General features: G+C 37.5%; 3 pseudogenes; 1 reads left to right on the forward strand and 2 right to left on the reverse strand.

Annotated features, from left to right (window-relative positions):
* Positions 1 to 21,181: 21,181 nt before the first annotated feature.
* On the reverse strand, positions 21,182 to 33,523 carry LOC143641075 (constitutive coactivator of PPAR-gamma-like protein 1 pseudogene; annotated as a pseudogene).
* Positions 33,524 to 33,565: 42 nt separating this feature from the next.
* LOC143641076 (T-box transcription factor TBX3 pseudogene) lies at positions 33,566 to 107,885 on the forward strand (annotated as a pseudogene).
* Positions 107,886 to 129,195: 21,310 nt separating this feature from the next.
* LOC143641091 (homeodomain-interacting protein kinase 3 pseudogene) lies at positions 129,196 to 133,022 on the reverse strand (annotated as a pseudogene).
* Positions 133,023 to 144,179: the final 11,157 nt, after the last annotated feature.

Below are 144,179 nucleotides of genomic sequence, written 5' to 3' on the forward strand. Positions count from 1 at the left end.
GGCAAATGGAGTGCTGTTGAATGAATATGGGTTTCAGTTTTGCAAGAGGAAGAAGTTCTAGAGATCCGTTCCACAACATATGAATGTAGTTAACATTACTTAACTGGTCACTTTAAAGATGGCTACATTGGGAAATTTGATGTGGTTCTTAACCACAATTAAAAATAAAAAAAATATTTCTTTATCTTTCAGATTGAGAAAAATCGAAATGCCTTGCAACTGTGATAATTGGTTATATTAAAGAGAAATGGGAATATTCCTATTCTGTGTATAGCAGTGAAATCAATGTGACTATTTAAAGGGGCAATTGGTAATTAGATACACAGATTCTACAACCTAGTTATTTCTCTTCTCATTATTTATCCTAGGGCAGGTACAAAGATTTTCATTGTTATAAGAGCAAAAGTTGGAAACAATCTAAATCATTATTAATAGGTGAAAGGTTAAAGAAAAATGGCATATACTCACAAATTAATGAAGGAATCAGATCTATACCAATGTAGATCTCAAAAGCATATCATTGTGTGAAGAAAAAGCAAGTTATACAATAATACAGACAGCATGCCACTCAAAAGAGTACAAAATGCTAATAAGAATTTTCTGTGTATAGAAATATAAATGAGGCAACAGACAAAATAGATAATCAGAGGATAAAACTTTTGAATTTCTAGTGTACCAGCCTTGAATTGCTCCCAATGATCCCTGATACTTATGCCTTTGTGGAAACCCTTCTACAATGAATAGGGCTCAGCTGTATCCTATTCATTCTACAGAGTCCTAATAGGGCTCTATAAAAGTGGCTTCCAAGGCTAAATACAAGAAATGCTACTTCCTCCTTGCTCTCTGATTTTCCCCATTGCTCATTCTGAAGGAAGTCAGCCACAAAGCTATGAAGATACTCAGAAAGTCTGTGCGGAGGCCTGGAAGATAAGGAACTGAGGGCTCCTGCCAACTGCCAACACCACCTTGAGCCACCTTAGAGGTGGATGCATAAGTACCAGTCAAGCCTTCAGATGACTGCAACCTCATGAGACAGCATGAATCAGAAGCACCCACCTAAGTCACTCTTGAGTTTCTGACCCAAGAAACTGTCGTATAATAAAGATGCATTTTTTAGGACTTAGAGTTTGAGGGTGATATTTTACACAGCAATAGGTAACCAATACATACATGGTTGCCTTCTAAGGCTCTGTACCTGTGGCCTGCTTTCCTTTTGAACCAGTAAGTGTCAAAAAGATGTTAAAGACACACTAGTAACAAGCTGAATACTTCCTTATTCAAGTACTCAGAAGAATGAACTGTTCTCCAAGTTCTATATTTGTTTTGACATGAAGTCATCTTCACCAGTAGCAGCAGATTGTGCTTTAGGCAATGCTTATCTGGTCTGTTATGGTCTAAATTGTGTACCCTCAACATTCACATGTCAAAGTCATGACCACAGTATTTCATAATTTGGAGATAGGGTCTTTAAAGAGATAAGTAAAATGAGGTCATCAGGGTGGGCTCAATATGAATGGTGTCTATATAAGAAAAGATTAGGGGACTTGGGTTATGGTTCAGTGATAAAGTGCTTGTTTCACACATGCAAGACACTGGTTTCAATCCTCAGCACTACATAAATAAACAAACAAATAGATAGATAGATAGACAAACAAGCAAATAAATAAATTTTTAAAAAAGAAAACAAAAGATTAGTACACAGGTTCACTGAAAGGAAAAAATATGTGAAAACAGAGGAGATGCTTACAGCACCTGTAAGCCAAGGTGAGAGGCCTCAGGAGAAACCAACACTGCTGACCTCTTGATCTTAGAATTCTGGCTTCCAGAACAGTGAGAAAATAAATTTTCCTTGTGTAGGCTACCCAATCTGTAGTCCTTTGTTATGACAGCCCAGACAATGAATGCACAATCCAACATCCTTTTTTCACACATGATGACCTTAGGTCCAGAGGTAGAAGTGACTTAGCTAAATACAGAGAAAACAGAAAGTAGGAGAACAGAGAAACAATATTTCCTAGTTAGGGGTGGTTCCTCTACTACGTGAGCCTAAGGCCCCTAAGGTGGAGAAGATATATAAGAAAATGTTGTCAGCAAAAATTGAGCTCCTCAATTCCTAATCTTGATGGCAATAGATTGCCTTTTCCTGTAGCCTCCACTGTCTCTTCTGTCTCACATGCTAGTTTTTCAAGAACCAGCCTTTGTTGGACTTTTCTTTTTTGGATGATCTCCCAGAACAACAGCAACCAGTTCATGGAATTATACTATTTTTCAGGAAGCAATGACAAGATACATCATGGAAAGTGGTGGCCAGAAGCCCATGAACTTTCAGAACTTACAAAGGTACAAAAAAAGTGGAGAAAAAAGTGTCACTTCTGTGTAAAAAGACTCTCTTCATGGATGATATCCACCCCCAATACAGAAATCTCCAGTCCTCACCCACATGTCCAACTGCCTCCGGATCTCCATCTGAATGTCTTCTTAACACTTAAAACTGACAAGCACAAAATACTAAGTTTTCCTTAAACATCTCTGCCTACCATAATCCTGATATCATTGCTATAATAGTAACAATCACAATTTATTATCTATTGAGTGCCAGCAATATGCCAGGTGCTCTAAATGAATCAACAATCAATCAAATTCAACCACACAAAGTGGGGATTATCATTATGCCTCTGTACATGAGGACACTCAGGTTCCCAATCATGTCATGGTTTCAGATCTTGTAAGTGGCAGAGCTGGGAATCTATCCCAAGTGTGCCGGAGTCCAAGGCAAACTGGTAGCACACTGGCTAAATCTGTTATGCAGATGGGTTTTGTTTGGTCTTAATAGTGAGATTTTTTTCTGTTGCTTTTAAAAACCCCTAATTAGTTGCTAACATTAAAAAATAAGAATTCATCTCATAAAGAGTCAGGTTTCTGGAGTCTCCAGGAAGGAGAAAAAAGAGAGAGAGAGAGAGAGAGAGAGAGAGAGAGAGAGAGAGAGAGAGAGAGTGAGTTAGAGATGATCTAGCAGTGTAACCTTAAAAGACAATCAACTTCTCAGGACTCAGTAGGAATAATAAAAAGGGGGCAGTTTTTACTAAATTCTAAGTACTATTTTGGGATGTGGCAGGGGCTGAGCCAGAATATCAGATGATGGTAATAATCCTAGTCTGTTTTATTCTGCTATAACAGAATACTTGAGACTGGATAACTTATAAAGAACAGAAATTTATTTGACTTACAGTTCTGGAGGCTAGGATGTCCAAGATTGAGGGGCCACTTCTTGCCAGGGCCTTCTTACTACCTTATCTTATGGCAGAAGGGCAGAAGGGCAAAAAAGTGTGAGTAGCCAGAAAGAGAGAAGAGACCAAACTCATCATTTTACTAGGATCCCACTCAAATTTTAATGGTACTAATCCATCCATGAGGGCAGAGACCTCAGAAACTAATCCCCTCCACAGGTTCTTCCTCTCAACACTGTTGTGTTGGGGACTAAATCGCCAACACATGAGTTTTGGGAATATATTCAAACATCAATAATGGCTAGCATTTACTGTAAAATCATCATGGGTCAAAAAATATGTGGTAGAGCTGGGAGGCTTTCCCAGGTGAGATGCAGAAACTCAAGACCTATAAACTTTGGATGCTTACAGCCTTAGGTGGCCCAGGTACCAACTTCCTGGTGCCTAGAGAGTTTCTTAGGAAACAGATTGTGAGAATAGCATTCAAAGCTCACTCATTTTTTTGGATTACCCCAGGAGCCATTTGTTAAGTTACATTAAATAGGAATTTGCTGGGCAAGACTAGTTTAAAGCTTGGTTTCTTTTCCACTCGCTAATGAGAGAAGCAAAAAATCATGGTTAAAAATAAAATCATAACACATATGTTCGTAGTCCACTTTCTACTGTGAGAACAGAATATCATAAAATGAGTAATTTATAAATGGAAATGTATTGGCTCAGAGATCTAGAGGCTAGAAAGTCCAATACTAAGACACTGGTAGCTTTGATGTTTCTGATTCTAAGGTGCCTTGAAAACTACTTCCATCAAGGAGCCAAATTGCTCCTTTTTTATAATGTGCATTCTTTTATAATGGCAACAAGCTGTCATGGCCCAATCACTTCTTGAAAATCCTACCCCTTAATACTGTTATCATGACAATTAAATTGCATTGTGAGTTTTGGAGAGAAAACATATTCAAATAATAGCACACACATATGCCCTTTGACCCAGCAATTCCATTCTGAGATACTATCCAAAGATAAATAGGCATGTATGCAGGACTCACACACAGACAAGAAAATTCATTCTGGCATAGTAAGAACAGAAGATTGGATGATGGTCAAAGACATTTAGACACTCTTACATGGGAGACAGAGTAGCATGGTTGATAGAGTGCAGACTCTTAGGCCTATTCCAGTTCTGCCTCTTGTTCATGGTATGGCTTTAAGCAAGTCACCTTGGAGCCTCAGTTTTCTCATCAGGAAAAGAGAAAAATGATATTTTATACCTATTTGGAAAGTATTTGCCACACATTTTAGTAAGCAGTATTTGGGCTTTATTATCAGTTGTGTTACTACTACTACTACTCTTCTGATATACAAAGGCAAGAAACAGCTCTCCATTTTTGTAATATAAATTTCCTGTTCACTAATTTTCAAGAGAAAAATCACAAGGGGAGCTTGGAGCAGACCAGTTGGAATAAAAGTAGATTTGGTGTCAGAAGATTTCTACCTGGCTAATCTGCCACCTGCCAGTTTTGTTCCCTGGTTATCACTTTTGTACTTCTGTGCCTGGATGATGGGAATGGGATTATCACAAGGGCTAGGAGATGACACTCAAATGCACTCTCTGTGGGATCCTTCAGTGCAAGTGCTGCTGTTGTCAGGATAATGGAGCAACTTTGACTACTTCAATTTGTCCAAAGATTGGAGAATATCTTGGAGTAAAGCCACCCCAGAAGGGAAATCATCAAATTCCAGGTACTTCAGGACTGTATTTCTGTCTTAGCTTAGAGGAAGGCATGCTCTCTCTGGAACTAAAGGCAGGGCAGCAGAGAAACTGCTGAGTCTCAAGTGTGTATATCCAAGTGTGTATAGCCAAGCTTCTGAAATCTAGACCTGGAAGTAACTGTCAAGTCCTGTGTTAAACTGATAAAGAATTCTTCAGTGTATATTAATAGTAGTATCTGTGTATTCAGCTCTCTATTCACTCTAGAAAAGAAGTGGCCCCTGCCCTTGTAAACTACACTCTAATGAAGAAAGCATGAAACCCATGTAGTCCCTTGCTGTGCTGATAGCAAACATTGCACATGAATTCTGACATCCTTTATTGCCAAGTACTGAGAAGTAACAGTCACACCACAACCAAGGTTGCTACTTTAGGTAAAAATTTTGTTCACATTGGAGTAAAGGATCCTGGAAATCATGCAAGCTTAAGAAATTATTTAGTCACAGAATAGTATGGTTCATGTTTGGGTGGTCAGACTCTCACCTGTCTTTCAGGCTTGATTTTTGTCCTTTAATTTAATTCTATGTTTTGAACATGGTCATTTTTTATGTGGCTCAGATATAAATCTATGTTAAAATACACTTAAGTCTCATCTCTATCCTATCCCTAATTATCTCCTCCCGCTGGCCCTCATAAACACCTGTTTTAATTTGTTTCTAGTATATATATTCTTGCTGTTTCTAGTTCTGGTAGGAGGCAAGAATAATGTTATGTTATTATGTAAATTTCTTTCATACCAAAAAGGGAGTGCTCCTGAATATTCTTTCTGCACCTTATTTTTTACTCAATGAAACAACCTGGAAAACACTACACATATGCAAATATCTTAACCTTCCATGGTGAAGATAGATCAAACTTGGAACTAATCAAATGATGGACATTTGGGCTATTTCTGAAGTTCATTTCTGGACAACATTTCTGTACTGAATAGCACTGGGCATCTATTTTATATTCTTGCAAATGCATCATAAGCATTCCATACTGCAATAAATATTGCTTTATCTTTGGCTAATTTTTCTATAATAACAAATTATAAAGCCCAATTAGGTGGAGTGTTGCAACATTTTTCTTTCTCCTAGCAGGTATATGAGTTTATGCATTCTGTAGATTCCCCAGTAGGCAGAGGCCACATTGTGGATACTTTGTGCACTACCACAGTGTGCTTCTAATTTCTTCTTTTTCTGAGGGAACCATTTCCTATTTATGTTATTTTTTTCCTATTTACATATGAATGATACCATGTCATGACCCTACCCTTAATAAACCCATGGCTTGGTGAAGCTCCAATACTGAAACCAATAATTTTTTTACCATTATGATGATTATCAAGGACACAATGCATTTTGGTAGTTTGTGTTTTCCAACAGGTTGATCTATGTAATCTAAGTCCTCATACCTATGGGCTGAGAGTTTTAAACATTTCTTATTTATTTTAATGTTCAGGTATTAATAGTGATAACATCATTTATTTTTTAGTGAGAGGTTTATCTATTTATTGACCTTTAGGCAGGACTGAGGACATAAGCCCTAGAAAAAAGACTTCCTGGAATACTCCCAATATAAAAAATAAATGCCTTAGAAAGTAACACATTGACACAATTGTTCAGCATACAGTAATAAATATAAGATCATGTGAGGTCACATTGATGATGGCAGTAGAAGAGAATGAGAAGCAAACATTCAAGAACATGGAGAATACCCATAGGAAACAAGGAATCAAAGGCTCTGATGTGGGAATTTATGATTAAACTTTGCCAAGCAGTAGCTTCTGGGGTTGATGGTGGTATCATAGAGGACACTCAGCAGGCAGGTGGTACAAATGGAGAAGCCCCCCCAAAACCTGTGAAAGTAGATTATTAATTTACATTTGATGCCATCTCTAAAATTCTGAAACAACAACAACAAAAAAATCTGTAGCTATAAACCCCATCATTATCAGCACTCCTAGGTGTATTAGGGCCAAGATACCAATGGTAATGTTCATGGGCTAGATCTTGTGCTAGAAAAGAAATGTGAAGTTGTAGAAGAAAATGATGATGTTAGCTGAGACTTCAAGATGATCTTCAGAGAAAAAATGTTTCTTATACTAATAAAATAATATAGTTTGTTGGTACTTTTCATATTCCATATAAATAGTATATATTTTAGAAAAAATGAAGCAGAAGTTTTTATTTCAAATAGTATCATCCTAATCAACCTCAGCCTATCCTATTACCAGGGGTAGATGTGGATTCACCCAACATGCCCTTTTCCCATTGCAGTTATCTAATCTTTCTAACACTCTCCAGGTGCCATTCCCATATTATTACCAAGTCATGTCTGGATTATGTAATGGTATCTGTGCTTCCCCTGTATATTGTCTTTTTTATAGATTCATAATTACCATATGTTATCAAAATAGTTCTTGATATAATTTTATCTTGATATAATCTCAGAGGTTTTCTGGAGTAGTGTATTACTTTGATTTCATCATTTCTTCTTGATTAAACACTAGAAAGATATTGAAAACTCTACAAATTTTTGGTGAATTGAAATGAGATGATTGCACAAAAGTAAATAATTGCAATCATCTCAAAAAATGAATCTAAATGTAGAGATATGCCCATAGGTGTATTGTTTCAGAGCTGTAGTTTTGACTGTTTATTACCAGACCTAATGTCTTTAATATATCATCTAAGATGACTCTGAGAAACATCCTCTCTAAGATTTTTTTAAAATTTGTATTTATTGAGATCAAGTTTTACCTTTATTCTAAATTTGATCATCTCATATGACATAGATGGAGTTATGTTACTTATATTCTAGAGCTATTATGTATGAAAGAAGAACAACTATAAAATATGGATGTGTTTCTGACATAAAAAAAAATCCTCAATAGAAATTTTGGTCATTACTGTACACTCAGAAAAATTAGAAATTATATTCCATCTGATTCAAATGTATGATATGTCAAGATCATTGTACTGACATGTATAACTAATTAAAAAAAGAAATGTTGGTCTTTATGTTTTAATTATTCAGTTACTCATATATGTGACTTGAGAGATTTAAGTCTCTTGTTTTAATAATGGCTGCATATGTTGCTGTTTCAAAATATTTTTCATGATAGTGGAATATTCTAGCAATATGTGTAGAAAGCTCTTTGGCAGTATTTTAGGACTGATTTTTAATCCCTAATATAGATATTCATTTTACATATATGTTATTATCATGACCAGAAAAACTATCTTAAATGACCAAAGTCCAGCTATTGAATATCAGTAGAAATATATTATAATTGTTTTCTGATCAGTCATCTGAAATAAAGGTGGTAATTAAAGTCACAATTCAGATAGACTCAATGTCATTTCAGTGTAAAGTTTTTAATTGAAGAAAAAAGATTGACACAAGCCTAAAAGATGAATTTCCATAGTAGTCCCAATATTCATCTGCTCAAAGTAAATAATATATTTCCCCAGTAAAGAAACCATGTATAAACTCGATACAAAATAATTGATGTTAATCTGATGGATTTTTTTTTAATACAAGGCATGTTGTGTCTTAACTCAAGTGTCTGAAATAGTAGGTATGTATTTTAAGTTGTTTCCAGGCACATATTAAAAAATACCAGTCATCAGGGCTAAGGTTGTGGTTCAGTGGTAGAGTGCTTGCCTTGCACATGTGAGGAACTGTTCAATCCTCAACATCACATAAATAAATAAAATAATAAAATGAAGTGTAAACAAGTTTTGAAAAAAAAAACAGTCACCAGAAAACCATGTAGATGAGGCTAAATCATTCCATGACTCTTTAGACCTTATAGATCTAAAAGACATGACAATAAGAGAAACCAAAATAATGAAACATTCATGAACATAGGATACCTTTTAAAAATCTGAGGTGATAAAGATATTTGGTTAAAACATCAAAGAGTTGATTTCTGTTCATTTTAATTTTTAACTGGAATCTACTATTTGTACTTGGATATGAGACCCATTATTATAACTCAACATTTTTATATAGTGTGTAATTATCAGACCAGGGTAATTTTCATCTCATTAAAATTATCATTTTTTGTTTGAAACCTGCAAATTTCTGACTATTTTGATGTATTTAAGTAGTTATTATAGAATTCAATCACCTAATTTTACTATAAAACCTAAGAGTTACTTTCTGGTCTTAATTGTTTTGGCACTGCTTACACACAATCAGTCTATTTCTCATTCTTATCATAAATATGGAAAGATTTCCTGTTCTCTGTGTGATAAACTTTTCAGCTTCAAAACATAAATGCCACATGCAGTATTTATGGGAAATAAATGTCACTACTAGATAAATTAAATATTATCCTCAATTAATAACTAGGGAAATTGGCACAATTCTCTGCATTCAATAATTCTATGTTTTGAGCTTGTCAACAATGTCTAGAAAGATAATAAAAAGATATAAATCAAATGTCCATAAGTGTTCCTGATTTTATTTGATCACTAGGAGTACGTTTTGTGACATTTATGTTTATATAAATGGCATATGCTTATTCTTATAAATTTATCTATAAGTGAATATATTATATATATGTTTTATAGAGTAAGTTTAAATAGACCTATATTACCATGGAATAAATAACTTTTAAAATTGTATTAGAGTTGGCACAGTGGTACAGACCTGTCATCGCAGTGGATGTAGAGGCTGAGGCAGGAGTATTGGGAATTCAAAGCCAAGCTCCTTATCTTGGTGAGTGCCACAGTCTGGCTGGGCACAAAATCACGAGACACTCAAGCAGGAACAAACTTTATTTCCAAAACTCCCATGAATGCCATGCACACGGCCTTCTTCTGGGACAAACTACCCCAACAGGGAATCCCTCCTCCCAAATTCCCTCCTACCACACTTCCCTAACCAATGGGAACTCTCCGGGAGTCCCACAAGAGCTCCAAAGTAGCAGGCCCAGGAAGACAGCAGGAGTCTAATCTCTAATTGAATGCACATCTTAGCATAATCATTATCATCTCAATGGCTTGCTGGCATCACCTTTCAACCAAAAATGCCATGCATTATTCCTACTTGGCTATGGCTCTCAGCATCTCCCCCCTTCTGTTTAATTAAACAACAAGCAATGTGGCTTAAGGACCATGCCTGTTAGGTTGTCCAATACAACATATGCTCCTTACCCGTCATCGAATGAGCTGACCTCTAGGCGTCAGCCTCCTATCTTAGGTTGGCACCACTGCAATTGGATCATACCCATCACTGACTACTGGTCCAGCATACAGCCATACTTATGGATAGTGTGTGGGGGGGTGAGGTTCTTTGCCTCACCTCTGTTGGCCCCCAAATTTTAGACCATCACTAGCAGAAGGGAGGAGGATACAGAAATGCCATGACACTAAGCCAATTGATGGCTCTGTTGAAAAATTTTACCACTGGTGACACCATCAGCAAAGATACTCCAGCATTACCACTTTTCGCTGTAACAACAGATAGTTCACAATGGATACAAGTGATACATAGTCCAGGCAAGTTCTGCAAGCAGTTCAAAGCAGAGGAATCCATCAATATGTCCATTTGCTTGTAAAGTAAATTCACTCCTTGATTGAACATTACTTGTTGAGTTATTATTCATTGATGCATCAGTTTATACAGCTTACTGTGATAACTATCGAAGAAGCTGTAGTTTGGTTTTATCTTTGTTTTTATTGGCACTGGGATGAAGATAGGAATTCTGACAACGATGCTTAAATAAAAATTCAGTAACAATCCAACAGGTATTAAGAAAACAATTTTCTGAACAATTTACACTATCCTGAATAGAATTAATAAATATAATGAAAAGGAAAGGAGAAAGTAAACAAACAGATCTGTTAACCTCCTTATTTGTTCAGATATTAAACAATCCTCAACAGCTGTTTACCCAATTTAAATTAAACCATTAAAATCACATAAATAAAAAAATTCGTATCCATTTTTTCATGAGCGCTTCTCATATATGATATATGGAAATACACACACACAAACAATACAAAACACAAGTGTGTACACAAACATACAACAATAAGACAATTGTAAAGGCCTTGTAGCTTTACATAATTGAAATCTCTATTGCAATGTTTAAAAACTCCACAGTCAAAAAATAAAACTTATCAGAAAAACATTAACCTAGGTCTGTATGAGCTCAAAAAATAAAATAGAACTTTATGATGTGGGAAAGGGCAATAATAAAATAGATATTGAAAAAAAGCATCCTGGGTACCAAGTAGGTTTGACTCTTATTTGGATATCCCATCCTTTTTCTTGTAACTTGCTTATGGGTCCCACAAGCAAGCCTCAAGGTTTTTCACACTTGAAATAGGCCTTAATGGTGTTCATTATTCATTAGCCTCCAGGTGTGGGAGAATCACTGTCCCAGATGTAAGAATAGCCAAGTGGAGCTCTGGATATCAGCTGTTATGGATTTGAGTCAAATCATCTTCTTTTTGGTCTGTAGAAATCGCTTTGGTTAGTCTCTCTGGAATCCAAATCGGCTGCTATTCTCCCTGTGGAAATACACAAACAGAACCCCAACTCCACACAATCACTGGGTCAGGACCTTTCCATTGTCCTATTAAAATATCCTCCCAAAGTACCTTAAGCTTATGTACATTTTTTGGATACATATGTCTTTCCATAGCACTAAGCCCTCATGAATCCAAATTTTAAAAGTTTAGAATAAAAAGGGTTATTTTAAGTTTATCGTTGGGGGATATATACCCCTTTCCAATTCCCTCTTTTTGTTTTAATAAGTACATTTTAATAGTTTGATGAGCTCTTTCAACTATGCCTTGTCCCTGAGGATTGAATGGAATTCCTGTTATGTGAGTAATGCCAAATGATGAATAAAATTTTTTAAAAGAGGTAGAGGTATAGCCAAGACCATTATCTGTTTTTAACTGTTTTGGAATGCCCACAGTGGCAAAATTTTGTAAGCAATTAGCTATAACATCTTTAGTTTTATCTCCATCATGAAGGGAGCCCATCAAAAATCCAGAAGAAGTATCAACTGTAACACGCAAATATTTTAATTTTCCAAATTCTGGCAAGTGTGTGACGTTCATCTGCCAAATATGACTTGGTATCTGTCCTCTAGGATTGACTCCAAGATTAACTTGTGGTAAAAAGGTCACACAATTTTGACATTGTTTTATTATATGTCTGGCTTGTTCCTTTGTTATTTTAAAATGCTTCTGTAAAGTATTAGCATTGACATGGAACTTTTTATGAAAATTTGTTGCTTCTTATAGTGTAGAGAAAATATGTATGTTATGCGTAGTTTTATCTACTAAATAATTGCCCAAACTAAGGGCTCCAGGCAATCCTGTATGTGCCATGATATGTCCTTTAAAGAATGGATCTCTTCTTTCCCAGATTAGACTTTGTATAGTGGAAAACAAAGAGAAAGCAGTAGAGGAAGGGGAAATCTTACCAGCATCTTCAAGGGATACTGTAGCATTAACTATATACTGACTATTAGAAAATAAATACAGAATCTTTAAACATCACAAAAGCTTGTAATACTGCATTAAGCTCTACCTTTTGAGCTGATTGTTTCGGTACTAAAAATGTAAAAGTTTGATCAGGGGTAACTACTGCTGCAGTACCATTATTTGTCTCAACAGTGAATATATTTGGAGCATTCATGATAGGCGTTTTTCTTGTCATTTTTGGAAAAGCTACAGGATGTGAAGACTAAAAAGGCAATAAAGGATTAGATGTTAAGTGATTATCAAATGAAACATTAGATTTACACATGATTATTGCCCAAGTATTTAACTCATTAGCTAACTCATCAATTTGATCCATAGTATATGGAGTAATAATTTTATGGGGAGAAATTCCAAACACTCCCTTTGATGCTTTTATTCCTTTGAGTATTAATTGTCCTACAGCCTCAGGATACCTAGTAAGAATAATGTTAGGAGAATAAGATAAATGTATTCACAATAATGGACCTTCTTGCCAAAATGCTTCAGTAGGAATATTTTTTGTTGGTAGTACAATAAATAATAAAGGCAAACTTATATCAATTCTATCGAAATGCATATTTTCCATATATGTTTTAATGATTTTTAATGCCATTCTTGCTTCAGGCATTAACATGTGGGGTCAATTTGGATCTGATGGGCGTTTTAGGATAGCAAATAAATGTCCCAACTATGCTGTTGTTATGCCTAGATAAGGCCTTATCCAGTTTATGTCTCCCAATAACTTTTGAAAGTCGTTAAGTGATTTGAGTTGATCTACTCATATTTGAATTTTTGGTGAATGGACCATGGATGAGGATAATAGAACTCCTAAATAATTAATTGGAAAATTTAATTGTACTTTATCTGTTGCTTTCTCTAGATTATATTTTTTAATAAATTTGCGAGTGTGGCATAACATTCTAGCAATGTGTTTTTATCTTTATGTGCTAATAATACATCATCCATATAGTGAAATATTTGTAGTTCAGGATTTTGATTTCTAAGTGGCTGGACTGCTTTGTTGACATAAATTTGATACACAGTTGCGCTGTTAGCCATCCCTTGAGGGTGTACTTTCCATTCATATCTCTTATCAGGACCTTCATGATTCAGTGCAGGGATAGTAAATGCAAAACGTAGACTATCCTCAGGATGAATTGGAATTGAAAGAAAAAAACAACCTTTAATATCTATAGCTAAAACATGCCAGGTTTTTCGCAAAGCAGACAATTGGGGATTCCCCGATTGAGCAGGTCCCATAATAAGCATCTCATTATTAATGGCTCTTAAATCTTGCAATAATCTCCACTTACCAAATTTCTTTTTGATGACAAAAATGGGAGTATTATGGGGAGATATGGAAGGTTGTATATGTCCCTCTGCTAATTGCTTGACCAGGTAATGGGCTAATTGTATTTTTTCTTTAGTCAGGGGCCACTGAAGAACCCATACTGGTCTTTCTGATTTCCAAGTAATTTTGATTGTGTCAGTGGCTTCTTCTGGAAACCCAATCCATTTTTATTTATTCCTTGATCTATTTGAATCGGTGCTGCTTTACCTTGTTCTTGTTCTCCTAATTTCTTTTCTTTCCTATAACCATATACTGGGTGCCTTTGGATTGATGTTATTTGTTGATGTCAAACCTAATTGATCTAGGACATCTTATCCCTATAAATTTATAGGAAGATGATCTAATACATATGGCTGTATAGTTCCTTCACATCCTTCAGGATCCTTCCAATCTAATACCATTGCACTTCTATGGGGATTAGTTGACACTCCTAGGCCTCGAAGCGTTTGAGTGGCTTGTTGTAATGGCCAATGTTTTGGCCATTCTTGATGAGATATGATGCTAAGGCCTGCACCTGTGTCCAGTAGCCCATTAAATTCATGTCCTTGAATATTTAGTTTTAGCATTAGGCGAGAATCTAAATTTAAAGGCAGGATAGCCCAATCTCCACCTGTGGAGCCTAATCCCCTAGAACTTCTTTTTACAGTATGACTGGAAATTTTATCATGCAGGCTGGGTGTTATTATTAACTGTGCTATTCTATCTCCTGGTGAAGTTACTGATATACCTCTTGGAGAACTAGATATAATTTTTATTTCACCTTCAAAATTGGAATCAATTACCCCAGGATTTATCATAAGTCCTTTTAGTCTAGAAGAACTGTATCCCAATAATAAGCCTACTGTTCCTTGGGGAAGAGGTCCTTTTACTCCTGTGGGAATGATTTGAACTCCCATCTCTGGAGTTAGGACTGCTCTGGCGGAGGCGCAAATGTCCAACCCTGCACTCCCTCTGGTTTGTCTGATGAGGGATTTAATGGATAATGTTTCCTGATGGTGTTGTTGGGTTCCTCCATGCCCGTTATACTTGTGGTTGTGGGCCCCTGAGCATTGGACCCCACAGTCCGTTTTTTGTCTATGGAGCCCAATGCCTTTCTCCACAATATCGTGGGTAAACACTTGGTTCTTGTCCACTTTTTTGATAACAGAGTACCCTCTATGGTGGTTTGAGAATGGCATTCATTAGCCCAATGTCTCCCTCTACAGCGTCATGGGCAAATATCCGGTATTCTATTCTTTTGATACCTAGTTTTGTTAAACCCTTCCCCTATGGGGCAATTCCTTTTAAAATGTCCTGTTTGTTCACAATTGTAGCATGTTTTTGGCCTGGCATCTAAAGCCTGTTGTACTGCAGCTGCCAAGACTTGCCCTTGTTCATTAATGTCTCTGCCTAATTTAATATATGTGTTTAAATCTCCATGTTTCCATGGTCTAATGACCTCTCTGCAGCAACGATTTGCTTGCACATAAGCCAGTTGTTTATTAATGGCATTGCTTGTTCTGTATCCCCAAAAAACTCTGGCAGCTATTTGAATATGCCTATCTACAAATTCAGCTTAAGGTTCATTAGTTCTCTGCATTACCTTAGATAATTGACCTTGTGAATCTCCATGTCCTTGCAAAGCCTTCCATGCCCTAACCGCATCTGCAGCAATTTGTGAATATATAGCAGGATCATATTCAATTTGTTGCCGTTGACCCTCATAAGGTCCTTTTCCTAACAACATATCTAGATTTCTTTGAGGGTAACTGGCTGCTGCATTTTGCCTAGCCGTCTCCATGCAAAATTCCTCATTGGCAAACTTCCATAACAAATATTGTCCTCCATTTAGCACAGATTTACACATGCTAGCCCAATCTGCTGGTGTCATGTCCAAGTTGGTAATGTATTCGACCATGCTTACAGTGAAGGGTGCTTGGGGACCTTAGGTTGTTACAGCCTCCTTTAACTGCTTCACTGTTTTGAAATCTAGAGCACAGTGAGTTCGCTGCCCTCCGGCATGCTAATTTTTGAGGTCCTGTCTCAGGATCCCATCTATCAAATACGGGGGTTGAGGGCTACTCAGCTGTCTCTATAGGTGGAGCTGTTGGTTGAATTATGCCCTCTGGTGATATAACGATTGTTAGTAGCAGCCTCCTGTTGTAGCTTTTTCCTCATAGCCCCTTTTCCTTTAAATTTTCTTCCTCTGTCTGACTAGCTCAAGAGAACTTCTCTTTTGCTTGATCTAAAATGTCTTTTTCCACGGTCTGAACCTCTAACAATTTACTTAACACTCTTTTGGTTTGTTTTTTTTTTTTTACTAATTTATAATCTACTATAAAGATAATGCAACCCAATAAGATAACACAAAACAAAACCTAAACAAAATGAAACAACAATGGAACAAAAAATCGTTGTATCAATTTTCTCTTCCTCAGGGCTGAACAACTTCAAACCTTGAGCCAACCATTTTTCCCAGTTTGTCTGAGAAAGTTCTAGGGATAGGCAGCTTGAAACAAAAACAAAATAAATCAAAACAAGAACATATTTTTTTTGAAATGTTTACCCATTCTCTAGCCTTCCATTAGGGGTGAGCAATTTCACTTACCTCCGAGCTTCAGGCGTTCCCTGCATGGGCCGCCAAATGCTGCAGTCTGGCTGGGCACAAAATCATGAGCCACTCAAGCAGGAACAAACTTTATTTCCAAAACTCCCGTGAATGCCACGCACATGGCCTTCTCCTGGGACACACTACCCCAACAGGGAATCCCTCCTCCCGAATTTTCTCCTACTGCACTTCCCCAACCAATGGGAACTCTCAGGGAGTCCCATGAGAGCTCCAAAGTAGAAGGCCTAGGCAGACAGCAGGGGTCTAATCTCCAATTGTATGCACATCTTAACATAATCATTATCATCTCAATGGCTTGCTGGTGTCACCTTTCAACCAAAAATGCCATGAGTCATTCCTACTTGGCTATGGCTCTCAGCAGGTGAGATCCTGAGAAACACTTTAACCCTGTATCAAAATAATAAAAAAAGGAAAAGGGAGCCAGACACAGTGGCACACACCTATAATCCCAGTGACTCAGGAGGTTGAGGCAGAAGAATCATTAGTTCATAGTCAGACTCAACAATGGTGATGAACTAAGCAAATTAGTGAAACTCTGTCTCTAAATAAAATACAAAATGGGGCTGGTGATGTTTAGTTGTGGAGTATCCAAGAGTTCAATCCCAGTAGGACCAAATCCAGTAAATAAATAAAAGGTGCTGGGGATGAGGCTGGGCATGGGTTCAGTGGTAGCACAATTGCATGGCATGTGTGAGGCACTGAGCTTGATTCTCAGAACCAAATATAAGTAAACAAAATAAAGATCTACCAACAAAGAAAAAATATTTTTTAAAAATACTGAGAATATATTTCAGTGGGTAACCACGCAAATGCACTCACCCTCTACCCCTACTCCACCGGGATTGCCCAACCCAACACATATGAAAGAAGGATGTCTCAACATGGCCACATATCCTGCAGTTCTCCTTTAATAGCCCACAAGGACGTATTCATATCTGTGTCTATTCTCAATTGATGCCCATCCTTCCATGCAAACGTGAGCCAGCCTGCACTGGCTCTGCACAGAGTCACCTCAGCACAACTGGTTGCAAAGGTCCAGGTGCAGGTATCCCTCATTCATTCCACTGGGACCTTCTATTTTTTAAACATGGGTTGCTAACATTTCAAAATGACAGGTTTAGGGCTCAGTAGTAAACAAATGTTTCACATGTGCCTGGTTCTTGGTTCCAACCCCAGCACCTAAAAAAAAAGCCAGGCAGGCCTGTTGGCTTATGCCTCTAATCCCACTGGCTATGGAGACTGAGGCAGGAGGCTCACTAGTCCATGGACAGCTTCAGAAACATAGTAAGGCCCCAAAAATCTTAGAAAGACACTGTCTCTAAAGAATAAAAATGGTTGTGGATGGTTGCTCAGTATTTAAGCAACACTAGATTCAGTCCCCACAAGCAAAAACAAATCCAAACCCCAACTGAAAGTGAAAAACAAACTGAATTCTCCAATATCCTTTGCAGGTAGAAGTCTCTATGATTCTGTGCCAGCCAATGAGATATCAGTGGAAGTCACTGGGCCTCTAGCTCTTTTTTTTTTCTTATTCCTTTTCCCCTGATAGCTATATTGAAAGGATTGCAGAATAAAAAACATAAAGTGTCCTGGGGCATGATGACATGGTTGGATAGCCATAGAAGGTAAGAATATAAACCACTGGACTATTTGATTTTCAAGTAAAAGAATTTTTTTTTTTTTTTTTAGTTTTTGATGGGTATATTTTTCTAGTAGTGAAAAGACAGATGCATTGACTTTCCTGCTTGTGCTACTTTCTGTTCATTGTCCTCAGTTTGAGGAACAATATAGGTGAAGAGAACCAGCCATATTTATCACCAATTCTTTTTTAGGTCTCTGGGGATGGGATTGAAAGTACAACACAAAACATCTAAAGTACCTAATCTGAGCCTGTGGGGCAGATTTAGGCCTGAGTCATCTTCAGGATCCCTCACCTGCCCCAGAATGTTCACAGAGAATGAGTATCTTTCCTTTTGATGCCAACACTCAAGTCCAAAATCTAAGGGCTCCCATGGCTCTCCTGAGAACTGTCTCCACAACAGACTAAAACTGGTCCCAATATCAATTCCTGCACTATGGACCATTGGGAAAGTGACTTTTAACAAGCTTTACCATTCCCATTTCTGAAGTGGGTCTGCTCCAAAAAAGACTTGAATCTAAATGAACACAGAAGGAAGAAGCCAGGGTATAAAAACTGAAAATGAACCCTGCCTACAGATAAACCTGAGATTTGACAAAATTTCCAATTAAAGTGAGTTGGCAGGTAAAGTGTAGACCTTAACATAAAAAAATAGCCTGACACCAAAATATCAGATAATGGCATGCTTTCTTTCTTTCTTTCTTTCTTTCTTTCTTTCTTTCTTTCTTTCTTTCTTTCTTTCTTTCTTTCTTGTTTCTTTCTTTTTGTACAATGGTTTGAATTTAGGGGCACATAACCACTGAGCCTCATTCTCAGTTTCTTTTAATTTTTTTTTTTTTAACTTTTGAGATACAGTGTTAATCACAATATTGGGGTGTTCTTATATCAAACAAACACTTTTGACCCCAAAATAAATATGTCATGTTAGCAACTATGTCTCTTTTACAGATTTTGTTTTTTTCATTTCTTAAATTCAAGTAAAAATGCTTTGTTTTCACATTTAATCACTTTTTAAAATAATTTTTAACCATTGTTTAATTTTTTTTTATTTTTTATACTAAAAGTATGAAGATTTTTATTAAGCATTGTAAGTTGCATTCAATAGCCTCTGGTACGCCACACCAAAATCCATGGACAGTCAATCAGACCCAACAGCAGTTCATACTTCAAAATCTGTGAGTTAGGGCTGAACTCCCTTCAATTTACAGTAAGATCCTACTGAAGCCAGATTTGAAGATAGGTAGTTAGCATAGTTAGGTAAATGCAAAATAAAAAATGAAGGCTGTGTTGACAATGGAGCCTGGGAAAGCAGATCAGCAATTGGGGAAATTGAAATGTTTATGTTCCCAAGGCCCAGAGCCCATTCTAAAGAAATGTTAATGAAGCAGCTCTCAGCAAACAAGGAGATGCTAATCAAAAGCAGCCCCAAGCCCTTCCTGCCCAGAGTACTCCTCCAGCCCATCTGACCCTCAACTTTTTGGTCTCTCCACTTACATTCTATCATTTCAAGGTAACAGAACAAAGGACAGAAATGCAGGAAAGCTGAAAGAAGACATTAGCTGTAAAAAATGTAAGATCTCCTTCCTTCCACAGATTCCACCTCTTGGGTCCCCTTCTTCCTCCAGGAGAAGTCTTTTCTGCTTAATAAAGCTTCTACTCTCCATTCTAAACTTGCCTTGGCATGCTTCTCTGGTGTTATACTTCAGCATTGGGGAAGCAAGGACTCCTCACGGGTAAATAGTGGTAACACTACTTATTTCTTGCAGGCAGGTGTTGGGAAATTACACCTCATTTCTAATCACTAATGTGATAAAGAACATAAGAATTATATGAAAATGATAAGAAGTGATTCTGATTTTCAAGTACATTGTTTGGAAACATTAAAAAAAAACTTATAGAAGTATACCTGCTTCTCCTAAATTCTTGATGGAAAAGTTTTCAAGAACAAGCAGTTTGTTTCCTGCTACAGAAAGAGGGTGATTTGTTTTTTTGAGATCAAAGTTTTTGTTTCTTCACAGAATTTCATATTTTGCTAATATGAAGGCATAAAACAATAACAAAGAACAATAATGCATACAGCAGTGAATACACCAGGGTAATGTTGCTACTTGGAAATGACTAGATAATTTTGGGGGGATTTTAGAATAAATGCAACAGAGGTCAATAATCATAAAATTTTAATGTTAGAGCAAGATCAGTCAATGACTAAACAGAGTTAACATCTTTTATAGGCCCATTACTTGTTATTAGCATTTTTGTTTTGCAAATGGGCACACACTGGTAAGAATGGAAGAAAGGACAATAACATGCATAATATGAACTACGCACTTTTAAAATTATGGACAATGCAGAAGTTTAGCTCAAGTAGTATACTAATGGTCTACATCTGATTCAAAAGCCACATAGTTCATTGATCACAGATGCATGATATTAATTGTGAAATTTCAGAACACATTGTGTTGATTTTGAAAGGTCATTGGCATCTCCATTTAACTTGCTGGTAAGGTATTATAATGTACTTTGTATGTAAAATCAGCAGAACAGCAATATTAATTTATAATTTTTTTAGTTTCCATAGTTGCACTTTTTTTAACACAAAAGAACCACATCAACAATGATAAAATTTAAGTAAGAAAGAAAAACTGTGGTTGTGTCTTATTTCTTTCATAATCATAAAAATCAAAGCCTTAAACAAAGCTTCATTGTGAAACAGTAATGCAAAATCAAATATGATGGCATACATATGGTGCCAAATGCCAAAAATTATATTTTAAGCTATATATAAAGACTGCCAAAATTTGTTTTCTTTATAGTTCAAGAAATATAACTATAAGCTTTGTCATAACCAGTTTAAACTTTGTGTATACTTTATTTTAAATGTAGGAGTCAAATGCTCTTCATTTTCATTCTCTTTTTTGTTTTATTGTAGCATTTTGATTACAACTGGTTAAGACTCAAAATGCGTTGTTTAAATCTCTGAAATCAAAGAGGGATCTGAATTTTCAAAGTCCTAATTTTTCTTTTACAGAAAGGACAAAATGTACATAACTGCAGGCTCTCTTTCTCTCCAGATATTCCTAAGTCTTTACCCTTCCAGCATCTTTCACCCTCTATATAAAATAAGTTTGCTCTTCTTTATTTAAGATATCTGCCTCCAGAGCAGCCTCGCTGCAGCAGGTGCTATCTGTATTTAGTGCATTTCAATGAGGATTTGTAGTGCACATTTTTGTCATTGTTTAAGGCACTTTTGAGTGGCTGGGGGTCCTGGTGTCCCCTGCACTTTCATTCATCTGGGGCACTGGCTTGTCCTCGGCCATGACTGCATTTTCAGCCAGGTACCCGTGTGAAGACACGGCAAAGGACTTTGATTCCCCAGATTTTGACTTCAACTCTTTGACCACTTCTTCCGCTGAAGCAGCATAAGGAGGTCTGCCCTGAATTGCTCCCTGGCTTTTATAACCTCAGCCATAGTGCCTTCCAACTCTACCAAACTTCTGTATCCCTAGGGTGGAAATAACTCCTATTGGGTGCCCTCTTGCTGTTTCTCTGACAGAGACCACTTGCAATGGGAAGGGCCCTCAGACTCCACAGCCCTGCTTGCTTCCTGCCCAGTGGCCAACCACAGTGCCAGCGATTTCTAGTTTCCCTCCCTGAGAAGGTATAGTTTGGACTCCACCCTGGGACTTGCTAGTTTCACTGCTGTCACTGCCTGAGAAGGCTCCACAGTGTTCTGATGCTGCCTCCACCCAGAAGGCATGGTAAGGGCCAGTTGCTATGTTTTTTCCATAAGGGTGCCTAAACCAAAGACTCCTGCAAAGCCTCTGCCCCTGCCCTGAGACTTGGTTGGAGGAGATTGCCCCTTGTAAGCTGCCCATTCCTTCATGATCACTAGTGAGAATTCTGGTGGAAGTCTGTTCTTTCTTAAAGCAAGTCTCTCAGTTTTCTTTCTGCTTTCTGCCAAACTAAACAGGACTCTGTAAACATACTGATGAACTGGCCTATTGAAAAGGGCAGCCAGAAGCAGATCTTTGTTGGCTTCATCTTCAATAAAAACAGCAATTTTGATTTCACACTTCATCAGGATTTGGAAGATGTAAGGGTACATCAGCCCCTTCTTGGGCCTGTGCTTGGCCACTTTTAGCAACTCATGTGTGATGGGGGCAGGGGAGGTGTGGTGATGTTCATGTGGTTCCTGGTGCACATCAACAGGAGGCAGGGGGTTGGTTGGACTGTGCCCATGTGGCTCCCTTTGCTTTCCACTAGCTGGCTTCCTGAAGAGGCAGTGTAGGAACCTTCTACTTTTGCACTACCCTCATTGTCATTATCTAATGATGATGATGTAGAAGAGCCAGGGAAGTAGGCAGAATCCACGTTTTGGGGGCTGCCACTCTGGGCTGGATTGATGTGCGAGGACCGCTCATAGAGCCGTGTGTGCTTCCCCTCATGAGAAATCTTGCTGTAGTTGTTCTGCTCTGTAAGGTTCTTCCCACTGGTATCCAAAGTGAGGGCCAGCTAAGTGAGGATGTATGGGTATACACACTGGCCCAGAGCCCCCCAGGGCTGGGCTATTTCTTTATTTTTATGTGGTATCGATGATATAACCCAGAACCTCGCATGTAATAGGCAAGCATTTTCCCACTAAGCCACAAACCCAGCCCACATTTAATCTTATTTTAATAAAAGTTTTTTCTTTCTTTCTACCCACCCCCCCCTTTTTTATTCACCCTCCAATCTATGTGACTAGAAAGGCCTAGAAAATAATAAAGTCTAATGTTAATTCTGATGTTTGGGGCACTGGGTTTTGACAAGATTCCCACCCCTTGCTCAGGTTTGCAGGATTCTTCTGTATACTTTAAATTCTTTATAAGTGCCTGTAGCATTTTTATTAGAAAATGCAACCAATTTCTCAACATACAGCACTATTTTTGAAAGATTTAGGGAATGACAGGATGAGAAAAGCATCTGGCATAGTGTGGTTATGTGATTCTGAGAGGACGCAAAAACTTTATGAGGTCACAAATGGTTTTCTTACCTAAAATGTGCTTTTCTTTGCTTTTTAGCAAATTTCTACTCATCCTTCAATAACTAGTTGAATGTGAAGAATTCATATTCCCAGCCAGTACCTATATCCAGCCAACTGGACCTCTTCTTTGAAGACTTAGAATCTGAGCAGCAACAAAGTGACAGCAGAAAGACTTACAGTGTGCTCATATAGCAGCAGGCTCCAGGGATGACTATAAAGGGGTTTTGGGCACTGAGATCACCTGGCAAAACCCAGCTCTAGTTTTATTGAACTTTGCTATCAGGTTCCCTTGACCTCCCCAGTGTTATCTAGTGCATTTTTTAAAGCACCCAGATCAGTTTCTGCAGCTTAAAACCCAAGCCTCCAACTGTGCCCTGTCCTTACAGCATTCAGTCAGGCTATCAGAATAAACCATAGTTATACAGAAGTCATTATAAGGAGGCTATTTCTTTTGAGACTGAATCTTGAGAAAGATAGCCATGATCAGACACCTATGGTCCCTCATTCTGAGATGCCCAGGCTGGCTGGAGAAGAGATCACAGATGACTCTTGTTTGCCAAGTACCTGTGCCCATCCTGTGCTGAAAGGGTAAGAAAAGGTGCTGAAGGCCACAGAGCTAAAAAAAATCTGAAGGTCATGTCCTTTGCAAACATCCTTTTTAATTCTGGCTGGGCTGTTTCACATATAGGCCAGGGACCTTGCTAATTGCTGGCCAATATCTCTTCTGCATCCATAATACACAGACAGTGCTGAAAACATGCTCACATTTATGCAAATAAAGTATTATCATCAGCTAAATTTTGTAAATGGAGATAGTCTGACTCAGGTTAGCAAAGTGGTTCAAGGTCATCCACGTTTGGGGTCCAATCGTGACCAGAGCCCAAATGTAATTGCCCCTTAGACTCAGTGGTGTCACAATCACGGGAATCTCTGCAAGATTCCTTTCATTCATTTCAGATGAAGTTTTGGAAGAGCAATGGAAAGACCAGGTGACACAGAGTGGCTGGTGTATGAGTGATCTTGATGGAAAAGCATAGCTAACAAAGAAAATCTGAATTATTTGGTATGCTAGTGGATGTTGGTGGAATTGAGCCAAGCCAGACAGCAAAGCTTCCACAGCTAGAGGAAAAAAACCTGCAATCCCAGAGAGTTAAATAGGTCATCGGAGGATGAGTCACGTGGACAGAATGCAGAGGATCAAATGGGTGGAGTGGGCATGGCTCTGCAGAACAGTGCAGGTAAGAGGCCAGATGCTGTGTGGAGCCTATGAAAAAAAGTGGAGAGGACTTAGTGGGGCTTAATTGTTTGGCAGAGCTGGTGATGAAGTCAGGCTGAGTGAGTGGAGCCCATCCCATAATAACAGTGGGCGGGGAGAAGACAGAGGAAGCACGTGGGTAGCAGCATCCCATTCAGGACCCCTTATCTGAGCATAGCCTAGGAATAAGGTGGCACAGTGGTGCGGGAGCAGAAGGCATGGTGGGTGCGTCCACAGGAGGCAAAGGGAGTCAGGAGAGGCATCCAGGAATTCTGTTAGGAGTCACTGTTGACCCAGTGAGGAAGAAGGGTCTTTGTGCTCTGAGATAGAAATGTGACCTCAGGGTCTGCTACACAGCTGGCCTGTTTTCCCACTTACAACTGAGACAATGGAGGGAGGCTGAAGATGGCACAGCACAGCCTTTCTTGGTTCCTCCCTCTCATGGGATGATGTGCACTTTTCATATTTTCAGGCTGGTTGGGTTCCATGGGGTTTTTGGGAGGGATCCTGGGGATATTACCTGAGACACTTTGTTTTGGGACAACAACAATTTTTCCAGAATGTTCACAGAGACTTCTCTTGGTACCTGCTCTGTACATACTGAGACCTGGAGGTACCAAGAGGGTAAGCCTGTGATGCAGCAATCACTTGCTGGAGCCTGGTCTGGATTGCACATTCCACTGCACTGGCTCACAGGCAGGGGTTTCCTAGCACCTGGGCAATGAAAAAAGCATTGATGGGGGAGGAGGCCTTGACCCTTTCCAGAAGTGACTTTTGGAAACTCCCTACATCTGTAAAGTAGGACACAAATTGACACCAGCTTCTCAGGCTGGAGTAAGGCCAAGCCTCAGCTTCATGATTCTCTAAAAGGCAGTTTGCATGGATGCGTAAGGGATCTATTTTTGACAGTGTTATCATTTAGGTTTTTTTCTTTTAAATATTTATGTTTTAGTTGTAGATGAACACAATGCATTTATTTTATTTTTATGTGGTGGTGAGGCTTGAACCCAGTGCCTCATGCATAATAGGCAAACACTCAACCTCTAGGCATAACCACAACCCTCATTTTTTTTTTCAGAGAGAGAGAGAGAGAGAGAGAGAGAGAGAGAGAGAGAGAGATTTTTTTTAATAATTATTTTTTAGTTTTTCAGAGGAAACAACATCTTTGTTTGTATGTGGTGCTGAGGATTGAACCCGGGCCGCATGCATGCCAGGTGAGCGTGCTACCACTTGAGCCACATCCCAGCCCTCATTTGGTTTTATACATAGAAACATGACCCCTTGCTTTTTAAAATAAAACTATTAACACCAGGCTTTGTTCTAGGCAAAGAGGACATGGGCATCAACAAAACAGCAAGGAACCTCTACTCCCATTCTTCTGGGGACTACCATTCCCCTGGTCTGACCCAAGAACTCAAGAAATAAAGAAACACGGAGTACTGACCTCTTTTAGGCATCCGATCTAAGGTTATCATCCATAAAAGTTTTACCTTCTGAATTATTCTAAGACACCCCTCGCCATGTCATTTACCTGCCCCAATCCTTTTCTACTTGTGAGATAAAGGCCTCCATAGGATATCTTCCATTTCTTCCTTCTCCAGTTGAATTTCCTCACCCTTTATTGAGGTTTCAAGAATTCCTGTTTCATCTCTACTTGTACTTAGGGCTGTGCTTAACGTGCGTGGATACTTTCATTGTTAGAAGTGCTAGCTCCTTATTAGACACTAGATGGCGCGAGAATTATACTTTTGATTTTTTTTTCTAGCATCCACCAGAGTATCTGCCTACTCATTGGCTGACTTGGTTACTAATTTTAGAAAGCCCTTCAGTACTTGTTTTACAAGCAGATTTTTAATTTTTTTAAAACAAATCTTCATTAGTTGTATGTACGAAATTAATCATTCACCTATGAAAGGGAGGATCACACTCACCATCCAGTGTGTGTATGTGTGTGTGTGTGTGTATGTGTGTGTGTGTGTGTGTGTGTGTGAATATATATGTTTATATACATATTTTGTTTTCAAAATTTTATTCATAAGTGGGGTAAGAGATGCAATTCAGTCATGGCCTCTTCCTACTTCTGTTGTGCCTAGGATGTTTCAGGAGTCCTTACTAATATTGCAAATATTTTTTTCTCTTTTCTATGCAGTGATTATTGTAAGCCAATAAATAAAATAAACATATTTCAGTGATGCCAATGGTTATCTCACTTGTGGTTATCCATTGGGCATCTGTAGGCCTAAGTGAACAATCAGTGCTTTTTGGCAAAAGCAGCTTATAAATCTCTTGATATGAAGAGGATTTGTGGCCATTTAGCAGAACTTGTCTGCATGGATATGATTTCCAATAGAATAACAGGAATAAAAGTGGTTTAATCTGATTTATTTATTTATCATTATATATTTTATAGATATTTAATATATATAAATTGTATACTTATATGTTTATAATTTTGAATATATGCATCTCTCTCTCTCTCTCTCTCTCTCTCTCTCTCTCTCTCACACACACACACACACACACACACACACACACAAATATTTATAATATTGTCTTTAGAATATGCAGGGTTGGGGGATGAATTGGGGTGAGTGTAATGGTTAAAAGACCAAGGACAATTGCTGAACTTTAGCACTCTAGGGTAGTTGCTGATACCCAAACCTGTATGGGGCAGAAAGACCACATGAGGCTAGTCTTGAGAAAGGCTTTTGCATTGATGTTTGTGATTTCTCTAAGATATCTACATGAACATGTCTGAAGGTAAGAGAAGAGGACTGGGAAGAAAATGGGTATTTGGGAGGCAGGGGAATGTGGGAAATACTGCCATGAGACTTATCAAAATCCTGGGTGTGGGTAAAGATATAGAAGTACAGGGATCATTTCTCTGAGGTGGGGACACACCTATATTTAGCAATGAAGAAGAAAAGTCTATAAAAGAGATGGAGAGTGAGGGCATCCAGTTAAGGAGATAGAAAACCAGGGAAATGTAATGACGTGGATTTCTGGAAGAGATGATTCTAAAAAGTAAGTTTTTGTTCTAAAAAACTACTAAAAAGTGAACTACAGGGTGACAAATGAGGGACCTTTAGATTCGGTGCCATTGTGGTTTCTGATGATCTAAGTGGAGCCCCCGTCCTCATGTGGTGAGAACTGAAACCAAATGGGTGAGGAAAAATTAAGTTCAGCATAGTGAAAGCAATAGCTGGAGATTGTTTTTTGAGTTGTGTACAATGAGACAAAGGGAGACTCAGCCAGGTGTTAACATTTATGGTCTCTGGGATGTGGGGACAGTTCATTTCTGCAAATGCTTGTTTGTGGCTGCAAAAATAATTTTTCTATTACCGTTTTTGCCACCTACATCCTAGAATTGATTTTTAAAAAAGTAATATGAAAGCCCAATAGTAATTTCTTGAGAGTAGGAAGAGTGCTGGGGCAGGACAAGGGATAAAAGTAGATGATAGATAATTAGATATGATCACTTTGTGTCATGCATTTGAAAATATTACGCTTGAATCCATTAACATGTGCAATATATATATATATTTGTTAATTAAAAACAAATTAAAAGTAATTATTCTATTTGATTACTGAAAGATAGGCACTCAACATTGAGGGATAGAGTATCCTTATGGTTTGTTCCCTGCTTGTGAAAATGGTCATTGTCAGTTACCTGTAAAAAGAACTGATTAAATAATTTTTGAAGAAATAGTATGGATTTGAAATGCCTTGTTGCCACAGCATAATGAGGTTACCTGATGGTCACTGAAATATTTGAAGTGCCACACTCCATTCATTGTCAAGGTAGTTTGTGTCAGGTTCATCCTTTGGGAATGTAATAATTTTCCTTATTCCTTCACCGTTTTTTGCATTCAAGTCACTGAGTCTGCCCACTCCTAAAAAGGCAAGAATACTAAGCTCCACATGAAGGAGGGGATGCTATTTTCCTGCATTGTTTTGAACTCTTCTATATGAAAGATTTCTCTGTTCCTGTCACTTTTTATCAATGAAGCCAATTATTTTTATCACTAAATACATATTTATTTGTTGCTTTCACTCATATTTTACTATTAAAGTTGTTTATTTTATTGCTCATATTTTTCCAGCTTTCACTATTTCAGGATTTTTTACTTTAGTTTTTATTTCATTTGTCAGGCATCCACATGTGGAACACCTTGGGAGACTCTCCTCCTACTCTTTCTTCTGTTCCTCCTTCTATGTTCATGTTTATTTTAAAATTTATCTTACCAGATCCTCAAATCAGCACTTTCTCCAGTGAAATTTGGACCTTTTTACTGATATTGTTAGGGCAACTTGTGTAATTTGTCAGGCCCAATGCAAAATGAAAACTTAGAGTGCCTTTCCAAAAGCAGGTGACCTGTGCTATTGACGTCATGCCACAGAAATCGATTTCTTTCTTCTGTGATCTCTTCACATGTCATGCTACATCTTGTCTGTCTTTTAATTGTCCTTCTTATTACAACATTTTAAACATTTATCTTTAAGTATGCCATAAGAATTCTAGATGCAAACTTACAAGCAAGTCATACTCTAGAGCTTGCACATCCATGTTGTGTTCATTAATGCCAAAGCAGTGAATATGTTACACAGAATCAGTGCAATTGTTTTTACTATACTTTGATAACTGTGGACAGTTTCTCCAACTGGTTTGTTAATGAGTTTGAAAGAACCTGTAGAAATGTGACTGTAGATCACCCTGGTTTCCCTTTCCCTTCACATCCTCAGCTGGAGAGGTGGTCTAACAAAGAGTACCTTGAGTGATAAGGCTATCTTCTTTATGTATTTGAATCTAATTCTGGTGGACATTACTGTGTGGCCTCCCTGGGTTTCATCACCCTCCCTTTTTTTACGTACTTGTGGATAGGACATGGTCACATTGTACCCAACTTTCTCTTAGCTCCCATATTTTCTTGGCCCACTGGAATTCTGTGATTATGGGAATGAAAACTCAGTGTGCATGAGGTGGCGAAATGCAGTATACCTGCAGGTTACATTTATGTGCTGTGTTCATATCTGTGGCCGATTGCCTTCTTGGAATTTACTTTTGAAAAATAAGTAGTAAAAATTATGATCGAAGTAGCAGAATATTCAATCAAGGACAGGTCCACTTTGAGAAGGAATCCTGACTGTGTAGGAAGAGCATCATGGGGTTAGTCCCTGGTTCCCTGCCTTCTACCTCCTCCTCTCTCTCTCCATCATTCTTCTCTCCCTCCCTCCCTTGCTTCTTTCATTCCTCCCTTGCACAATAGTAAGAACACTAAGTAGGATATATGTACTCTGAAAACATACTATTATAAAGTGTAAGTATAGAATTATTCTGCAAATATTTAGAAGTTGTTTATCTTATGAAATTGAAATTTTATATCCATTGAAGATCAGCACCCCATTTTACCCTAACCACGTTTTTTTTTGAAAACAACATGCTACTCTCTGTTTACATTTTTTTTGCCACTAGGGATTGAATCTAGAGCACTTAACCACTAAGACACATCCCCAGAGTTTAATTGATTTATTTATTTTAAATTTAGAGACAGGGTTTTATTCAGTTTCTTTTGGCCTGGCTAATTTGATAAGGCTAGTTTTTAACTTGTGATTCTCCTACCTCAGCTTCTGAAACCACTGGTATTAAAGTATGTCCCACTGTGCCTAGCTTGCTTACTGATTTTTCCTCAAGTTTTTAATTTTATTTTAATAGAGTCATAGGGATTTTCTTGTGTGTTTTAGACTTTACACTTTTTCTTGTGTGTTTCTTGTGTGTTTTAGACTTTACACATTTTCCAGGTGATGTGTAGATAATTTCTCTCATTCCAACAGTTGAGTCTTTTTTCGGTTCATGCTTTATTGTGCTGTGCAGAAGCTTTTGGCTTAATGAAATTATACTTGTCTGTTTATGGTTCTGTCCCCTGTCCTTTTACTGTCATAGCCAAAGTACTGTTTTCTAAAGCAATGATGTAAAGTGTTTCTTCTGTGTTTTGTTGTTATTACTCACAAACTTATGCTCTTTTCCTTTTTTTATTTTAGATTGAAAAAAGCAACTTCATCTGCTTGTGTGGTATACCATGATATTTTAATACATGTAACACTCTGTAGTGATCAAATCAGAGAAAGATCATATCTGTCACCTTAGTAGGATGGGAAGAGATTGGTAAATGGGACCACAGTATTTTCTTTCTTCCCCATGTAAATATTGAGTGTCCTCAGCACCATCTGTTAAAGAGACTATCCTTTATCCATTCTGTATTATTGGCCCCCTTCTCAAACATGAGTGTGAAGTGAGTGTCCGGGTTCATCCTTGTTCTTTTTTTCCGTGCATTGGTTTGTATGTTGCCTTCTATTTCAGTACAACAGTTTTTTAGTTCTTATATTGTGTAATTTGTTTTATTCTGTCTTTTTTGCATTTGTTACAATTAGCTATATATAACAGTATAATGCATTGACACAGTATATATAAATTAATTATACCTTCACATTTTTCTTGTTGTAGAATTTTCTTGATGTAGAATTTCATCAGTCATGTAATTGTATAAGTGTACAAGGTAATAATATCTGATCCATTTATAATCCTTCAAAATCTCATACCTCTTTTCATCACTTCACTTCCCTCTCTCTAATACAAAGTGCATTTTTTCCCTAGTGCCCTCCATTATTAATTAGCATCTGCACACCAGATAAAATATTCAGCCTTTGGAAGTTTGCTATTGGTTTATTTAGCTTAGCATGGTATTCTCAAGTTGCATCCATTTGCCAGCAAGTGGCATAATTTTATTCTTTTTAGGGTTGAGTAATATTCCATACACACACACACATACAATATATATCACATTTTACTTATCCATTCATCTGTTGAAGGGTACCTAGGTTGTTTCCATAGTTTAGCTATTGTGAATTGACATACTCTACATTGATGTGGCCACTAGCAATATATGAGTGTAACTTTTCTCCCCCATTCTCATGAAAAAAAATATTGCTTTTATTCTTGATAATGGTCACTATGACTGCAGTGAAATGAAATATTGAAATAGCTTTGTTTTCATTTCTATAATTGCTAAAGATGATGGTCTGTTGAATGTGTTTGTTGATCAATTATATTTCTTCTTCTGTGAAGTGTCTGTTCTGTTTCTTAGTCCATTTATTGATGGGTTATGTCCTTTTTTGGGATTGTTTGTTGAGTTCTTTATATATCTTGGAGATTACTGCTGTATTTGATGTGTGGTGGTAAAGATTTATTTTCCCATTCTGTAGGCTCTCTCTTCATGTTATAGATTTTTTCATTTGTGAAGAATAAGCTTCTTTCTTTGAATCCACCCCATTTATTAATTCCTATTTTTACTTTTTGTATTTTAGGAATCTTGTTCAAGAAGTCAAGTCCTAAGCTAACATGATGAGGATGTGGACCTTCTTTTTTTCTCTTAGTCACAGGGTTTCCATTCTCATGTCTTACTCTTTGATCTACTTTGAGTTGATTATTGAGCACAGTGAGAGATAAAGTTTTAATTTCATCTTTCTACATATGGATTTCCAGTTTTCCCAGCACCAAATTGATGAGGCTATCTTTTCTCCAATTTATGTTTTTGGCATCTTTTTCTAGTATGATATTGATCTACATGTCCCTTGGTACCTTGTTTAAATTTTTTTAACTATTTCTCTGTAGTATAGTTCAAGGTCTAGTATTGTGATGCCTACTGATTCACTCATTTTGTTGGGAAATGCTTTGGCTATCGTGGCTCTCCTATTTTTTTCAAATTAAGTTAATGCTTGCTTTTTCTAGTTTTATGAAGAATGTCATTGGAAGTTTAATAGGAATTCCACTGAATCTGTATAACTACTTTTTTAGTATGGCTGTTTTGATTATGATCATTCTGCCTATCCAAGCGCCTGGAACATCTTTACATCTTCTAAGATCTTCAATTTGTATCTTTAGTGTTCTGTAGTTTTCATTGTAGAGGTATTTAAACTCTTTTTCAGATTGATTCCCAAGTATTTTGTTTTATTCTCTTTTTTTGAGGACATTATTAATGGGGTGATTTTCCTAATTTTATTTTTACAGTGGATTCATTGTTAAAGTATAGAAGTGCACTTGGTTTATGGGTGTTTATTTTGCTGAATCTATTTATTAGTAACGAAATTTTTCAGGTTAATTTTTTTTTTTTTTTGGTTTTCTAAATATAGAAGCATGTCATTAGCAAATGGTGATAGTTTGAGTTCCTCTTTTCCTACTCATTTATCTTTAATTCTTTCTTCTAATTATTTTGGATAGAGTTTCAAGAATGTTGTAGAATAGAAGTGGCAAAAAAAGGCATCTTTTTTTTTTTAATTTTAGAGGGAATGTTTAAATTTTTCTCCCTTAAGAACAATGTTTCTGAGGAGCCACTGTGGGAGGGCCAGGCACAGCGGCCCAGCCACTCCTGCCTCCTGTAGGTGCTTTAAGGTGGCGGGGTGTGGGTGGGGGGGTGGGGGGGGAGGCAGCCAGAGCATGGAAACACCCCTCTAAGTCAATGAGGCACTGAGCCTGGGCGGTAGCACCAGTGGCAATGGCAGCAACTTAGCGTCCCAAGGCTGCTTGTTCCCTGGGGCGCCCCAGAAGGACACGCTGACACTGAGCCTGAGCAAGCAGGTGTTGCTGCTCCAGATAGCAGCTGCGCCACCTCAGCCTCTCTGGGCTGGATGGGCACCCCCAGGGCAGTGGCCCCCGGCCTCTGCCCTCCTCTCCAGACCTGGAGCTACTCAAGCTCACCTCTCCTGAGCTCGAGCACCCCATAATCCAATCCAAAGGGCTGGTCACAACCACAGGACAAGCACGCAGTTCCTCTACCCCAAGGTGGCAGCCAGGGAGGAGTAGGAGTTCACCCATATCTTTGTTAAGGCCCTGGAAGATTTGCACAAGCAGAATCAGCTTGGCGCCGGTAGGGCAGCCTCTGCTGGGGCACTGAAGGAAGACCCTCTGGCACGGCATCCAGCGTGGAGCCCCCTATTTACCCCACCTCGGTAAGCTGCCCACAAGGAGGCACCGCTCTAAGCTAACCTGAGCAGCTAGCAGGTGGCTCACAGGGGTGCTGGATGCTGCCACTGTGGCCTTCACCGCCTATCCCATTCCCTTCACACTGCAGCTGCGTCCTGCTGCGCCTGTTTCCGTGAGAGCCCGCTGCTGTGGCCCATCGAGGTGGACATGCAAGAGCCAGATCGCAAGCAGCTGGCCAAATGCATGGCAGCTTCCAAGTGACACAAGCGCAAGCTGGAGCGCATCTCACACTTGGAGGAAAAAGTGAAGACGCTCAAGAGCCAGATCAGGAGCTGGAGTCCACCGCGAGCCTGCTGAGCCAGCAAGTGGTGCAGCTCAAGCAGAAAGTTGTCAGCCACGTCAACAGTGTCTGTCAGCTGCTGCCCCAGCACCAGGTGCCAACATACTGAGCCTGAGCAGGGGAGCAGCCCCCCTGCTTGAGGAGTGGGCTCACTAGGGGCGAGGCATGGGTGCCCCAGGCTTGGAGAGCATGCGGCCCTGGTGACCCCCTCCCCCTAGAGTGCCCAGGACTTGGAGAGGGCGCGGCCCCAGGTATATCCCAGGGGGTACCCAGATGTCATAGAGGGCGCCCTGGACTTTAATAAGCTGGACCCCCAGCTCCTTGGGGGCATGACACAACCCCCCTTAATCGAGCTGCCTCTGTCTGTGGCCCTGTGTTGCAGAAACCTGAGAGCCCCAAGAGCTGTCCCTTTATACACACCTTTGTGGAAGCGGCTCTGTTGGGCACAGCCAGCAGCCTGCCTTTTCTTTTACTTTTTTTTTTTCTTTTTGCCTTTGGAAGAAAGAAGAACAAAGTGTTTGGTTCTGCCGTATTTATATTTTTACTCGGGAACAAATGGTTGTGTCTACGTGTGTGTTTCCTTGTGTTTTTTTTCAAGAAAGGGGAAGAAGAAGAAAAAAATTACTATGCCTTTTCCTAGCTCTGGCTACCTTCTTCTATCCTTCCGACCACCACTCCCTTTTTGTTCTTTTGTTTTTGTCTTTCTTTTTGTTTTCCTAGGAGTCCGAATTCCTATTTGTAATTCTTTGTTCTCCCTGTTTTCTGTTTTCACAGTCTCCTTATGCCAAAAAATATAATAAATAAATAAATAATACAAAGAAAAGAAAAAAAAATAATGTTTCCCTTGTGTTTACCATTGACAGCTTTTATAGTGTTAAGATATATGTCTACTATACATAGTTTTCTAGTGTTTTGATCATGTATGTAGTCAAATGCTTTTCCTGCATTTTTTAAAGATAATTTTCTGATTCTTGACTTTACATCTATTTACTTAAAAAATGTTTATTGATTTTTATGTGTTGAACCAACCCTGCATCCCTGGGACAAACCCCACTGATCATATTACATTATCTTTTTAATATGATTTTTAATGCTGCTTGTCATAATTTTATTGAGAATTATTACATCTCTGTTCATCAGTAATACTGGCCTGAAATGTTTTTTCCTCAATGTTTCTGTCTCGTTTGATATTATTTGATATTAGTTTCATTGAATGAGGTTAGAAAGTTTTGCTATTTTCTATTTTATTAAATAATTTTAGAAGAATTGGTGTTCATTCTTTTTTCAACTTCTTGTAGAACTGGGTGGAGAATTCCTCTGATACTGAGTTTTTCTTAGTTGGTAGGCTTGTGATAAATCCTGGCTTGGAAGAATTAATGTAGTACATTCAAGACTTCATACTTTAGAGGAGAAATGACTACCCTAACATTAGCCTGCTTTGACAAATGTTAGTCCTCAAATAACAATATTTTTTAAACTTTATTTTTTCCCCCAGGAGAGGAGTGACACCTTGAAGACTCCTTTTTTTAAAACATGTGTGTGTGTGTGTATCCAGAGTTTTGTGGTCACTTGGTAAAATTGCATTAAATAACACAGCCGTGACTCCATTTTGGGTATGTTATTCAAGCTTTTTAGCTCACATATTAAATTTTTGATCCATAAAACAAAGTAGCTATAATTTCTCTCAGAGTCTCTATATGGAAATATGCAAAGATGGGATAAAATATTTTAACACTCTAACTCTCCAATGTTATCAAATTTATTTCTAATGGAATTTAATGTTATTCATACTCTTTACATAATGCTCCTTAAATAAATGTAAAAACCATTGAAATAAATAAAACACAAGAGGATCAGTCAAAGAAACTGAAAGACCCCATGAGAGCAGGATGAAGCTTATGAAATACTTCTGAATTAAACGCTAAGTTCCATGAAAAGTGGAATCAACATTTTTCATGTGTGTGTATTAGGATAATTACTACATTAAGATATCTAGGTGTTTGTAATGCAGGAAAATATAAGATATTATTACAGTGTTAAGAAATAGGGAAATAAGAGAAGCACTAACATAAACATCATGCTGAATATAGCTGGACACCCAAATGTGAAGCCTAGAGATGTTTTGTAGAAATCAACAAAGTTAAGCAAATATCATCAGTTCTCTTTCTGCTGAGGACAGAGTAGAAGGCAATAGTTTACACACATATTTTTAATAAATTAAATATAATGTTTCATTTCAAGTGAAAGGAATAAATGAGTCTGGGTAGAAGAAACTGTCAAGTTCAACTTGTTAAACTGTCTTTGACACATCTATGACCAAGAAGGAAAAATGACTATTTCCCATGAATAAATTCAGTAATAACAGAAAGTCTTCTCAAGCTACACTTTGAATAATGCTGCAATGTTCATTAACTCTGGTGCCTCTCACAGAATAGTTGTTACTGCTGTTTACCTGGAGTCTTTAATTTCCCAATGCTGATGTATAACACCAAAGAAGCAGGCCCAGGCAAGTGTAGAATGGAAAGTGGAAGCTTTATTAAGGACAGTAGAAAAGACTTCTCCCCAGAGGAAGAAGGGGACCCAAAAGGTGGAATCCATAGAAGAGCGAGGTCTTCCCTTTTTTATTGTTAAAGTCTTTCTTCAGTTTTCCCACACTCCTGTGTTTTTTTCCAAGGTGGAAAGGCCAAAAAGGTGGGAGATAGCCAGGCAGGAGGAGTAATCTGGTTAGGAAGGCCCTGGAGCAGCTTCAGGATTAGCAACTCCCTGTTTGCTTGGAGCTTTTTCATTAACATTTCCTTAGGATGGGCTCCATGTCTAGGGGACATTAACATTTCAATTTCCCCAAGGCTGCTCTGGTTTCCTGGACTCCATTCTCTATAATGGCCTCCATTGAATCTATCTTACTGGATATGAGACTGGATTTACCTAACTACACTAAGGACATATCTTTAAATCTGGCTTCATAGTCACTCAGTGCCTGAAAGACTCATGGGTAAAATGAAGTAGGTGCCCAGGGCTTTGAGTCTTCTTCAAAAAAATTTTCCTTTACTTCCAAGTTTGACCATTCTGACATCAATATGTGGATTCAGATATTTGGGGCAAAGATGTACTCTGATGATCCAATTACCTTTCTCCTTTAAAATTACAAAAATTTCTATAAAAAATGCTAACTTTACCTGAACACCCAAAGTCCATTGTCATTCATTGAGTAAATTAAAATTGCCTTTGAAAAACAATTTTTCTTTAAAGTTTTCAGTGAATAAAATTATTCTTTGATATTTGGGTGAAAAATCAGTGAAAATGCCTTTGAAAGTTTAAATATTTTTCAGGAAGAGATAAAGTAACTTTCTCTAAATTATTATAAACTTCTTTTATTATAGAAAAGTCAGTAATGTCATAAAAATAATTTAGTTTTTATTGCTGTTGTCTTTTTTTTTCTGGTTCTCTTCCTAGCAAAGCAATGGAGGGCCTCTCATTAGACCCCAGATATGTATAGCTTGTAGTATAAGAAAATAAATAAACAAATAAATAATCCAAACTAATGTTTCATGTGAGTGTTTATACTCTTAAAATATATTTTTCAGGTTTTTCAATTGAAACCAATTCAGAGTAATGACACCCAACATAAATGGATATGCCTTCCATAGAGCTTTATTTTCCAAATGACTAGTTTCTGACAAGTAAATATGGAGAGTGAACTGCGACATCTTCTCTTAGAAAGAAATCAAGGAAGGAATTTAGAGTGAGAGTAAAGAAGGAAATAACCAATGAAATGAGGAAAGATGAAAGTAGTGAAGAGAGAAAGGAAGGAAGGAATTTTACTAATGATTTTTCTCATTTGGGAATGAAGACAGGTTAAAGCACCTTCTTCCTCAGGGAGCCAGTTTTTCTTCCAATTACCCCTTCCCATTGTAGTCCATCTTCTCATTCTTTCACCCTCATCATATTGAATATTTAGCAGATATACATTGTCATTATGAATCAATTTGTGCTTGAAGATAATTTCTTTATCTACTGTAAAGTCCAACTTAGTCATGGCAGGTAGTTTAAGATCTGTGAAAAAAAAAAAGAGCTGTGGATGCCAATCAAGCAGAATTTTCTCTTTCCCATTCTAGGAACCAAAATAAGAACCTCTTTCCTGTTAACCTTAGCTTAGAATGTAAGGGAAGTTCCTGACTGGCCCTGGTCATGTCCATCTCTACTAAATATTGTGAGCATAATGGAACTTGATCTGGACAGAAATGGCTCACAGACCCTGTTATCTGTTTCTGGTAGGTTAGTGTTAGTAACTACCATTACTCAGAAATTCAAGATCTATATGGGAAGGGTTAAGTTATTAAAAAATTAGAATATAGAGCTCTAAGTATCACCAAATGCCTACTATTTATCTGAACAATAAGACTGTGGCCCTCAGTAATATCACAATTTATCTGTCCCTTAATATCTATTAGCATACATCTTTACTTGAACTATCTTCATTTATTTCAACCAGAGATTTGTTAAGTAAAAGAAAGTACTCTCATTTTATAGGTAGCAAATTAGAAGTAAGATTGACTTAAAAAGACTCAGAAAATTTTCTCATGAATATAAGTGTAGTAAAATAAGTTTAGAACATCTTTTCCTTAGTATTCAAAGAATTACTAACTATGGTGCCAAGTGATAAAAAAATCATTTTTTATTGATGTATAAGCATCTTTTGAATGTAAGGTACTAGTTTATTCACAAAGGCCTTATGTTCACTGTTCTCTAAAAAGATAATGAAAATTGAAAAATAGAAAAGAAAGAAAGAAGAAAAACAGGTTTTTGAAGATTAATCTCAGTACAAATTTTATTGTTTAGGGCCTGTCCTAGGGCAGCCCATGTTTGAGGCTAGAAAGATTACCAAGGCTTCTGTGATTGTTTTAATGAACAGACTTTATTTTAAAGAGAGTTGTTGATTTACAAGAAAATGAAGCACATAGTACCATGTTCCCATATGCCTTCCCTTATTCAGAGTTTTCACTATTTTTTGCTTTGTATATTACTGAAAAATATTTGATATAAGCACAAAATCAAAATATTTTGTCAATAGTGATGGTATTAAATGATTATTAATGGTAATACATAGTTTAATTATTTATTAAAACATTAATTTTACAGTTTTTTAAGCATTGGCAAAGAATAATGTCAATTTTCACCATGATAGTGTCTTATAGAGTAAATTCACTATGCCAGAAATCCCTGTTCTTCCCCTCTTTAGCATCTTCTACTGCACCTGATTTCTTGGCAATGTTAAACATTTTTAATTTTTTGACTTTTACAGAATGTCACAAATTTGGAATCACAAAAAATGTGTGTTTCAGACAATATATTTTTTCTAACAATATTTATGTATGATGCCTCCATGTGTTTCCATGTTTATTAGTAAATTTCATTTTAAAAAATTTTTTGAATGACCCTCCAGTATATGGATGTATCATAATATTTACATTAATAACAGGTAAATAGCTACTGAAGTCTCTCTTAGCTGCTTCCTGCTCTTAGCAATCATGAATGAAGAATCTGTGTGCATTTGTATGTAGGTTTTGTGTGGACATAGCTTTCAATTTCATTGAATTAACCTGAGAAATACAATTAGTGGGCCATAGTAAGTGTAAATTTAATTTTTAAGAAACTATCAAGCTGTCTTTCAGAGTGGCTGTTCAATTTTGTTATCCCTACAGCAATTTATGAGAGTTCTTCTTGTTCCCCATCTTGGCCAGCTCTTGATATTGTCAGGTTTAAAGTTTTGTAAATTTTTATAGGTGTGTTTAATTTGTAATTTCTTGATAACATATAATGTTTAGCATCTTTTCCTATGCTTTCCAAATATATACATTTTTTTCTAAGGAATATATGAATTTCTTTCAAATTTAAAACAATTTTATTAGGGTAATACTGAAATACAATATATATATATATATATATATATATATATATATATATATATATATATATATATCATTCATACTTTTTCATGTTTGGGTATATATATTTGCTAGTGTAAAAATGATTACAATCAAGTTTTTAACATTAATAGTTTATGCAGATGGCTTTGTTGCCCTTTCGTAATTTCTACCTCTTGCTTCCTCCTCCTATGGGAGTGAGGTGGGGTTGGGGGAACAAGACTGACTTTTAATTGTTATACATGATTCATTAAATTGGAAATCACAAAAATTAATTGTCAGAGACTTAGTCTGCAGTGATGGTGACCTCAAACTTAGTGTACTCATCTGTAAGATCAGAAGTCTTCCAATCAGGACTCAAGATACAGGAAAGATATGGACAAAGTAAATAATGAATTAAGAGCACTGCCTGACTCAGAAAAGGCTCTTGAATTCTGGTATCCTGTGTTACCATCCATGCTTTAGCTTTGGGATGCATAGTACATGTGAGAGACTATAACTCCATAGTTTTTTTAAATTTAATTTATTTGTTCTTTTTAGAATATATTTTGGCATGTTTTACATACATGGAGTATAACTCATTGTGTTTAGAATTCTATTTTTGTGACTCTACATAATGCAGTTACTCTTGTCATTTGTTCAATACAAGGATTAGAAAGTTATGTTCAATTCCATAGTTCATTTCTGTCATCTCTAGTTATAATTCTATAGACTTCAGTGTTTTAAAGACTTTTTCCTTATTGGTGTTATTGAGTTAAATTCTCATAAAAGTGCCCATCAAACATAAGTTATGTAGTGAAATTTACAATGTTGTGGTATAATTGCAAGAATTATCTTGTTTAAAAAATTTTAATTGCTAAAAATAAGCCATGTAATCTGTTAAGCAACCACTCACTTAAATGGCTTCCAAGCCCCTGGCAACTAACTCTTTTTTTTCTAACTCTATGATTTCCAATTTTTGGATGTTTGATATAAATGTAGTTATAACCCAGGTTAAATTTCATCTCTGATTTTGCTTACTTTTCATAATGTTTTTGATATTTGTCTACATGGTGGTCTGTATCAGTACTTCATTTTTACTGCAGAGTAATATTCAAACATATATATGAATGCTATATATAGATATATATTTGTTTGTATGAATATATCTATTTGTACATGTGCTTCCTCAGTATGTATGTATATATATCATTTATATGTATACATATAAATACATAGATACATTTGTTTATCATTCCTGATGAAAATTTGGATTTCCATATATCTCCTAGTATAAATGGTGATGCCATTGATATTCATGTTCAAGGATTTCAATATCTGTTTTAAGTTCATTTGGAAATTTAGCTAAGAATAAAATTGGTAGGTTATGTGGTAATTCTATGTTTAAAATTTTAGCATTCATCAAATCCATTTCTATACCTACTCTATCATTTTATATTCTTAACAGAAGTGTGTGTGGCTTCCAATTGTTTTATATGGTGCCCAACACTTCTATTTTTTTAAAAAATGCAGGCATTCTCTTGTTCATGAAGTACTCTTTCATGGTATTTGTTGGATTTCTGTTGTTCATGTTGTTCTTTTACTAGTTTTGGTAAAGGGAAGTGAACACTAAGGTAGTCCTAGAATGAGATACATCTCCTATTTCTTTTGTTCCCAGGATCTACCTAAGTAACCCAAGGTTTCCACAAACATGCAATACTACAGGAGACTCCTGAATAGTTTTGATATGAGCATGTATATATTAATAGACAAAAAAGAAAAAAATAAAAGCATCAATATTTCTCTAATAGAATTTCACTGAAAGACATATCAGGAACTGTAATGCAAGAAGACAAAAAATAGACTAAATATAAATGTCTAAGATATAAAGTGAATAAAAATTATAAAAATTTATGATATGCAAATGGTGTCAGATATAGTGAAAATTAAAGCAAATGTTGAAAAACTGTTCCAGATACAGAAAAAAAATCCAGAAGCTATTTGCTAGCTATTTAGACAACTTTGTTCTAGTAGAAAATTTAATCCTATTTTATTGATTTTTATCAGAGGTAAATATTCTGAAATAGAACATATTATTTTAATAGTAGTGACAAATTTGCTTTTGATCACTTTTGTCAGAAGCTGAGCTTTTTTCTCCACTTAATTTGCATAGTTTTATTATTTAAGTGTCAGCATTGATCAACACCAAAGGACTGAGCATGCCATCACTATTGATCAAAAGCCTTTTGAAGACATGTCAGGATGAGATAACCTGTCCACACTATGCCTATTAATAGTGAAATAATAAAGTCCAAACCATACTGGATATCAAAGCAGATGATGAGCAGCAGAATGGTGTGAGTAACTCTTTTTTTCTGGGAAACTTTATGGAGAAAATCTGGAGCTTAGAAGAAACATGATTGTTGTTTTAGTCTATGAAAGAAAATTATTATTTACCTGCTTGAAAGAACCATATGGTCTCAAAATTAGAGATCACTGCATACCATTGTTAGACCAGGATGCAAGAAAAGACTACTGACTCCAATTAAAATAGAATAAAGCAAGCTTATCTCTTTGACCGGCCTGGCTGCCTCTCCCACCCAAAACCACAGGAAACAAGACAACAGCAGCAGCTTTCCTGCAGCCCAGCTTTATAGCCCCAAAAAATTACCAAAAAAGGGGGGTTACAGATAACAGAACTTTGACAAGAATCACACTAATGGAAGTTTACATTTTTGCTGGCCCCAACATCAGAATTTATGAAGATCATTAGAAAGGGTCGTTATCTGGACAGGGAAGGCCAATATTTCTGAGGTGTCACTGAAGTTTCAGAGAGGACTTCTATCTCGTCAGAAAACCAGGCATGGGTGAGTTTAAGGCACGAGCAGGCATTCCAAGCAGGTTCAGAATTTGCAGTAAATTATACTAAAGCCAAAATTATTTTCTCAATGATTTCTGGCAAGATACTCACAATTTTCAGAGAAAATCAGATTTGGTCTATCAAAGAACACTATTCAAACAAAAACAGTCCCACATGGCCCTCTTCTTCTTCCATGTAGACACTCATGATAACATTCTGGCTGGGGTTTCCATAGGGGAAGCAGTCTGAAATGGTGTCCAAAGTAAGCTCTCATCCCCATCATTTGCCAAAAGTCATGGTGGCCTGGACACCCTTCCTGAGAAACAGGAGAGATCAAATGGGCCTGTAGTTAATACTGCACTGCATCTCAAATTAGAGACCTCCTGCCTGCCAGGGGTACATTCTTTATGTGTACTGGAGTCAAACACCTGTGTGCTACTTACTATAGGGATTGTAACAACTCATTTGACCCAGAGAATCCCTGTTCTTACTTCGTAGGAATCTTCTTTTTCATCCTTTTGGTTTTGGATGGATATATGGGATCTTCATTTAGTTTCCTGGGGTGCTGAGAATCTAATCCACAGCCTCACACAGGGCCAAGAGTCTGATTCAGACACATCTTTTACCTTAAAGGCACAGATTAGGCCTCTTCATTTCCATTTGAAACTGTTTTCATGAGGATTCACAAAGGGGTGGCCTAAGGCAAAGACAAAACAATAGGTAAGAAAAAAGCCTGGAAAAAGACTTTTCCTCAAGAAGAGCACTGTGGTACTGACAGCTCCTAATCATGCTATTTGGGTTGCTATCTATCCAAGCAGGGATTCTCCAGAGAGATCCTTTCAGTCATGCTAATTGTTCACTTTGCTGAGATGCTTGGCATTCCCTTCAGCAATCCAGTCCATGGACATGTCACAGAGCTTGAATGTGGTACACATCTTGGACACAAAACCACGAACTCCTTCAGAGAGTGGCCAAAATTCAGGAAAAATACAGGAACTTAGGATCATAGTAGGTGTTGCCCATGTGAAATTGAAGCAGCAGTCCATTGATAAATTGGGCATGAGGAGTGCTAGAAAGTTTTCCACTAGACAGGACACATCCATGGATGCATTCTTCTCTCTACTCTCTTTAACCACAAACCCAGTGGGATCCACTGACATAGAAAGACTCACTAGTTAACAGTCCATTTCAAACCAACAACAACTACAAAGAAAAACGTTTTTCCTTCATGTTCTCAGAACATGAGACAAAATGACAAATTCAAACACAAACCCACTAAGACACACAAACCACCCCTGTATTTGGTCTGCATCTATTCACTCTGTCCTCTGACTGGTGGGTGAAAATATGTTCCCCAGCAGTGGCCTATCCTGTCTCAGCCTGGTCTCCTTGGCCATCTCTGTGGAGTTGTCAGGAGCCAGCAATGAGCCAACACTTCTTTCTCAGGAAGGGCCCCTGTTCAGACCATTGAAGGCATTTTGCTATCCACACATAACAAGGTGCCAAGAAAGAATGACTCTGGCCTTGATACAGACAAACAAGTGAGCCCACTGAGACTGGAACTGCCTCTGGGTGCCTCGCCTCCTGGACCCCAAGTTCAGAGAGTTCCATCACCAAGGAAGTGAGGTGAGGTCACTTCCTTCAGGGAAGTGAATGAGGTCACTGCCTTGGCAACCACTTTGTCCTAACAGTTGTTTCCAAGGGTCCCATGAGATGGAGGCTGCCCCACCTTCCTGTGACATTTTCAGAAGACAGAAATGTCTACATACCCTAGGAGCCCGGGATCAGCAATTCACACAGGCCTGATTATGTCCATCTTCCCTGCATTGAGAAGAGAGAGGCTGATTCAGCCATATACCTTCATCCTGACTGGGTTGCTGGTCATGGAAGATGACTTTAGACCTCACAGGTCCTACTTAGCTGCCTACATTTGCTCCCGGGATCATTTCTGCATCTACCTTTGAGCTTCTCAGCAGCTGTAGGATTCCCTACATACCTGTATGGCAAGATCAACTCAGGACCTGCTGTTATATGAAAATAGATGGAGGGAACAGAGTATGGTTAAGGGTCATATCATGTTCGATTTGGATTAGACTCATTCTGCTGGATGAATACAGATATTGGGAAACTAGGAGACTTATAAAAATGTAAGATGAAATGTAAGTATGAAAATAGAAAACTAGGTAAGATCTGAAGCACACAAGAGTGTTGGGCCCTTGATTTGAATACAAAGTTTTGAATTATGTTCTGCAGAGATGAATCCTCTAAATCAATATACAATGGCATAAGATCTTGTACCTGGGACTACTGAATGTAAAAGAGAACTTCCAGTGAAATAGAGACAGTAGGCAGAATTCCTGTGTAGGGTAAGGAAGAAGAGTGAGTTTAGGATTTGGACAAAAGGCCCTTTTTGCAATCGAATTTCTATTAGAGTGTAAATGGGAATATCAGCACACATGAAGAGTCAATCACAACAAGGCATTTGGAAATATAGATATCAATACGGATGTTAGGAATTTTGGCAAAGTACAAAATGAGTAATAAGATCAGGGATATTTTCAAAAGGGGGGTGGGTGAATATCATAGGAGGAAACAAGTGTATACTCAACATAAGATTGAAATTTAAAAACAATACACAACACAGACTTAGATGATTTAAGTATTCCATGCTCTCATTAAAATTAGGCATTGGTAGAATCATAAGACAAGCGTGAGTTTTGCAATTTGTGTCCAGAAGATTATGTGATGGAAGGAATACATGGAGTAGATGACACTGGTATTTCTTCTACCATTTCTTGTTGCATGTTTTGAAACCCTATCATTTAGTGTTTGGAAATACAAAAAGGTGTACCCTGTGTCTTCATATATAGAGATAATGCATGAATAGAACATACAGTGAATAAAAAATATAACAGGTTACTATTTTAAATAATGGATTGACTTGATATTTTAAAAAATACATGAAATCTGGTATTCCCATACAAACATGAAATCCAAGTAGTTATACATCTAGTGGTAATATTAGGGTTACTAATTATAACAAACTGTGTTTGAGTTTTGCTTCGAAAATGATAATGGAAATCAAAAGTAATGTGTTATAAAAGAAATCTCATGTAAAAGCAAGTAAAGCAACATGGAGAAATACATAAGTTCTGATACAGGGAGTGAATGAAAGTGAATCATATGCACTTCAATTTGTGAATGGATGAAATGATACATCCTGTGATGTATATATACTGAAAAAATAGGAATATAAAAATTTAGAAAGAAAATTAACTTCAAAATACACATCTTGTTCCATGTGAATATACTTTAATTGATATTAAACTGGGTCACTTACTGTAGAAATATTAGGGTTAGTACTCAATATTCACTGAAGTTCATTTTGAGTACTCAGAAATGAAAATGTATGTAAAGAAAATGAATATTTCTGAGAAATATCTTGTGAAAAGTTGATTAAAAATCCACAAAGTTGAACATGAAAGAATCAAGGTAGTATATGTATATGACACATATGATTCATGTTTGCAAATCTGTACAGTGAATGCATATATATATAATACATTTAAATGTCATAGCACATATGCTAATCAAAATTCATAAGGGTATATATATCCTTCACATATGTACTCAAAAGATTCATTTTCCTCTACAGTGTTTCATGTATAAAATTTTTGAAGTATAAAGCACTCCACAGCTTGAATTATCAGTTCCCTCAGTGTATGGGGGAGTGATCTCTTTATAAAATTTGTATTTTCAAAAGTCAGAGTTCTCTCAATAATGTACCTGTGATGGCAGTAGGATTCTATATATGTATATAAAAATATATATTGTGATCCAGGCGACAGAGACAGGGAGTCAGGAAGTTACATATTTGTTAACTTTGAAAATTCGTGGAGAAGTAATACGAGAAAAATGGGCGACAGGTTTTATAATATGTATCCCCAATTAAGCAAAAGGCGAGTCCAAATTTCCACCATGCCTCGTATGAAATGCCCGTACTTTTATTAGTTTATGATTATTTTTATTCATGTTAGGATTAGTAGTCAGAGTCTAGTAGGTTATGCGTTAGAGTCAGAAATTCAATATTTCAAAATGGCAAAATAGAAAATGAGTCTAATATGTATGCGAACATGTGACATATATAAGTCTTACACTGTCATTCACCACAATGCCTTTACATTACTATCAACACAAAGAATACACAATAAGAGGAGAAGAGGAAAAAAATCTGTGAATACATATCTGGAATGGGAAATTCTGAGGAGCTCACAAACTTGGGTGTGGCAGAAGAGATCCCAAAAGTAGGGGACAGATTAAGCATTCCACAAATTGGAGCTGTGCTGGCCTAATGAATTCGTGACTACCTGCATCTGACATTTGTGCACTAGAAATATAGCTTTGTGCTTTAGCTTCCTTTATAATGAGACCATGAAAGATTGGGCTGAGTCTATGTGAACAGGAGGACATGGGTTTATATTTTCCAATACAAACAGGAGGCAGCAGAGCTGAATCTTCTCTTCGTAGGTAACTGTGGCCATAGGGGTATGAATGTCTCCCTGGGTAAATTGTGAAGCCTTTGGCTCACCCTCCAGTTTTAATGGCATTTCTTGCAGCTTCCCTGGAAATTTGGTGTTTGTTTTTGAAATACAAAAAGTTCAACTGGGACACATTGCTCAAGGGAGCTCTGTCACGTGGGTTGAGTCAGGGTCTGAAGGAAAAAACCCAAACTGGGGTGCTATCCCATATATCTTGCCCACGTGAGCATAGCAACCTGATTCTGAGCATCGCACAAAATCCTCTCCCCACAACAACATGCCTTTATAATTTAGGGCCTGCTGGCTGCACCTTGTCAATCACATGACATTTGGAATCCAGTGAGAGAAACACAAGGGCCCAACATAGATGCTGGATCAAACATCTGCACCCCATTGCTCCAGGTCCAGTTCCCTGCTGGCTCCTACTGACTGGCATAGCTGTTCTTCACCATGGTCATGAATTCCACTCAGTCAAAAATGGCACTCGCTGGTTCAGTCATGAAGAGCAACAGGAGATCGAAAGGTTCTCCAGGGATTTCTGGTCATGGAATGTATACAAAGTTCATGATATTAACCTAGCCATATTTCAAGAATGAAGAAGTTGGCACTGTGTGTTTTGATTCATTCATGAGCCATTAAGAGTTGAGGAATCTCCTTTCAGTGAAACTTCTGGAGATCTCATGCAGGTAAGGCTTCCCAAGGAGTGGCAAAAAGTCACAGGAATCCAGGCCTTGGGGTCTAAAATATGAGATTCATGTGTGTTTGGGCTCTCAACTATAGCTGAAAAGGCTTTAACAGCAAAATCATGGAAAATCCTGGCTGAGATTCCCAGTGCTCTGCAAAAAGTCACCCTCGGCCTAGATCTCAGGTTCCAAAGGCTCCTCTAATGCCTGGCCTTCTCAAATCCCAACAAAACTTCATGGCAATAGTTCTCTGAGATCAGTTCCAGAACTCAGTCTCTAATGGCATCACACCAGAGTTCAAGCTGAGCTGGACCCAGTCACCTTTTCTATCTACCACACAAAAGACCACTATTCTAACAAAAACACTCCCACATGGCCCTCATCTTCTTCCATACAGACACTCATCATAACATTCTGGCTGGGGGATTCCATAGGAGGAGCAGTCTAAGATGGTGTGCAAATTCAGCTCTCATGCCCATCATATGCCATATGTCATGGTGGCCTGGATACCCTTTCTGAGAAATACGATAGATAAAATGGGCCTGTAGTTAATACTGCTCTGCTTCTCAAATTAGAGGCCTCCTGCCTGCGAGGGGTAGATTCTTTATGTGTACAGAAATCATGAAAAAACCCAAACACCTGTGTGCTAGTTACTGGAGGGCTTGCAACAACTCATTTGACCCAGAGGATCCCTGTCCTTACCTCATAGGGGTCAGGAATCTGACCAGAGGAAGACAAGAGACTTCTTCCAATACTACACTTCTTTATCATCCTTTTAGATTTGGATGGACACATGGGATTTTTCTTGAGTTTCCTGCGGTGCTGAGAATGTAATTCACAGCCACATACAGGGCCAAGAGTCTGATTCAGACACAGCTTTTACAAAGCACTTTACCTAAAAGGCACAGATTAGGTCTCTTCATTTCCATTTCAAACTGTTTTCTTGATGATTCCCAAAGGAGTGCCCCAAGGCAGACACCTCCCTGACATTCAGGGGAACAGAACAATAGAGAAGAAAGAAGCCTGGAGAAAAACTTTTCTTTAATTGAACACTGTGTCACTGACAGCTCCTAATCATGCAACTTGGGTGGCTATCTATCCAAGCAGGGATTCTCCAGAGAGATCCTTACCAGTCATGCTAATTTTAGAGTTTTCTGAGATGCTTGGCATTCCCTTCAGCAATCCAGTCCATGGCCATGTCATAGCGCTTGAAGGTGGTACACATCTTAGACACAAAACCCCAAATCCCTTCAGAGAGTGGCCAAAATTCAGGAAGAATACAGGAACTTAGGATCTTGGTAGGTGTTGCCCATCTGCAAGGCAAGCAGCAGTTCATTCATAAATTGGCCATGAGGAGTCCTGCAAAGATTTCCACTAGACAGGACACATTCATGGCTGCATTCTTCTCTCTACTCTCTTTAACCGCAAACCCAGTAGGATCCACTGACATAGAAAGACTCACTAGTTAACAGTCCATTTCAAACCAACAACAACAGCAACAACAACAACAACAAAAGTTTCTCCTTCATGTTCTCAGAACATTAGACAAAAGGAGAAATTGAAACACACACCCACTAAGACACACAAACCACCCCTGTATTTGGTCTGCATCTATCCATTCTGTCCTCTGACTGGTGGGTGAAAATATGTTCCCCAGCAGTGGCCTGTCCTGTCTCAGCTCTGGTCTTCTTGGCCATCTCTGTGGAGTTGTCAGGAGCCAGCAATGAGCCAACACTTCTTTCTCAGGAAAGGCCCTTGTTCAGACCATTCAAGGCATTTGGCTATCCACACACCACTAGGTGCCAAGGAAGAATGACTCTGGCCTTGGTACAGACAAACAAGGGAGCCCACTGGGACTGGTACTGCCTCTGGGAGCCTCGCCTCCTGGACCCCAAGTTCAGAGAGTTCCATCACCAAGGAAGTGTGGTGAGGTCACTTCCTTCAGGGAAGTGAATGAGGTTACTGCCTTGGCAAACACTTTGTCCTAACAGTTGTTTCCAAGGGTCCCATGAGATGGAGGCTGCCCCACTTTCCTGTGAAATTTTCACAAGACATAAATGTCTATATACCCTAGGAGCCTAGGATCAGCAATCCACACAGGCCTGATTATGTCCATCTTCCCTGCATTGAGAAGAGAGAGGCTGATTCAGCTACATCACTTCATCCTGACTGGGTTGTTGGCCATGGAAGATAACTTTAGACCTCACAGGTCCTACCTAGCTGCCTACATTTGCTCAAGGGATCATTTCTTCATTTACCTTTGAGCTTTTCAGCAGCTGTAGAATTCCCTACATACCTGTATGGCAAATTTAACTCAGGACCTGTTGTTATGTGAAAATAGATAGAGGGAACAGTGTATGGTTAAGGGTCATATCATGTTCGATTTGGGTTAGGAGTCATTCTGCTGGTTTAATATGGGTATTGGGCAACATGGATATTTATAATAATGTAAGATGAAATGTAAGTATGAAAATAGAAAACTAGGTAAGATCTGAAGCACACAAGGGTGTTGGGCACTTGATTTGGATACATAGTTTTGAATTGTGTTGTGCACAGATGAATCCTCTAAATGCATATACAATGGCATAAGATCTTGTACCTGGGACTACTGAATGTAAAAGAGAACTTTCAGTGAAATAGAGATAGTAGGCAGGATTCCAGTGTAGTGTAAGGAAGAAGAGTGAGTTTATGATTTGAACCAAAGGCCCTTTTTGCAATCCAATGAATTTCTATTACACTGTAAATGGGAATGTCAGCACACATGAAGAGTCAGTCACAACAAGGCACTTGGGGATATAGATATCAATAGGGATGTTAGGAGATCAGGAAAGTACAAAATGATTGATAAGATCAGGGAGATTTTCAACAGGGGGGTGGTTGAATACACTATCCTAGGAAGAAACAAGTGTATACTCACCATAGGATTGAAATTTGAAAACAATAGGCAACGCAGATGTAGATGATTTTAGTAATCCATGCTCTCCTGAAAATTAGGCTTTGGTAGAATCAGAAGATAAGTGCGAGTTTTGCATTTTGTGTCCAGAAGATGACGTAATGAAAGGAATACATGGAGCAGGTGACATGCGTATTTCTTCCACCATTTCTGGGAGCATGTTTTGAAACCCTATCCTTTAGAGTTTGGGGAGAAAAATAGGTGTACCCTGGGTCTATGTATATAGAGATGATGCATGAATAGACCATAAGGTGAATAAAAAAATATAACAGGTTACTATTTTCAAAAATGGATTGAATTGATATTTCCAAAAATACATGAAATCTGGTCTTCACATACAAACATTCAATCCAAGGAGTTGTACATCTAGTGGTAATATTAGTGTTACTAATGATAACAAACTGTGTTTGAGTGTTGCTTCGAAAATGATGATGGAATTCAAAAGTAATGTGTTATAAAAGAAATCTCTTGAAAAAGCAAGTAAAGCAACATGGAGAATTACATGGGTTCTGATACAGGGAGTGAATGAAAGTGAATCATATGCATATCAAGTAGTGACTTGTGGATGAAATGATACATCCTATGATGTATATATACTGAAGAAATAGGAATATAACAATTTTCAAAGAAAATTTACTTCAAAATACACATCATGTCCCAGAGGAATATACTTTCATTGATGTTAAACTGGTTCACTTACTGTAGAAATATTAGGGATAGTACTCAAAGTTCACTGAAGTTAATTTGGAGTATTGAGAAAAGAATATGTATGTCAAGAAAATGAATATATCTGAGAAATATCTTGTGAATAGTTGATTATAAATCCACACAGATGGACATGAAAGAATCAAGGTAGTATAAGTATATGATACATATATTTCATGTTTGAAAATCCATAATATATATTATGGATTTTCAAACATGAAATATATGTATATATTTAATACATTAAATTGTAATAGCACCTATGGCAATCGAAATTCATAAGGGGATATATATCCTTCACATATGTACTCCAAATATACATTTTCCTATACATTGTTTCATGTATAAACTTGTTGAAGTATAAAGCTCACCACAGCTTGAATTTTCAGTTACCTCAGTGTATTGGGGGGCAGTGATCTCTTCATGAAATTCGTATTTTTCAAAGTGAGTGTACTCTCAAGAATATACCTGTGATGGCAGTAGAATTATATATATGTACATAAAAATATATATTGTGACCCAGGCGACAGAGACAGGGAGTCAGGAAGTTACATATTTGTAAATTTTGAAAATTCATGGAGAAGTAAAATGAGAAAAATATGTGACAGGTTTTATAATATGTATCTCTGATGAAGCAAAATAAAATTTCAAGTACACACTATGCCTCCTATTAAATTTCTTTATGTCTATCCTTTAGGATTATTTTTATCGATGTTAGGATAAGTAGTCAGAGTCTAATAGGTTATGGATTAGTGTCAGAGATGCAATATTTCAAATGGCAAAACGGAAAATGAGTCTAATATATATGTGAACATATGCAACATAAAAATCTTCCACTGTCATCCACCACAATGCCTTGACATTACTATCACCCCAAATAAGACACAATGAGAGGAGAAGAGGAAATATATCTGTAAATACAAATCTGGAATTGGAAATTCTGAGGAGCTCACAAACAGGGGTGTGGCAGAAGTTATCCCAAAAGTAGGGGACAGGGTAAACATTCCACAAACATGGGAGCTTTGCTGGCCTAATGACTTCTTGACTATCTGCCTCTGACATTTGTGCACTAGAAATATAGCTTCATGCTTTAGCTTCCTTTGTAGTGAGACCATCAAAGTTTGGTCTGAGTCTATGTGAACAGGAAGACATGGGTTCCTATTTTCCAATAGAAACAGAAGGAAGCAGAGATAAATCCTCTCTTTGTACGTAACTGTGGCCGTCGGGGTATGAATGTCTCCCTGGGTGGATTGTGAAGCCTTGGTCTCACCCTCCAGTTTTAATGGCATTACTTGCAGCTTCCTTGGAAAATTGGTGTTTGTTTTTGAAATACAAAAATGTCAACCGGGACACAGTTGTGGAGGGAGCTCTGTCACGTGGGGTGAGTCAGGGTCTGAGGGAAAAGATACAAACTTGGCTGCTATCCAATATACCTTTCCCAATTGAGTGTACCAACTTGATTCTGAGCATCACACCTCATCTTCTGCACAACAACATGTTTTTATATTTTAGGGTCTGCTGGCTGCACCTTGTCAGTCACATGTCATTTGGAAGCCAATGACAGAACCACAGGGGCCCACCAAATATGTTGGATCACACACCTACACTCCATTGCTCCAGGCCCAATTCCCTGCTGACTCCTACACACTGGCATCTCTGTTCTTCACCATGGTCATGAATTCCACTCAGTCCAAAACGGCACTCGCTGGTTCAGTCATGATGAGCAACAGGAGATCTAAAGGTTCTCCAGGGATTTCTGGTCATTGGATTCTCAAAAACTTCATGGTATTGGCCTAGCCATATTTCAACAATGAAGAAGTTGGCACTGTGGGTTTTGAATCTTTCAGGAGCCATTAAGTGTTGAGGAATCTCCTTTCAGTAAAAGCTCTGGAGATCACATGCAGGGAAGGCTTTTCAAGGAGTGGAGAAAGGTCACAGGAATCCAGGCCCATTGGTGTCTAAAATGTGAGGTTCATGTGAGTTTTGGCTCTCAACTATAGCTGAAAAGGCTTTAACAGCAAAATCATGTGAAATCCTGGCTAAGATTCCCAGTGCTATGGAGAAAGCCACCCTCAGCCTAGATCTCAGTTTCCAAAGGCTCTTCTAATGGCTGACTTTCAAAAATTCCAACACAAATCAAGGCAATAGTTCTCTGAGATCACTTCAAGAACTCAGTCTCTAATGGCATCACACCAGAGATAAAGCTGAGCTGGACCCAGTCATCTTTTCCAACCACCACACAAAAGACCATTATTCTAACAAAAATACTCCCACATGGCCCTCATATTCTTCCATACAGACAGTCATCATAACATCCTGGCTGGGGGTTTCCAAAGGGGGAGCAGTCTAAGATGGTGTGAAATTAAGCTCTCATGCCCATCATATGCCAAATGTCATGGTGGCCTGGACACCCTTCCTGAGAAACAGGATAGATAAAATGGGCCTGTAGTTAACACTGCTCTGCTTCTCAAATTAGAGTCCTCCTGCCTGCCAGGGGTAGATTCTTTATGTGAACCGGACTCATGGAAAAAAACAAACACCTGTGTGCTAGTTACTGGAGGGCTTGCAATAACTCATTTGACACAGAGGATCCCTGTTCTTAATTCATAGCTGTCAGGAGCTTGACCAGAGAAAGGCAAGAGACTTCAGCCAATATTACACTTTTTTTTCATCCTTTTAGATTTGGATGGACACATGGGATTTTTCTTGAGTTTCCTGGGGTGCTGAGAATGTTATTCACAGCCACACACAGGGCCAAGAGTCTGATTCAGACACAGCTTTTACAAAGCACTTTACCAAAAAAGGCACAGATTAGGCCTCTTCATTTCCATTTCAAACTGTTTTCTTCAGGAGTTCCAAAGGAGTGCCCCAAGGCAAACACCTCCCTGACATTCAGCGGAACAGAACAATAGGGAAGAAAGAAGCCTGGAGAAAAACTTTTCTTTAATTGAACACTGTGTCACTGACAGCTCCTAATCATGCAACTTGGGTGGCTATCTATCCAAGCAGGGATTCTCCAGAGAGATCCTTACCAGTCATGCTAATTTTAGAGTTTTCTGAGATGCTTGGCACTCCCTTCAGCAATCCAGTCCATGGACATGTTACAAAACCATGAACACCTTCAGAGAGTGGCCAAAATTCAGGAAGAATACAGGAACTTAGGATCTTGGTAGGTGTTGCCCATCTGCAAGGCAAGCAGCAGTTCATTCATAAATTGGCCATGAGGAGTCCTGCAAAGATTTTCACTAGACAGGACACATTCATAGCTGCATTCTTCTCTCTACTCTCTGTAAACACAAACCCAGTGGGATCCACTGACATAGAAAGACTCACTAGTCAAGAGTCCATTTTAAACCAACAACAACAACAACAGAAAAATGTTTTTCCTTCATGTTCTCAGAACATGAGACAAAATGACAAATTGAAACACACACCCACTAAGACACACAAACCGCCCCTCTATTTGGTCTGCATCTATCCACTCTGTCCTCAGAGTGGTGGGTGAAAATATGTTCCCCAGCAGTGGCCTGTCCTGTCTCAGCTCTGGTCTCTTTGGCCATCTCTGTGTAGTTGTCAGGAGCCAGCAATGAGCCAACACTTCTTTCTCAGGAAAGGCCCCTGTTCAGACCATTCAAGGCATTTGGCTATCCACACATCAGTAGGTGCCAAGAAAGGATGACTCTGGCCTTGGTACAGACAAACAAGTGCGCCCACTGAGAATGGAACTGCCTCTGAGTGCCTCGCCTCCTGGATCCCAAGTTCAGAGAGTTCCATCACCAAGAAAGTGAGGTGAGGTCACTTCCTTCAGGGAAGTGAATGAGGTCACTGCCTTGGCAACCCCTTTGTCCTAACAGTTGTTTCCAAGGGCCCAATGAGATGGAGGAAACCCAACCTTCCTGTGACATTTTCACAAGACATAAAGCTCTATATACCCTACGAACCTGGGATCAGCAATCCACACAGGCCTGATTGTGTCCATCTTCCCTGCATTGAGAAGACAGAGGCTGATTCAGCCACATCTCTTCATCCTGACTAGGTTGTTGGCCATGGAAGATGACTTTAGACCTCAGAGGTCCTACCTAGCTGCCTACATTTGCTGCAGGGATTATTTCTGCATCTACCTTTGAGCTTCTCAGCAGCTGTAGGATTCCCTACATACCTGTATGGCAAGATCAACTTAGGACCTGCTGTAATGTAAAAATAGACAGAGGGAACAGAATATGGTTAAGGGTCATATCATGTTCGATTTGGGGTAGAAGATATTTTGCTGCATGAATACGGATATTGGGAAACTGGGATGTTTATAAGAATGTAAGGTGACATGTAAGTATGAAAATAGAAAACTAGGTAAGATCTGAAGCACACAAGGGTGTTGGGCCCTTGATTTGGATACGTAGTTTTAAATTATGTTCTGCAGAGATGAATCCTCTAAATCCATATACAATGGCATAAGATCTTGTCCCTGGGACTACTGAATGTAAAAGAGAATTTCCAGTGAAATAGAGAGAGTAGGCAGGATTCCTGACTAGGGTAAGGAAGAAAAGTGAGTTCAGGATTTGGACCAAAGGCCCTTTTTGCAATTCATTGAAATTCTATTAGAGTAAAAATGGGAATATCAGCACACAAGAAGAGTCAGTCACAACAAGGCACTTGGGGAAATAGATATAAATATGGATGTTAGGAGATCAGGCAAAGTATAAAATGACTGATAAGATCAGTGATATTTTCAATAGGGGGATGGTTGAATACACTATCCTATTAAGAAACAATTGTATACTCATCATAGGATTGAAATTTGAAAACAATAGGCAACGCAGACATAGATGATTTTAGTAATCCATGCTCTCCTGAAAATTACGCTTTGGTAGAATCAGAAGATAAGTGTGAGTTTTGCATATTTTGTCCAGAAGATGATGTGATGAAAAGAATACATGGAGCACGTGACATGCGTATTTCTTCCACCATTTCTGGGAGCATGTTTTGAAAACCTATCATTAAGAGTTTGGGGATAAAAATAGCTGTACCTTGGTCTACGGATATAGAGATGGTGCATGAATAGACCATAAGGTGAATAAAAAATAAAATATTTTACTATTTTAAATAATGGATTCAAATGATATTTTCAAAAATACATGAAATCTGGTATTCACATACAAAAGTGCAATCCAAGTAGTTATACATCTAGTGGTAATATTAGGGTTACTAATTACAACAAACTGTGTTTGAGTTTTTCTTCAAAAACAATTATGGAATTCAAAAGTAATGTGTTATAAAAGAAGTCTCATGAAAAAGCAAGTAAAACAAAATGGAGATATACATGGGTTCTGATAGAGGGAGTGAATGAAAGTGAATCATATGCATATTAGTTTGTGAATTGTGGATAAAAAGATACATCCTATGATGTATCATTTCTGAAGAAATAGGAAAATAACAATTTTGAATGAAAATTTACTTCAAATACACATCATGTCCCATATAAATATACTTTCATAGATGATAAACTGGGTCACTTGCTTTAGAAATATTAGGGTTAGTTCTCAATATTCTCTGAAGTTCATTTTGAGTATTTAGAAATGAATATGTATGTCAAGAAAATGAATATTTCTGAGAAATATCTTGTGAAAAGTTGATTATAAATCCACACAGATGGACATGAAAGAATCAAGGTAGTATAAGTATATGACACATATATTTCATGTTTGCAAATCCAATATATATATATATATATATATATATATATATATATATATATATATATATATATATATGTAACAGTATGTATGCCAATCGAAGTTCATAATAGGATATATATCCTTCACATACATACCCAAAATATACATTTTCCTCTACATTCTTTCACGTATAAACTTGTTGAAGTATAAAGCACACTGTAGCTTGAATTTTCAGTTACCTCAGTCTATTGGGGGGCAGTGTGCTCTTCATAAATTTCATATTTTTCAAAGTGAGAGTACTCTCAAGAATATACCTGTGATGACAGTAGGATTATATATATGTATATAAAAATATACATTGTGACCCAGGTGACAGAGACAAAAAGTCAGAAAGTTATATATTTGTTAATTTTGAAAATTCATGGAGATGTAAAATGAGAAAAATGTGTGACAGGTTTTATAATATGTAACTCTGATGAAATAAAAGGCAAGACAAAGTATACACTATGCCTCCTATCAAACGTTTCTACTTCTATTCCTTTAGGATTATTTTTATCCATGTTAGGATAAGTAGTCAGAGTCTAGTAGTTTATGGGTTAGTGTCAGAGATTCAATATTTCAAATGACAAAATGGAAAATGAGTCTAATATATATGCGAACATGTGGCACATAAAAATCTTCCACTGTCATCCACCACAATGCCTTGACATTACTATCACACAAATAAGACTCAATGAGAGGAGAAGAGGAAAAAAATCTGTGAAAACATATCTGGAATTGGAAATTCTGAGGAGCTCACAAACTTGGGTGTGGCAGAAGAGATCCCAAAAGTAGGGGAGAGGGTAAACATTACCCAAACATGGGAGCTTTGATGGCCTAATGACTTCTTGACTATCTGCCTCTGACATTTGTGCGGTAGAAATATAGCTTTGTGCTCTAGTTTCCTTTGTACTGAGACCATCAAAACATGGTCTGAGTCTATGTGAACAGGAGGACATGGGTTCACATTTCCCAATATGAAGAGGAGGAAGGAGAGCTGAATCCTCTCTTTGTAGGTAACTGTGGCCATTGGGTTATGAATGTCTTCCTGGGTGGATTGTGAAGCCTTTAGCTCTCCCTCCACTTTTAATGGCATTTCTTGTAGCTTCCCTGGAAAATGGGTGTTTGTTTTTGAAATACAAAGAGGGAAACTGGCACACAGTGCTGGAGGGAGCTCTGTCACGTGGAGTGAGTCAGGGTCTGAGGGCAAAAATGCAAACTTCGCTGCTATCCCATATATCTTTCCCACTTGAGCATAGCAACATGATTCTGAGAATCGCACCAAATCCTCTTCCCACAACAACATGCCCTTTATATTTTAGGGTCTGCTGGCTGCACCTTGTCAGTCACACGTCATTTGGAAGCCAATGTCAGAACTACAGGGGCCCACCACAAATGTTGAATCACACACTTGCACTCCATTGCTCCACGCCCAGTTCCCTGGTGGCTCCTACTCACTGGCATCTCTGTTCTTCATCATGGTCATGAATTCCACTCAGTCAAAAATGGCACTCGCTGGTTCAGTCATGATGAGCAACAGGAGATCTTTAGGTTCTCCAAGGATTTCTGGTCATGGGATTCTCAAAAACTTCATAGTATTGGCCTAGCCATATTTCAAGAATGAAGAAGTTGGCACTGTGGGTTTTGATTCATTCAGGAGTCATTAAGTGTTAAGGAATCTCCTTTCAGTAAAAGCTCTGGAGATCGCAGGCAGGCAAGGCTTTTCAAGGAGTGGCAAAAGGTCACAGGAATCCAGGCCCATTGGGGTCTAAAATGTGAGGTTCATGTGAGTTTTGGCTCTCAACTATAGCTGAAAAAGCTTTAACAGCAAAATCATGTGAAATTGTGGCTGAGATTCCCAGTGCTGTGGAGAAAGCCACCCTCGGCCTAGATCTCAGTTTCCAAAGGCTCCTCTAATGCCTGGCCTTGTAAAATCCCAACACAAATCAAGGCAATAGTTCTCTGAGATCACTTCCAGAACTCAGTCTCTAATGGCATTACACCAGAGTTCAAGCTGAGCTGGACCCAGTCATCTTTTCCAACCACCACACAAAAGACCACTATTCTAACAAAAACACTCCCACATGGCCCTCATCTTCTTCCATACAGACACTCATCATAACATTCTGGCTAGGGGTTTCCATAGGGGAAGCAGTCTAAGATGGTGTGAAAATTCAGCTCTCATGCCCATCATATGCCAAATGTCATGGTGGCCTGGACACCCTTTCTGAGAAACAGGAGAGATCAAATGGGCCTGTAGTTAATACTGCTCTGCTTCTCAAATTAGAGGCCTCCTGCCTGCCAGGAGTAGATTCTTTATGTGTACAGGAATCATGAAAAAACCCACACACCTGTGTGCTAGTTACTGGAGGGCTTGCAACAACTCATTTGACACAGAGGATCCCTGTTCTTACTTCATAGGGGTCAGGAGCTTGACCAGAGGAAGGCAAGAGACTTCAGCCAATATTACACTTCTTTTTCATCCTTTTAGATTTGGATGGACACATGGGATTTTTCTTGAGTTTCCTGGGGTGCTGAGAATGTAATTCACAGCTACACACAGGGCCAAGAGTCTGATTCAGACACAGCTTTTACAAAGCACTTTACCTAAAAGGCACAGATTTGGCCTCTTCATTTCCATTTCAAACTGTTTTCTTCAGGAATTCCTAAGGAGTGCCCCAAGGCAAAAATCTCCCTGACATTCAGCGGAACAGAACAATAGGTAAGAAAGAAGCCTGGAGAAAAACTTTTCTTTAATTGAACACTGTGGCACTGACAGCTCCTAATCATGCAACTTGAGAGGCTATCTATCCAAGCAGGGATTCTCCAGAGAGATCCTTACAAGTCATGCTAATTTTTGAGTTTTCTGAGATGCTTGGCATTCCCTCCCGCAATCCAGTCCATGGCCATGTCACAGAGCTTGAAGGTGGTACCTATCTTGGACACAAAACCACGAAGCCCTTCAGAGAGTGGCCCAAATTCAGGAAGAATACAGGACCTTAGGATCTTGGTAGGTGTTGCCCATCTGCAAGGCAAGCAGCAGTCCATTCATAAATTGGCCATGAGGAATCCTGCAAAAACTTCCACTAGACAGGAAACATTCATGGCTGCATTATTCTCTGTACTCTCCTTAACCAAAAACCCAGTGGGATCCACTGACATAGAAAGGCTCACTACTTAACTGTCCATTTCAAACCAACAACAACAGCAACAACAACAACAAGAACAACAAAAAAACCGATTTTCCTTCATGTTCTCAGAACATGAGACAAAACGACAAACTGAAAAACACACCCACTAAGACACACAAACCACCCCTGTATTTGGTCTGCATCTATCCACTCTGTCCTCTGACTGGTGGGTGAAAATATGTACCCCAGTAATGGCCTATCCTGTCTCAGCTCTGGTCTCCTTGGCCATCTCTGTGGAGTTGTCAGGAGCCAGCAATGAGCCAACACTTCTTTCTCAGGAAAGGCCCCTGTTCAGACCATTCAAGGCATTTGGCTATCCACACATAACAAGGTGCCAAGGAAGAATGCCTCTGGCCTTGGTACAGAAAAACAAGTGAGCCCACTGGGACTGGAACTGCCTCTTGGTGCCTCACCTTCTGGATCCCAAGTTCAGAGAGTTCCATCACCAAGGAAGTGTGGTGAGGTCACTTCCTTCAGGGAAGTGAATGAGGTCACTGCCTCGGCAACCCCTTTGTCCTAACAGTTGTTTCCAAGGGTCCCATGAGATGGAGGCTGCCCCACCTTCCGTTGACATTTTCACAAGACATAAATGTCTATATACCCTAGGAGCCTAGGATCAGCAATCCACCCAGGCCTGATTATGTCCATCTTCCCTGCATTGAGAAGAGAGGCTTATTCAGCTATATCACTTCATCCTGACTGGGTTGTTGGCCATGGATGATGACTTTAGACCTCACAGGTCCTACCTAGCTGCCTATATTTGCTCCAGGGATCATTTCTGCATCTACCTTTGAGCTTCTCAGTAGCTGTAGTATTCCCTACATACCTGTATGGCAAGATCAACTCAGGATCTGCTGTAATGTGAAAATAGATAGAGGGAACAGAGTATGCTTAAGGGTCATATCATGTTCGATTTGGGTTAGGAGTCATTCTGCTGGATGAATACAGGTATTGGGCAACTGGGATATTTATAAAAATGTAAGATGAAATGTAAGTATAAAAATAGAAAACTAGGTAAGATCTGAAGCACACAAGGGTGTTGGGGACTTGATTTGGATACATAGTTTTGAATTATGTTCTGCAGAGATGAATACTCTAAATGCATATACAATGGCATAAGATTTTGTACCTGGGACTACTGAATGTAAAAGAGATCTTCTAGTGAAATAGAGATAGTAGGCAGGATTCCAGTGTAGGGTAAGTAAGAAGAGTGAGTTTAGGATTTGGTCCAAAGGCCCTTTTTGCAATCCAATTAATTTGTGTTAGAGTGTAAATGGGAATGTCAGCACACATGAAGAGTCCCTCACAACAATGCACTTGGGGAAATAGATATCAATAGGGATGTTAGGAGATCGGGCATAGTACAAAATGAGTGATAAGATCAGGGAGGTTTTCAACAGGGGGTGGTTGAATACACTATCCTAGGATGAAACAAGTGTATAGTCACCATAAGATTGAAATTTGAAAACAATAGGCAATGCAGACGTAGATGATTTTAGTAATTCATGCTCTCCTGAAAATTAGGCTTTGGTAGAATCAGAAGATAAGTGTGAGTTTTGCATTTTGTGTCCAGAAGATGCTGTGATGAAAGGAATACATGGAGCAGGTGACATGCGTATTTCTTCCAACATTTCTTGGAGAATGTTTTCATACCCTATCCTATAGAGTTTGGGGATAAAAATAGGTGTCACCTGGGTCGATGTTTATAGAGATGATGCATGAATAGACTTTACGGTGAATAAAAAAATATACCAGGTTACTCTTTTCAATAATGGGTTGAATTGATATTTTCAAAAATACATGAAATCTGGTCTGCACATACAAACATTCATTTCAAGTAGTTATATATCTAGTGGTAATATTAGGGTTACTAATTATAACAAACTGTGTTTGAGTTTTGCTTCGAATATGATGATGCAATTTAAAAGTAATGTGTTATAAAAGAAATCTCTTGAAAAAGCAAGTAAACAACATGGAGAAATACATGTGTTCTGATACAGGGAGTGAATGAAAGTAAATCCTATGCATATCAATTTGTGAATTGTGGATGAAATGATACATCCTATGATGTATATATACTGAAGAAATAGGATTATAACAATTTTGAATGAAAATTTACGTTAAAATACACATCATGTTCCATAGGAATATACTTTCATTGATGTTAAACTGGTCACTTACTGTAGAAATATTAGGGTTAGTACTCAATATTCACTGAAGTTCATTTTGAGTATTGATTAATGAATATCTATGTCAAGAAAATGAATATTTTTGAGAAATATCTTGTGAAAAGTTGATTATAAATCCACACACATGGACATGAAAGAATAAAGGTAATATAAGCATATGACACATATATTTCATGTTTGAAAATCCATACTATATATATATATATATATATATATATATATATATATATATATATATATAATACATTAAAATGTAATAGTATGTCTGCCAATCGCAATTATAAGGGGATATTTATACTTCACATAAGTATTCAAAATATTCATTTTCCTCCTCATTGCTTCATGTATAAGATTGTTGAAGTATAAAGCTCACCACAGCTTGAATTTTTAGTTACGTCAGTGTATTGGGGGTCAGTGATCTCTTCATGCAATTCGTATTTTTAAAGGTGAGAGTGCTCTCAAAAATACACCTGTGATCAAAGTAGGAGTATATTTCTGTACATAAAAATATATATTGTGACCCAGGCGACAGAGAGGGAGTCAAGAAGTTACATATTTGTTAATTTTGAAATTTCATGGAGAAGTAAAACGAGAAAAATATGTGACAGATTTTATAATATGTATCTCTGATGAAGAAAAATGCAATTCCAAGTATACACCAGGTCTCCTATCAAATGCCTCTACTTCTATCCTTTAGGGTTATTTTTATCGATGTTAGGATAAATAGTCAGTGTCTAGTAGATTATGGATTAGTGTCAGAGATTCAATATTTCAAATGGCAAAACGGAAAATGAGTCTAATATATATGCGAACATGAGCAACATGAAAATCTTCCACTGTCATCCACCACAATGCCATGACATTACTATCACCCCAAATAAGACACAATGAGAAGAGAAGAGGAAATATATCTGCGAATACGTAACTGGAATTGGAAATTCTGAGGAGCTCACAAACAGTGGTGTGGCAGAAGAGATCACAAAAGTAGGGGAGAGGGTAAACATACCACAAACATGGGAGCTTTGCTGGCCTAATGACTTCTTGACTATCTGCCTCTGACATATGTGCACTAGAAATATAGCTTCATGCTTTAGCTTCCTTTGTAGTGAGACCATCAAAGTTTGGTCTGAGTCTATGTGAACAGGAGGACATGGGTTGATATTTTCCAATGGAAACAGGAGGCAGCAGAGCTGAATCCTCTCTTTGTAGGTAACTGTGGCCGTTGGAGTGTGAATGTCTCCCTGGGTGGATTGTGAAGCCTTTGGCTCACCGTCCAGTTTTAATGACATTTCTTGCAGCTTCCCTGGAAAATTTGTGTTTGTTTTTGAAATACAAAAAGGTCAACTGGGACACAGTGCTGGAGGAAGCTCTGTCACGTGGGGTGAGTCAGGGACTGAGGAAAAAACACACAAACTGGGCTGCTATCGCATATATCTTTCCCACTTGAGCATAGCAACTTGATTCTGAGCATCGCACCAAATCCTCTCCCCACAACAAAATGCCCTTATATTTTAGGGTCTGCTGGTTGCACCTTGTCAGTTTCATGTCATTTGGAAGCCAATAACAGAACCACAGGGGCCCACCACAGATGTTGGGTCACACACCTGCACTGCATTGCTCCAGGCCCAGTTCCCTGCTGGCTCCTACTCACTGGCATCTCTGTTCTTCACCATGGTCATGAATTCCACTCAGTCCAAAATGGCACTCGCTGGTTCAGTAATGATGAGCAACAGGAGATCTAAAGGTTCTCCAGTGATTTCTGGTCATGGGATTCTCAAAAGCGTCATGGTATGGCATAGCCATATTTCAAGAATGAAGAAGTGAGCACTGTGGGTTTTGATCCATTCAGGAGCCATTAATTGTTGAGGAATCTCCTTTCAGTAAAAGCTCTGGAGATCGCATGCAGGCAAGGCTTTTCAAGGAGTGGCGAAAGGTAACAGGAATCCAGGCCCATTGGTGTCTAAAATGTGAGGTTCATGTGAGTTTTGGCTCTCAACTATAGCTGAAGAGGCTTTAACAGCAAAATCATGGGATATCCTGGCTGAGATTCCCAGTGCTTTGGAGAAAGCCACCCTCGGCCTAGATCTCAGTTTCCAAAGGCTCCTCTAGGGGCTGGCCTTGTAAAATCCCAACACAAATCAAGACAATAGTTCTCTGAGATCAGTTCCAGAACCCAGTCTCTAATGGCAACACACCAGAGTTTAAGCTGAGCTAGACAAAGGCATCTTTTCCAACCACCACACAAAAGACCACTATTATAACAAAAACACTCCCACATGGCCCTCATCTTCTTCCATACAGACAGTCATCATAACATTCTGGCTGGGGGTTTCCATAGGGGGAGCAGTCTAAGATGGTGTGAAAGTAAGCTCTCATGCCCATCATATGCCAAATATCATGGTGTCCTGGACACCCTTCCTGAGAAACAGGATAGATAAAATGGGCCTGTAGTTAATACTGCTCTGCTTCTCAAATTAGATTCCTCCTGCCTGACAGGGGTAGATTCTTTATGTGTACTGGACTCATGAAAAAAACCAAACACCTGTGTGCTAGTTACTGGAGGGCTTGCAACAACTCATTTGACCCAGAGGATCCCTGTTCTTACTTCTTAGGGATCAGGAGCCTGACCAGAGGAAGGCAAGAGTCTTCATCCAATATTGCACGTCTTTATCATCCTTTTAGATTTGGATGGACACATGGGATTTTTCTTGAATTTTCTGGGGTGCTGAGAATGTAATTCACAGCCACACACAGGGCCAAGAGACTGATTCAGACACAGCTTTTACAAAGCACTTTACCTAAAAGGCACAGATTAGGCCTCTTCATTTTTATTTGAAACTGTTTTCTTGAGGATTCCAAAGTTGTGCCCCAAGACAAACACCTCCCTGACATTCAGGGGAACAGAACAATAGATAAGAAAGAAGCCTGGAGAAAAACTTTTCTTTAATTGAACACTGTGGCACTGACAGCTCCTAATCATGCAACTTGGGTGGCTATCTATCCAAGCAGGGATTCTCCAGAGAGATGCTACCAGTCATGCTAATTTTTGAGTTTTCTGAGATGCTTGGCATTCCCTCCCGCAATCTAGTCCATGGCCCTGTCACAGAGCTTTAAGGTGGTACACATCTTGGACACAAAACCACAAACCCCTTCAGAGCATGGCCAAATTCAGGAAGAATACAGGAACTAGGATCTTGTAGGTGTTGCCCATCTTCAAGGCAAGCAGCAGTCCATTCATCAACTGGGCATGAGGAGTCCTGCAAAGATTTCCACTAGACAGGACACATTCATGGCTGCATTCTTCTCTCTACTCTCTTTAACCACAAACCCAGTGGGATCCACTGACATAGAAAGAGTCACTAGTTAACAGTCCATTTCAAACCAACAACAACAACAACATCAAAAAAAAAAAAAACGTTTTTCCTTCTTGTTCTCAGAACATGAGACAAAACGACAAATTGAAACACACACCCACTAGGACACACAAACCACCCCTGTATTTGATCTGCATCTAACCACTCTGTCCTCTCACTGGTGGGTGAAAATATGTTCCTCAGCAGTGGCCTGTCCTGTCTCAGCTCTGGTCTCTTTGGCCATCTCTGTGTAGTTGTCAGGAGCCAGCAATGAGCCAAAACTTCTTTCTCAGGAAAGGCCCCTGTTCAGACCATTCAAGGCATTTGGCTATCCACACATCACAAGGTGCCAAGGAAGAATGACTCTGGCCTTGGTACAGACAAACAAGTGAGCCCACTGGGACTGGAACTGCCTCTGGGTGTCTCGCCTCCTGGATCCCAAGTTCAGAGAGTTCCATCACCAAGGAAGTGTGGTGAGGTCACTTCCTTCAGGGAAGTGAATGAGGTCACTGCCTTGGCAACCACTTTGTCCTAACAGTTGTTTCCAAGGGTCCCATGAGATGAAGGCTGCCCCATCTTCCTGTGACATTTTCACAAGACATAAAGGTCTATATACCCTAGGAGCCCATGATCAGCAATCCACACAGGCCTGATTGTGTCCATCTTTTCTGTATTGAGAAGAGAGAGGCTGATTCAGCCACATTTTCATCCTGACTAGGTTGTTGGCTATGGAAGATGACTCTACACCTCACAGGTCCTATTTTGCTGACTACATTTGCTCCAGGGCTCATTTCTTCACCTACCTTTGAGCTTCTCAGCAGTTGTAGGATTACTTACATACCTGTTTGGCAAGATCAACTCAGGACTTGCTGTTATATGAAAATAGGTAGAGGGAACACAGTATGGTTAAGGGTCATATCATGTTCGATTTGGGTTAGGAGTCATTCTGATGAATGAATATGGTTTTTGGGCAACTAGGATATTTATAAAAATGTAAGATGAAATGTAAGTATGAAAATAGAAAACTAGGTAAGATCTGAAGCACACAAGGGTGTTGGGCACTTGATTTGGATACATAGTTTTGAATTATGTTCGGCAGAGATGAAACCTCTAAATGCATATACAATGGCATAAGATCTTGTACCTGGGACTACTGAATGTAAAAGAGAACTTCCAGTGAAATAGAGATAGTTGGCAGGATTCCACTGTAGAGTAAGGAAGAAGAGTGAGTTTAGGATTTGGATCAAAGTCCCTTTATACAATCCAATGAATTTCTATTAGAGTGTAAATGGGAATGTCAGCACACATGAAGAGTCAGTCACAACAAGGCACTTGGGGAAATAGATATCAATAGGGATGTTAGGAGATCAGGCAAAGTACAAAATGAGTGATAAGATCACGGAGATTTTCAACAGGGGGGTGGTTGAATACACTATCCTAGGAAGAAACAAGTGTATTCTCACATTTATTTTGAAATTTGTAAACAATAGGCAACGCAGACTTAGATGATTTTAGTAATCCATGCTTTCCTGACAATTAGGCTTTGGTAGAATCATAAGATAAGTGTGGGTTTTGCATTTTGTGTCCAGCAGATGCTGTGATGAAAGGAATACATGGAGTAGGTGACATGCATATTTATTCCACCATTTCTGGGAGCATGTTTTGAAACCCTATCATTTAGATTTTGGTGATAAAAATAGGTGTAACCTGGGTCTATGTATATAGACATGATTAGACCATAAGGTGAATAAAAAATATACCAGGTTACTCTTTTCAATAATGGATTGAATTGATATTTTTAAAAATACATGAAATCTGGTCTGCACATACAAACATTCATTCCAAGCAGTTATATATCTAGTGGTAATATTATGGTTACTTATTATAACAAACTCTGTTTGAGTTTTTCTTCGAAAATGATGAGGCAATTCAAAAGTAATGTCTTATAATAGAAATCTCTTGAAAAAGCAAGTAAAGCAACATGGAGAAATACATGGGTTCTGATACAGGGAGTGAATGATAGTGAATCATATGCATATCAATTTGTGAATTGTGGATGAAATGATACATCCTATGATGTATATATACTGAAGAAATAGGAATATAACAATTTTGAATGAAAATTTACTTCAAAATACACATCATGTCCCAAAGGAATATACTTTCATTGATGTTAAACTGGGTCACTTACTGTAGAAATATTAGGGTTAGTACTAACTCAATATTCACTGAAGTTCATTTTGAGTATTGAGAAATGAATATGTATTTCAAGAGAATGAATATTTCCGAGAAATATCTTGTGAAAAGTTAATTATAAATCCACACAGATGGACATGAAATAATCAAGGTAATATAAGTATATGACATATATATATATATATATATATATATATATATATATATATATATATATTACATTTAATGTATTTTATATATATATATAAAATACATTAAATGTAATAGTATGTCTGCTAATCGCAATTCCAAAGGGGATATATATCCTTCACATATGTACTCAAAATATTCATTTCCTCTACATTGTTTCATGTATAAGATTGTTGAAGTATAAAGCTCACCACAGCTTGAATTTTTAGTTACCTCAGTGTATTGGAGGGCAGTGATATCTTCATGAAAATCGTATTTTACAAAGTGAGAGTACTCAGAAAAATATACCTGTGATGGCAGTAGGATTTTATATATGTACATAAAAATATATATTGTGACCCAGGCGACAGATACAGGGTGTCAAAAAGTTATATATTTGACAATTTTGAAAACTCATGGAGAAGTAAAATGAAAAAAGTATGTGACAGGTTTTATAAAGTGCATCTCTAATGAAGCAAATTGCAATTCCAAGTGTACACCATGCCTCCTATCAAATGCCTCTACTTCTATCCTTTAGGGTTATTTTTATCGATGTTAGGATAAGTAGTCAGTGTCTAGTAGGTTATGGATTAGTGTCAGAGATTCAATATTTCAAATGGCAAAATGGAAATGATTCCAATATATATGTGAACACGTGAAACACAAAAATCTTCCACTGTCATCCACCACAATACCTTGACATTACTATCACCCCATTTAAGACACAATGAGAGGAGAAGAGGAAAAATATCTGTGAATACATATCTGGAATTGGAAATTCTGAGGAGCTCACAAACAGTGGTGTGGCAGAAGAGATCCCAAAAGTAGGGGAGAGGGTAAACATTCCACAAACATGGGAGCTTTGCTGACCTAATGATTTCTTGACTATATGCCTCTGACATATGTGCACTAGAAATATAGCTTTGTGCTGTAGCTTCCTTTGTAGTGAGACCATCAAAGGTTGGTCTGAGTGTATGTGAACAGTAGGACATGGGTTGATATTTTCCAATCGGAACAGGAGGCAGAAGAGCTGAATCCTCTCTTTGTAGGTAACTGTGGCCGTTGGGGTATGATTGTTTCCCTGGGTGGATTGTGAAGCCTTTGGCTCACCATCCAGTTTTAATGGCATTTCTTGCATCTTCCATAGAAAATTGGTGTTTGTTTTTGAAATACAAAATGGTCAACAAGAACACAGTGCTGGAGGGAGCTCTGTGATGAGGGGTGAGTCATGGTCTGAGGGAAAAAACACAAACTGGGCTGCTATCCCATATATCTTTCCCACTTGAGCATAGCAACTTGATTCTGAGCATCGCACCAAATCTTCTCCCCACAACAAAATGCCTTTATATTTTAGGGTCTGCTGGCTGTACCTTGTCAGTCACATGTCATTTGGGAGCCAATGACAGAAGCACAGGGGCCCATCACAGATGTTGGATCACACACCCGCACTCCATTTCTCCAGGCCCAGTTCCCTGCTGTCTCCTACTCACTGGCATCTCTGTTCTTCACCATGGTCATGAATTCCACTCAGTCCAAAACGGCACTCACTGGTTCAGTCATGATGAGCCACTGGAGATCTAAAGGTTCTCCAGGGATTTCTGGTCATTGGATTCTCAAAAACTTCATGGTATTGGTCTAGCCATATTTCAAGAATGAAGAAGTTGGCACTGTGAGTTTTGATCCATTCAGGAGCCATTAAGTGTTGAGGAATCTCCTTTCAGTAAAAGCTATGGAGATCGCAGGCAGGCAAGGATTTTTAAGGACTGGTGAAATGTCACAGGAATCCAGGACCATTGGGGTCTAAAATTTGAGGTTCATGTGAATTTTGGCTCTCAACAATAGCTGAAAAGGCTTTAACAGCAAAATCATGGGAAATCCTGCCTGAGATTCCCAGTGCTTTGGAGAAAGCTACCCTCGGCCTAGATCTCAGTTTCCAAGGCTCCTCTAGGGGCTGGCCTTGTAAAATCCCAACACAAATCAAGACAATAGTTCTCTGAGATCAGTTCCAGAACTCAGTCTCTAATGGCATCATACCAGAGTTCAAGCTGAGCTAGACCCAGTCATCTTTTCCAACCACCACACAAAAGACCACTATTCTAACAAAAACACTCCCACATGGCCCTCATCTTCTTCCATGCAGACACTAATCATAACATTCTGGCTGTGGGTTTCCGTTGGGGGAGGTCTCTAAGATGGTGTGCAAATTCAGCTCTCATGCCCATCATATGCCAAATGTCATGATGTCCTGGACACCCTTCCTGAGAAACAGGATAGATAAAATGGGCCTGAAGTTAAAACTGCTCTGCTTCTCAAATTAGAGTCCTCCTACCTCCAGGGGTAGATTCTTTATGTGTACTGGACTCATGAAAAAACCCAAACACCTGTGTGCTAGTTACTGGAGGGCTTGCAACAACTTATTTGACCCAGACGATCCCTGTTCTTACTTCATAGAGGTCAGGAGCCTGACCAGATGAAGACAAGAGACTTCATCCAATATTACACTTCTTTTTCATCCTTTTAGATTAGGATGGACACATGGGATTTTTCTTGAGTTTCTTGGGGTGCTGAGAATGTAATTCACAGCCACACACAGGGCCAAGGGTCTGATTCAGACACAGCTTTTACAAAGCACTTTACCTACAAGGCACAAATTAGGTCTCTTCATTTCCATTTGAAACTGTTTTCTTGAGGATTCCCAAAGAAGTGCCCCAAGGCAAACACCTCCCTGACATTCAGGGGAACAGAACAATAGGTAAAAAAGAAGCCTGGAGAAAAACTTCTTTAATTGAACACTGTAGCACTGACAGCTCCTAGTCATGCAACTTGGGTGACTATCTATCCCAGCAGGGATTCTCCAGAGAGATCCTTTCCAGTCATGCTAATTTTTGAGTTTTCTGAGATGCTTGGCATTCCCTTCAGCAATCCAGTCCATGGCCATATCAAGAGCTAGAAGGTGGTACACATCTTGGACACAAAACCATGAACCACTTCATAGAGTTGCCAAAATTCATAAAGAATACAGGAACTTAGGATCTTGGTAGGTTATGCCCATCTGCAAGGCAAGCAGCAGTCCATTCATCAATTGGGCATGAGGAGTCCTGCAAAGATTTCCACTAGACAGGACACATTGATGGCTGCATTCTTCTCTCTACTCTCTTTAACCACAAACCCAGTGGGATCCACTGACATAGAAAGACTCACTGGTTAACAGTCCATTTCAAACCAACAACAACATCAATATATATATATATATATATATATATATATATATATATATATATATATATATATATATAAACGTTTTTCCTTCATGTTCTCAGAACATGAGACAAAACGACAAATTGAAACACACACCCACTAAGACACACAAACCACCCCTGTATTTGCTCTGCATCTAACCACTCTGTCCTCTGACTGGTGGGTGAAAATATGTTCCCGGCAGTGGCCTGTCCTGTCCTGTCTCAGCTCTGGTCTCCTTGGCCATCTCTGTGGAGTTGTCAGGAGCCAGCAATGAGCCATCACTTCTTTCTCAGGAAAGGCCACTGTTCAGACCATTCAAGGCATTTGGCTATCCACACATCACAAGGTGCCAAGGAAGAATGACTCAGGCCTTGGTACAAATATGATGATGGAATTCAAAAGCAATGTCTTATAAAAGAAATCTGTTGAAAAAGCAAATAAAGCAACATGGAGAAATACATGGGTTCTGATACAGGGAGTGAATGAAAGTGAATCATATGCATATCAATTTGTGAATTGTGGATGAAATGATACATTCTATGATGTATATATACTGAAGAAATAGGAATATAACAATTTTGAATGAAAATTTACTTCAAAATACACATCATGTCCCATAGGAATATACTTTCATTGATGTTAAACTGGGTCACTTATTGTAGAAATATTAGGGTTAGTACTCAATATTCAATGAAGTTCATTTTGAGTATTGAGAAATGAATATGTATGTCAAGAATATGAATATTTCTGAGAAATATCTTGTGAAAAGTTGATGATAAATCCACACAAATGGACATGAAAGAAACAAGGTAGTATAAATATATGACAAATATATTTCATATTTGAAAATTCATACTCTCTTTCTCTGTGTATATATATATATATATATATATATATATATTAATATATTAAAATATAATAGTACATATGCCAATCGAAATTCTTATGGGGATATATATCCTTCACATATGTACTCAAAATATTCATTTTCCTGTACATTGTTTTATATATAAACTTGTTGAAGTATAAAGCTCACCACAGCTTGAATTTTCAGTTACCTCAGTGTATTGGGGGGCAGTGATCTCTTCATGAAATTCATATTTTCCAAAGTGAGAGTACTCTCAAGAATATACCTGTGATGGCAGTAGGATTATATATATATGTCCATAAAAATATATATTGTGACCCAGGCGACAGAGGCAGGGAGTCAGGAAGTTACATATTTGTTAATTTTGAAAATTCATGGAGAAGTAAAACGAGAAAAATATGTGACAGGTTTTGTAATATGTATCTCTGATGAAGAAAAATGCAATACCAAGTGTACACCATGCCTCCTATCATATGCCTCTACTTCTATCCTTTAGGATTATTTTTATCGATGTTAGGATAAGTAGTCAGAGTCTAGTAGGTATGGGTTAGTGTCAGAGATTCAATATTTCAAATGGCAAAATGGAAAATGAATCTAATATATATGCGAACATGTGCAACATAAATATCTTCCACTGTCATCCACCACAATGCCTTGACATTATTATCACCCCAAATAAGACACAATGAGAGGAGAAGAGGAAAAATATCTGTGAATACATATCTGGAATTGGAAATTCTGAGAAGCTCACAAACAGGGGTGTGGCAGAAGAGATCCCAAAAGTAGGGGACAGGGTAAATATTCCAAAAACATGGAAGTTTTGCTGGCCTAATGACTTCTCTGACATTTTTGCACTAGAAATATAGCTTTGTGCTTTAGGTTCCTTTGTAGTGAGACCATCAAAGCTTGGTCTGAGTCTATGTGAACAGGAGGACATGGGTTCCTATTTTCCAATAGGAACAGGAGGCAGCAGAGCTGAATCCTCTCTTTGTAAGTAACTGTGGCCTTTGGGGTATGAATGTCTCCCTGGGTGGATTGTGAAGCCTTTGGCTCACCCTCCTGTTTTAATGACATTTCTTGCAGCTTCCCTGGAAAATTGGTGTTTGTTTTTGCCCATTATATGCCAAATGTCATGGTGACCTGGACACCCTTCCTGAGAAAAAGAATAGTTAAGTGGGCCTGTAATTAAAACTGCTCTGCTTCTCAAATTAGAGTCCTCCTTTGGGTTTAAACTGAGGTGTGGGATAGCTGGGTCTAATTCATCTTTATTTTGAAAAGTGACTTAGAATAATGAGGTGCTATCAAAGAAATATGGTTAGGTGAAAAGTTGCTTACTTAATAAAGGCAAAGATAAATAAGGTTCAAGTTATAGGATAGGAACATGACCAAGTTCAGTGGGAGAGAATACTGACAGAGAGCAAATAGAAAGCCAAGTCCTTCACAGATGGTTAGCATCTGAAATCTGAGATAGTGTACTGGTCTTTGAGACAAAATTGTTGTTTCACTTGTAACAGAAGGGACAACAATTCAGGTCACTGCGTAGATTCATGGATGTAAGATGAGGTGTTTTCTATCTTTTCCATTTGAACACAGCAGAGATCAGTGCAAGGCCTTAACTTCAGATGAGTCTGGAAAAGATAATGGAAGAGTTGTACAAAAGAGAGGAGACCCCGAAAACCCCCAGAACAACAAAGTAATGCTAGTGGGTAAGCAGAACATTGTTCAGGTAGTCTAGAGAGATTACTTGATGTCCATGACTTAAAATAAATTTAAAATTAAAATATTATGCTGTTTTTAAATAATTTCTGTAAAGTCTAATTGCTTGGGCATATACATAGAGAATGTAAATGCACAAATCATTAGTTCTGTGGGGCTTTCATATTTCCAAGACCTAAGTAAGAAAATGAGGAAGAGGAATGAGACTGGCTTATAATGAACAGACTGTGATAATGGACCCTGAACACAGAATGATGGAGACAAGTGTTGAGGGATCCCTGGAATAATCTTGATTCCATAATGCTCTGAGTAGCACTGGGGCTGTGGCACACAGAAATAAGAGGAAACTTATCTAAAATTTTTATTTGCTTCTACATATGCATTGTTATGGTTGGAATATTTATCCTCAAAATTTGTGTTTTGGAACATAAATTCTTCAGTGTATCAATATTGAGAATTGAGGGCTAATAGGAGTATTTATGTCAAGGGGACATAGCCCTCATGACTGGATTAATGCCTTTTCTTATTTTGAATACCTGGATTTGTTTCCAGAATAATGGGTTATTGTAAATCAGGGTTGCCCCTTATTTTCCATTTTCTGTTCCCCTTTGTTCCTTGGCTTTCTACCAAGAATTTAAGCAGAAATAAGCTCTCACCAGAGACCAAGTCAATGCCTGCCAAGTGCTCTTGTACCTTCAACCCCAGAACTATGATCTCAAACAAAATTATTTTTTTTAATTTCAAAGTTATTGCAATAATACAAACACTAAAATATAGAATATTCATACAACAAAAAAGATTGTGATATTTAAAAATATGATTATATGGAAATATGATTAAAATTATAATGTTATATCTCTACTATAAAATAAATGTATACTTAAATTACATCATTATTTAAATTTTTCATATGTAAAATTATTAAAAATCTCAATGTAATGACAATGAATCAATGTACAATATAGACATTGAAGCATTTTATATGTGTTAATTTATAGAACCATTGGGAATATATGTGTAAACATAGTCATACAATTATATTTCCCATCACATTGCTCAGCAAATTGAGCCTCTGAGCAGCTGTCTTATGCTCAAAGTCACAAAGCTAGGAAAGATATAGCTGAGATTTTAAGGAGTGCTTTCTGGATTGAGAAGCATGCTTCATTAGCACTATATAATAAATAATCAGAGAGAGAAGTCTGGGAGAATTTACTCTTAAAATAAAAACAACAGTTGCTTCTTTGTATTTAATGACACTTTAAAAATTTGGAATTTACATGTAAGTTTTGATGATTTATAAGCATTATTTATTTCAAGTGATAGAATATAAATTTTAAGAATACACACACACAAACACACACACCCCACATGTGATCTTTCAAAAGCAAACAAAAAATACCAACACCAAGTACTTTCTTGGTTCAGAATTTAAGATGCAGGTAAAACTTTTGAATTAAAATGAAAGCAGCATGCCTATATTTTTTCTTCAAAGAATTAAGGTAGAATTTATTGTATCAGTATTAAGATTGCATGGTACCTAATTAAATAAATAACATGTTATTAACTGAGTGAACATTCACATTCTACCCATTACCTTCAATTCAGGGATCAATCCTAGTAAAAATATGCCTTCGACATTAGAATTTTTCAAAATTCATCTTGTTCAACTTTCTAGTTCTTTTGTTTTACATTTGATACATATTTACATTCACAAACTTTGATTCAACTTTAGACATCAGGAAAAATTTACCTAATATTTCAAACACAGCTGTTCTAAAAAAATATGTATTTCAACAATGATCAAAGGAAACAGTGAGAATAGTTCTTATGTCAGGATAACTTCCTTATTCACTCTCACCATGTGACAATTCACATGTAACCATAATGAGGGCCTCACCAGACACCCTTTATAAAATATTCAATCTTTGGTATTTTGTTATAACAACACTAAATGAACTAAGAGTCATAGTAAAGAGTAGAGAGTGACATCCTCATCCTATGACCAGTACCAAATTTCTCTTACATAGCTGCAATCAAAACTAAAGGTGACTTCAACAGTCTCATCTTAAATGTCCATGTTTCCTTCTGCTTCAGCAGTCTGAACTTGATGATAAAATTCAGACTTTTTCAACATTTGAATCTTGACCTAAAAAACTTAAATTTCATTATGTCAATGGTCTAATTAATAATGATCTCACAGCATTACATAAGAGTGATTGAATCAAGAAGAAATAAGAATAATGAAATTATATTTTCAGACTGATTTGAACCTGATTGAGAATGTAAATAATCATTATGAAAGGTAGATTCTAGATATAGTATGCATGAAGAAAGTAGCCAATCATATAAACAGTCTATTGAAGATGAACTGTAAAGTGTGAGCTTGGTTACCTTAATCTCATCAGTGTTCTTCAAAGACAAGCCAGATGGAAATTGTGACTTGTGGAGTAAAGTTATGTCTCTATTATTCAAAAGGAGATAGTTCATTTACACTAATGCCCCAATATTTAAAGAAGAAATTAATGAATAAAAGAGTGATTTTTAAAGAATTAATCTTTTACTTTCAAAATCAGAATTGATTGAATACTTGGTTATTTTTAATGGTGATAACAACACTTTACTTAATAAATTAGATCTCAGTAATATTTAATAGAAAAATACCATTTCTCCATCCCAACATTTTGCTTCAATTTTTTCCCAAACTAATTATTATAGTCACTAGTGTATACTGAGTTACCATGTTATCACTGTCTTTCATTGTATATATTTAAAATATGTTTGAAATTTTGCAGATCTATTGGTGGATGGTAGAAAATTTCTAGAATAATATTCTCATTCCTGAGAGTATACCATAAGGCACACAGCCTTGACTTGAAAACATAACTCCAAGTCCATAACCCAGGTGAGTACATTTTTGTTTTCACTTTAGATTTTCATCTTATAACTCATATCTGTTATAAGATTTCTACATATATGACAGTTTCAAAGTTTATAATAGATATAAAAATTGGATGGATTTTCATTTAACATTTTTGTTCAACATTCCTCTTTTAACATTTTTAAATTTGATATACTTACATATCTTTAGGGATAAAGAGAATTTTCTAATCTTAGCATTACAAAAGTGGAAAAAGATATAGAAAGAATTGCTCAAGGTCATTGGCACAGGTGAGATTAAATGACAAAAGAGATCTATGGAAAGGAACATTAAGTGAACGTTAAAATTCTAAAGACTATAAATTGTGGCAAAATTTTCAAAAAAGGCATGGTTAAAATCATTTTACACTTATGAGGAGACAAGTGGAGTATATTGCATAGTTGAAAAAATATATATAAGTTGAAAAAAGTATATGAATTCTCTGGTTTTCATTATAGTGCTTCATTGGAAACTAAGTTGCTTACAGAAAGCCTGGCACAGGGCAGACTGACTCCTCTCAGACCCTGTAGATATCAGGCTGTTTTCCTATAGATATGGAAGCAAAAAATATGAGTCCCCCAAAAAAGAGAAAAATGATATATTTATATTATTTTATAAATAACAACATAATAGTGTGTGTGTGTGTGTGTGTGTGTGTGTGTGTGTGTGTGTGGGTGTGTATATGTGTATATATATTTGTAGCTGTGTATTGTTTACAACCAGAATATCTTCTGTAAAATGCATCATTAGGAGACTTCAGCATTGTGCACACATCAGGTGTACTTTTACACATGAAGGTAATATATAGGTCAACCCTTTGATGTGGGCTCTTGATGTAATCAGGAGATGTGGTTGAGAGAGATTAGGCTTCTGTCAGTGTTAACACACCATACTGCTTCACAAGAAACTTTTTTTTCTAATAATTAGGAGCATATTTTAAAATAATGATGAAAGAGTAAACGATAGTAAACAGAAAAACTATTAACATTGTTGATTATCTCTTATTAGTATTAAGTATTATATGCTGTACATAAGTAAACTGTAATACTTTTATAGAACTAGACACACTGCAGTGCACTAGCATCACCATGAACTTGTGAGTAATGTGTTGCCCTATGACCCTGTGATAATTATGTCACTAGATGATGGGGATTTTTCAGCTACATTATAATGTTATGAATCCTTGTCCCTGGTTTTGTAAAAATTGTTCATATGTGCATCTATGATCACAATGTCATTACATGCATTACATATTTTCAAGTGAATATAAAAAGTCTTTAAAACTCAAAGAAACTTGGTAATATTTGTGATATATTTACAAGAGCTTTTTGGTATGTGAAGAAAAAAGAAATTAATCTAATTATTTTCTAAGATCATGCTGGGGAAAATCATATATGTTATTTCAATTAGGTCTCATAAATATTCTTAAAAATCATTAAAGAAAAAATACTTTAAAGAAAAAAATAGTGTCAAAGTAGAGTATAAAGAAATAACAAGACTTCAATCTTGGATTGAAATCTGAATTTTCCAATGGTTTTTCTAAATACACATCCTACAAAGAATTTCATGAAATAGAACTTTCTGATTTGTTGTGAATGAAAAAAGGAAAAAGGGGGAAGAAAAAAAGAGAGAGCATTAATAGAATGAATTGAAACTCCTAATCACAATGTGTCCTATGAGTTCTCTTGGGTCCAGAAGGGATTATCTTGCTTTCACTCAATCTGAACCACCACCAGGAAAATAATTTGGCACTGGGGCCAATCATTTTTTAAAAAAATGCATGTACAGTGCAACTGCTAATATAATAGATCCATGGGGGAAAAAGAAAGAAAAAATTCGGAATGAGTACTGTTTTCAGTATGTGCCAAGAGCTAACAGATAATCTGTTTCAAATAGAGTAATGTTATTACCTTTCATTCTCTTAATACTGCTTTAAATATTGGATTTTCTTGGGATAAGGGTTCCATGTAAATGATCAAAGTGCACTTCATGAACTGAAATGATGTAAACTCAGCTTTCAGAGAAACACTTCCCAAAATGTTCCCCTGAGATTCAAATTTTCCTGACTCAAGGTATTTCGATTTAAATTCTAAAACCACTTTTAAGGGAAATAATTAAGTAAACACTATTATACTTTGGTTTATTGAATCTGCATTAATTATTTTTCATTAAATTGCAAAATTTAATTCTTGGGGAAATAATCTTGTTAATTGTTTTCATAAAGATGTGCCCTGGGGCAGCTGCATTTAATTTTTCACTAACTATGGGTTTCACAAAGCTTTTCAATTCTGCCAAATCATTACTTGCTTATATTATTCATTGAAAATGAAAAATATCAAAATGAACTTTTATGATGAGCTTTTATTAAATGTATTTTTCCTCCCAGCTAAAAAACTTACCAGTTTGACTATTTACCTGTATTTAATAAATTAAAAAAAAGACATGGAAAGCAAGCAGACCCACATTGGCAGAGTACTGGCCAATAAGTGGTCGACAATGTCAAGTCCTTGACTTGCTCTAGAAAAACCTGGTAGCCCTGGACTCGATGCTCAGTTCCTTTACTGCTGGAAAGAAATGGTCCTGTTTTGAAAAAAACTAGCACTCTTTGGTGACCAAACGTTCTATTTAATACAATTATTTAGACTTGTACATATAAAATTGGTGCTACAAAAATTGCTGCAAGAGAGAAAGAAGGAAGGAAGGAAGGAATTATTGTACACTGAAATGAAGCAAGATACATATTCACTGGTAAAGATCTAAGTCAAGGATCCAATCAGGTCGATTACTCCTATAGTCTTAAAGAATTTGTAGTGTGCACAAAGAAGACATACTGGAGAACTAGGTAAAACATTGTGTTACTAACAATTTAATTTTAGCATTTTCTTTTCACCAAACCACATGTTCTTGTAGTATTGCATATATTATTGACTCCTTTTATTTTTACTATGGTCTAGAATTTTTTTTTTTTGTTGCAGAATAGATCAACCTTACCTCAGCTTACTAAATTACTATAAAGTGGACATGATTTCTTCAAACTTTCTATTTAAAATGTCACTAAAGCTTTCATGACCAGGACAGAATGTACCATTTCTTGGGAACATATTGCTCACATGCCTTATTTTGTGTTTCTTAATTAAGAAAAAATGTCAACAGCTGACCTGCGTGATTTCACTAATAAAACTCAACTGAGGATTCAAGTAATTTTACCATTCTTGTAAATGTGCATTAAGAAATTAAAGTAAAAAATCTCCTGAAGTTTCAATAACAGTGCAGCTTTGAGTTACTTCTGCATTTTAAACACAACCCTGTATACTAAGATATAAATTAAATACTACAAAATATAAATGACATATTTAAATACCATGTTAATGATACCATTATATCTTATGAATATCTTTATTTGCAAGAAATTTTTCGCTGGATGACAAATACAAAATGTCAAAACTAACATGTCCTTCTTCATGTAACTCAAGAATATAAAAATAATTTTTGTATATAATTATATTCTATTTATTTGATGATGAGCATCATGTGTTTGTGAGAATCAAACTATATTCCAGCAATTATTTTTAAAAATTCTGGTTATTGACTACAAGCAGATTACAAAATTATTTCATACATACATTCAAGTTTAAAAATTGATAACAATCCTATTTTTAAAATGTATTCTGGAAAATCTAAGAATCTTGTAAAATTAATAAAAATGAAATAATTTATCCAACTTCATCCTGTTCTTATCATCCCCAAAATGTGCAATTTTGTACATAATAATAAAAACAGAATCCTTCAATTCATTGAAATAATCTATTTTTGTGGAAGAAAATTGAATGTATCAGGAAAATTGAGTTCACGTCTTGAAAGGTAAAAGTTGAAACATCAGAAGGACAAATTTAATGTTAAAAAAAACAACTAATTATTCGCATAGCATAACTGAGAATAAACCTATAGAAAGAACGTTTTATGGAGGGAATGGCACACATCTACATTTAAATTTTTCTGTAAACTGTAATTTTGAAAAGTTGCTATTGTTGCAAATACTCAAAAATGAGAACAGTTTCTTTTTTAAACTTGGGAGAAAACCCTAAAAATAAAAATAAAAACTTGAGAAAGCTAACCCAACTGCATTTTAAATGTATAGCATAATATCACTGAAAAGATGATGGGAAAGAAAAACTAGCCTGAATATATATTGAACTTATTATTTTAACTATGAGAATTTGGATAAAAAAATAAATTCATTATTAAGGTTCCTCTTTATGGGAACCTAAGCTACTAATTCTGTAACTATATTTTTCTTTAAATTTATTTATTTATTTTTATTCTGTGTGAGTGTGTGAGTGTGTGTGTGTGTGTGTTGCTGTGGATCAGACCCAGGGCCTTGGGCATCTGAGGCAAGTACACTACCAAGTGAGCTGTATATATCCATAGCCTTTCTTTAAATTTAAAATCAATAAATTGAAAACATTGTGAATCATGATAACCAGCTCTGTCACCATTAGAGAAGGAAGCTATAATGTGGAAAGTGGACAAGAGAATAAATCATGTGTTGAACTATATGCCAAGTTATAATTGGCAATTTAGAACACCTAGGTTCAACATACACAAATTGCTGGAAATCAGACTTAGAAACAATGTGTTTATATATGTGCATGTAATTTCCAAGCTCCGTCATTTAAGTGAGCTTAAAAGCAATATAAACTCTTGAGCACTGAGCCCATAGAACCCAGATCTTGGTGTCTAAATATTATTATCTACAAAATGGAAAATGAAGAAATGCCTGAATCTAGAGAGACAGTTAAAAATTAATTCTGGAATATTCTGATGTACAAATAAATAAGAACGTGTTTTTAAAAATCAGTGAAAACTAGTTATAAAAACAAGAATCAACCTGAAGGGGCTCAAACTGGTAAGATCTAGAGCAATTTGAGACCCAAAATAAATAACAGTAAGAATCCTAAAGTACAAGAAGGAAAATAAGAAAAATCAATAAATAGTATGGATTCAAATAAAAAAGCTTCTTCTCAGCAAAGGAAACAATCAATAATGTGAGGAAAGAGCCTGCAGATTGGGAGAAAATCCTTACCACATGCACTTCAGATAGACCATTAATCTCTAGGATATATAAAGAACTCAAAAAACTAACACCATAAAAATAACCCAATAATAAATGGGCAAATGTATAGAACTGACACTTCACAGAAGAAGAAATACAATTGATCAACAAATATATGAAAAAGTGTTCAATATCTCTAGCCATTGGAGAAACGCAAATCAAAACTACACTAAGATTTCATCTCACTCCTGTCAGAATGGCAATCAAGAATACAGGCAACAATAAATTTTGGTTATGATGTGGGCAAAAAGGTACACTAATACATTGTTAATGGGACTGCAAGTTGGTGCAAACATTATGGAAAGCAGTATGCAGATTCATCAGAAAACATGGAATGGAACCACCATTTGACCCAGCTATTCAACTCCTTGGTTTATACCCATAAGACTTAAAATCAGCATACTGCAGTAATGCAGCCACATTAATGTTTATAGCAGCTCAATCACAATAGCTAAAAGATGGAACCAACCTAAGTTTTTTCAATAGATAAATTGATAAAGAAAACGTGGTATATATATTCAATGGAATATTACTCAGCTTTAAAGAAGAATGAAATTATGGCATCTGCTGGTAGGTAAATGGATAGGGTTGGAGAATATCATGCTAAGCAAAATAAGCCAATCTCAAAAAAAAAAGCCAAATTTTTTTTCTCTAATATGCAGATGCTAATTCACAATAAGTTTGGGGGAGCCAATAGAGAAGAATAGTGTTACCCTAGATTAGGTAGAGGGAAGTAAAGAGAGGGGAGGTAAGGGGATGTGGGGATAGGAAATATAGTAGAATGAAAAAGACATTATTATTTTATGTATATATGTGCCCTCATGACCAATATGATTCTGCAACATGTACACTCAGAAAAATGAGAAATGATATCCCATCTATGTATGATATGTCAAAGTGCATAAATGCATTCTACTGCCATGTATAACTAATTAAAATAAATTAAACAATAAAGAGGTAAAATAAATAAATAACAGTAACAATTACAATTGTTCGATAAAATAATTTAAGAATCCACACATATAAATAAAAATGGATAGATAATAGTTGGAAGATCTTCCTATCAGTAAAATTTAACTAATAAAAGACAAAAGAGTAATATACTTGAAAAATAAGTCCAATTTCTGACAACTGTGTTAATCATCATTGATCCAAGCATCAGCCATTAATAGATGCTGAAATTAGTAAGTGAAATTTTGAAGAATAACAAGATATTTATATGATTTCAAAATATTCATGAGAATCTGAGCTAGTAACATTTATATCCAATATTCCAAAGAATATTTATTAATTTTAAAGAATAATATGGTAACTTTACAATGAAGACAACTGACATATTTTATCTCAGTAGTAAAATTTGCATTCTTAAATTTTAAGACACCAGCATTCTGTGCCTATGGATATGAGGTACTGAGTAGGACAGAACCTCTCTTCTTTGCAATTCCCTTTCAAAAATGCTCAATCCGAATCTGTTCATGAAGAAACACCAGATAAACCCAAACTGAAGGACATCCTTACAAAATACTTAGGTAAAATTCAAAAACATCAAATACCAAAATATGAAGAGATACTCAGAGAATGTTTCAGATGAAAGAAAACTAAAGATCTTTGACAAAATAATTTGATATAAGATATGGAATTTAATTTTTCTACCAAGTATTTTACTTTAGAAGTGGATAACTCTGATCTTTTACTTAAATAATAGCATAGTATCAAAGTTAAAATTCTTAAATTTGACAATGGGCAGCCATTATCTGGTATGGTTTGGATCCAGAGTTTCCCAAAAAATTACTGTATCAAAGGCTTAGTCTGTAATATAGTAATACCCAGATGTGGGCCTTCAGAAAAGTGATTGGATCATGAGGCCTCTAAACTCATCAATGGGTTAATCTATTTAAAGCCGAATGACTACTGGGAAGAACAAGAGAAAATAGAATATAGGAGAATAGTATCTTCAAACTATAGGCAGCTAGGGCATGGTTGAAGTAGAAGATAACTGGGGATGTGCCCTTGAAGATCCTATCTTGTTCATAGAGAATTTGGATAAAAAAATAAATTTATTATCATAGCCCCTGTTTCCTGGTTGCCATGAGGTGAACAGCTTTCTCTGCCATGTCTTTCTGCAATGATGTTTTGTCCAAAACTAAGGAGCCAGCCAATAATGGACTGAAACCTCTGAAACTGCAAGCCAAAAGAAATCTTTCCTTGGTTAAGTTGTTTACATCAAGTATATTGGTTATAGTGACTAATATATCATCTAAACTATTGAGACCCTGGATAGGACAAATTTGGGGATCTTGGACATCAGAGATCCTGATTCTCAAATCTTATACTTTCTGGCTTTTTACCAATGGTTCCCTGATTTATAGGCCTTCAGGCTTGGACAGAATTACACTCCCAGCTCTCCTGGATCTTCAGCTTGAAGATAGAAAATGATGGAATTACTTGACCTCTATAATTACTTGAAGTATTTTCCATATAATTATCTTCTTACATATCTGGGTATATACTATTGGTTCTGTTTCTCTGGAGGTCCCTGACTGATAGAGTTGGTATATGTTTTTAAAATTAACAACAATGTTACTTAAGATTCCTCATCCTGAAAATTCATGATGATCTCAAAGAATCTTTGTAGGTATAAATTTTTCTAATTCAATAAAACATCTGGTCAGCATTAGACTTCTTGGTTTCAAAATTCACATGGGTCCTCATTCTTACAACTGTATTCCAAAGTTATCCTTATACTACACTGACTGTAATAAGGCAAGAATATTGAATTGAGGAAACTAATTTTTCTTAGTAATAAGATACATGCTGTGCCTGAATTTTATTAGATAAATTACACTTTTCTGCTGCTTTGAAAATGTTTAATATTGCCCTAAAATTAAAGAATTTTATTACAACTTGCTTTTTTTATTGTTCCAATTCTTATGTTAGAGGAATAACTCATGTAAGGATTGTCCTTAGCAAATAAAAATAAAAATAAAAATAAAAAATACAACACAGGTGTTGTGTGTGTTTTTTAAAGAAAATTTTATCTTCCCATAATAATACTGTTTTCACCTTCAACATACCTTGGGAGCTTGTGAATGTGCTTGGTGCAATACTGATTTCTTAAATCCTGTTTGGATATCTTCAGATTTGCTTCATGAATTTCAGGTTGTGAAGTGCTCAGAAAACAAAGCTCATTATTCTGAGTATTTCTGCTTAAGCTAAGTCAATTTTATGTGAAATTACAATTGTTGATATTAATTGGTAATTTTAAAAGAAAAAAGATATCTGTGCAGCTTTAACCCCTTGAGGAAAAAATTAAATAAATAGAAATATCAACTGTGGGATCAATTCACTTGTTATGTGATCCTGAATTTGTTGATACAGAATTCAATAATATAGGACAAATGACTGCATGCCATTGCTGCATGTTTCCTTGTGACTATATGCTTTTCCTTTTGTTTGCTGACCTTAAATTAAAAACATGTAGAGCTTTAAATTGGCTCTTTGGACAGGTAACTACAAAATTTTCTTTATTAAATCTTTGGGAGACAAAATATTGCAACCAATGAAACTGCAGCATATGAAATTTTTTAGAATAGGAAAATTCAAAATATGTATTGAAAGAGTAAACAAGCTTAGAGAAAGTAATTCATCTATTGTTAGGTATAGTAAAGGCACATTTGTCTCCATAGACAATGCAGATTACCCATGATCCAATTTGATTTGTTTTAAAGCCTACGATAAAATTTCTTTTGCATGACAAAATTGTTTTAAAGCTCAAAATTGTAAAAGTCCTTTAGGAGAAATAGTCCAGCAGTATATTGGCTGATTTCCAATGAAGTGAAAAATGGAAGAGGATATTTCTGAAGTATTAGTGGTGCTAGTGAGGAGCAAAGGGAGTTAGGCACTGGTAGAACCCTAGAGAAAAGAACAAACAGGTCACAAATGAAAAAGTTTCACGTACGTCAGATCTGCACTGGTATGTTTATCCCTTTACTTTTTATTTTTATATTTTTAATTAACTCTGCAACAGTTTCAATTTTCTCAGTACAAATAATTTTCATAAAAATGACGTCTCCCTTAGGGCCTCAGTCCTTAGCACAAAGAAGAAGGTAGATTGAAATGTGCATAAAGAATTGATCATGACCAGTAGCTCTTGCACTCTATATGCTGCCAGCAGGATATTAGCTAAGATCATCCTAGTCAAATTTCATTTCTTATGTTGATTCATCTGATCTATAAACCTAGAATTTTGGTCAAACCTTCCATCAATTAAGCAGGATTGTGTCAAGAGAGTACAGAGAAAAGAATCAATCCTGGTGTTGGCATATGTGTGTATGTGTGTGTGTGTGTGGGGGGGTGTGTGTGCAAAGGAGAGACAGAGGACAAATTGAATTATTTGAGGAATAACACCAAGACTAGTGTTTCACCAAATTGTGTTTTACAGCCCTGACAAGCTACAATTTAAAACTGATTTGTTCAAATATGCTTTGGTATTATCCCTAACAATGTACTCCCAAAGACATTTTATAAAGCACTGATGAAGAGTTTTTTCTTTGACCAAACACTAACCCAGATTCCCATGAGACTTCATACATAGTTCTTATCCTTGTTTTTAAAGGCTTGAAGAAACCATAATATAGTTGAAGGCTACATCCCCAGGATGACCAGAGCTCCCAGGAAAAGCTGGCCTGAGAAAGCTCAATGTGCCAAAAGAATTTACTATTTATTGCAACCAACATCTGCAGGTAAGGTTCTTATCTCCCAGTTTCTATGGGGAGATGGTTACCTTATTTCAATATGTCCAGTTAACAAACAGGGATGCATTTCACATAGATTTAACTTCCCTCTCCATCTTGAAGAGTTTTACTTTCTTGACTCTACTGAACCTCTACTCTACTGATCCCTGGCAAACCTCTTTTCTCTTCCCTCATCCTCTCTCTAAAATGCCAATCACAATTAAACAAATAAAAGTTAAGAGTAGTTCATACTAGGACTCTTTCCAATTTCACTAGTATATTATTGACTAAAAATCTGCCCTAACCACTTTAACTAGTGTCCAGTTTTGTCTTTGATGTCTTTCCCTTTTACAAAATAACAAAGAAACATTGAAAACTGAGAATATATTGACCAATTAATGTGACCTAGAAATATTTAATTTTATTATATAATCAGAAAAAAAATATTAGAATATAGAAAATGAAAAGGTTAAACTTATCTCAAAATGTAAAAGGAAATGAGAAAGAAATGAGTACTTTTTAAATAAAACAAAAGAGTATAATTCATTTTTGTCTACAGAAAAATGAGAAATGCCCAAGATCCCACTTCCCTGAAATCCAATTTGTCACCGTGATTCTGTGGTTGATATCAACAACATCTTCTGGCACACTCAAGTCCCGAAGTCCTTGAAAATTTAGCCAAGGACTTCTTCCTCCTTCAAATATTATACTTCCACACACTAATAGTTATGGCTGAACTTTCTTGATTCATCTCAGTGACTGTAGTTGCTTCTATTTTCCATCCCCATTACAAAGCATCTACCACTTTGTTGTACTTCTTCTGTATGTTAAGTCTTTAATGACTCAAGACATCAAAGATCACATATACCTTCTCACACAATGAAATTCAAACACATCACTGTTCAACCTAATGCACTTTATGCATGCAATACAGAAGACTATATCAATGGCCACTGCTCTTCAACTCATAACACAGAGCAGAATCTGCCTGTACCTATAATTATTCTGGATAATATACACTAAATATAACTTAGACTCTATTTAATAAAATTTTTAAAAAACTCATATCCTCTTCCCTTTGCAATTATTCCCTAATTCTATTTGCCTTCATTTATTTTCAATAGAATATATAGTATATAAGTGTTACTATATAAACATATATATGTGCATATACACACATTATACATTTTTGTCAGTTTTCAGTTAATCAGAAATTCTATGACTGCAACCTCTGAGGAAGTGTTCTTGTGTACATTTCCATATATTGGGGAGAAGGGAAGTTAGATAGCAGAAAAATTCTAAAAGAGTAACCATGCATACAAAGACTGAGTTGACCACAATAATGCGGTCCTCAACTAGAAGATATTGCCTTTAATTGAAGAGTTGAATTTTCAATTTTACATCTTATCATGTGTCTTCTATCAACTGGAATAAGAATAGCAGAACAATGTCCATTAATATCATCTTTTAAAAATAAAGGAACACTTAAAAACATGAGAGCTATGTTGTACACATTGTAAGCCTTCCTCAAGAGCATAGAAAGCTCTTTAAATCTATGCTGTCAACAAATCCTTCAATACCATCTCATTTATGTGCCTAGTACTTAATTCTCCTCACCACCTTGGCAATAGAATTCTTTTAAAAGTATTTTTTTAAAAAGACAGAAAATCATAATTATGAGAGAAATCAATTAGGCTGGAGTCATTCATGAACATAAGTATCCAAATAAAAGAAAGCCCACATCATTTCATGATGTAGAAAGCTGGGTTCTGTTATAGAACATTTTTATTTTTGTTCAGTTAAATTTGTTTTTTTTTTCACAAGTTAAAATCTATTGTTTCTAATGAAAAGATAGGAAAAAGAATCAGACATAAGTTTTGTATTTGTTAAATAATCAAAAAGAAAAGAAAAAGTCAACAAGTCTATGCTAATGTTTTCATATAACTAAGAAGTGTTTCCTTCCTTTTCTATAATTATTATTTTTAAAAGCTATTAATTAATTATGTCAAGATAACTGATTTTTTGCCACAGAGTAGGATGAAAAATATAGCACAATTGCTGTTAAGAGATTCAAGCAACAATAGCCATTCCATAACCTGTTTTAAAGACAGATTTAGATAGAGAAATCAGATTTTAGTTTCTAAACTGACCACTGATTATTATTGCTACGTCTCTTTGCTTTTCAAGGTCCAGATTCCCATCTTTGAAACAGAAGAGGCTCAAGCAATTGAATCCCTGAAGTTTTTAATAACAAAAGTTTGATTTTCAAACTCTTAAGAAAAAGATTCAGATTTTTATTGCTTTATTGTATAAGTACATAACCAATATTGTAAATTAAAGAGTTTTTTTTTTCAAAATGGTGATATTTTCTTCATTACCTGGATGACAATTTCAGCTGCTTTATAAACTTGCCAACATAACACTAAAGCAATTTCCATGAGGTTAAAGAAAACAATAAGAACCACACCAAAATAAAGAAAAAGAAAATCAACATAAGAACAGAAAACATAAAGTTCACATTTCCAAGAGAACTGAAAGAAATGCCATGATATGAAAAGAATATATATGAACTAAACATAGTGTGAAATGAAAAAAATATAGGGAATTAACAACCAAATTAAAAAAAATCTAAGGAACAGTAGAGAACCCTAGGTAAATAAAGAGTAAAATTTTTTAAAACTGGAGAATGCCTTGTTTATTTTATAAACTTATAAGTTTGACCACAGGGAATAATGCAAATGCCTGATCAATTTTAGGGGCATTTTAAATTTTATTTTTAAATAAAATGAGGGGGCTTATTGAATGCCTTTGTTGAAAATATATGTAATTAAAGGGATTTTTTTGTTGTTTCTTATTGTTCTACATTTTCTTGGCATCTGACATACTGTGGTCATTTTCAAGTAAAAGATCTTATATGTAAATTCATTTAGAAACAACTATCTACATGAATTCAAATGAGAAAATATTCTTTGTAAAATGTTTTAGAATATAGACAAAATATTGGAAGAAACCAGAGCACAGGGACGTATTTGATATGCTCCTGGGTTCAATTCCTCACTCTTAAAATTACAGAAAAAAATGCAATCAAGCAGAATAACACTTTCTAGTTCATTTGACAGAGCTGAACAGACAACTAAATGAAGTAAGATTTTCTTTTACATTGTGTAGCATTATATTTATTAAAAGATTAAAAAAAATCTCCTTATGACTTTGAAAAAATGGCCTATTATATTAGAGTGATACAATTTTTTAAAAAGCTTTCCTTATTGTGAAAATGTATTATTTAAAATGGAATCATTCCTATCCACATGCCCTTCAATGGAATCCAGGGATCATGAGAAAGAAAGAAAAACCCTCCTTTAGCAGAATCCTGCCTGCTGCAGAAATAATCTCAGAGAACCAGCCCAGTGGAACAATCTGCCATACCTATAAGAATATTTTTACCTTGCAGTTTCCTACAGAGTTGCTAACTATGAAACTATGACTGTAAGATTAGCTTTACATATTTACTGCTGCCACTTGCCAATCAGAGTTTTCCAGCTTCTGCAAGAACCAAAAGTGCCAAAGAACTTGACTTCAAAATAACTTGCATAGATTTCTATGCCCTGATCTGACCTTTGTCCTTTCTTCTCCAAACTTCCCAGCAACCATTCTACCCTAGGTATATATGTCACAGATTGAATTCATATTCTTTATTCTCAAATTAAAAAAAATGTTCTTATTGAAAATTCATCTCTATTTTTAAAATTTTTGACACTGTCACTAAGTTCATTAAATAAAAACCTTAAATCACTTGTTGAATCTCAATTGCAAAAGTATATTTTAATCCTTTCATATGATGCAAGTATGATAAATGTCGTTTAGTTTCAGTGTCCTAAAGGGCTGTTAAATATTAATTCATGAAGGGACACATGAGAGTAAGTTTCTAAAAATAAACATTATGAGAGTACTGAATTTTATAAATTCATATCTCTAATATATTTTGATTATGATTATAGGAAGAAAAAGTAGGTTCTCAGGTTACAAGTAAAAGCAATTAAATTGCTATTTTACCTTCTGTTCAAGAATATTTTAATTTTATACTCTCAATTATTTTCTATAGAAATTAAAACATTCCCATAATTTTTAAGAAAATAATTTAGGTGTTTTTTTCTACATTTTTTGTTGCAAGTAATATCATGATATAATTATAGATGTTAAAATAATAGTTTCTTTATTCTAGGAGACTCCAAGGGATTTATATATTTCCACTCCATTCCTGAGCCACTGGTTTCCAGGTGTATCAAGGCAGCCTCATATTCTGGAAAAAAATTATGTATAATTTATTTATTTTAATCATGGGCTAAATCAAGCAGTAAATCACAAAACAGAATTGCTGAAAGAAATGGGGCAAAGGCAAAATTCTTAAAAATATATATTTCTATTAGGGAAAAATAAGTGAAAAAATATAATAATTTCTATATTGGCTACAAGAACCTAACCTCTTAGAAAATACACTGCTGAAATATTATTAACATCTTTGATGATTTCACAAATATTTACTGAATATCTACTTAGTGGTGGAGATTGGAATATAATAACCAACTTCAGGCTTCACAAAACATAAAGTTACAAATCCTGGCAATTGCATAGAATTGGAGAACAAAGCAAAATTTTTAAATACTTGAAAAATTTACCTTATTAAACTAGGGAGCTAAGAATTTGCTAATAAAAAGCAATTAGAGCAAATAACTAGGAAATATGTAATCAACAAGTAAAGACATGTACTTTTCAAGGGCACAGTAACAAAAAAAAACATAAGTTCAGGTGGAAAATAAATCCATATGTGTTCAAAGGACTGAGAAGAGTATTCTAGAAAAAGTGGTAACTGAGAAAGTGTATTAAAACATGTTTGGACCTACTTGAAACAAAAACAGAATAGGCAGGCAATTATCCACAGAAGGAAGAACCTAAGTGAAAGAATGGAAAAAAGACTGAATTCTGCACAAATAAATGGTAGAGAAAGTATCTCTTCAGACCATGGGAAATGTTTAGATGTATGAGTATTTGAAAGAGACAAGCTTTAGATAATCATCTTCCTTATACTCAACAGTGAATTCATTAATTCACATCTAATAAATAACTAATAATATGCTATTTAATTCAATACAAATAACTTCTGTCTTCTGTTTCATGATGGCACCCATCTTCTTTTCTGTAGTTGTTCTTACAGTACAGTGATTTATGAAATTCACTTCATGTCTGTGTATTGAGTTCTCTCATATCTTGTTGTGGTGTCTCATACTGTCAACACAAAAATGACCAGACTGTGTTGGCCTTGATAGTTTAGAGCAGAGGTTAGGATGGTAGAAGATAGCACAACACTTACTGTTCAGAGTCACATAATTGTGGAATGTGTTTTTGTGAGTTAATGTCTTCATCTTTGAGAAATTAGTTTGTAGAAACAAATTTGAAATTTTAAAAAAAAATCTGATAATATAGTTTAGTTATTGATTAAGAAAACATAATTGTCAGAGAAATAAGCTTTGGTTTTTGAATTATATGAGTGATTACAATTTTTATGCAAGACCTATGCTAATCTCCAGATGGTCAAGAGCTTGAAATACACTGTCTATATGTACTATATAAATAATCCTCTTTAAATTTGTCTACTATGTCTTTATTACATAAATTGAAAATTTTTATAAAACAAGGATCTTTTCCTTCATTAGAAGAAATTCAGTACTGAAGAAAGAGAAATCCAGAATATCAAAAGTTAGAAGGAAACTAGCCATTATTTCCCTTTTATAACCCCAAACACCCTGATTAAATTTAAAAAAAAATTATGCACTCATAGTGATTTTAAATAACAAAAGTTATATAGAGAGATGTCTACTCTCTGCTAAAAGTATGGAAGATAATATATGTCAATATATTTCCTCATTGACATATAATTATATGTCAACATCCATGTATTATCTTCTATACAATATCTATATTAACAAAGTAAGAACTAAGAAAACAGTAACTTTAAAAATTTTATGCAACATGTTGCTCAATAGATATTCATTGAAATATACATATAAACCAAATAATTTGTTGTATATAATTGTTAATGTCTTTTTTTAAAAGAGAGAGAGAAGAGAGAATTTTTTAATATTTATTTTTCAGTTTTCGGTGGACACAACATCTTTATTTTATTTTTATATGGTGCTGAGGATCAAACCCAGTGCCATGAGTGCATTACTGCTTGAACCACATCTCCAGCCCTGTTAATGTCTTATATATGAATTTGTCCAGATTTTTAGGAGCAGCAAATGAATTATGAGTGTTTTAACTTCCCCCCAAACAAAGGTGCCATTTTCCTTTGGAATTTCTTTGTGCAAAGGCCCCAGTCAAAAATTGCCCCATTGTATGGTGCCACCTTGTTCAAAGGGAAATTCCTTGCTCGCAAAGGAATTTTATTAGTTCTAATGTTGGGCTCAAACATCTGTGGCCCGTGAGGTAGAGTAAAATTACAGTTGTAAGGTGATAAAAGCTAATTGGGCTTCTTTTACCCTCAGCTTCTTTTTTATTCATCTTGAAGACGCTTTCTCACAATAAATCCCTCTCATGTTTAACCCTATATAATACACATGCAGAGTTCGCTCATGGTATGGTCACGCTTTCTCCACAGAGGCAGGCTAAACCACCAAATCCTGTATTTTTCTCTACTTTTGCATCCGTTCATTTCCTAAAACTAAACGGAATTTTTTTTTCAAATTTCAAGTTTGTTTCTACAAAAGAATTTCTCAAAGATGAAGGCATTAACTCACAAAAAACACATTCCCCTCATTGACCAGTTTGTATAGTCCTGAAAAGAGCATTGTGCAAGATGTGACATAATTGCCAATTAGAAATGTGAAAAATATTGGTAATCTTGATTATAATGGTGATAATTTTATATGTGTGTATCTATATATTATATTATACTTGTATATCAGAAAACTATAAAGAGCATTTGTGGTCTCAGAGCAAATAAAAATAAATAAAGAAATAAAACTTAAGGTGATATTGATTCCTAAGTAATTATTTTGAAAAGAATCTACATTATAAAACATAGCATAATTATTAATAATATAATATCCATCTTTAGAAATGCCTGTATGATAAGTATTACAGTGACCTGTATTAGTTTCCTATTACCATTGTAAAGAAAAATCACCATAGCATGTTTATCTTAAACCTTCAATGGTAAGAATTCCAAAATGAATTTTATAGTGATTAAGGCAAGATGTAGGCAGAGCCAAATTCTTTCTGGGGGCAGAAGTAGAAGCTCTTTCTTAGCCATTTCTGCTTTCAGGTGCTCTCTACATTTCTTGAGTTCATGCCCTTTCTTCCATCTTGAAAAAATATAACTCTGATCTTTGCCTTTGTAGTCACATTTTCTTTTCTCTATCTTGACCCACTCACATTTTTTCCCTCCTGATCTCAAGATCCTTAACTTAAGCACATCTGCAAATTCCCTTTTTCATGGGATATAGTCATCCATTATAGGGATTAGAATGTGAGCATCTGGGTGACGCCATTAATTTATCTACCACAGTCTTTAAGATGTATTACTCCAATTACATACTTAAAAGAATAAAATGAAATAGAACTTTTTCTCCTCATTTTACATATGAGCTAATGTAGGCACAAATCTAACAAATGACTGACTCTCTCTATTTCATCTACAATCTCATCTTTTCACTTGAAAAATCTGCTGATTCCAGTCTTTCCTACTGGGAAATTAGGAACACACACACACACACACACACACACACACACACACACACAAATCTACATTTCAGACTTCCCATTTGTTTTCAAAGATGTGTATTAGGATGATGAAACTAATGGTCAGCTCTACTCTCTGTATGGTCATCTCTCCAATGGCTACAACAGCAACATCTCTGAACTTGCAGAAATTCTGGAGAAGCAGGTGGGCTATAGCAACTGTTGACACAGGGACATTCTAAAGTTCAGAATCTCTTCCTTCAGTAGAGACTTCTGAGTTTCTCTTTTTGGTGACATATTTTTAAAATCTCCCCTGTCTCTTATCTTCTCTCTAGACATTTCTGTGGAAAAAGCACTTTAAATTTGCTGTTTTAGTAACTACATTGAAATGTTTTTCTTTGAATAATTCCTGCTGAGCCCTCTTGTGGTGGCCACAGGGCAACACAACCTTTCAAACACCTATCCAGTGTGCCTGAATTGTATACTATCTGACAGCACTTCACAAATCAGCCGTTGGGTTCCATTCGACTATGACATTAAGTGGAATATAGCTCTTAAAAGACTTGTATTCTTGGGTAAGCATTAACATTATTCTCCTATGACTTGCCCTTGCCACAATAATGCACAAGCATAATAATGGAAAACAAAATCTAGGTTATACTAGTCTATGCCATTATTACATAAAATCAACATTCCAGTTCAATTCTAACAATAATATAAAGTGTGTGTGTATGTGTGTGTGTTTTTGTGTGTGTGTGTGTGTGTGTGTGTGTGTGAGAGAGAGAGAGAGAGAGAGAGAGAGAGAATTTACATTAAACACACACATATACCCAAATTCATGTGCATACATGCACACACACACACACACACACATACACACAAACACACATTATTGGATGAAAGCTATCTTGATACAATTAACCTCAACTGAATTAAATCTATGTGGACCACTGCTTTTATCTCAGCCTGGTTATGGGGTCCTCTTCTGGAATGTTCTTCCCTCCCGCCCTTTCCTTAGGACTACACAAATGCCTTAACACAACTCTATGGATATACTTGTTCAACATTGTCTGGTTCGGTTAATCTGCCTGATTGAAATTACACTATAAGCAACTTGAGAGCACAGTTCATACATTATCCATCTACATACCATATATAATTTCTGAAATATGATAGAAGTTAAAAAATAATGGGCTGACTGTAACAGGCTTTCATTCACACTGTAGATACCTGAGGTCAAGGCCAAATGTAAAGCCTACAGGGGAATCTGATAAGGCATCCAGGCTTGCTCTGTGTCCTCACCCCATTATTGGACTCAGTCCTTCATCACATGAGTGGATAGATTTTTTTTATTGCCACTCATTTTCCAATTCTAGCATCTACTTTCCACTCTTGTTTTCTATCTCAGAAATATTGCTCATGGAAATCTAGAGCTGTTCAGGTTTGGGGCTAGAAATTGAATAAGATGGTTTAAAAAATGGTAGACTATTATGAAGCAATCCAGAAAATAAGTTAAATGAATAAATAAGCATTTATTTTCAGAGTCCCTATAGAAATACTTTTGACAAGAAAAAGAAAACATGAACACAAACAACAAACAAAAAGACAAAATGAATGTATACTGCTACAGAAGCAAGAAGGCAAGCAATAAACCAACCTACATTTGCATTCGTTTTGTTTGATAGAATTGCAACTTGAGAACCCTGCTGGCCAAATGAGGCCTCACACAGATCCCATTATGTAATTCACTGATTACTTGGTTCAACCCACTTGAGGCACTAAAATCTTGGCCGTGATATTAGGTTGGTTGGTTAGTCAGGTAGCTTTCATTAATAATACCTCAAGGGGTTACAGCTTTTGGCAAGAACAGAACTATTTCTAGCTTAATTGTCATATAAAGTTTTCCAAAAAGCACAGCAGCCACTGACCTTAGGCTGCTTCCTGTGACACACTTTTCGACATCCCTCCCTAGTGTAATAACATACCCTGAACTTGCCATTTAACAGCTTAAACCCACAGTAGACAGTCCTGTCACTACTGTCATTTTACTTTACCTGCAAAAAGAAAAATAAAGGTCAGGAGTGTCCCTCAGACTTCTGAACCCCCATTTTTTTCTGTCTGAGTCAACCTCCATTAGCTTCTTTTTTTCTCTCACAGAATGGAGATTCTTAGCTCTGAGCAATTCAAACATTTGTCTTCCTCAAAGCCTTGAAATCCCCTCACTTTTATGTTTTCTTCTTCCTTCAAACTATCAAACAATTCCACATGTAATCTTTCTCAAGTTAGTGTTTGTTATATTTTCCTCCCACAAGTTCCATAAAGCAAAGAACATGTATGTATCTTACTGTTTATTGTGCATGGGGACACCTCTATCTTGTTCCTATTCACTTACCAAACTGGTGGTTCTAAGAATCCTATGGTATGTAAAGTCACCACAATGCAATGTGTGATACTATAGCCTCCTACAGAAGGTGATGAATTCAGGAGAACCACACATCATTTCAACAGTATTTTCACATTTTTTAAAATTCCTAGGAAGGTTAGTCAGAAATTGTGAAAAATGCTAAAATTCCAAGAGAACTTGACTTACCGTCATTGCTTTCTGCTTTTTGCAAAACCCAAAACCTATTGGACCCCTCTGGCTGGAATTATTTTCTTTAAAAGAGTCTCATGTGGAGGCTCTTTCCAATCAGCCATAGCCAAATTGGCCAAGTGTTCTGCCAAAGAGTGAAGGCATTCTCATCTGTGCACAGGTAATTCCTTTAAAAACTCATGCCAAAATGAATAGTAGTGATTCCCTGCTCAAATATGTTGGCCTATTTTTCTCAAAATAAATCATTAGAATAGAAAAGAATTGTAGAAAAGAGAAGAGAAATGAATTTCAAAGATATGTTTGGTCAGATTTGAAACACTGAATTTAATGATGCCCCACATTCCCTATAGATAAATTAAAAAAAATGTATTAAAGCATCAAATAGGTGTAAGGAATAATGACATAATTCTACCTGCCTACTTCCTTATTGTGAACATGTGAAGTCTTTTGAACAGGAGCTATGAAACTATATAAAATTGATTTAGCCTTAATAGAAAGGTGATCTTTGCATCTACCAATTGTATGATCAGGAATTATAAAACAGTATGGGAGGAGAAGATACAATAATCTTCATTTACTTCACAGACTTAAAATGTCTGATGAAGAATTAAATTTGATCTTATGTTTGGCTACCCTCCAAATATAAAATAAATGTAATCTTATTCCCTATTTACATGTCTTCTTTGCTAGAAGATTGTCCCAGACAGGGAGTGGTGGCTCATGTCTCTCACCTCAGGGACTAGGGAGTCTGAGGCAGGAGCTTTGAAAGTTCCAGGTTCTCCTGGGAAATTTACTGAGACCCTGCTTCATATAAAAATTGAAAAAGGCCTGAAATATAGCTCAGTGGTAAAGCACACATGGGTACAATTCCCAGTACCAAAAAAAAAAAAATAATAATAATAAATAAATAAATACAGTTGTCCCATCAGCCTTCTTAGCAGATATCCCTCATTTTTTCCTTCTATCTTTGTTGTATTGGCTATTAGAAATTGGAAACATTGCAGGCATATAGTGAATATCATATGCTATAGTAAACTTTATATGTTGTGGAATTCTTAGAATAACTGAAAAAATTATCACCTTGATATATCTAGATACTGATTCTCATTCAATATCTGTGTGGTTTTGTCTGAAGATAAGCCATTGTAATGGTTAAACATGCTGACATTGAACAGTGTAGTACCTGACATAATAGACAGACTTTGAACTCAGCCTCACACTTTGCACAATAATTTTTATTCTACTTCACCAATAGGCCAGCTGGATTTCAGTCATGATTTTAAATCTCATCTCCCCTGGCCCATCATTAAGATATCTTCTTGTATAACTTGAATTTTGGGGTAGCAGGATTGTAAAATATAAGGAGGGAGTTAAATTAAGCATTCAGAAGTAGTATAATAGTCCTCTAAGTTCAAAGAGTATACTTGAGGTTTCTACTCCAAGAAAAATGTTTTTGAGACTTATCACAACACTATAGGGATTGAGTTCAGAAATATTTAAAAAGTACAAAGTTACATGGCAGACAGATAATAACACCTAACTAGGAAGATTGGTTGTTTTCAGGTAAATCATCCAATGCCATTTACAGACATTCATCTATTATTTATTAAGGTACTAACTTATACAGGAGTCATGAAGCTTTTGAGTGTTCAGATGTATAAGACATATTTATATGAATTGTTCTTTTTTTATATTCCCAATTTCATTCCTCAAATACCCTCTAAAAGCTATTACATTTTATTGAATTACTTATTGAGCAGTCAAGCTCGATCTTTTTACCATCTTACATTCTAAGGGCATGCCATATTGTCTTAACCATCTTATGTTTTATCCACTTTGTATGCATAGCTTATTATATTTATGAATTTATATTTGCATATGCGATCAATTAAAAACCACCAGCACACAATGCAATATGATATTTTAACTCAATTTCACTTTCAATTGGTTCCACGTTAAATATTAATTCAGTTTAATGTGAGTGCACAATAGTGTAATTACATCAAGCAAGAACAGACAATCTATTTTTTGAACATGTAGAAGATATATATATACATGTCTACTTTCTTACTATAAAAAAATACTGAAAGCTGTCATGCATTGAATGCTCTTTTTTGTGTTCCTCTAAGTCACTTCATCAAGGAATAAATTGCGATAGTTTCAAATAAATTTTCACAGAATCATTTGGTCACTTTCCCCCCATAAATTCAAAATCAAGCCTCTGAGATTATTCACGGCAGAGGTTGAAAATTGCTTGCAAATCTGGCCTGGAACTTGTCTCTGGATGTGTTTGGTTTATCTGACACACAAAAAAGGGCCTGACATTTTAATATTCGATTACTTGCATAAAAGTATAAAGCAGACATCTTGCACCTGGCCCACACTCCTGCCTGTCAAAAGTTGGCTGGATTTAGGTAGCCAGAGACTGACCCCATTTTAACAGAGGACATATAGGCAGTTTGCTACAGCCCTACTGCATTTCCTAATATGATGCTTGCGTGATAGAATTTATAATATACTGTATCCTGCCTCATGGGACAATTTGTATTTGCTTTACTTAAACTTTAATATCCATATTGTGTAAAAACACAAAATGCAGAATATTTAAGTGAAGAAGAATTGTGTCATTGCTAGCTGAGAAGCTATACTAGAACCATGACAAGCAGAGGGACTCTTCTAGAATCTGTGCCCTTTATCTGTTCCTATGATTATCAAGTGAAAGTACCACACATTTTAGTCAGCTTTGCAACACTGAGCAACATACCCTACAAAAAAAATAGAGGAGGAAAAGTTTATTTTGTCATATGGCTTCAGAAATTCAGACCATGATGGCTGACTTCATAACTTGGGCCTGAGGTGAGAGAGAAAATATTATAGCATAAGGGCATGGCAGAGGAAAGCAGCTTAGGACATGAGTGCTAGGACAAGAAGAGACAGAGAGAGAGAGAGCTTCACTCACCCAGGACAAAATATTAACCACAAAGTCACACCATCAGTGACCTACTTCCTCCAGCCACACCCTACCTGCCTTCATAACTGCCAAATTAATCCCTCAGTGTATTAATCCACTGATTAAGTCACATATTCAGAATTTAATAGTTTCACCTCCAAAAATTTTTGCATTGTCTCACACATGAGCATGTGGGGAACATCTCATATCCAAACCACAACAACATGTTTGTTCTTCAGAATGCTTCACTGTGTCTCAACCCACGACACTTCCCCTACTTTTTTCAATTCAGTTTAATGAGGAACACTGTATTTACAAAACACATTGTATCATTGAGCCAATACTATGTAATACAGCTAAGGGAATTTAAAAGAAATGTTTATTTTTAGCCTCTAGGAGATTGCAGTAGGATGGGAACATAAAACAGGAAATATTTTACATCAGGAAATGCTTGATAATTGTACTGTGTTTTTCCTCAACTCATTACATATTGAAGTGATTTCAGAGAAACTTGTGCATGTTGAGTTTTTCAATAAACAGCTATGAGTCTGCAAGTCCATCAGACTGCCTGTGTGAGCTTCATTCCTTTTGTTGAAGAAGTGTCTAGCCTAGGTTTTAAGAGCACAGAGTAAGAAAAGAGGTGACCTGGGTTGGACTCCAGTGGTGCTATTAGTTTTGAGCCCTGGTGTAAGGCACCTATTGCCTCTGGACCTCACCATCAACCTCTTAAATTCAGACAACTACAACAGCATCTCCATAATAGGATTGTTCAACAGATTAAATAAGCTAATATTGTAGAAAACTCAGAATAGGGGCTGACATATAATTAGTATTAGGTAAGATCTTATTAAAAAAACAAAGCATCAATAAATTCCTCAGTATATCCAAATAGGTGATTAGCCTTAAATTTTTATCTTTGATTTCAGGTTCTGACTTGATAACATCAAAATATGTTAAATGTGAAGCAAATAAATTAAAATTGATCTTATTTATTTATTTATTTATCCTTACTGGTATTTGAACTCAGGGGCACTCCACCACTGAGACATATCTGCAGCCAAATTTTGTATTTCATTTAGAGAGAGGGTCTCACTGAGTTACTTAGTACCTCTCCATTGTTGAGGACCACTTTGAACTCATTATCCTCCTGTTTAGCCTCCAGAGCTGCTAGTATTACAGCAGGCATCAATATGTTTGGTTTTTAGTTGATTTAATTTTTAAGATATGATTAATACTACTGTATACCATTTTTAATTATCAAAAATATAAACTTATACATGGAAATTCACTGTCTAAAATTACATCCCTTAAAGTTTCTATTCAATTTTTAAAATATAAACAGTGCAGCTTATAATTTCCTACATAGCATAAGTTCAGAAATTGGGAGTTTCTTGAAAAACTTATGCTGAAAATATATGTTGTTAATCAGGAAGCAAAATATCTTATCTGTCTCATCAGTGGTTGTCATAGCTCTTTTCTAAAATAATTTTACTGTGAACTTTATCAACATTTTAAAAAGTTACTAATTATGTTGTGTTCTTTCTGGGGACTCAACTTCAAATAAAGTGTTACTTCTTTAAAACTGTTCTCACATACTTTGTAGTTAATATGGTTTTGATATCCTCAGATATTAAAAATATTCTTCCTAGACAATTTTAATTTGCTACTAATCTAGGGTGATGAAATATCCAAAAATGTTGAAATGCCTTACAAAAACCAGTGACCTAATTTTATGTGGAAATATAATTTTAAACTAGTGTAGTTCTGATCTAGATTATATTTTTCCTGCAAAAATTGATTTTGAAATGAACACCATGAATCCTTAAGAATTATTTACAAAGAGGACTTGGTTCAAAAAATTTATAAATGAATACATGATGGAGTAGGAAAATAATACAGACTGTATCTGTCTTAATGCCTTTATTTAAAGGAAAAGAACTTTAAAGAACATTGTAAGTTGTCTGAAGTTTATTCAACAAGGCAGTGAACAACTTAAACTGGATGTAAATAAATCTACTGCCTAGTTTGTCATTAAAAATATTTAATGTATAGTAAAATGTTAAACAATTCTCTAGTCCAGAAACTAGAACAGTATTTGGATACTATGTATAGCAATATTTTATTTACTACTTTTTAAAAACACTGGAAATCATTAACATTGATGACCTTTTAACAGAAAAACACTAATCATAAAAAAATTATTGTCAGGTTAAAGATTATATTGGCCCATAGATTCATAATATTTTCTGCAGTTATTTTTAATATTAAAGATTTTACACTCAAATATCTCAGTAAATGAATCTCAAATATTTTTAATTGAGGGACAATTTTATTCTTTCAAAATACTCCAAATTTAGCTTACTACCTCATTAAATACACCATCATTTTCATATCTTCCACCATATCTCAAAATTTTTAAAGTAGTGATACACACACACATACACATACACACAAGCAGACTCATTGTTTAAAGGACACATTAGTCATACAGAAATTAAGTGCAACATGAAGGAAAAAGAGACGCTTTTCATGAAAAATAGTCTTTGATGTACCACAATTTAATGAAAAGTTATGAAATATAGGGAACCATAAAAAAATTTAAGTTAGTTTATTATCCATCCACCACTGATAACACTATAAAAATTTTGCTGATTATTCTCACAGCATATTTATCATCTATGTGTATTCCTGTATATGTGTCTGTGTGTGTTATATGTTAACAGAGGATGATATAGTAAAATCTCAATGCATGACAGTTGATTTCTTTGTTCAAGGAGGATATGTGTACTTTTTAAGACTTGAAATACTTTCTGGAGGATAAATATACTTTTTCTACAATTTTAAAGGGAGTTTCATAGTTACTTATGTCTATTCTACATTTAAACAATTTGATAAAGTGTTTATAATGTTTTACATTTAAAATAATGGATTTGTTTATATTAATTTACATCCAGTTACAACTGGCCACATTTTATGAATTTATAATTTTGGTCTAATCACTCATTTTGTTGGATATTCACAGGACTGTTCTCTAGGTGATGAGGAACCTACCCAGTCCTCCCCCCACTTCTTACTTGCAGTTCTCAAATTGATAGTAGAGTTGTTGGAAATGCAATATCCTCTGATGAGGAGGCTGGGGACAGCACACTGGGTTCTGTTACAGTAATCTCATTCCTAAAAAGTGCACAAACTTCAACACTTTGTCTCAGCATTTTATGTTGTCTAAGGGCATAAAATCCAGGCGAACAACTTAATGAGGTCTCTCTGCTGTGATACAAGTGGGCCATCTATAGATGAGGCTCTTCCTGTATGAGTCAGCTTTCCTTAGCCTCAGGAACCAGTTTAAGATGAATTTTAGGCTTTTGTTGTTGCTTACAATGTAGCTGTAAGCACTAAATCTACTTCATGTAACTTGTTGTGAGCATGGGTCTTTTGTCTTTGCAGACAAGTTGGTAACCATTTCAGTTAATCTGCTAAAGGACATCAGGAGACTGCTTTTTATTCATGCATTTAATAAATATTTTAGTGTATACAGTTTGTGAAAGTAATTTTCCTAGATGGTGAAATTAAAAAGAGATTAAAACAAACAAACAAACAAAAACAATAAACAAACACTGCCAGAGCAACAGTTAACACTTCCCCATCATAATTTACATTCTGATAAATATATATGATGAACAACAAGATAAGTTAATATATGATATGGCATTCAGGGTTGATTAGTACTATGAATAAAAATAAGGTAGAATAAACAAGAATTATCAAATAACATTGTTTCTGAGGTAGTTTATGAAAGATTTTCCAATGAGGCAACATTTGATCAGAGATGTTAATGAAGAGATGAAATTAGCAATATTTCTACCATGAATCCTATAGTGCCATAGAAGGCAATGGTGATAATAGCCACATAAGTGAGAAGCAGATGGTTTTTCAGTGAAGTCTTCGGGAAAGAACCCAGCTGTGGCTTACATATTGCTTGCCATTTTGTGAAATACTGGTCAAGGGACTAAAGTAAGGCAGGCCTAGATTCCTCACTCATAGAAAGCATGGTATGAGATGCTATGAAATATGACTATCTTACAGTACTACATTTGTAATTAGCAATTGTAAGCTAATATACATCTTATCACCTGAATGTGGTGAGTTGACAAAACATATACCTAAAAATGTAGAAGAGGCTTTGGAATTGGGCTATGAGCAAAGTCTAGAAAATGTCTGAGGATCATTATGTAGAAATACTAAATTTACTTGAATGAACCATTAATAAGTGTATGGTGGGTTGAGGTCTCAAAAATCATGTGAGGTACACTTTTTGTACAGTGACAGAAAGCTTAGTAAAATTGCCTCCTGCAGTTATATGGAAAAGTTGTGGATTTCTAAGCAAAATATGGAAGGTGCATTTGATTTTTTTCTCAATACAGCAAAATGTGAAAAATAAAAAGATAACTTGAATTAATAGAAATAAAAGCAGAAAAAGTACAGGTCTTGATGGTTTTCAAAGTATTTTGCCTCTCAGGTGGCAAAAGAATTACAATTCAGAAATGTCTTCTAAAATCATTGCATAGTAAAACCTAAGGGTGTATATATAAAAAGTCTTTCACCAGAACTTCAGAAATATCAAAAGGTCAGTGTATTCAGTTACACTAAGGGTCCTTACAGAGATCAATAAGGTTCCTGGCAGGTCCTCTAAATCAATCCCAAGATGGAGGGGCTTGGATTTAAACCCTCTGAGCAGAAGATGAAAGGGAATTACATCAAAATTTTTATGACTGCATTTTTATTATTTGTACTAATGAATTACACCCCACTGAAATCCCTAGCAGATCCAAAAATTTCTTGAGAAAATGATTTTAGCAGACATATTGCCAGCTTACACCAAAAGAGACAGAATGATCATAGACTACTCAGAAACAATCAGAAGCTACCTTAACTGAGAAAGGATGACTGACAGAATGAAACCAAGACACAAGATGGCAGAGTGGAAAGTTGTGGAGAATTTATGTAAACCTTGAAATCTAATAAAGAATGTCCAACATTTACCCAGCTAGACTTCTGGACTGTTATTAAACAGGGACTCCCTGTTTTTCCCTCCCATTTCCCACTTCTTCAACTGGAACATAATACCTCATGTTCAATGCTTGCCCTGCCATTGAACAGCACTTTGTTTGATGACTTGTCTCTCTTGCTTAGAAATCAGTTTTGTTCGGGAGTTATACTTTAATAAATATACTCATAAATCTAATTTGCTCCAGTTTGACTTACGTGATGAAATTTAGATGAAGCAAATGAAATGAGGCTTGGGGGAATCTTAGGATTTAGTGGCTGGATTTTGCATGTGGGAAGAATTGGATAGATCTATGCTAATGAAGCAGGACTCTGGATCTGGGTCCTTGCCCTTCCTGCCTCTCTTTCCCACCATCTGCAACAGTTAGAAAAATCACTGGGCTATACTATTACTAACTCCTTTAATCTGGCAAGTTTAACTTTCTTTTCAGAGAGTCTCAGGTTTTCAAGATTTAAACAAAAAGAAAGAAAAAATGCATGACAATATGGTTCTTGCTTTTAGTAGAAATAGTTAGTTTGATTACTAACAGCAGCTACAGTATTGTTAGTCTTTAAAGTTTCAAAACCTAAGTGTTGTTTCAACAACTAAAACAAATATATAATGAGTGCTGAACTTGAAAAGGGATTGCATAGAGTAAATATGCATGCTGGGAATTGTCATTATCATCATTGTGGTTACATGATAAAGCCCACAAATTACTTATTTTGGAAATTTGACTTTGATCTGAAGCATACTGAAATAAGATTTGGAAGAACCTTGGGAGACAGTGGCTGCATTTTGCCTGTGGGAAGAGTGTGGATAGATAGGGCAATCATCTCAGTGTGAAAAATAAACACAGGTTGGGATGAGTCTCCATTAAAGCCATTTAGAAGCCAGAAAATATCATCTCATTATAATGATGTATGTCATTGCAAAATCTCTCTCTTTAAATGACTTACCATTTCCCTGAAGAACCTAACACTTTGTCAAGTAAAGAAAGATGGTGGTCAAGGAGGAAACTAATTCCATATGAGGGATAAAAAAATAAAAGAGCTAAAATATCCTGAAGAAACAGAATGTATTAGAATGAGAAATGAATGAATCAAACAGTAAAGGTGAGTAGGAGCCCTTCTTGATCTGTGATGTAAAATTACGGAACAATTAGAGTAGAGCATCACAGCTTCACAGAGAGTCAATTTGGGGTGGTGCGCGGCAGGGTTTTTCTCTTGGGTGTGAAATGATCATTCAGTGGAATGGTGTGTCTGACCTCAACTGTGAGGGAAGCAAACAGAACAAAACAACACGCGACTGTGTACACCCCATGCATGGGGTCTGTTATTTAATGTGGATTTGTTATGCAATTCAAAAATGCCTCAGTAAAATTTTTTTTTGGTTCTAAAAATTTGAAAACAACACCCCAAGGCTGCACAGACAGATCCTCATGCTTCTCCTTCCAAATAAACAACAAAGGCAAACTAAGGGTTGCAGTTGCCTACTCTGAGCAGGCTTTTTAAATTTTTTCTGGGCAGGACACTTGAAACATATTTTGAAGAATTTTTTTCCATTTTATTTTTAATGACAAACTGCACTGTGACTGGAGCAGAAAGGGAGAAATAAACCTTTCGAACTATAAACTCTTTTTGTGCCATTCAACTGCAAAAAAGGAATAAAAAATACCTAATTTTAAAAATATCATAATTATATTGAAAGGTGTTGGACTAGATCTGTGTCCCAGCGAGCCTGAGAGCGACGCGGAGGCCGAGAGCAAGGAAGAGTATGGCCCCAAGGCCTGCAACTCGGCCAAGATCACCACCACCACGTCGGAGGAGCCGTGCTGTGACAAGGACAGCCCGGCCATCAAGGCTCACCTCTTTGCGGCGGAGCCAGGCGGCCGTCCCCGGGAGAGCGGGCGACTGGACAAGGCGTTGCCGGACTCGCGTCACAGTCCGGCCACCATTTCCTCCAGCACCCGCTGTCTGGGCGCCGACGAGCTCCGGAGCCCGGGCCGCGAGGGCGCGGCCACCGCCAAGGTCGAGGAGGCGCGCGAGCTGCCAGGCAAGGAGGCGTTCGCGCCGCTCACAGTGCAGACCTACACGGCCGCGCACCTGGCTCAGGGCCCCCTGCCCGGCCTGGGCTTCGCGCCGGGCCTGGCCGGCCAACAGTTCTTCAACGGGCACCCACTGTTCCTGCATCCCGGCCAGTTCGCCATGGGGGGCGCCTTCTCCAGCATGGCCGCGGGCATGGGGCCCCTGCTGGCCACGGTGTCCGGGGCTTCTACTGGCGTCTCAGGCCTGGATTCCTCGGCCATGGCCTCTGCTGCTGCTGCGCAGGGACTGTCTGGGGCATCCGCGGCCACCCTGCCCTTCCACCTCCAGCAGCACGTCCTGGCCTCTCAGGGCCTGGCCATGTTGCCTTTCGGAAGCCTCTTCCCTTACCCCTACACGTACATGGCCACAGCAGCTGCCGCCTCCTCGGCTGCGGCCTCCAGCTCCGTGCACCGCCACCCATTCCTCAGCCTGAACAGCATGCGCCCGCGGCTGCGCTACAGCCCCTACTCCATCCCGGTGCCGGTCCCTGACAGCAGCAGCCTGCTGGCCACGGCGCTGCCTTCCATGGCGCTGGCCGCGGGGCCCCTGGACGGCAAGGCCGCTGCCCTGGCTTCCAGCCCCGCCTCGGTGGCCGTGGACTCGGGCTCGGAACTGAACAGCGGTTCCTCCACGCTCTCTTCCAGCTCTGTGTCCTTGTCGCCCAAACTCTGCTCCGAGAAGTAGGCGGCCACCAGCGAACTTCAGAGTATCCAGCGATTGGTCAGTGGCTTGGAAGCCAAGCCCGACAGGTCCCGCAGCGCGGCCCCCTAGACCCCCTCCAGAAAAGTCTCTTCATTCCAGTTCAGTCAAATCTGCAGCGCACTTTGTTGGATGTAAACAAAACCACGGGCGGTGGGGTTACTCCCTTCCTTTTGCAGTGGTGTCTGGGAAGGGGCACCGGGCTCCCTTGAGAGAATGTCCGAGAGACAGACCCTGTGTCTTGGCAAGGTTTATAGATCTCGGATCTGGCTCAGATTCGGGGGGCTCAGAAACCACCGTTGCATCGAGCCACCCGGTGGAAGCATCTGTGTACTGAGACTGCCATCCAGGCTGGTCTGGAAGCTGTGGCCCAGGAAGAGGTAGCTGAGCCCTCCAGGGGGGAGAGGTGTTGAGAGGCATTTCCCTCAATGTGGATTTATATGATCTATTTTTTTTCCTTTCACCGTGTCAAGTGGAAACAAATAAAATTTTTAAAAATCGGGGGCAAATGCATACATTAAACATGATTGTTTGTGAAGAGTGAAAAACTTCATAGTGACTTGCATATTGGTTCTCAATAAATTACTGAGCAGCCTTGTTTGGGGAGGGAGGTCCCTGCCATTCTTGTTTAGTCTATATTAAGGAAATCTGTGTCTTTTTAATATTCTTGTGATGTTTTAAGAGCCGTTATAGGTCTCTTCTTGCATGTTCCACAGTAGTATATTTGTGGTTTTTATTTTGAACGCTTGCTTTTAGAGAAAACAACATAACCCCATCCCCTCTCAACCTATGCTCTCAAGTCTGCAACCCCAAGGAAGTGGGGGGTGGGGGCGACACAGAAGAGGGGTGGGGGAAATAAAAACTGAATTTATTTTATCTGAGCTCTGTAGCTGGATTGACGTCCCTCTTCATCAGTTTGTTCTTTCCTGTATATGCAATAACAGGGTTTTAAAAAAATAAAGAAGAAGCGAGACCATTAGACAAAGTATTTATGTAATTATTTGATAACTTATGTAAATAGGTGGAATATGAAAATGCTTGGAAAATTAAACTTTAATTTATTGACATTGTACATAGCTCTGTGTAAATATGATTGCAATTGTCAGGTTTTTGTTCTTGTTTTCTTTTAGTCGATTTTATTTCCAGGTCACAGAATTGCTGTTCACACTTAGAGAACAGACTTTCTGCACCTACATCTACACACTTTCAAAAGAGTTGTCTGCAAAATTTATTTTTCTTTTTTAATGTCAAGAGTTGGTATGCGGGGGGGAGTGCTGTTTCCTATTTTAGCCAAATTTTGGGAGAAGTTAGCACTTCCCAGCTCCACTTGAAATTCCTGAAAATATAACACCCTGAGAGTGGTCCTGGGATTGGTGTGGGCTGGGGGGAGTGCAGAGACTGTGGTTTGACTTCCCAACTTTCCTTTCATATTTGTATCTGCTAGTCTCTGATTTCCTCCAAATGAAGTGGAATTTTAACTACTGTTGTCAATCTTGATGGCGTTTTGAATTGGTGCCTATAGAGAGAGTCTCAGTTCAAAATTCAGGTGCTGAGGGATGGTTTAAAGACAAAAATCCGTGAAGGTATGTTTTGTGTTATAGTTGGCGAGTTCTTTGGTTTTCTGTATTTTTTTCCTCTTTAAAACATCACTGAAATTTCAATAAATTTTTATTGAAATGTTAAAAAAAAAGAAAGGTGTTGGACTGGATTTAATCCTTTCCATTCCCAAATATTGGACTCAGTTCAGTTTCAAAAGCAATTAAAAATGTGGCAAATCCTTGGTCATTTTTTTTACCCTTAAACAGGGTCAGTTCTGAAGTTGTTGTCACATTTTAATGGGTTCAGACTCAGTTTATGCAAGAGACAATCAAATGTTTGCTTTTAACAGCCCTATAAAATGTAAGAGCTTTTAACCTTTTGAATGCATTAATAAAATGCTAATAACATCATGGCCGAGATCACATTTGGAGATCCCCAAAACTCCAAATGACTGTTGTGAAAAGAAAACAGAATTTTAATCAAATGATCTGTTATTTTAATGGCCACTTACAAAACAGGAGATTTATTGAGAAGCATAAAGTTTGTTTGCATGAGTGGAGGGAAAGCCTTTAAGAATTACCTTCTCCTGGTTCCCTCCACTCCCAGTTGCTTGCAACATAATACTACCAAGTATTTGCCAATGTGACTGAGTCTGCAGTCTTATTTCTCACAGAAAATAAAAAGAGAGGCTGGAGAGTGAAGATGGTGGTGCCAATTTGTCTGCCCAAGCTCTGAGTTTTGGATGCAGATTTTTTTCTGTCTTTCTTTCAGCTGAGAAGGATTTAGTGCAAATGTTTCTCCCTTCAGGGTGAGATATCCAATATCCATCCTGAGACCAGTCATCAGGCCAAACTTGCATGCAAAACTGCACAGGAGGGAAAAATTAAGTCTTCGGGTAACATTCTTGTCTAAATTTGCCACAGATTGCTAGTTTCCACTGGGCAATTATGGCTCTTTTTACCATTTCTGATTTCAAAACACATTGATTTTTTAAAAGTTATTCCTGATAACTTGAGAACCTTCGATCCTTTCCCCTTCCCCCAACTCTTCTTCCTCCCCTTTGAATCTCTGTTCCTCATTTCTTTCTATCCTGTCTAGAAGTGCTATCCAGTGACCCCTGGTTCTGATTAAAGTTTCTCAGGTGACCCCTGAATGCATTTTATTGCATGGCTGGTCATAAAATCTGCTTAAACAGCTGACTTATCCAAACTCCTGACTCTTCTGTGGATAGACCCACAGTCAATCCCCCCTCAGACAGAGAAGCCACACCAAGTAAACCAGGGAAAGACAGAGAAGGCTGGAAGGCAGTCCTGGCCAGAACCAGAGAGCCTCCGGTGGGTGAGACAGAATGGTTTGGAAAGACAGCAGACACCTGCAAGTGTCCAGAGGAAGCTGATTTAATACTGTGTAGGGGGGGGGGCACCAAGAGTAGAAACACAGGTAAAACAAGAAACAAAACCCTAAATTATATGTTGCAACACTGAAATAGCTTGCAAGGTAATATAAGATACTATAGTGTGACTCTTGATTCTCCCAAAGGTGTTAAAGGCTTGGTCACCAGAGTGGCACTATTGGGAATTAGGGCCTAGTGCAGGTCTTTAGGTCCATACCCTTGGAAGGGGATTATAGGACCTGGGCCCCCTCCTTACCCTCTCTCTTGCTTCCTGGTCATGAGGTGAGCAGCTTTGCTTTTCTTCATGCCTAAGAGGTCCTGTCTCACCCCAGGACCCAAGCAACTATGACCTGGAATGTCAAAAATTGCAAGTCGCAACAAAATTTTTCTATTTGTAAGTTGATCGTCTCAGGTATTTTGTTATAGTGATGGAAAACACAAGGAGAAGGTGAGGCATCACTAACTCAGGTTAGTGTAAGATGATCCCCAGGAAGACATTTACTGGGATCTTGGAAGCAGAGAGGTTGCTGGAAGCCTTACCAAATTTATGTATTTACTACATTTGGATAAAAATACATATAATTTTTTTTACATGATTCAGAAAACAATTTACAGTTAGCTTTAACTTAGCTGTTTGTTTTCATGAGCTGCTGGGTGCTGAAGGGAAACAAATCTGTAACATTCACCACCCTCCATGGACAGATTGCAGGGGCAGGGAAGAAGTGGTAACACTTGTCAGAATGGCCAGAGAAGTCAGCCTTGAAAAGGAGCATGGTGCTATTCGTAAACCAAGAGCACCAAGCCCTGGGCTCTCCCTGAAACTAAGACTCTAAGACTGTGTGTGTGTGTGTGTGTGTGTGTGTGTGTGTGTGTGTGTGAGTGTGTGTGTGAAGTCCAGTTAAACATTTGAAAGTAAGAAGTGTTTTAAATTCCATTCCCACTCACAAAGTATGAAAATAAATAAGTAGGGCCAGTTTTGATCCCTGAGCCAGAGTTGGACACAGTGAATGCTGGCCGAGGGGAGTCCACTTCAGCCTGGTTTTGACCTGCATTGTCCTGATGATTAGTGATGTAGAGCGATTTTTCACACACTTGTTGTCTATTTATAGCTTGTTTTAGAGAAACATCTCTTTAGGTCTATTACCAATTTCAAAAATTGGATTATTGCTGTTATTTTGCTGTTTGATTTCTTATAGATTCTGGATATCAACCTTTGTCAGAGGTATGGTGTGCCAATATTTCCTGCCATTCTGTAAGTTTGTTTCTTAACTTTGTCATTTGCTTCTTTCACTGTCCAGGAGCTTTTTAGTTTGAAGGAATCTCATTCTTCTCTTTTTATTTGTGTTGCCTGTCATTTTGGGGTCTTGTCCAAAATATCCTTGCCTGTTTCAGTGTCTCAAAGTGTCCCACTTGTTTTCTTCAAGTACCTTCACAGTTTTAGTTCTCACATTGGGTCTTGGATTTATGCTGGGTTGAATTTTGTAACTAATGAGAGCTATGGGTCTAGTTTCATGCCTCTGCTCTCTGAAGAGACTGCCCATTCTGCAGCGTGAGTGTGTGGCAACCTTATTGGAGATCAGCTGGCTACAGAGACTTGTGCTTACTTCTAGAATCTCCATTCTGTTCTCTTTGTCCTGTGTCTGCTTGTTTATGCCCATACCATGCTGTTTTAATTACTATTGTTTTTTAACATCTTCAAAAATTGTGTAATCAGATGTCTCCTGTTTTTGTTCTTTTTACTCAAGATTTCCTTGCCTCTTTAGGGTATTTGTGGTCACACATGAATTCTTTCCTACTTCCGGAAGAATGTCATTGGTATTTTAATGGGCATGGCATTGAATCTACAGGTCACAATAATGTTTATGCATATTCATGAATATGGGGTGTCTTCCAGGTTTTCTCTCTTCTTTCTTTAATGTTTTCTAGCTTTTTCTCTCCTGAGGCATTCTGGCTATTCTCAGTCTTTTGTGGTTCCATATAAATTTTAAGATTGTTTTTTGGTATTTTGATAGGAATTGCATTTTAGCTGTAGATCAATTTGGGTACTATGGTCATTTAAACAATATTGATTCTTCTGATTTGAGAACATGGGATATGTCTTTTGTGTGTGTGTGTGTGTGTGTGTGTGTGTGTGTGTGTGTGTGTGTCCTCTACAATCTCGTTAATCAGTGATTTATATAATTTTCATTGTAGAGCTCTTTTACTTCCTTAGATAAATTTATTTCTAAATATTCTATTTTTTAGCAATTGTGAATGGAATTGCTTGCTCAATTTACTTTTAACAATTTAATTAATAGTATATAGTGAACTCTTTTTGTATGTTGATTTTGTATTCTGAAACTGCACTGAATTCATTTGTCAGTTCTAATGGCTTTTCAATGGAGTATTTAGAATTTTCGATAGATGAAATCATGTCATCTGTAAACATGGATAATTTTAATTTTCCTTTCCAATTTCTTTCTTTTTCTTATCTCATTGCTCTTGCTAAGATTTCCAGTACTATATTAAATAAGAGTGATAAAAGTGGACATCCTTCCTTGTCCTGTACCTACCCTTAGAGGAAACACTTTTAGCTCTTTGCACATCTTATAATAGAAGCAATCGTGCATTCTGTTATTTTTCATTCTAAAAAATGTTGCCTCTCTTTTTTTTTTCTTTCTTTTGTCTATCACTTGAACTACATGGTGAAATCTGACTCCTCTTTGGAATGTAGTCATAGATGTCTCTAGCCAGTTCAGTTTTTGTTTGTTGGTTTTAGTTCCTATTTGCATCTTGTTTTAGTCAGCCTTTTCATTGCTGTGACCAAAAGACCTGACAAGAACAATATAGAGAAGGAAAAGTTTATATTGTTCAGAGTTTCAGAGATTCAGTCTGTGGTTGGACTACTCCTTAGCTCTGGGCCCAAGGTGAGGCTGGACCTCCTCGTCCGAGCGTGTGGCAAAGGAAGGCAGCTCAGGACATGACAGTTGGAGAGCAGAGAGAATGCTCCATGTACCAAGGACAAATATAAATCCTAAAGGCACATCCCCAGTTATCTCTTCTTCAGCCACACTTTACCTGCCCACAATTACTGCCCAGTTAATCCATATCTGAGGGATTAATCCTCTGATTAGGTTATACCTCTTATAATCTAATCATTTTTCCTCTGAAGATTCTCACATTGTCTCACACATGAGCTTTTGGAGGACACCTCATGTCTAACCACAACTCCTAGTGACTTCCCCTGCACTGTGTAGCCACAGCCAACAGTTAGCCAGAAGAAATGCTCAAGCATCTCAAGACATAGTCTCCTGACCTCCATAAATGAATCTGCAGGTAAGAGAGCACATTCATCCACTTCCAAGTCTTTCTCAGGCTGTACTTTTCACCAGCCCTTTTCTAGCTTCCTTAAGCACATGAACAGCCTCATAGTCAGCCAGGTGTGCAGGGATCATTGTCCTCTCTTCGGTCTGACTAGAGTGTCTGCAGTTTCAGCAAGGAATAAGTTTGTGCCAACCACAAGCAGAGCCCCAGGCTAAAAGAGACACGCTGTTGGCCCTCCTTTGCCCTCTGGCCTCCCACAAGTCACTGTTAATGACAATACCATTGCAGTGGGCACCACACACACCTCCACACTGGTGGAAAGAGTGCTACTTCCCACTCACTGCATGCCAGCTCTCACAGAGCCTCAAGCTGGCAGATGTGGGGGAGCAGGAAGGGTGAAGCCCTAGGCCAGAAGCAACTGAACTTCTGAAAGTCTCAACTGAACTTAGCCTTTTCTAGAACAATCATTCTCTGATTGCTACATGCCTTTGGTTGGTTTCCAGAAGCCAAAAATGACCATTTCTGTTAATTTCCCCAGTTTTAGGTTGCTTTTTGAGAGCGGATTTGCAAATTCCACAATTGGCCAAAGCTAGAAGTTAATTCTTTCTACACAAAATGTCTTTAAATTTACCCATATAATTGCCATTCCTGGTGCTCTTCTTCTTTTATTTGAATCCAAATGTCCATCTGGAATAATTCCTTAAAATGCAGGTCTGGTGTGATAAATTCTTTTAGTTTTTTTTAATATATCTGAAAATGAACTTTTGGTTTTGAAAAATATTTTTACTGAATAAAGGATTCTATGGTTGGCAGTTTGTTTTTCCTTTTTAAAAAATACTTCAAAGATTTGCTCTAGTGTTTTCTCACTTTCATTACTTCTGATGAAAATGTAATACAGCCAGCACTGCAATGCCAGTGTTGGGGAGGCAAAGGCAGGAGACTGAAGCTTGAGGCCAGCCTCAGGGACTTAGCAAGACCCTGTCTCAAAGTTTAAAAAGAAAGAAAGAAGAAAAGAAAAAAGTAATATCATCTCTTTTTCCTTTGTATGTAATGTGTCTTGTTTGGCGTGCATGTGTGTGTGTGTTTGTGTGTTGCTGTGGATTGAATCCAGGCCTCTGCTCTGCTAGGGCTAGCAGTTTACCACTGAGCTACATCTCCAGCCCTTTCTATGTTGTGTTTTGATGGAGGGGTTTTCTAGGTTGCCCAGGCCAGTCTCTAACTTGCAGTCCTCCTGCCATAGCTTCTGGAGTCACTGAACTTACAGGCATGCACCATCAGACCAAGCTTATTTGGCCATTTTAAATAAATTTTTCTTTTCTTTTTTTTAGAGAGAGAGAGAGAATTTTAGTATTTATCTTTTTTTTTAGTTTTTGACGGACACAACATCTTTGTTTGTATGTGGTGCTGAGGATCGAACCCGGGCTGCACGCATGCCAGGCGGGCGCGCTACCACTTGAGCCACATCCCAAGCCCCAAATAAATTTTTCTTTATTAATATTTTTAAGAAATTTAAGTTTGATAGTTCTTGGTGTAGTTCTTTTCATATATTTTTTTTTATTCTTTGAGCTTCTTAGATATGTAAGTTTTATACTTTTCATCACATTTGAAATTGTTTTGGCCATTATTTTGGCATTACTTTTTCAGTGTTTTTACTGTTTCTTTCCTACTTTGAAGACTAGAATTGTGTTTATACCTGGTTTTTTGAATTGTTTGTTGAGAGAATTTAATAATATTGTTTTGTTTTTCTTTTTTCAAAACACAAACCCTGAATCTCATGTAATATCTTTCCATTTCAGAATGTTGGTGATTTGCTAAATTGTTGACTTGAATACTGTGTGAGCCAAACCAAACAGGACTGCAAGGGAAATTCATCCTTCAGGGTCAGATGTTAGAATTTATGCTGTAGATGGTTCTTGGATTATAGGTGGACACTTCTATGTTTTGTGTCTGGGAAGGCTACTGTCATGCTTTCTCCTTGGAGGCATAGCCATGACTTCTACTTATTTCTGGATCATCCAGGCTACCAAGGAGAGCATAGGGTTTATATGAGACATTTAAGCACATTTAGGAAATGAAGACAGAAAACCCTTTATCACTAGCAGAGACTAATGGATCACTGGTCTCTGTGAATATAAACAGTGCTTCAGTAAAGGGATCTGCAATGTGGCAATTGAAAATTACGAAGGATGAAGCTTGAGGACACTAAAATAAAATTCCCTGAAGTTGATTTTAATGGAGGTAACTTAAATGTACAATTAGGTGCTCTCTGTAAGACCAGAATATTTTCAAAATTTCAGCTGTCCAAATTTTCCACCAAAATAATTAGCTAGACCATGGATCCCGATTCATGAGGAAGAGAGGAAGTTTTGTCCCAACCTGTTCATCTGAAGTTTTCATAGTGTGACATCCATCTAAATGCAAAGCCTTGTCTACTAAGGCAGAGTCTGAGGATGAGCTCAAAACAGTAGATTTTATTTTTTCTCTATTTCTATGCTTCTTTAAGAAAAGAAAACAATGAAATAATTGTTCTATATTTTATAAAGCATGCACTATATTATAATACTGAAGAAATAATTGAGATGATTCATATGATTTCAAAAAAGGCAGAAAGGGGGAAAATAAGTTTTGAATTACAAATCTACTTAATCCTTGATTTGTCTCTGACAGTCTGTTCACCCTGCTATCATCTGTTAACTGGAGCCCTATTCCTAAGTATGCCCTGCTTTTAGTTTTCCTAGATGGTATCAAGATACATGGGATTAAGTAGCCAGCAGTAGGCACACCATGTAACAACTATGAACACCATATCCCCTCAAGAGTGTACAGAGAGAACAATTTTCTGAGTCCAAATATTAACATCTGGACTCCAAGGCTTCTATTTTATATTATTATTCTGAAAACAACAATAAAGTGTCATTCTATTCAATCAGCAACTATCTTGTGTGTATCATTCAAACCATGTCATTCTCTCTTCTCCCTCCCTCTCCCTCTCTCTCTCTTTTTTTTTTTTGAGTGTGTGTGTGTGTGTGGTACTAGGGATGGAACTCAGGGCCTTTTACATGCTAGGCAGGTGCTCTACCACTGAGCTACATCCCCAGGATCATATTTTACCCCTCATCTCAAAAGTTTTTGTTCATTAAGTTTCTCAGAGTTCAAAAACATGAACTTCAAAACATACTATTAACACAATACTAAAGAGTATGGGGAGCACTTTTGCAGGATAGGATCACAGTGTGTGCAATACCACAGCCCACATGGCTTGTCACTCACAGAGTGAGGTGCTGTTCAGAATAAACAAACAAGACATTATCATTTCTGCCTGGAAATTCCAGGCTCTTGTGTGCCCCAAGAATACCAGAGATGGCAGTTTCTCCAGCACTGTCACAGTGCCCTGCTTCCAAAGAATGTGACACCCAAGGAGGGCACAGCTGTGCCATCATCACAAGTTTAAATTTGACACTGGTGATATCATAGCCATGGAATATAGTCTCTTAAAAATATCACAGCTGAGCTTTCAGATTGCATAAGTTGTCAATAAGAAGTGAGCTCCATGGGGGCTGGCTGGGACTGCTCCCATTCAAGGACACATGATGAAGGGAGTCTGCTTTGTTGAGGCCTCAGCTGCACACACTGTGTGGGACTATAATACCCATTGCCTCACTTGGCCTTATGACAGTCCCTTAGCTGAGCAGTATTGTCCTTACCCCATAGATGAGCAACTGAGGATCTGAAGAGGTTAAGATGCTTCCCAACACAGCTGTTAAGTGACAGCTGAAGGAGGCTAACCAGGTCCCACTGACTCCAAAGCATGTGCTCTTTCCATTACAACTGGAATGTTTGGATTAAATTTCATCTGGGCCTGAATTAGAGACCTGCTCTGGGCATCTCTCAAGCCAAATAAAACAGAGGATAATGAAAACAGATGATTCGACTCCTAACAAAGCACAGCACACCTTAGTAGCAAGGAGCAGACCCCACTGTTGCACTCAAAGCCACAGCACCACCAGGAGGTCTGTTCTCATACGTTCTGCTCACAGATGCTGGGGTCACTGAGCCTCAGTCATGAGTGTTCTTTCCTGGATCCCCTCAAATAAAAAGTGAGCAACTGGAATTTCTCTGGAGGATAAGAGGAGGTTGTACATGAACTAATTTTCCACTCAGGTTTTTGGTGGCCAGTCAGATGGCCACCTTCTGAGGAAGAGCAGCCCACACATTTTATGTGTGCAGAAGGACGTGATTTGAGAAGTGGAGAGAGACCATGTAGGAGTTGTAGGAAGCCTGTCTCACCTTCTGCTTGGGTCAAACCTTAGACACAGTATTAAAAAAAGTTCCCTCCTTTGGGTAGTGCAGACACAAACGGCAGCAGTTTGTGGTCGTGTCCTTGATTTGAAAGATGTCTGCCTGAAGATAATCATGCTGTTATACTATGTTCTAGAGTAAGTTGATGATCTGAGTCACTTTAAAGTGAAGCACTGGCAATAGGTCTTCTGTGAGTCACTTATTTTAACAATTTTGATAACACTGTACAGCAAAGTACAGTTTGAGAACTTAAGAGATTTCTTCCTCTCCTGAAATTTGCCCTTTGAGCATCACTAAGTTTGAAGCATAAATCATGGAATTGACTAAGATTGATACTAGACAGAAATCTGTGCAAAAACCTAGAGGGAAACAGTGAGTTATTCTGTGTCACTGGCTTTCCCATTCCACTGACTGCCAGAAGCATCATGTAACTAGATCTAGAAGGCACCACAGATGGTAAGGGTTAAAGGACAAGAGCCAAATTCCTGCCCATAGTTGGTAAAACATGAAGTTCCATTTTTAAGCAACATTTTTCAAGGCTTCTGAAAAATCACTCTGCTCTTCAGGAGGCAGCACCAAGGACTGTCACAAGGAGAAAAGCCCGTGGACTTGGCAGCCACGCTGGGCAGTGAGAGATGGAGGGTCTGGCTCCGCACCAAGGAGGCCAAAGTGATCACTGTGACATTCTGAAAGCACCAATGGATCCTTTGTCCTAGCGCTCACACTTCTGGGAGATTTACCAGAAGATTCACGTGTGCACATATGTGCACACACAGCAACACGATGATTCAGGAAATTCAGTCTTATGGGAAGATCAAAAGCACAGCAGGCAATTTCTGTGACTCTGGCATTGTTCAGCAATCCTTCAATGTCCACATACAGATATGAAGGCCACTGAAAGAGTATGCAGATGGAAGAAAAAAAGAAACTTGAAAAAGCATACCAAGGCAGCTTATTTTTCTCCCCTTGTCCTTCCACCTACCACGAGCTGTCCTGGTGCATTGTCAATCATTCTATCGCACCCCTTTGAAGTATGACTCTGTCCCTGAGTCCCACAGAGTGTGTGCCAGCCTGGACTGATCTCACCTCTTTGAGCCTTCTGCCCTCCAGTGCACTCACAAGTGTTTGGACATATACTGGTGACTGGAGGGAATACGATCACAGACCCAAGTGGAGTTGGCTACTAGACCATGCCATGTGTCTGGCACTGAACAAGAATGAATTGCCAACTGAAAATCAACCAGGTGACCTCAGTTTTCTTGGGGGAAGTAAAAAGAACAGCCATGTGTTTAATGAGAGAATAATGAAAAGATAACCCCTCTCCACACAAAGATCATTCAGCTGAAAATTGGGCCATATTTGGAGTTAGAAAAAGATGTTTAGTGGGTAGCCTTAGCAGAAGGGCCTCATAAGGCGGTCCTGCTACTGTGGTCTTTACAGATAAATTTTAAGGACATGTGGAGTCAGGGAGGAAGTGAATATTCAATTTAGAACATTTTAAAAAATATATTTAATATCTGCTTCTCTCATCATGTGTGTGGATTTTACAGGTTTTGTTGTGAATAGCTTCTCATCACATGTTGAAGAGGGAGATAATCATAATTAAACCTTATGTTATGCAGAACAGAAAGAAATGACTTGGCAAAGGTCATGTGGCAACGTGGTGTCCTAGGCAGCCAGCGAACTGACGATCTGGATGTGGTTGTGAGCTGTGCACTCCAGTGTGCCTGTCAGGAAGCCAGGCTAAGACTGCCCCAGTCACTGCTTGCACTTCCTCTAGGCATGGGTGTGGGGCATGATCATGGTGTCACCAAGAGGAAGTTGAACGTGGGTGGTAACAACATGAGCAAACTTAATGGAAGACATTTACAAATTACTGTTGCTAATATGAAGATAGGAATGGGATGGGGAAGGATGAACTGCCCTTCAGTCCTGGTTTAGCATTGAACAGATACAAAACTGACCCCTAGCCAACAACCAATCCTTTGCAAAAGTGTTGAGTCAGGTAAGGGTGGGTGCTCTTTCAGGATATCCTCCAGGGACTTACTTCTCAGGCTTCTCTTGTGGTCCACATGGCTGTGTGGTAAGCCCATACTTAGAACCTAGCATACTGCTTAGCAGCAGGAGTTAAATATTCAAATAATTTTGGAAATAAAATATGAAATCCATAATTTCTGCACAATGAATGAGACATTTTCAGATCTTACCCAAATTTAGAGGTATTTTTTCCTACCAGAATTAAAGAATACAAACCCATCTCCACCCACAATACAGAAGAGAGTTAAGACTGAAAACTCAAATGAAACAAAAAAGCTGTAGAATCAGTATCCTCCAGAATCTCCTTATGAGTGTAGTTGCATAAAAATAAAAACAAGAAAATCCGAAAAAAAAATCCTGCATTTACTGAATGAACTCTGAAATATTTAAAACAGAGAAACCAAGTACTTTCTGTAGTAGTACAGTTCTGAGGCACATGGATATACACATTTAAACATAAGGTACAGAACAAGAACTTCACTAGGGTTAGGAAAAGTGTACCAAAGGAAAAACACAACCCAAAGTACATAGGATAGACACATCTCCCCTGGCCAGAACTGTACAAGTGTCTTCCCCAGTTCCCCATGAAGGAGGATTAAATGTTAATGTTCTGTGTAGTTTTTATGTTTGTTTCTATTATATAAAAGAATTTATTTCAAAATATTCCAAGCATATAAAAAGTTGTATAGGATCACCAGTTGTATTTCAGCACCTTGTGTTAGACCTAATTCTTTGTCAGAAAGAAGAAAGAGCAGGAAAATGGAAAGCCTACAAAGGAAATTCTCCTCCCCCACAATTGAATTTCCTTCCCTTTCTGCACAGTATAACCTGAAATGATGTGGGTTTGTTTGATTGTTTGTTGTTGGTACTGGGGACTGAACCCAGGGGTGCTTTACCCCTAAGCCATATTCTCCAGCCCTTTTTATGTTTTATTTTGAGATAGGTCTCATTAAGTTGCTGAGGCTGGCCTCTAACCCCAAATCACTGGGATTATAGGTGGGCACCACCACATTATATTCATGTTTTATTATATGTGAAAGTATCCAAATCATTATGTAGTAATTGTTTGTTCATTTTAAAACTCTGCCTAAATGGTTCATTTTTACATTTTTTTTAAATTTGTTTTTAGCCTTGCGCAGTTTCCAACAGTTAGCCAAGGTGGGTTATATGTATCTAGTTTAATCACTGTAAACACTGAAATTATCTTGTATGTGTGTTTGGAGGCAGGTAATACCTTTAAAAATGGTGCACTACTATTATTTTTAGTCTTTGTTGTACATTTTATTTTACTGTTTTATTTTGAATTTCCTTGATTATAGTGAGATTGATTTTCTTTTCTGTGATATTCCTGATCATGTTCTTTGCCCATTTTTCCTCTAGGTTGTTTGACTTCATGAAATTAATTTGAAGGAGTTTTTTTTTTTTTTTTTTACATATTCTAGATACCAATTCTTTGACAATTATTTGCCTTGCAAATAACTTCTTTTTAGCTCATCTGTGTCTTAATTTCTGGACTGCTGTATTTAATGGTAAGGCCCAGCTCTATTTCTTGAATCAGCCCTATTCTCCATACATAGGTTAAGATCAAAAAAAGCAGTACAGCACGTTCACTTCACCTTTCCCATCAACCCTATTCCAGTTTGTGCTGACACACATTGCTTCTGATCCATGGCTCCATTTCCTTTCTTTAGCTTCACATATGATGTTTTGTTTGACATTTGAACTTAAATTATATATATATATATATATATATATATATATATATATATATATATATATATATTTACATTCTGTCTTCTTAAAAATTTTGTCAAGCTCTCAATCTGTGTCATCTCTGAGATTTTTGAGGTCTTAAGTAACTCGCTTCCCATGCTCTGTAACTGTGGTAAACCAGGTCCCGTGGTCTAGCATGGAGCTTCCTATCAAATGCTCAGGGTTCCTCCCTGATTTTCCTTTGGTTGTACATCTGTGTCTTAAACCATCATGCTCATGTGTTCTATTGCTTCTTTAGCATCTGTTTCCTTACTCTCCATCAGCCTAAAAGAGTTTAAGCTTCATAAGAACAAGAAATCTTTTTTTTTTCCACCATGGTGTTCTTGATATTTTTTGAATGAATGAACAAATCCAGATAATATGCTTTTTGCATAACATCTGATCTTTGGTAATCTAACTCTAGCACAAGTCTTTCCAGTTGAAGTTCAATCCCATCCTTGTACCATAATACACAGTGAGTCAATCTTAATCATTTTTGTTCTTATTTCATTCTCATAAAACCCTGATAACTTTACTAAACACATTCTTTGTTGAGCTTCCATAAATATGTTGATTCTATATCCCCTTTTGATTCAGGTGAGTTTGTGATGCTCCCTGGCCCTGAGGTTAGGCGCTTCAGTTTCCACCTTGTTAGTTGGAACACTTGTTCATGGTGTCTGAACCATCATGTAAGAAGTTCAGCTATCCTGAGGCCACCATGGTGTGAGGAAACTCAAGCCATATGTGGAGGTCACATGATCACATGTAGGAGCTCTAGGTGACAGCCCCAGCTGAGTCCTGCTTTTGATTTATCTTAGACCAATTGCCAGACATGTAAAGAGTCTCAAATGATCATGACCTTCAGCTGTCAAGTCATACCCAGCCATTTAAGTGTCTTCAGCTGAGGCCACATATGCAGCAGAGCAGAAACAGGCCATATTTTCTGCGCTTTGCTGAAAGTCAAAATGTACTTGGACAAGGGGCATGTCATACTGATGCCGAAGGCCAAAATTCTGCTATTTATAGTGGACAAATTGAATCAACCATATCTTTAATTAAGAATTATAACCAAGTTTATGATTGTTGGGATTAACTATGAATAAAAATTCAACCCAATATGTGAACTATCCAAAGAAAAAATATTGCTTTCAATATTTTTTGGCTATTATCACATGTTAGGAGAAATAGGAAGAAACATTTTTAAATAGAAGACTCTAGCAAATATGTTTTGAAGATTTCCTATTTGAAGAAATTACTGTGGAAGTACACTTCATCAATTTGCCCAACATAACAAGACCCTTTGGCCCAATAGCATCTGGGAGCTTATATAATGAAGACCCAAGACCTCATTAAAATGCAAGGACCTACTGTTGATCAACATCAGAATACCTGGTGAAGATTCTTAATATAGAAATGACGAAGAGTCAGTACAAATGAACCAGTATCCAGGACATATTCATGCTTGTCTCTAAGTCCTCCTCTAACACCAGTGGGACACTATTGGCCCATGCTATAAATATCTCTTAGAGGCATTTTGTTCTAGTAGTTGTTCTCTTTGAAACTCTCTTCTCCTTGGGAATCTGTGATTCCTGCCAACTATCTAGCTTTATATTCTTCTCTATGGGTAGACATGTGTAACTTGATGGCCTATGGATGTTCTAGCATTTCTGAAAATTGAATTTAATTTTAGACAGTAAGATATATGAGAACTTTTTCTGATTTATTCAACATTGTCTATCCACACTTAATAGATTGCCTAATGTAGGGAGGCAGTCACTATTGACTGAAGAGATGAGTGAATGAATAGATGAGTGGATAAAGTAATTTCAAAACCATCTCCCTCCCAGCAGCACTCCCCATGGTTTTGGAATGCAGTTGTCATCTCCATTTCCCCAAGTCAGGACCCTCAGTGACCTCTTAGACCTTCTATGAGCCCCAACACACTCAATTGTTCATCAGTCTTTCTGTTCTACTTTTGGACTGTCTGTCCCTTTTCTCCATTGCCATGACCATTACCCTAGCTTATCACCACCTCCTTTGTCTTGCACATAGCTATCAGAGGGGTAAACACGAGCTGTCTATATCACATCCTACCCAGCACTGCCAGCTAGCTGCAGGACCTAAGGCTAATCACACTGGCCTTGCTGTGAGTTGTGGCACTTCAATGCATTGTCCTAGGTAAATGGTTTAGAATAGAGGCTTGGTGACAGTGACCGTTATTATCACTCAGTGCTTTTGTTTTCAAAACCCACTATTCTTCAGTGAATCCACTTTTCCCATAGGTAAACAGAAGCAAGTCCACACAGAAGAGTCCAGTTGCCAGCATGCAAGGCCTTTCCCATCTGATGGCTCACTGGTCCAGAGTCATTTCCTATTCTTCTCCTTCTGAATTCTAGTGATGCTGAATCCCTTTACATTCTCTGTACCTGCCATCCTTCTTCATACAGTCGCATACACTGTTGTCATCTCTTTGCAAACTCCTCTTATCGTTTAGATCTCAGCTGTAACACTGTGTTCACTGCTGAACCTTTCCTGACACCTCTAGGTAATGCCAGGTTCTTCCCTGAAAATGTCCCTTAACTTTGTGCCTATGCCACTTACAGCAACCGCTTCAAGTGATATAATCTTCCTGTATTATTAATTGTTAAGGTAGCATTTCTCTATATTAATGAAATTGTATACTCATTTTAGAAGTAGTAGTTATTCTCTTTTCTGGCATATAGTATGTTATGCTTAATAATTATTTGTTGAATAAATAAGTCATGCTGTCATTAAATCATTAGGAATGACCTTTATTATTGATAGGTGAATAATATTTTGAACAAAGGAAAACCTTGCCATCACTATTCATGACTCTGCTGACAGCCAATAGTCTCTATGTTTTGTTATATAGTTTACCTTCATATATTGTATCTATAATAGGAATACAGGCAGGATTCAAATTTCTGACAGATCACTTTTCTTATTTCTGAAGAATTTCTTCTAACATTTTTTTGCAAACCAGATCTACTGACTGCAAATTTCCCCAATTTTTGTGTGAGAAAATTTTTATTTCCTTTTACTTTTGAAAGATAATCTCATACCATTTTTAAAAACTAGATTAATAGGAGGAATGTCAAGAAAGTAGAGGAAGGCAATCGGGGAGGGAGGAGGAGGTTAAGGGGACATACTGAGGATTGAAATGGAACCAATGATATTATATGCATTTATGAGTATGAAAAAATGAACCCTGTAACTATGTAAAACTGCAATGTACCAATAAAACATAAACTAAAAAAAGAATTCTAAAATGGGGTTTTTCCCCCAACCATTAAATACACTTCACTCTTCTCTTAGTAATGGTTTCTGGGAAGTCCAATGTAATTCTTACTTTTGCTATTCTTTAGGTAGAATTTTTCCCCTCTAGTTTCTTTCAAGATTTCTTCTGTATCTTTGATTTTCTCCAGTTTCAATACTATATGTGCTGGTCTACATTTTGGTTTTGATCTTTCTTGATATTCTCTGCACTTTCTTGATCTTTGGTTTGGTATCTGTCATTAATTAATGAGCATATTCTTGAGCATATTTTTAATGAGCATATTCTTGAGCTGTGAGTTTCCCAAGTGCTTTTCAAGCTTTTCCCCCTTAGGTGAGTGAGAAATCCTCAGTCATGATTGCCTCAAATAATTATTCTGTCCCTTCTTCTACTCTCTTTCTACGATTCCCATTATGTACTTGCTATACATGTTGTAGTTTGTCCATGGTTTTTGGATATTCTGTTGTCTTTTCCATTCCTTTTTCTCTGTGTATTTTAGAAGTTCTACTGACATTTCTTCAAATTCACAGATTATTTCTTCAGTTGTGCTCATTTTTTTTTGAAGAACCAATCATAGGGATTCTCTACTCTTGCTAGTGTTTTTGATTTCTAGATCTCCTTTTGATTCTTAATATACACACCTACACCTAAATCACCTATCTGTCCTTGCATGTTATCCACTGAAAATGCATTAAAAATCTTTCTTGATTACAGATTCTTGCATATTAGTCATAGTTGTTTTAAATTTTCAGTCTAATAAGTTCAACCTCCCTGATGAGAGTCTGGTTTTGATGCTTGCTCTGTTTCTTCAAACTATGTTTTCTGACCTTTAGTATACTTTACAACTTTTTGTTGAGATCAAAACATAATATACTGAATAATGAAACATGGGTAAATAAGTATCTTGTGAAATTTTTATGTTCCTCAGACTTGGAGTTAGGCTGTGCTTCATTTTGATGTACTTGTAGGTATTATGGGTCAAAATTTCCTTTGGTATCCTTGTATCTGTTCTCTGTTTTCTTTTTGTTTCCCTAGAGGTTTCTTCCTAGATGGAGTCTAAGACCTGTTATTCTGTGGGTTGTATTCCCTAGTTGTCTTCCACGGATTGTATTGATGCAATGGTAAGATGTGGGGAGAAAGGTACTTTCCTATGGTGTCCTGTTATTAGGTCTGTGGTTTTTAATGAGCATGTTCTTGAGCTGTAATTTTCCCAAGTTCTTTTCAAGCTTTTTCCCCTTAGGTGAGTGAGAAATGCTAGAGGGTACTGGAGTCAGATATTTCCCTTCTCCCAGGTCAGTTAGGTTTTGGTAAAACCCCAGCTGTTTAGACTCAGGTAAAATGATTTCTCTGAGAGCAGGCCTTGTTAATGCTCTGGGTGAATTTAAATGGCAAATTTTATCCTTTCCTGCTGGAAACATAAGGGTTTTATCAGATTTTTCCCCTACCCTGTTAGGGCTCTTGGAGGTAAACTTACTAAAGCATAGGTGCTCCCCTAAGACTGGGCTCCTCTGGAGTTTTTAACTCCCAAACTTGTCCACAGAGATCCTCAGCAATCTGTCAGTCATAGTGTAAAACTTCCTGTGTTGGTATATTTTATTTAATATAAATAAAATCAGAAGGCTGTGGAGGGCAGCAAATTTACTTAAATAGTGACTCCATAAACATGTCATCTGTAAATAATCTTTTAAATTAATCTTAGTCTACTCCTTTTTAAGTGTAATATATATATATATATATATATTTATAAAATGCATAGAATTGATTACTAAAAACACTGAAATTGTGGGGAAAATTAAGTCCTTCATTTTCAGTGTGACTAAAAATGTACTGCTGGTTTTTATTTTATGATCTAATACTGTAATTTTTAAAATCAATTTCAGGCACATTTATTTCATTGATGATTATTAAATAAAACACTGCTTGTATTAATGGAGTAAAGAAAAGTTTATCCATTATTAGCTTATCATCAATGCTGTCCTAGAGCTGTCCTAGTGGTATGCAATTCATTTATTAAACAAACGCTGTAAATCCAAAACATTTGGAGAGTTTTACACTCAAATGCTTCGTACTGTTTATTCCAGTAAATGTTATAAGATTATATTCCAGATTTTTAAGAAAAAAAAGTTAAGTCAAGCCTGCAAGATACAGCTTTCTCAAGTGTCTACAATGCCAGTATGAAAATAAAAAATTAAGTTACATTGATACATCCAAGTTTTTTATATGCAGTGATGAACACAAACATTAATAGAGATAAAATACTGATGCAAATAACACACCCGAAAATAACATATGCAATTATTTTCCATCATTTACAATACAGTAGTTACAATGACACTTCAAACAGAAAAGCAAAGTAAAAAAATCAAAACCCCAACTTCTATTTCATTTAATTAGACTTATACAGAAATTAGAAGGCTAAATAACAACTAGTTAATCACCTAATTTCACAGCTATCTGAAGTGGCAATCGTTATATAGCAGCTTATCTATGATACATTCAAGATAAATGATACAATTTATTACTTGTCTGTAAGCTAAAACACAGCCTCAGTTTAATACCTTTCCTTAAATTCCACCTCTACACTACAATATACTTGAGGTCTATGCAAAAAGTAGCTACCTTTTATATAGGAAATGGATGATTAAGTCTTTGGTGCTGTAAAAGCAACTTCATTTAAACATCACCACCATCACCACCAAGGGGGAAAAGGGGGGGAGGGGACCCAAGACACACTTCCTAGGAAAAAAAGCATGTAATTTCTGTCCCTGACGGAATGTATTAAATAAGCAACACCACCAACAAGCAAAACAAGTACTACAATGTAAAAATACTATAAAAAAATAACCAAAAAAACCAAAAATCCTCTCACATGCATAAATGAAAATTGCACACAAAGAACTCACATCTTTTCAAGCTTCAATAGTAAATATTCTGCTACTATTTATTAAATACTGCATGGTTTGCCCAAGCTAAGATGAAACCACATCATGAATCAATGAGCATTTTGCATTTTCTTTCATTATCCACTCAATGTCATGCCTACTGCACCTCTAAACATTTTATTAAGTCCAATTATACAGCAAACACTTCCAAAATAAACTTAGATTGTATTGCAGTTTCACTTAACAGTATATAAAATGCTGTGCTGTGACAGTTATCAACTATCCATTAGATACTGTATCAATTTTTCTTAAGCACTACTAACTGCTTGCTTTTCTTGAAGCTAGATCATTCTGAAAAATCAGACAGCAAAATTCAGCTATAGCAAACATGCTGCCCCCTTAATAAGGAAAAAAACAGCTACTATCTGAAATCATACCACACAAAACCAAAAATGAACACTACTCTATCAAAAGAAAACTAAAGAGTAGGTCTGAATTTTAAGTGCTGCAGTCCTCAACATTTATAGATAGGTAATAACATTAACAACCTCAAATATTTAAGGCACTATGTGTGGGAACGGTTTACAATGCACCTGAGATTATTAGAACAACATTAAGAGCAAAGTCTAGGCAACGTTTTGCCCATGCAAAAGACACATGCAAATGTAAAGAACAATAGCTCAATTTCTCAGGTTAAGTGACCAAACATTTATACACTAAGACACAGATAATACAATTCACTTGTATGCTGTAATTCTGACATATGTGCATCTGTTGCTCTAAGTCTGTACACAGAATGGCTTCCCAAATGTGGACGTGTCTTGCACTAGTTAGAAGGCAATTTTATAAAAAATAGCAGGAGCAAAACTTGACTTCTGCTCCCATAAGTCACCTGTCTAGAGTTACTACATAAGAAGATAACATGACCAAAGACAAGTTATACCAAATGTGCAAAACACATTAAAAGTGAGATTTTTTAAAGCTCAAAGTTGTTTAAATTGCACCCAAGTCTACATGATTCAAAAATAATTTTCTTGTGCCATGGCTAATTTTTATTAAATACCATGTTTTTATTTTTAATCATATGTTTGTATCATTGAGCTTCCTCAATATACTTTTTTTTTTCACATATATGGATACTGACTGAGTTTTGTTGGACTCAATGGAAATCCAGTATATGCAGGTGATGCTGCAATGTAAGAATGTGGTGGGAAGATTGGTTTGTATTGAGTCTGATGAATGGTTGGGGATGGTAACAGATGGGGATTTATGCCCACTGGGACTTGGTGAACTATGCCACTGGGATGGGAGATATTATAAGTTGGATGCTGTAACATAGGTCTTGAGGTACATGGAGAGGCTAAGAGGTGAGCCACTGGTGCAGCACTACTGAGGGTAGCTGATGATGGGTATGGAAGCAGAGTAGGCTGTCCTCCAAGGTGCGTATTTCCAGCCAGGTGGGCATGTACTGCTGTATGGTTAGAACTTTCATGAGAAAGAGTGAATGGATTACTGGTAACACTAGTAGGGATATAAGCTTGCTGTCTTCGATGCCCAAAATTTCCATTCCACTCTTGATGCCCAGATCCAAAGTGTTGAACTTGGCTGAAGTTCAAATGCTGCTGCTGGAATGCTGATGTCAATTTTTGCTGACGATTACCCACTGTGGAAGGCTGGTTTAATCTTCCAGGGGCAGATCGTCCTTTTATTAATGGCTGGCATGTAGAATCTGTGTTTGCCATATGCTCATCGGCATTTAATCCATTTTCTATTGCCATTGGTGGCACCACAACAGTACAAACAGCTGGCTTGGTTTCTATGTCAGCAGAAGTTGCCATGTCTGTGTTTTGATGAGTGTCCTCCACAAAACTGCTCTCTGCAAATGGACTGTCATGCCCTGAAGAGTCTGATGTTGGAGAGCCATCAACAATATCACAACCACTTTCTTGTTCTTCATCTGACATACTGTTCGGTCTCTTGCAAGGGGATGGGCTGGACTGCCCTGAGGAGCTGGTGCTCAGAGTACTATCAGGACTACTTAATGAACACATCCGATCAATATTCAAAGTGCTCTGACAAGCTTCACAATCTAGATTACCTTTACATTCTCTGACCAAATGTCTTGGTGAAGTCTCTTCCTCATCAGTGTCACTGCTGATAGTGATCACACTCACTGCAGGACTCGGGGAATCGGCGATGATGATGGTTTGCCGCTGCTTTTCTGAAACTGATGAATCAGAGTCCTGTCTGACAGACGCTTCACAGCAATCTCTTGCCTCTACTTCTGAGTTATGATTGTACTGTGTATCTACACAACTTACTTCCTCAACATCTTTTCCATTTATTATCTTTGGAGAAATAAATGCTGAATGTGGGATACTGGTATTCTGCAATGAATTACTCCTGTTCTGACACAGTTTATTTTTCTTGGTAGTGGCAGGCTGAGGCCAGACAACATGTGCAATGCCCACACTAATTGGCTGAGGGGCTGATAAAGTTATCTGATTTGTTAGAAGAGGCTGTGGCATCACTGAGTTGTAATGATTGCTGTGTGAAATCATTTTCCCCCAGTCTCCAAGCCTTTGTGAAGCAGCCACACCCTCAGTAGTTAGTGTAGCAGTAGCAGGAGCCATGGGTGTTACCTGCTGCCAGGCAGGTACCAGCATCTGCTGTGTTCTACCAGACCATGTCTGAGAGAGAACTCCTGGTTGGATCTGTAGAGGCTGCACAGCTGGGGCCTGAGTTACAAGTGGAACTGTATTGTCCACCCTTATTGAATAACTGGTGGGTTTACCATGTGCTGCAGGAATACCTTGAATAGCTGGGGGATAGATAATCAGTGTCTGCTGAAAAGCATCACCAAGACCAAACTGTGCAGTTCTCGCCTGCAGGGTTATCCCGTGGTGTACAACAGAGTGAGCAGACGTGGTTAATGCCTGACTTCTTAATGTTCCAATTTTAGTAAAATTTGCTGTCAGAGTAGCAGTGCCACTTGAAGCAACTGGTCTTAAAAGTGAAGTTTTGTTGTGATGATTTGGGTCACATGAATTTGGGTGGGACTTACAAATATCCATAATATGAAAACAAGACTTCACATGGTTGCTATGAGGAAAATCTAAAAGATGTTTCATATTAACAAAAGGATGGTTCAGCGTCTCAACTGGAGTAATTCTTAAATCTGCATCCATCAGCAACATTTTCTTCAATAGGCTAACAAATTCTCTTCTATCCGCTTTCTCAGCCAAAAGATCACTTCCTTCCAAATCCATCACTGTGTTCACATGCGCTATATCATCTAGACTGTTGAATATGTACTTTGTGGCTTCTTTAGACTTCATTCCTGTCTCAGCTTCATGTTCTTCCAGTGTCTTTAATCTCCAACCAGAATGAGACATATCTGTTTCTCTGCAAAAAAATCTTGTGGACTTCGTACCCACATTTAATAACTGTTCTCCTGGTAAACCTTGAGTCTGAGAAATATATTGAATCTGATCATACTCCAAGGTTCCCGGATAGAGCGGCCATCCAAGGAATAATTCTGCAATCACACATCCCAATGACCACATGTCTATGGCTTCACAAAATGGCAACCCCAATATTATCTCTGGAGCTCTGTAGTACTGAGATTGTAGATACGTTGAACAAACAGTCTTTGAAACATGACTGGCTGACCCAAAGTCTATTACTTTAACCTTGCATGGCTGCCGAACAGGATCCACCAACATAATATTCTCTGGTTTGAGTTCAGCATGAATTAAACCAAGACTTTTCAATTTTTTCAGTGCAGTGGCCACTTGTTGAAGAATGGGCCGAATCACTTTTAGTGGCAGAGGACTGAATTTATTTTGTTTCAGAAAGTCATACAAATTTTGTTCCAGCATCTCAAAGACTAAGCAAGTATGGTTACGGTGCTGAAAGCATTCATAAGCTCTTACAAAGTTATATTCATCAGCATTTTCAGTACTGAGCCTTGCTAATATGCTCACTTCTATTTGACCTTGACGTGCATAAGAAGGGTGATTCTTCAAAATTTTAATTGCTACAATTTCATTTGTCCCTCTTTTCCAGCATTTAACTACCTGGCCAAAAGTGCCTTGGCCAAGAAAATCAAGGACTTCATACGTATTTTTCATGGAGCATAAGACTTCATGCTGTACTAATTGATAGTCACCTTCTCCAGTGGTACAATTTTGTTTTGATCCTGTGGTCGTTGTCACAACTGTCACCGGATTTCCCATGTTGGTTTTCAACATTGCAGGAAGTATGGACAATTCATCGACAATCTGCATTGCGCTGCTGTGATTATCCAACTCCTCACTCTTGCGCTTCAATCCACATCGCTGGGGGCCTTCTAGGAAATGTAACCTGTTTCACCACGCCCCAATCTGAGGTGACTCTGCTCGAGCTTGCTGAGCTTGAGCTGCTATGTCCTTTGTAGCACCTGCAGTATTTTTTAAAACAACACTAGTCTGCAATGAAAAGTTCTGTCCTCGAGGTCTATTAAATGGTATCTTTGACTGAAAAGCACTACCCTTTGTGGGAGGATGAGAATTTCCAAAGTTTCTACCATTCACATAGGTCCATGGATAGCTTCTTTCCTGGAAAACACAACTGCTTGGCTCTACCTTGAGTTTCTTCACACTACAAAAGGCACTTGACTGAGTTTGATAAACATATGGTGGGTAGACCAAGACTTGTGAGGCCATACCTTCCTAGAGGCCCGTGCTCTCCCCTCTTCGGGCAGCCGCAGCCCTGAGCATGTCCGGGGTGGGTTGCGGGGCCGTGCCGGGAAGAGGGAGCCAGGCGCTTCAGCAGGCTGCACCACCCAGCCCGGGCTCAGCCCCTCTCCGCGGCCGCTGCCATCTTGTCCTGGCGGCTAAGAGGAAACCGCGAAACACCCTCCCCCGACCGCGGCTGCTGCTGCTGCTCTGGCTGAACGCCGGGCCCGTCTCCCTCATCTTCCTTCCCGGGGATCTGGGGTGGGAACAGCTAGACTGCGGCCAGGGAGAGTGAGAAGCCGGCCGGCCGACCTGTGGCAACTGGGCCTAGGAATGGCGAGGGATGCGGGGCCCACGGCGGTTGGGCCCCATTCCTGAAGTCCCGAGGGCTGCGAGAGGAGGAAAAGGAAGACAGCCGGAGAGGCGGCGACAGCGAGGCCCGCAGCTCGGTCTCGAGGCGCCGCGCTGCCGGCAGTCGTCACCAAGGCAGCTGCTGCCGGCCGCCCCAACCTCGGGCCCCTCCTCCGCGCCTGCCGATCTCTGCCGCCACCTCCTGTTGGACCTTTTTAATTCCTAGGAATTCAGAATGTTTCCAACAAGGATTTCAGTTTGCCATAGACTTCAACTATACCATGCAGCTGTGACCCTTCACTTAGTAGATCCACATGCTAATATGAATCAAATAGCAAGGCATAGACGTTCATCACGGGTGCCTTTGAGAGTAATTTTATAGCATAGCCAAGACAACAGCTTTCATTCTGTCCACAAGACGATGAGAGATTGCTTGTGAATTTTATCAGTTTCATTTTATTTATTTTTAACTGACAAGAAAGAATATATATTTATGGTATGCAAGATGTTATACATATGTGAGTATATGTGTATATACACACGCATACACGTGTACACACAAAGTGGAATGACTAAATCAAGGTAAGTTAAATTATGTGAATTACTTCACATCCTTTTTTTTAGTAGTGTGAACTTAAAATCTATTCTCAGCAATTTTCAAATCTCCATTATATTTTTCTTATAGTCACCATGGTGATAGCTACCATGAACTTAATTCACTGAAATCTTGTGTTCTTTGACCAACAAATTCCAGATATTTTCACTGCCCTAGTCTCCAGTAGTAACCCTTCACTAGGTATATACCATATGTTTTTATCCACCCATCAACGATAGACACTTAGTTTGATTCCATGTTGTAGCTATTGTGAATAATGCTATAAATAGCAGGAGAATGCAGATAACTCTTTGATATACTGATCTCACACAACTGGAATATATACCTGGGAGGGAGTTACATGATAGTTATACTTTTAATTTTTTCAGGAGCCTCTATACTATTTTCCCTAATATGCGCACTGCCCCCAATCTATATAAGTGTTCTAATTTGCCCAGTTTAACTGGGCTGACATCAAGGCCAAAGAAGGACATTTCCAAACAGGGGTGGTGAGCAGAGATTTGGTCAATGCAGTTTTATGAATGAAATATAAATGAATTGTTAATATGAAAATTTGGAGGCCCTTATTTCACACCCAGAAGAAACAAACACAGTGCACCTGCTTCTGTAATCCTTACATAAGTGAAGGAAGAGCTGTGACTTAGAATTTTGGGGGTTTCTTTGGCTTCTGTCTGTCCCCAAAGAAAACACACACACACACACACACACACACACACACACACACACCTGTTAAAGCACTTGCTTTCTGCTCCAGAGATGGGTAAGTATGGAATAGAATCCCTGGGTGCCCTCAGACATTGCCTAACAACTAAAAAGTGGCAAAAACAGCAGGTCTCTGGGTTCCCAGCAAGGAGGCAATAGTTCATTAAGAAAGCATCTTGTGGACTGGGGCTGTGGCTCAGTGGTAGAGCACTTGCCTTGCACCTGTGAGGCCCTGGGTTCCATCCTCAGCACCACATAAAAATAAATAAATAAAGCTATTGTGCCCAACTACAATAAATTATTCTGTAAAAGAAAGAAAGCATCTTGCACCTGCAGTGATGGCTCTTCTGTGCTCATCTGTGTGTCAGAGGTTGTCCTTGCATGACTCTGTGAGTGTGATGCTGTGGAGAAAGAAAGCATGATGCTATCCCAAATCCCAGAGAAAGGTTCTGCAATTCCACTGAGTCAGGCCAGTTTTCCAAGGCTTGGTCCCATCAAGACCAAGAGTGCCTCCAGCTTAGAGGTGGAGAGCAGAGATTAGGTCAGTGGCTTTTAAAAAAAATGAAACAAACCAAAATTTTGGAGATTACAAATCATGCAAAATTTAAATCCCTCCAAAGGGTCATACAACTGTAGTACAGTATGGCATTTGGCTGAGGTAAGAGAAGTCAATGAATTTTAACTGTTGCTAACTCTTAGAGTTATTTATTCTCTCCTTTGCAAATTATTAAATTATTATTAGTAGTAGTATTAAATTCTGTAAATTCTATTTTTATACATCTGCTCCTTTGTGTTCCTTAGCTTTTGTGATGGTTTGTATGTGAGGTGTCCCCAAAGCTCATGTGTGAGACAAGGCAAGAAGGTTCAGAGGAAAACTGATTGGGTTATGACAGCTTGACCCAAACTGTGAACTAATCCCAACGGGATTAACTGGGTGGTAACTGGAGGCCTGAAGATGTGATTGGAGGAGTGGGCATTGGGGCGCATGCCTTTGGAGTGTATATTTTGTATCTGGTTAGAGGAGTCTCTGCTTCCTGATCCTTATGGGAGCTGCTGCCCTGTACCATACTCTTCCACCATGATGTTCAGCCCCACCTGGAGCCCCAAGGAATGGAGCCAGCTGTGTATGGACTCAGATCTCTGAAATCATGAGCCCCTAAATAAACTCTTCCTTCTTGACAGTTGTTCTGAGCAGGTCTTTCAGTCAGAGCAGTGAAAACAGCCGACTAAGACAGCTTTGGTTTCCAGCTACTCATAGGGAGTTGATTTGTCATTTTTCCTGGTTCATTGGTAAGGCATTTAAAACCATATTTAAAGCATCAGATTTGTCTGGGAACAGCTTTGGTTACATTTGAAGGTGGGATAGTGTGCGTGTTTGCTTGCACAATATAGGTATATTTGGTACTGTTTATTATTACTACTTTGTTAAGTATTTATTATTATATTCTTCACTCTTATCTTTTTTGGCAAACACAAAACATTTTGAAGTTGAAATATTTTTGTTTTCTGTTCTGTTTTCTGTCCCGTCCTGTTATTTTCCTCTTTCCTTCTATAAAGGCAAACACTATCATGAATTTGGTGTTAATCTGGCAATTCTGTATTTTTAAACTTTTACAAGTCCACAAACCCAGGAACAATATTCAGTATTGCCTTGTGTTTTTTAAACCACCATACAAATGTTACCATACTGATATATACTCATGCACATTTTATTCAATGCTATTTTTTAAAACTCTGCTAATAGACCAATAGATCAATGAGTGTAGAGATGTACACATATTGACATACAGCAATCATTTACTTTTAGCTGCTGTATAGTATTCTATCTTATGACTAAGACAGTTATTTAAATTGTATACTTATTAATAGTTCTTTTGCCCTGTTTTTCTGCCTTTAGTTATGATTTTGGTTTAAATATCTCATTCATTGGTATTACAATGCTGGATTTTTTTTCTTTAAATCTTTTCTGACTAACTATGGATAATGAACTTTATCTGTATGTACTACTGTGGGTGCTGATATGCTTAGCTTAATGTTTTATATTAACTATGTACCCTCACATTTTCTTATTTTCTTCTTTCTATTGATTTTATTGTATTTTCTAAATTTTTTATTTTCCCTTGGTGGATTTGAAATTATATTCTATTTATATTCTTTTGGTGGTTACCCTCAAATTTGTAACTAAAACTTAATTTAACCAAATTTAAGAAAGTCTAAAATTAACCATTTTCTTTATCTTCATCACAAAGGCCTTAGAATTATTTCACTCCATGCTTTTATTTTCCATGTTATTTTGTCTAGATTTTGGTCAAATTAGATTTTTAAATAAGCCATTTTAGCAACTGTTTTTATAATTCCTTATAAAAAATTACAAACATCACAAATGAATAAGCTACCTTGAAGAAAAAGTCATTGAATACACAAATGGAAATTTTTTTACATTCAAAATGATAATAAATTAATCTTAAAGAGAGTAAATATATTCAAAGTATTAAAAATAAAAGAAATAATCGAAGACATTAGGGAAAAACAGAAGAGTATGAACAAGTCATTTAATGTTGATAGTCATTAAAATAAAATGATTACATAGATGGGTGGAACAGCAGACCAGATCCTGCTAAAGAAATTGCAAATAAATTGGAAAATAGATCTGAGAAAGTCATTCAAAAAACAACAAAGAGATGTTAGAAGATATGAAGGATGATGCACTCACCAATTCCAATACATTTATAAATGCAGAATTTTATCATGCTTTTATTTCATTATTTGAGATTAACATGTAATTTTTCCCTTTCATTCCAAAGTGGTGAATCACATTGGTTGATTTTTGAATATTTAATCGAACTTGCATTCCTAAAATAAACTCAACTACAGTGTTAAGTATTAGACTTTGTATATAATTTTATTAGATTTGCTAGTATTTTGTTTAGAAGTTTCGTGTGTTTATTTGTAAACATTAGCCTGCAATTTTTGTGTGATTTCATTTTTTTGTAATGTCTCCTTTTGAAACTGTTGTAAAGATTATATTGGTCTCATAAAATAAGTTGAGAAGCATTTCCTCTTTCTTTATTCTTCCTCAGAATTTTTATAATGTTACTATTATTTTTTAAATCATTGTAATTATTGACCCTTACTGCCATCTGAGCTTGAGAATCTTTTGTGGGGAAAATTACACATTCAATTTCTTGAAAAGATATAAAAATTACTTATATGTTTTAATTATTTGTGTCAATTTTGATAATTTTTATGTGCACATTTCTTCTGAATTTTCAAATTTATTAGAATAAAATCATTGATGATACTCTCTAAGGATTTATTTGAGGACTGGGGCAATGAGAGTGTGCTTGCCTTTGAGGAGAAAGGCCCTGTGTTCTCCTTATCCTGCCAGAAGGGGACGGAGGGAGGGAGGGAGGAAGTGAGCAAGGAGGAAAGAGATATGGATAAATCTACAGGTTGATATCAATGTTCCCTTATTGCCCAATATCAGTGATTTATTCTTCTCTTATTCTTTCTCAGACTCTCTAAGAATTTATTGCTTCTCTTGGTCTAATTGAAGTACCTACTTTTAACTTCACAAATGTTCTCTATTATACCTTTTTCCCCTACAATATTAATTTTCAACTCTTCCCTTTATTGTTTTCCTTCTTCCATTTTCTTAGTGTTCAATCTGCAGAATTTTGAGATTTTTGAAATGGATATTTGGATCACAGTTTTTTAGTCCTTTTCTCCTACTATATCTCAAGACTATAAAATCCTCATTAAGTACTCACTTAACTGCATTCTGTAAGTTGGAAATATGAAATTTTCACTGTCATGTAGTTCACAATGTTTCTAATTTACATCTTAATTTCTTCCTTGACCAATGGTTAATGGAACTGAACAGCTTAATTTCCAAGCATTCATTTTTTTATTGAAGCTTAGCTTAATTCCATTTGAATTCTAGCTTAATGACTTAATTGACTAGTGTCAATACTTTAGAAACTTGTTTATGATTCAGCCTATGGTCTCATTAACATTGTGGGTAAGTTCACCTATGAGTTTGGAAGAACGTACAATCTGCCACTATTGACTTCAGTGTTCTGTGTTTGTCAGTTGGGTCAAGTGTTTTCCAGGTATCTATTTTTTTAAATTTTTTTTTTATTTGTCAATGGACTTTTATTTTATTTATTTGTATGTGGTGCTGAGAATCAAACCCAGTGCCTCATAGATGCTAGGCAAGTGCTCTACCACTGAGCCACAACCCCAGTCCCAAGATATCCATCTTTTTAACAAATTTCTGTTTTTCTTTTCTTGCCTCATATGGAGATAGGTATATTAAATATCCTTTATGATTGTATATTTTTCCTTTTGGTTTATCCAATTTCTGAGGTTTATTTTTGGAAGCCTCATTAATAGATACATATAAAGTTAAAATATATTTTCCTATAACATTGATTTTACTGTCCTTATTAAATATTCTTCTTCATCTCTAACATACTTCTTATTTTTAAGCCTATGTTATGGGATGCTAATATCTTTTCGCTACTGCTTGCATGAAGTGTTCTTTTCATTTATTTGCTCTTCACTTCTCTTTGACTCTCCTAGCAGCCTATAGTGGCAGAGCACTTAAGGCCTTTGTATTGGTATAGTCAGACTATTTGTTTTTAATAAAATTATTAATATATAGTACTGTGTTGCTTAACCACAGGGGTGTCTTCTGAGAAGTGCAACATTAGGTGATTCATCATTGTGCAAACATCCATGCATGTACTTACACAAATCTAGATGGCATGGGTAGATCATTTGATGTGGGCTCGTGATGCAATCAAGATGAGCTGTGTGAGGCAGTGTGTTGAGCACAGCATACCATCTTACAGTAAGCTTTTATATTGTTTATAAGTAGGTGTATACTCCAAGAAACAATGAAAAGCACATGACATGTTAGATATGAAAACCAGTATGGTAGTAACAATTATTAAGTACATGTACTGTACATAATCAGATTGTACTTTTATAAAGTGGGCAGTGAGTTCATTTGCAGTGAGTTCATTTACAGTGAGTTTGTGTGTGCTGGGGGAGGCAGTTCCTGTGCTTTCCTGCAGAGTGGGCAGTGGATTCCTAAAATACAAAGGCACGTGTCACACAAGAGAGGTATATAGTGACTTAGAGCATAGAAGTAGTAGGTTTGTGATCTACAGAGTATTTAAAATAATATATTATTTCATTTTTTTAATCAAGTTTCTCAACTCTACTATTTAAATCCTTGTTTGAGGTGATAAATAGCAAGATAAAAATAGTAGGAAAAGATAATTGGAGGTAATGAGAGTACAAAGGGTCTTGAAGGCAACCTTGCCTTTTACACTTAGTTACATACGCACTATCTCAGTGCCTCCCTTTGAGGCAGACAAAAAAAAAAAAAAAGTCTCCAAAATTTGGTTACCATTATTTATTGTGTGGAAACACTTGATAAAAGACAGATGGAAGTGTATTTAACAAGAAAAATAGGAAAAAAGGAGGGTAAAAATATGTAGTTAACCTAACAGGTTAATTAGAAAAGCAACTACAACCAGCCTGGCTATTTACTCATGAGCTAGCATTTTAGGACAAGTGGAGAACAGGGAGAGGAAGGGAGGGGTCTGCTTTGAAAATTAGAAATTTGTGGCAGGATTTGGGGGAGGAAAGCAGGTAGAGAAGTAGCCTGTGTTGGGCTCCAGATTTATGGGAGCAATAAGCCAAGGAAGGTTATCCAGAGTGGCTCACCCACTGGATATGCCATAAATAAGCATTAAAGTCAGCCCAAGACCACACAGTGTTCAAACCAGCCAAACCTACTCAGGTCTAAAGCATTTTATAATTGTCTTGTAAGATTCTGTCTTACTTCTGCCAAGCCTATAAACAGAGATCTAGGATCAAAAACTTGGGGATCTTGAGGTTTATTTTTGGAAGTCTCATTAATAGATACATACAAAGTTAAAATATATCTCCCTATAGCATTGATTTTACTGTCCTTACTAAATATCCTTCTTTATCTCTAACATGCCAGCCTGGGATCTCTACTAAGATATCTTCTATAGGGCCAAGAATCTAGACAGCATGCAGATTCTTTAATTCTCAGAGTAAGACACAAAAATTCCACCAGGAATAAACTCTCTTCCTGCAGGAGATTGAGGGATCAGAAATTGTTTCCCTGTGGCTTTATGTGCTGCTGCTTGCCTAGAACCATTCCCAGTTTTAAGCCTCTTAGTTACCTGCATATGCCCATCCTTAAAGGATTTTCCTAAAATCGTTTCCAGAACTATTAAGAATTGAGCCACATATTCTTCTAGTCCAAAAGAACCTATAACCTGGCCCACCTGAGTATGAGGGAAAGAACAGAGGAAGGGAACTAACAGCTGCTGAGTACTGACTATGATGAAGCACTTTCCTTTACTTTCCTTTTTAATCCTCCAAACAGCCATTTGTGGTACATTTTAATTAACCTGGTGAGTAAGGCTTGGTTTCCTCTGGGCAAAGAAGGTATGGTACCTACCCTCAAACCTCTTCTGAGGGCATTTGGCAATATCCTTTTACCACTAATTGATGTGTGCTTATATAACATAAGCATACCTAATGTCATACCTCTATACTCACGTGTAGTATGGTTCATTCTCCTGCTCCAATATTACTTAAACTTCAGTTCCAATTTCATAAGCACTTGTCGATCATTTTGTTGCAGGGGCAGGGTGATAGCTAGACAAAATATGTAGACCTCAGTGATTAGCTGGATAAGCTGGAGGTGGTGTTAAGAGAGAGAAATTTGGGATAAATCCTTGGTTTTCTACTAAGAATGAGGAGGAGAGTGGGGAGAAGATGGAAAATCTACTCTAGGCCGGCCAAAAGGCAGTGGTCCAAGAAACAAGGGCATAAGGTATAGGAGGAGAATTTTGAAAAGAGAGTGCTCGACCCTGTCTATTACAGGGGAGGTATTTAGTGGAATAATGCCTTAGGAATGCTTACTACATTGCCAATATGCAGCCACTGGGGCCTTTAGCTAAAGCTGTCACAATAGTGTTTGCAAAGCCATTGTCCAGTGGTTAGAGAGCAGATGGGTACACTGAAACTGTTTTAGGTTCCAATTGAATTAGCTGGGCTTACCATACTGTGATAGAACTATCACTCACTCCTTGGAAATGTGATTATTCCTGTTTGCTTTCAGTATTGAAAAAAATCCAAAATAATGTGATATGGCTATTAGATGGAGTTGGGCAGGGGTGGAAAACATTTGGCCATGCGTATAGAAAGAATGCTTCCAGAAAGCAACTAAGGCTGCTGGAGGGTGTGGGTGAAGAGTGCTCTGCTCTGCTGAAAGGGGTCCCCTGCCCTCTTTTCCTTTTTTTTTTCCTTTTGGCCTTTCTCTCTCTCTCTCTCTCTCTCTCTCTCTCTCTCTCTCTCTCTCTCTCTCTCTCCACTCCCTCCTCTTTCTTCCCCAGTTGGCTCCTCTCCCCCTGTCTCGCCCACAGCATTTGGTGTTGATTCCAGCGGGAAGAGGGGGGTGGTTGGGATTGGAGGGGGAGACCATGACCTCCAGCTACCAGCAAGTTCTGGAGCGGCAACCCGCGCTGGGCGGCCGCTTGGACAGCCCGGGCAACCTTGACACCCTGCAGGCGAAATAGAACTTCTCCATTAGTCACCTGCTAGACCTGGAGGAAGCCAGGGACATGGTCGCAGCACAGGCGGACGAAAGCGTGGGCGAGGCGGACAGGAGCCTGCTGGAGTTGCCTGGACTCACCAGTGGCAGCGACACCCAGCAGCAGGACAGTGAGTGAGGGGCGGGAGCCCAGGCATAAGCTGCTGGGGATTGAGGGCGGAGGCCCAGGTAGGGAGGCGGCAGCGCGCCCATGACCAGGCGAAGGAAGTCGGGGGTTTTCTAGGAGAGGTGGTGCTAGCCACCAGAGAAATGGCCGGTCAGCGTATAGGGTGCAAGGGGCGAGGAAAAGAGGCTCCGCTGAGGGCATAGCCTAGGCAATCCGGGAAAGGCTCCGTGGCCAGGAACGCTCTGAGGCCTTGCGGTCTGGAGCAGGGACTCTGACCGCCAGGGACTTCCTTTAGCCCGCTGACATCTGGCAGACGGGGCGAACAGACTGTGCTCGGGAAGGGTCCCGCTGGGGCACAGCCTGGAAAGCCAGCTCTGTCTGAGGAAAGCAGCGGGTTAAGCTGCTGAGTGGTGTCTGGAAAGCTTCTCCGGGTAGGTTGGAATGCCTGGTGCGCAGGAGCCCCACTGCCGCTGCGCAGGCTGCCCACCCTGAGCGGGCAACCAAGGCTTGGCAAGCCGCGAGCAGCACGGGTACGCCCGCCCTCAGTCCCAACGGCTGCTCTCTGTCCCCTTCTTTAGCCTCCACCTGCAGATGGGTTTGACACTGAGTTAGAAACCCGACTGATTTGGGTAAAGTCGAGAGAAGCAAAGGGAATGTGCTTTAGAAGTAAATCTGAGATCTGGGTCCGGAATGATTCCGCACAAGAGGGAGACATCAGGAAATCGCGGGCTTCAATGCTGAAGCTGGTGTCACGTTTGAGAAGCTCTATCTGTTGGCCTCCAACCCTCCAGAAAAGCCTATGCTTAAGTACCCGTCCCCATCCTCACCGACTGATATGACCTCCTCCCCACCACCATGAAAAGCTCTCCTGGCATTAGCTTTGTCTCTAAAACGTAACGCAAGTGTATTCCATCCTCCCTGAGTCTGAAACAGACCTGTCACTTGGCTCATTCCAGGTGACATAGGCCGAGATATGCTCAGACACTACCTTTCTCCTCCAACTTGCCAGTCTGAACTTGGCTGGAAGTTCTGAAATGATTCACTTCCACACCATTATTTGCTAATAGCTGTTTTTTTGAAATTTGGAACCTGTGGGTGCCTGCGACTATTCTAAGATTCTCAAAAACCTTGTCCATCTCTGACTTTCAGAAAATAGACATATAAAGCAAACTGGACTGAGAAACAGTTGGACTCAGTGGAAGTAGGTCCCAAGGGAGAGGCCTTCTCTGGGGCCATGGTACCACTCTTACCCTGCTTTTTTAGCTTAGGCCTGGAAGCCCCTTGGCTATTTTAGCCAGGAGTGACCTGGGACCAATCTACCCAATGCCCACTTACTTTATGCAGAGGGCCTCAGGGACTGACTGGCGAAGGAGATTTGCCCAGCCCTTCCTTAAAGAAAGGCAGCCAACTTTGAGGAATGAAGAGTCAATATCCAGAGTAAGGGCTAGGAGTTGCCACAGGTGTTTTTTTTTTGTTTTGTTTTGTTTTTTTTGATGGGGAATGAGGTGGGATATCGAGGGTTTGCAGCTTTGGATTTTCTGCCCCTGCTTGCAGTGCCAGCAGCAGGACCAACGTGTTTGCTAGGCTCTTTTAGCTTTAACAAAATGCACTGTGAAGTACTATGGTTATTTTAAAACATTTTACCAGGGAAAATGTAAAACATGTAAACACTAGAAGAATAGTAGTTGGAATCTCACCGCTTTTATT

Source organism: Callospermophilus lateralis, unplaced genomic scaffold, assembly GCF_048772815.1.
Source record: "Callospermophilus lateralis isolate mCalLat2 unplaced genomic scaffold, mCalLat2.hap1 Scaffold_84, whole genome shotgun sequence".
Classification (NCBI taxonomy): domain Eukaryota; kingdom Metazoa; phylum Chordata; class Mammalia; order Rodentia; family Sciuridae; genus Callospermophilus; species Callospermophilus lateralis.